General features: G+C 23.3%; 4 protein-coding genes across 5 annotated transcripts; 2 read left to right on the forward strand and 2 right to left on the reverse strand.

The window, feature by feature from the left end:
- Positions 1-42,236: 42,236 nt before the first annotated feature.
- Positions 42,237-50,132, forward strand: LOC129605474 (uncharacterized). Its single transcript, XM_055515256.1, has 3 exons — positions 42,237-43,717; positions 43,785-47,247; positions 47,315-50,132. The coding sequence occupies exons 1-3, from the start codon at positions 42,272-42,274 to the stop codon at positions 49,666-49,668; spliced, it is 7,263 nt and encodes a 2,420-aa protein (XP_055371231.1). The 5' UTR covers positions 42,237-42,271; the 3' UTR covers positions 49,669-50,132.
- Positions 50,133-58,482: 8,350 nt separating this feature from the next.
- Positions 58,483-60,587, forward strand: LOC129605677 (uncharacterized). The gene is made up of 3 exons (XM_055515578.1): positions 58,483-59,783; positions 59,861-60,299; positions 60,368-60,587. Exons 1-3 carry the CDS (start codon positions 58,483-58,485, stop codon positions 60,461-60,463), a joined length of 1,836 nt encoding a protein of 611 aa, XP_055371553.1. The 3' UTR covers positions 60,464-60,587.
- LOC129605365 (mitochondrial ornithine transporter 1) lies at positions 60,575-62,214 on the reverse strand. The gene is made up of 5 exons (XM_055515076.1): positions 62,069-62,214; positions 61,397-62,006; positions 61,249-61,309; positions 60,981-61,086; positions 60,575-60,915 (listed from the first exon to the last, which is right to left on the reverse strand). Exons 2-5 carry the CDS (start codon positions 61,853-61,855, stop codon positions 60,618-60,620), a joined length of 924 nt encoding a protein of 307 aa, XP_055371051.1. The 5' UTR covers positions 61,856-62,006; positions 62,069-62,214; the 3' UTR covers positions 60,575-60,617.
- Positions 62,215-69,206: 6,992 nt separating this feature from the next.
- On the reverse strand, positions 69,207-97,872 carry LOC129605319 (uncharacterized). 2 transcript variants are annotated; one of them, XM_055515003.1, is made up of 8 exons: positions 95,982-97,872; positions 76,185-77,860; positions 74,788-75,144; positions 73,126-73,273; positions 72,892-73,055; positions 71,441-72,813; positions 70,605-71,359; positions 69,207-70,546 (listed from the first exon to the last, which is right to left on the reverse strand). In XM_055515003.1, exons 1-8 carry the CDS (start codon positions 97,778-97,780, stop codon positions 69,586-69,588), a joined length of 7,233 nt encoding a protein of 2,410 aa, XP_055370978.1. In that variant the 5' UTR covers positions 97,781-97,872; the 3' UTR covers positions 69,207-69,585. The 2 variants fall into 2 exon arrangements, with proteins under 2 accessions (XP_055370978.1, XP_055370977.1); XM_055515002.1 differs by having other exon boundaries at positions 73,126-73,327.
- Between the last annotated feature and the right edge of the window lie 46,307 nt (positions 97,873-144,179).

Genomic DNA, 144,179 nt, shown 5'->3' on the forward strand with positions numbered 1-144,179 from the left:
ATTTGACTTGGTCAATCAATAGTGATTTTTAATTAGAACGAAAGTACAGCCTTTACGTATGAATGCAAAACTGAAAATGGATATTGTTTTCAAATATTATGAAGATATCAGGCAGAGCTTTTTGTGATCTGTAAAGAATATTTTAACTGCGAAACTGCAGAGCTTACAAATATTTATAATGATAATTGGTTCGGATTAGTTTATAAAAAATTGGAATGTTTAATAAAGTTAAAAACTGCGAAACTTGACCTGAGGCAAAAGATTTAATAATTATTTTCAATATTTTTACATTTTCCATGGTATAAAATCATGAATTTCGCAAAATCTCACTAAATTTTTTTTTTGTATCGAAAGTTCAGTGTCATACCGGGAATCGAATTTTTCATATTTTGCAAAATACTTATATGCAAGAATATACAATTATGAGACATGAGTAAGGAACTGTGTTCGGCTTGAAAAATTTCAGAATATTTTTGTAAAGAAAATTTTGTTTCAAAATTTGCGCTGCAATTTTTGTTTTTAATCAGAAAAATGAAAAAATTTTCCCGGTAGATATTTTTTTTTAAATATTTTTGTATCTCATTTTTTTATATATACCATAGAATTTTCCACTTTTCTTTCTATTTATTGTGTATATATATTTATATATATTTGACATAAAATTATATTTGTGGTTTATGCAGAGAGAAAAATGGGTGCGGTCTCACTCAAAGAATGTGATGCTTAGTGTTTACATAGATATATAAAATATTTTATTTTCTTACATTTTTCTCACAAATATATTCACTGCAAATCACTGAAATTTTGTTATTATCCTTATATTTGCGAAAATATAATAACATATACTTGCCTAAATGAAATCATCATTTCTATATACATGTACGTGTACGTTATAATCTATCTCTAAGAAAGTAATCAAAACATGTATGTATACATATGTACATATATTTCTCTCATTCTTATGCAATAAGAACAAAAATTCTCATATAACTTATGTATATATACCATATGTGCTAAACTATCTAAAAATTGATAAACTCAAATGAAACGCAAATATTAAAAAAAAAAAAACAAAGAAATCCTGTATTCATTTTCATTGGTCCAAAAATTACTCAGAGAAGAAACAAAAAACAGAAGAAACAAAAAAATAAAGTAAAAATCTTGATTGTGTAACTAGAAACGAAAATCAGAATTCAATTCTGAAAAGAAAAGAACAAGAAAACAAATATCAATAATCCGCCATTTTGAATTTTTCCAAATTTATTTCTTTCTTTCATATATTCATATTACACACATCAGAATAACAAAAGTGAATAACATCATACAATAACACACAATAACAACAAAATAACAAAAAAAAAAGACAAAAAATAATTCTAAATTTTCCCAAATTCTTAAACAACAAAAACACAAATTTTTGGATAAAATCCAAAAAAGAACAAAAAAAAAATCAAAAAGAAAAATCATTATTTTCTGTATTTTCCACTTTTTTCTTGCCTCATTCAAATACGTACATAGAGTAGAGCTACAGATGCATATAATCAATTATATACAAATAATACATACACTATATATACATAATATGTGTGTACGCGTATGTAAAGTCTATATTCTATATTTAATTTTGCAGCATTTTCATATACGACGACGGTATTAATGCTTTTCTTATTTAAAAATAAATCTCCTTCTCTCATAATACACAGCTACATATATATATACTCTGTATTTTTACTCTATAATTTACTCTATTTTACATATAATGTAATATAATAGTTCTGATTATATTTACAAGTATAATGTTCGCTGCTCTCCTCCATAAAGATATCAATGATTTTATATTCTTATTATTATGATTACATATATATAGTGTTATACATATTGTTTATAATTCTCATAATATATGTAGACGGTATATGTTTGGACATGCATATAAGAATATATATGTAATATACTTGTCGTATATATACATACATAATATACTTCCAATTTTATTTCTGTTTTTTTTTCTTTCTTATTTTCAGATACACATCCTGCGCATTTCAATTTTTTAAAGATTTCTCATCCATTTATATGTATAGATATACATACTACATAACAGTGATTATATATTATTGTATTACATGTATATAAAAGATGATAGAATATTATATACAGTTCGAGTTCGTTACATTTATATTTTATTTACATATATAAATATGTTCCTACATATACAATTAACATTTAGTATATGTTGCTTTCGAATTTATCCAATCGTATAGTTTTTCTTTTATATGAGAAAAAAAAATCTGCGTCAATTTTCATCTCTTTTATATACTCATTTTCTCATTGTGTATAACCGAATTTTCTTCTCCTCCTCTTCTTCTCTTATAATTATTATTATACAGTAATGATAACAACAACAATAACAAATACAATCAAACAAAAAAATTATTTTCTTTGATGGAATATGCTTGCGTTCTTTATCTGCTTTAAAGATTTTCTTCAGTGTTTTATTTACATTTATATTTAAGTATATGTAACTGTACAAATAGTCCTTTTATATACATATATATACAGAGGAATATCAGAGATTTTACTAAATCAATCTCACAGTATATACGAAATTAAAATTGGCCGTACCGTTAAAGCATAAAACACGAAATAAGATTAAAATTTTCAGAAAATGCTTATGTCCCATATTGTAAGAGTACGGTTTTTAAATCCGATTGCTTAAGTCCGACATGTAAATTGCCGAATTTAACTCTCAAATATAAAACTCGGCTATGAAAGCCCGATAATTTTCACATCGAAATCAAGAACATTTTGATAAAATCCAAATTATATAATAAAAAAATTAGAAAAATCAATTTAAGAAAAATCAATGATGATTTTTTTTTCTTTCCTTCCAAAATTAACAAAAATAGCTAGTAGTTGTCAGTTAGTGTTCATTTCTTAAACAGTATACAAGTAAAACGGATAGGTAAGCGAAGATTTTTTATTTCATATAAAATTTTTGTGTTTTTTTTTTTTGTCTTTTTTCTAAAAAAAAAAAAAATACAAACCCACACCAATAAAATATCTCATAATTTTTTGAATTGAGCAATATAATTTTACATATTTTGTGTGTAATATTTAAATGTATGTATAGTATATATATACGTTTACTCATATTTATAATTGTCATGAGTATATATACAAGTATGTAATATATTATAGATATTTTCCCGTATATCCTTATTTTGTATATGAAAATATGGTAATCTTTTTTGTCTTATTGTAAAAAGCGGTCATGGACATCTTTGTCGTGTATATATACATAATATGTTTGTGTATATATGCAAGTATATTACATTTCACTTATATGTATATGAGTATAGTAAATTACAAAAAATATCTAGAATCCTCTTTATTGTATGTAAGTATAACATACATAAATGTACGTATAGAAGATATTATGGATTTTTACTGAACCATCATTGAACGAAAAAAACCACCCATAAAAATGTTTTCTATTTTACGAGTATATTTGCTATTTTTTTTTTTGTTTTATTTATATTTAACTTGCACCTGACGATTAAAAAAATATTTGTAGGCTTTTCGAACTTTAAAAACATCTTGTTCCATACCCGTTTCCATTCCGGATCTTGTTTGACCCGGGTTTTGTGTAGGGGTTCCAATTTATTCGTATTTGTATTCGAATTGGAGCATAAGTTTAGTTTTGGGTTCGAATCTTTGTCTCGAAATTAAGTTCGGCATCAGTTTTGGACTTAGATTTTTCTCGTATTCGATTTCGGATTCGGATTGACATTACTTAACTGGAATAAATTTCAATAAAGGCTAAAGTTTCTTGTCAAAATTCTCTTAAAAATTTTGTGATATATAAAATTTAACTTTTAAAGATCATTATGAATAACAATTATTGCTGATGGATATTGAATTTTGTTATATAGTTTCGGGGTCGTGTTTTCATGTTGCAAAAAACTACCAACATACATTTTTGTAGGCACATACATTATCATAAAATATTGACCAAAATTTTTTGAATTATCGTAAATTTAAAATATATTAGCAATCTATTTCTGTTGGGGTGCAAGAGAATATGTCCAACTTTACGTAAATTTGTGTATGTACTAAGACAGTACTTTAAATCATGGGACCTATTTAAAAGTTGTTGAGTATAGAATTATATTTTACCATAATATTATATATTGTGTTTGTATATAGATTAAAATTATGTATAAAATATAAGCTTACATAAATTTCCCGCTAATATTTAACTTAAACAAAAAAAAATAATAATAAGAAATGTAAAAAAAATCTGTTATTTTCATTTTCATTTATATTAAAAGGGTCAATCTTTATTAGTACATAAAATAGGTTGGATTCGTTCAAAACATAAGTTGTAAAACGATTTTGACATACACAAATTATAAGAATTTTCTTTCGTTCAATGTAAGAAATGCGATCGTGTTAAAATATAGGTTTTAAGTAAAGGACAAACGTAATCTCAGTAGTTTGTTTGTTATGAAGCTTAATTTTAATATTTCAATAAATATTCCGAAATTTATTAATATTTTATCATAAATCATGTGCGCAATCACTGGGTTTTCTCAACAGGGCTCACTTTATTTATAATTTAGTTCGAATTTATTTTAAATCAAGAATTGACTGCTAAAGATATTACCTTAGTGTTGGATTATTCTTAAATTTTCTCTATTACTTATATAACCAACTTTGAATTTTTGAACATTATAATGGAGCCTTTAGATTTAATTATTGAATGAGCGGTGAATTCGGTGCAAAAATTTTGAGATTACTATTTAAAATTCAATCTCGAACCAGAATTGTTGTATAATTTGACTCTAAACTTGAGCAACTCTTGCGATTTCTTAATAATTTTGTTTTAGAAAATTTGCATACTTATAGGGAAAATTAGAAAACATTTTTTTAAACGGAAGCTCTATCTCCGAAAATCTATTTTGATTTTTTAATTAACGTTATTATTGAGAACAAGTGCCTTAAAATATGACCGTGCTATGGTATGATTACCCTAAAATAATATTACATACCATTAAAGGAATAAGAACAACAACAACAATAATTATTATTATTGCACCATTTTTATTTTTACTTTATTCCTTAGCCAATATTCTATTGTATAGATAGAAACAATTTTTTTTTTCTGTTCTTATCTGCTCTTCCGTTTGTGTCGCGTCCATAAATGATTTTGTTTTTTTTTTTTTATTTTTCTCCTTGTATTTACTTCATTTGTGTTTGTCACAAAAGTTTTTAATTTTTCCAAGGAAATTTGTTTTTTTTTTTTTTATATTACGTACACTGTTGTGTATACCTGTACTGTAACATGTACTCTTAATAAAATGTTTACATAAAATAAGTACATATATTATGTATATAATATATATTAGATATGCAGATATACTCTACTATGGTATATAAATTTTAATATTTATGCCAATATCTCTATGAATATATATACAGGATGTATATACAATAATATACATATAAATAAATTATATGACAGGACACTGTTCTAAATTACATTTAATGATTATAAGGTCGAAAGGTGGATGAATGGCTGCACGTATACGAAAATATAACAATATAACGTATATATGGGGGTATACGTGTTTTATTTATGGAAAATCCCTATGGTATTTTCATATATTGCTATAAAAATTGCCCTACCACCCCATAAAAAGCAAAATAAAGACTATTTTTTTTTGCTTTTATTTCTTCTTTTTAATGATAAATAGATTAGCATTTTAGATGTAATGTGGGCTGAGTTTTATATGCATATACATATATATATAGAAAATCTAAATGTAGATTCATTTATAAAATAAATGTAGCTTTAATATGTATGATTGTAAGGGTAAAATTTTTATCTATAAAAAAAAAAGAGGAAAGAAAATGTATAAAGAAGAAAAATAATATTATGTATGTACTCTCTTTTTTGGTTCTAGAAAACAAAAAAAAAAAAACAACAACAACATAATGTGATATAGAAGAAAAAATTCTGTATTCGTTGGGAAAAACCGACCGATTTTCGTTATGTCCCTGATTGGTAACCATAACAACAATGATAATAGATTTGTTTTTGCTTATTCTGCAAATATTGTTACTTTAGAATATTCGCGTTTTATTTTCATTCTGGCACTATACACACACATATTATAATATCCAAAGTATATGGCGAATGTATAACAAAGTTAAAAAAAATAAAAAGAATATGATTCCATTTTTATTAGAAAAAAAATTGTTAGAAAGATTTTTATCCTTTTTATTTTCTACAATAATATTACATATATATTTTGCTTATTTTATCTCCGCCATTTTGATTTTACATACCACACTGTACAAGTTATTCGTATATGCGTAAAGGTACGATTGTATTTAATTTTTCAGAAAATTTTATTCCATTTCATTTGGAATTTTATATGATGCATGAGATTTTTGGGAATAAGAAAATATATTTACAAAAATTCCATAGAAACATTCCTAATGCAATGAATAGAACTTAATTGGGCAACATTAAAAGGTTTTATAGCTGGTTTTATTCTCGAAATTGTTATAGATTAAGATTAAATACCTTTTAATATTAAAGAATTTAGTTGTTAAATTACAGAATTAGAAGGTCACAAAGTCCTAATTTTCGTTGGCGAAAATCTACTGCATTAATAAGCACGGGGCAGTAATATTTTTGGAAATTATTAATGATGATAAAAATCAGATGTTGCTTTTATAATAAATTATGTTAAAAATGAAGTCAGGTTGTACATATAAGAGTTTTGTTCTCAACTAAAGTAAATGAATTTTTTCCTTAGAAAAAACAGTAAGAAAATCCTTGAATTCAGATCTAATAAATGTATTTGACCTATAATAATCAAATTAAATCGTAAAATGGTCCCTCTTTAAGTCGAAATTGACGTCAGTTAAAATTGTTGAAATTAAATTATGCAGCGCAAGATATAATTTTATATCCTGGAACAAATTGAGGCAAGATTTAGCTTTTATATTCTTTCGCTTAATTGTTAATTTTGTTGAAAAATTCATTTTTTTTGGACTCCATTTTAATGCTATGAATATTTCATTCTAATAGCCAAATGAATAAAATTAAAAATGGTTATGGGAAATTAGAAAATGATTACTCCTGTTTTTATAACAATTCAATCCCATTAATTTTATTGTTCCTTGTTAATAATTTATTACAACATTCATTACATATGTAGGTATACATTCAGTTAAATAAAAATCCTTGTGCAACCAATGATAAAATTTGATATCCTTATATGAAACTGACATATATACATTTACATATATATACCTATATTGTAATTGTTATACAAAAAATTTACCTACACCATATTTCTTAATTTTCATTTTCATAATATCTTTGAAATATCCTTGGCAACCTTATAAGTTAAAAAAATAAAATAAAAATTCTATAATTAAAAATATAAGTAACTTATATAACGGAGCTTTGTATACGTATACATTCGTGCTCATATATATATGTATGTATGTAACATAAAATATACAGTTGCAAAACCATTCATGTAACTTTCCGTCATTTTTAGATCAAAATCAATAAATTCTTTTTATTTTCCCTTGTTAAAAAAAATTTTTCTTAGCGTTTATGTTTTTTTTTTGTATTCCTCTTTTTTATTTTTTTTTTCATATTCTCACCCTCAAATTTTCTATTTTATGATGTCGGAAATAATCTGTTTTACATTCTTTATATACATTATTATATATGTATTATTTATGTACACTTGTACGTATGCCATTTGTATATCAGATGTATTTCATCATTACTTTTAAGACCTCAAAGTAAAAGTAAATTTATAAAACAGTAAAAGAAAAATAAGAACTAAGAAAAAAAGAAAAACAGAATAATAAAAGAAAATATCAAAAGAAAAACTTGGAAAAATCGAATTTTTCCATCTGCTTCCTTTCTTCTCCATTAATAGCATACACAAAAGAAATTTCTTATTATTGAAATGGTTTTATTACAAAAAAACGTATAGGGTGTATCATTCTAATAAGGTTCCAACTCGAAAATACGTTCATGCGAAGAAAAAACATAATCATCGAAGAGGAAGATGTAAAGGATGTTAGTGTCTCATTTCCGGAGCAGATCAACTCGTTTTAACTTGTTTTACCTGAGGCTTTCGTCCTCTTTTTCTTTCATACTGTTTTACCCACAAGACACTCTTCTCTTCTCTTGCCTAACGCTTTGGGTTCCTAACCAACTTCCTGGCCATTTTGATTATCTTCTCATTATCTATTATACCAATAGGCCACTGCTTCTTTGGATCATCTAGCCGATCGTGTTCTCTAAGTGGTAATAGGGAAGAATATTTTCTATTTCATTTCCTATAATATATTAGAGTTCAAAACTTCCCGAGCTTACGAGGTATTTGGTAGTTTTTAGAAGCACGATCACATCTCAATTTCCTTAAAGGATTTCCCTATATTAAATATGTTTTTTGAATATAACAAGGTTAAAAGTTGATATTTATTTCTTCCACTCTATCAGATTTAGGAATTTTCGCGGTGCCTTGTTTTCTTCCGCTGTTTTAATATTTTGGCAAAGTATAGAAAAATGAAGCCAATCATATCTGCCATCTAAGATATATTAATCGTTTATTAAAAACTATAACTTATCTAAGTTTAGAATCGTCTTTCATATTATATTTGAACTAAAATCATTCACTCTATTAATGTTATTCTGTACTATTCTTAAATTTAAACCTATATATACCTTGTATATATTGAATATTGTGTATTATGTAAATATATACATATATATATAGGTAAAATAGTACAGATTATGCATGAGTGGTTCTTCATTTCTAAAATAACGAAAAAAATATATACTCGTAAGAGAAAAAATCAGTATAAATTCAAAACTCTGCGGCCAAAAAAACAAAAAACTGAAAAAAAAACAGAAACAAGGAAAAAAAAAATCCACCCTCATCTTCATCAGAAGGTAATAAAAAAATACGAAAGCAAAATTACAAAAAAAAATAAAATGAAAAAAAAAACAGAATAATTTTTCTCGAAATTTTACCTTGTTTCTTAAATACAAAGGTAGAAAACAAAGAAAATAAAAATTTATATGTACGCGAGAAGATACAAAATCTAAAATGAAAAATATACGGTAAAAAAAAAAAATACACAATAAATTCTTTACGTTTATGGATTATGTCAGGTGAAACATTATCTAAGGGGATATTGGAACGTTGGTATAGGAAAAAATTAAAAATAACAACAGCAAGAAACAAGGAAAAATAAAAATAAGAAAATGAAAATATGGCTTCTTCTCCGTTATTTTTAAATTTATCCGTATACAATGTACATACATACGTCTATATATACGTGATAATTTTCTGCTTCTTTTTTTGTTATTTTATAAAACAATGAATAAATTTCTGATTCGGAAATAAGATATAATAAAAAAAAATAACAAATAAAAATAAAATAAATAAATAAAAACATTTTTTTTTTTTTTAATCTGATGCAAAAATTTTATGAAAATTTAAGGATTCAATATAGAATTGAGAATTTATATGAAAATATTTTTGCCTTATGTAAAATAATAAAATAATTTCTAAGACTCTTGATCGATATCTTAATTGTTGCCATAATGAATTGTCGATTTTGAGCTGGCAGATGAAATCAACAAATTTTTAGTCGCGTTGGTTTCTTTGTTTGCTTTCCTGTTCACAGAAATCGTTGAGAAAATCATAAGGTAATCGAATTTATTCCTCTTTTCGTTCTCAATCCAATTCTTACTGCATTGCATACCATCTACTCTAAAGGAAATTTTAAGTAATTTTCTCAAAAATCGGAAACAACCATTTTATTATCGAAATATTTTTTTTTTTGAAAATTATCAGTTAAAGGGCAAATTTTATTAATATTTGCATAAATTGTCGTTGTGATATTTAACCCTATCCGATAAAGGAAAGGAAAACAAATTCGGCCTTTATGCTTTTGTGAATTTTTTTTAGCAATTTTGTTCCATTTAATCGAATTTACAATTGTCTAAGTCGCAACACTATTATAAATATTAAGTATAAAATAAATTGCATATTTCACGGCGAAAATCTTTTGATTTTCAAAATTTTGCTTTGATTTTTTTAGAGAAATTATTCATTTTTTTTTAAAATAATAATTATTTTGAATAAGTTGAATAATATTAAAAGAAAAATTCTGTTTTTTGAGATTCATGAAATTTAATCAAACAAGGCTGAAGCAAGAGTTAAATTCAAATAGATTTAATAGAAGAATCATATAAATTTTAATAGAAATCGAAAAAATTTCTTGCGTGATTATTGCGACAAGTTCATTTCGCAATTGATATTTTCGATATTTTTTTCGAAGAAATAGGACCTTCTAGTTTTTATTGAATTTGAAACAAAAAAGTTTCGTTTCACCTTTTGAAGAAATTTTTACCTTTTCATTTTAAACTCTTGATATTACAAAAATTTCATATTCACACATATTTTTTTAGTGAATACGAGTATTGTATGAATTCATTTGAAAATTTATTTTATATTAAAAATTAAATTAATGAAAAATTAATTTTAATAAAAGGATTTTATAAAAGGATACACGTCATATGGGTATGGAATAAAATCTTACATAATTTAATTTTGAAAATGGAAAATTGAAACTAAAAATAATATTTAAAATTATTAATTTTTCTTTTAATTTTACAAACCTAAATGTAATTGATTCTGGGAATATCTTTTGTATATAGCTTATTCTGTGAAAGCCTATCAATATATGTAATCATAAAGACAACATTGCTCCCACATTGATATTAGCATACAGTCAAATGTAAATTATGTAAGGAAAATTATAATTTACATATCGTCGGCAAAACTGTGATACCTCGTAAGTGCAAATATTTCCAAAAGTACTTTATCAATTTTCTGTTTATGAAATCTCAAACAGTCAATCTTTAAAATTTACGAAACAGTAAAAACTAATAAATAATTACATATTCTTTAAATAATTTTCATATTTTCATAAATTTAAAAGATGGATTGTTTGACATTTCCTAAACAGAAAATTGGTAAAGTACTTTTGGAAATATTTGCACTTACGTGGTATCACAGTTTTGCCGACGATATATCTTATATATAATTCTTTCTTATTTTGTGAAAATATATTGTACTATATATATAGTAACTCATATAAATATCTAGATTTTAAATTTGGAATTTACAATAAAATTAATTTAGATAATTGGTTTGTTATTCTTTTCTTCTATAACTTCCTAGTCTTAAATCTGTCTTAAATATGAGGAAAATAGTTTAAAAGTTCATTATTCATCTTAAATCTATAGCTATAGATATTTCAAGCTAGCTATAGATATTTTCAAGTTCTTTGCACGCACTTACATGAAAATGGCATTTAAAAGGATTGAAATTGAAAGGCATTATATTTGGTGTTGAAAGTTATAACATTCAAATATTTATTGCCATAAATTTATTAATCTCGTGTATTCGCCCTCTATGCTCATTAAATTATACATTATTGTAATATTTTCATATCGAATTTTTTTTTTAATCGCCATTATTCAACTCTTTCCTTCAATCACCATTAGTTAATTCCTTTTATTATACGTGAAGTTTTATATAAAGGACATTCTTGTAAATTTCTCATTATATACATTCAATGTAAATAATTCCAATAATTTAAGTATATACAAAACAATGTATAGCTACATGTTCAATATTTGATTGATCAAAAAGTTTTTCTAGGACAATTTCTAAGAAAAATATATTTGTAATTGTATGGTGAGAAAACATGAAGAAAAAAGCAAAATAGAAAATTAAAAGTGAAATCAAATTATAACTTTCTTTGTACATAATGTATACTTTATCTTATATTAAATGAAAGTACCGTTATCATTTCATTTTATATTTATATATCTTGATAATAAAATAAATGATATTATTCTAAGAATAATTTGTGTAAGTTTTTACGCATGTTAAGGAAATTAAATGAAATTATATTTAAGTAGAATTTGAAATTAAATTAACTTTCCTACATATTACAAACACACATATGTATAAATTTTTGTCATTATTTTGTATATTTATATCTTATATAATGTTCGTTCATTAAAAGGATTGAAAGTTTTGGTGATTCTATAATAAATAGAATAAGAAATTGTATGATATATTAAAATTCCCAGAATTTATTACTAATAATGATTTCGTTTAATTTCATTATTAGATTGAATTTTTGAATATTTATGTTATGTATTGGTGTATATTTCGATTTCAAGATGTAGGGTCTAATAATTGAAAATAAATCCAACTATATTAATAGCTCTCATATCACAAATTTATATAACAAGAGGAATTCGATATTGTAAAAACAAATGAGAAATAATTAATATTGCCTACAATTAGGCGCTTTATAAAAATTATTTTCTTCCTTGTTAAAGCATTTAGTGAAGAGTCAATCTTAAAGTGTTTTTAACTTTATCATGTTTAGTCAGCAGGTTACACTTTTTGAATAACTTTATAAGTAAAATTTAGTAAAAAAAATAATTTTTTTTATAATTTTTTCGAATAATTTGAGTTGATTGCAAAATAAAAAAATTTTCTATTATATATTTAAAGTGCCTTTTTCCTCTGATTTTTACATTATATTTCAATGAAACAGAGTGTTCGAAAAACCTTACTGTAATAAAATTAAAGTAATTTCCTTTGATAAACGATCTTTTTCTTCCTTCCTTAGAATTTCCATAATATTTTTCTAAAATTTTAAAAACGCTTTATTTGAATTTATATAAAATCTAACTCAAAACATTTTGAAATCAATCAATAAAAAGAAAAAAATGAAAATCCTTGAAAATTTCCAGAAAAATATTTTCCTTATATGATAACATATTAAAAAAAAAAAACAATTTTCATATTTCTACCAATATATAACAATGTACACTACATATATACATTTATCGGCCTTTTTACATTCATATATATATAATTATAATGGAAACCTTATAAAATTTTGCTTTGTAATTTGGATGTTTTTTCCGAGAACAACCAATAATAATAAAAATTCTTTATAGATTTTTTCTTTTTCACTTTATTATTCATCAACGTTGTATATTTAAGCAAAGCAAGGTAAAAATATTCAATAGGGCACATAAATGAATAAGGATAGAAAATAATTTGAATAATTGTAGCTTCAAGCAGTTTTCTATCTGTCTGCTTGTCGAATATTTCATATTATTTTTCTGGTCCCAATTAATTTGACTAAGAATTCCTTAATTTTAAATGCCTTCCACAGTAATTATTCAATTAATTATTCGAATAATTTATTGAATTTAAAAAATAAAATAAACAAAATTAATTCTGATATTTGGCTTTTTTTTCGAATTGCATATAATAAGGCGCATAAAAATTGTAAATAAACAATTTGTGAAGAATTTCCAATTTCGTGTACGATTTGATTTTTTACTTGAAATTTTTCAAAGAAAATTTTTTTTTATTTTTCTTTTTGTATTTGTCATAAAATTTTCCCTTAGCCTTAACTATTTTCACGTTTTCTTATTTTATATTTTATTTTTCTTATTTTTGTTACAGAATCAAATAAAAACAATTGTAAAATTTAATATTGGAAGCACTCTTCTGAGCACAACCACGTACACATTCAAAAAATATTTAAATGTGTTTGTACTAGGCACATGTATATATGAATATAACGGGTCTTTATTGTATCACCATTTCATCCCTATATTCGAATGATGTTCTCACATATATATAGAATATTGTACATATAGAAGTTTTGTTTTTTTATTAACAGCAGGTAAGTTAAATAAACAAACATATACAATAAAATAAGAAATAAAAATAGAAAAAAAATGAATAAAAAATAAATCAGAAAATAAGAAATTGTGAAAAATTCTCAGAAATCTACGCCAACAATCGTATAATGAAAGAGAAAGAAAGAAACAGAAAAATAACATGACAAAGGGATTTTTCATGACATTAACTAATACACAGAGAAAAATGAAAATATAGATAAACTAAAATCTACATAACATTAATGTGAAAAAAATGATGTTTTTTTTTTATGTTATTATTGGTAACTGCACACAACTGTTTTAGGGTAGCCAGATTCATAAATTTCAATATATTCGCTTACATAAATTTTTATTGCTATTGAAAATTTTTTAAATTTTACTCAAAGAATGAGTTTAATATTAAAGAATATTAAAGGAATCACCACACTAAACCAAAAACTGACTCATCAACAAGTCTTCATATACTCTAAAAAATCGCCACAACTATACCTCTAAAAACTACCACAAATAAACTATGTGGAATTTCTAAAAAAAGTTGTCTTCTCCTCTACATTTGATTAGAGAACTCACAAAGTACTTGTCGTGTGTCCTTTATTATTTCAAGATGGAAACTTGACAAGATATCTATGGTTTCGGGTAGAAGAATACCTAACCTGGATCTTGCAGTTTGAATTATCAATTTGCAATGTTAAAATTCAATTTGTTCAATGCAATCAGGCTATTAACAGGCTCACGGTTCTTACTGTTCCCCGAGAAATGCTCAATATAACTGGATATAGCCGTTTTAGTTCTCAAAATGAACAATAATTGTAAAAAGACATAAAAAAACAATCGAGATTAATCAAGTTTACTTAAAAAAATTATTTTTTCTTTTTTTTTTTTTATTGTCAAAGGCCCTCTTTTTATTGTTTACATAATATTGGTCAATCCAATATAATAACATAAATTATTCAATAGATTTACTTATATATCACATACATATGACATACAAACATATTTTATCTAGAAAAAGAACTTAAACACAACTACAATTGTAAGTATAAAAAATGAATGGGGGAAAAAAGTATGAGCAGGTGAAATGAAATTTTTGGATGCCGCAATATGTACGTAAATAAAATTGTGTACATACACGTATATGCAAATGAAAAAGGATACAAAGTTTTATGTACTATGAGAAATGGTTTCAATTGTATCCTTTTTTATTTTGTGTCTTTTTTTATGTACGTTAATAAATAACGGTATTAACAAAAAATTGTGTATAAATTTTATGATTGGAAAAAAAGGGATTATTTTGAATTTACCTTATTGTTTTTACCCTATTACACCACTCAAATATACTTATAGGGTTTTAAAAAGATCGAAGAATCGAAAACATCTGGAGGAGCTTATCTACAGTTATTATGTACATGTAAAAAATTATGTAAATATGTAGAAAACTTTACAATTTAATAGTTTGTTTGATAAAGGTGTTGGTTAATCATAAGTGGTTAAGTAAGTCTTATTGGACTTGAAATTTTGAACCAATCCATATTTTTCTAAGGACTTTAACTTTCATGTGCTGCTGTCTGTGATAACGTATTTTTTTCATTGCAGACATTTAAATGAGTTTGGTTGTTTTAGCGGACAATTGTATCCGTGGAATATTGTTTTTAAAATATGGTATATGAAGATGTACTTATCAAAATTCACAAAATAATCTTATCAAAATATTAGGTTTTGTTGTAGTTTCAAAGTCTCGTAGGAATATGTATTTAGGCATATATTTCATAGAACCCGTTCCTTTTAAATTTATTACAGTTTATTCCAATTACATTCGCAGTAATTTTTCGAAACTTTTCTTTGTATTTTTTTAAGCAAGAGCCTAAAAAACGTAATGTTAATTAAACTACCGCATTCATAAAAAATTTCATTTTAATAATATTTTTTTCCTTTTCAATACTTATACAATTAATTATGTGATATTTTCATTGGAAAGGAGCAAGGGAACCTATAGAGAAAAACAAAAATAACATGAACAATTTCAGATAACAGGCTATCAATAATCACCATTCAACCACAAAAGTATATTCTACCCCACACTCTTATGAATTCTGCTCTAAAAACTAAATTATAAGAAGAAGCCATAATTTTTGTTGTGTGACCCTGTCCAGTATCTATGGTTACGGATCAATAGATTTTCTTTCTCTGCTATACAAAACACATTTTATTTTTCATATTTTCCATATACATATGTATAACTTTATTTTGTGTGTATATTTGTATATAAAAGGTGGAAAAAGTAAAAAATATCAAGGTAAAAAAAACAAACAAAAAAAAAAAATTATAAAATATTCACAATATTCTAAAAATTTTTTTTATTCTCTTCACAATATGATGGGTGGTTGTTTTTTTTTTTTTTTTTTTTTTTTTTGAAAAATTACGTTTAACATTTTTCCCTTGAGAGAAAAAACCTACCATTATTCAAAATTATTTTGAACAGTGTATTCTCGGTACATGAATCACAAAACATATACGTACACGTAATGTGATTGTATTAGTAAATATGAGATGCACATACACATATGCAACCAAAATAAAAAAAAAAAAAATATGAAAATTTTTGAAATGTGTACAGATTGAACGGTCGCCTAAATACGATGTCGCTCTATCTTTAGTCGAAATGCAAATTAAATGACGTGACAACGCAATTTTCTTGTTTTTTTATTTTTCATTTTCTTTTCTATATTTTTTATTTCTCTTTCACTCTTTGTATCTGTTTTTGTTGTCTATTTTCATTTGTTTGTTCAAAAAAGTTTTCATTTTATCTATATTTACCTTCAAACTCCCCCAGTTTTTATTATTCTTCCCTTATTTACTTATGTTCTTTTCCACCACATCTCCTTCTCTTTTCGCATTAAAGAGATGACAGAATGGGTGGTGAAAATCCACAACAACAAAAAAAAAAATCATATTTTTTTATTTCAATTCTTTTCTCATTTTCCACCCCACTTTCTTTTGTTGTTTTGTTTGCAGCTCACTGGAAAGGTATACTGCAGGATAGGGCTAAAAACTTTATCATTTTTTATGTATCTATATTAATTTTTATGTGGGGTGAGTAATTTTTTTTTTTTTTGGATTCTAACTGATTCCGAGAAATGTTTTCTTTATTAAATTGCACAATAATGATACTTAAGGTATGTAAACATATGCATATAGCAAATATACTTACTTTGATTGCTTAAAAATGACCGTGCAAAGAGGTAATACTAAAATAAAAGTAAAAGGAACTATGTAATTGAAAGTAAAAACTTTGGTTTTTAATTTTTCAAACTGTGACCGTATAAAATTATTTAATTTTAAATTAATTTTTTATTAATTCAGGAGAAGGTTTGGAAATTTTTATGTGTTTAATGAGAGTGATTTCTTAAAGTCACTTTCCGAGCCTAAATCATAACTTGGGTTTTAATATAGTAGTCACTCATTAAATCCGATTCTTTTATTTAAACTCTGTGATTTCGGGTTACTAAATCCAATTGTGAGGCACCACTGAATCTTTGACTCTGTGATTTCAACTTCATAACTCTTTAATTCAGATTCTGTAATTACGACTCCATAACTCTGTTTCACTGATTCCGATTGTCACACTCCGTGACTCCTATCTAATATCGAATCTTTGATTCCGACTCCGACTTCTTCCTTAACAATTTTTCTATATTAATATTCTATAATGTTTGCTACTCAAAACATTAATAAATCCAGTTCAGGCCGCAGTTTCACATGTAAACAAAACTCTCTTCTCTGATTTCATTACAGCTTTAAGAAAATGGTATTTCATAAAATTTTCCAAAAACATTTTCTACAGACATACTGAAATCGTTTATGTTTCATTTATTACCACTACCATAAAAAAAACGGATTTCTTAAAACACGAAGTAGGATGAACTCTTATTTTATATTACAATGATTGAACATTTTCCTTGTTCATACAAGCTTTTATCATGGCATAGATAGACAAACTCGCGCTATTATTATTAAAAATATAGAATTTAATTGTTTTTCTTTTTCTGTAGGTGAAAACATGGAAAATCCTTTTTTATCTATGTTTTATCATGCACATACATATTCACAATAAAACTTAATCATATAATGTTATAAAAACAATATAAAAGAACATTATTTTTCAGGGGTTTATTCGTTTAGTCATCATTAGGTTTAGGGTATGTGCATATAGAGAATAATCATCGTGAAAATTATTATTTTTCTTTTTATATTTTTACATAAATTATTAATTTATGAGTATGGTTGTATTCATATTCCTAGATGTACATTAGTATATGTTAGTTATATAACATATCTGTATTTTATTCAGATATTGTGACGATATTACTCAATTGATGATGATTGTACAACTACTTCATGATGGAAAACTTTTGCATAAATATTCTGTAATTTTTCCAAATGACAAAATATGAACAAGTTTTACTCTGGTTTTGTGCTATTTTTAATAGCACATTTTAATTTAATTACGTAAGTGGTTATATTTATGTGGGTAGTTATATTTTCGTGGGTTGTTAAAGGAATGTCAGTTTCATTACTTTGGAACAATAAAGTCAGAATTAGGATATCAGATTTATAATTACTTTATATATCAGAAGAATTGCTTAGGCAAAGCATCATTTATCATGCAAATAAATATTGCGCGAAAAAGCCGAAGCAATCATTATTTAAGCGCCCGAAATGTGGCTATCAGATTGCCTAGGAAAATCGTCATCATTTGATGTTGAAGAAAAAGACTAGTAAGTGTAGAACGAGTAAGGGTTAGAGTTTATTGGAATAAGAGGGGGAAAAAATTTGAGACATGTAGCTCCGGCGAAATTTTTGTGATGAAGCGTCACTTTTTCGATCGGTGTTGGCTTGAAATACATACAATGATAGCCTTAAAGTACATCTAGTCTCAAAAGAAAAATACGAGTCAATTGCATACCATTGATGGTCTATTTCTCTAAATCAATCTACCGCTAAATTTGGTGAAAATGGCTGTACAACAACATATGGTGACATCTTGTTAAAACCATTATTTTTTCTTCCGGGTCAATGGGGTCGATAGTTTTATTAAAAAAAATTGTTGGTTATTGTGCAATCCATAATGCAGGTTTCGGCTTCATTTTTATACAAAAAAATAAGATCTGATGATTGCTTCATTTCCGATAACTTTGCTTAATAAAAAAAATCAATTTTGAAAGTAAATTTGAACGATTTGGTAGGTTTATTCAAGCGTGAATCTATTCACATTTGTCAGAGTACACTGATCATAACACGTTGCTTTTAAAATCTTTCCCCCATTATAATCATAATCTAATTTTAACATAGTATTAGTAACTTCTGCCATCAGTCATATTTATATAGAAATTAAATTTTGTTTAAATTAGAATTTACGTAAAAGAGATTTACTTACACTTACACTATACATTCTAATTCAATTGCAATAATATATACAAACAATTTTAAGCTTTTTTCGATTCTTATCTTTATAAATAATCTATCTATCTATATATATGTATATCATTATCTAAAAACTAATTCAGAATCCTAATAAGATAAGGTGGCCTCAATGTGCAGACACAAATATAAATTCCAAATATAAAATTACGTGTCTACATTTTTCATCTCCACCCTTGTGTAATATTTACGTTAAATTGACAAAAAAAATATATGAATCAATCTATAAATTCTAGATAAGTCTAAACGTATTGCATTAAAAGTCCCTATTTTATTTGAACCCCACCTATAATATAAGTCTTTTTTAATATTTCCCGTAAATAAAATATGATTCATCATAACAAAAATTAGCCAAAAAAAAAATGAGAAAGAGAAATACAAAATTCTCATTGAAAAATCCGTATACCATCATTACTTTTATTTTAATCAGTTAAAGAACAGCATACAAGGGTATCATTAATATTCAAACTTATTTTTGTATAGTACCCCCGATATCATTCCAATAAAATCCATAACATATAGAGAGTAAGTTCGAATAAATTGATAAGTATAGGTATATTTCGGATTTACTCAATAAAGGCACGACGTTACGCAGATTGACACATCGATCAAAGTAATAAAAATTTCCTTAACAACAATCTCAATAACAGCAATAAGAGAGCCGAAATTATGTAGATAATAATTTTAGACGACGTCAGAACAACAAGAAAAATAAATAAAAATTTTATTCTAATAAATAAATTTTATTATTGCCTAATGTTAGCGAAACGAAAAAAAACCGTTATTTTTTCATTCTGTGACATATGAACAAAAATGTGTCGCGGCCGTCGTATGCATGGTGTTTTTTTTTTCCATTCTAATCTTCTTCAAATAAGATTTTATGATTATTGATTACACAAAAATAAAAGAAAAAAAAAATTTACGGCTAGCAAAAATAAAAAACTTCAATTAAAATGAAATAATTTTTTTTTTGTTTTCGATTGTATTGATCAGTTTTCATTTCCACACCTGTTCAAAACAAATAATTTCGTAACATAATTCAGGAATTTTTAATTTAATCTCGCGATTTTGGGATATTGATTTTAGATTGAGAAAAAATTGAAAGAGGTAAAGTTCGAGGTTAGCGTGAAGGTAACCATTCTGAATGAAAACAAAGTAAAATCTAAAAATTTTACAATGTGTTCTAAGAGTAAAGTTTATGACGTCATATGACTCTTTTGACATATGATTTTGCATCATTTCGTATTTGACATAGTTGTACTATAAAACGTGATAAAACTTTAATTGCCTTGCAGTTACTGCATTGCAATTAAAGTTTTATCACGTATTGCATTTTAAAGACTTAACGTTACTGCAAAAGTTTTCTAGCTAATTGAAATATAATGAGAAATGTTTAACAAGTCAGAGCTTAGCTAACTATACTTTTAAATGACGGTAATATTTCTTCGGAAGAAAGTCTTTGCGATGTGAATGAGAAAACCATCGACTGTTGAACCTCGGACACTGCATATAATCTGAATTTATACTTCACTTTAATCACCTTGTAAAGTGTTCATATAGTATAATCCTACACTATAGTATAAAAAATATTCATTATGAAAATTAAATAAAGTCTACAGATTAGGCTTATTTCATGACCATTTTGTTTTTTATTTTGACTATTTATATTGATTTCTCCCTTATAAGATAAAAATTTTTAGTATTAGAGTTTAAACACAAATTACATGGACACACGCGTAATAAATGTTTACGCTTTTATTAATATTGTTTTTTAGTTTTTCTAAATGCGATTTATATTTCTGGATACTGCACGAAAAACTATACTGCACGAAAAATTTTAAAAATTTTCGAATGTGCCTTTCGCACTGTTACAACACTCTTATTATTTTATTCATATCAGATTTAAAATAATTACATTATCTTTATGTCACAATTCATAAAAAATTTCCAATTTTACCTTAAATTTTTATCTTAATTTTTCAATGACTCAATAAGTCCCCCAAAAAAAAAAAAATCAATTCTTTACATTTATAATTTTTTGAACTCATTTACACACATATTTATTTGCGCACCTTAACTCAAAAAAAAAAAAACATGATGCAATGAAAAATTCCAAAAAAAATCAAAAGAACAGAAAATTGACAACAAAAATAAAAATTTAACAACCCAGTTATTTTTCTTCCAAATTTCACCTCTATTTGATTTTTAATAAAAAAAAAAAAACAAAAATTAAAATAACCTTTTTTTTTATTTCCTTCCTTTCTAAAATCAACAAAACTAAAAATAACCCCGCGTGTAGACACACATAACAGAAAGTCAAACGTCAAACGCCCGATAAGATGAATTTTTTAAAGTGACACAAAAAAAATAACACTGAAACTAAAGAAAAGAACAACAATAATTTAAAATATCGCATCACATCTCTCAATCACTTCCGCAACAATTGATGCTCAATATTCATTATACCCGCACGAAAAAATGTTCGATGGGTATTGCAAATTTAGTACTCCGTTTGCAACGCTATGAAATGGACGTCTCAGATATAGAAACCAGGTATATGTTTTTGATCAACGTCAAATTTTGAGTCAATTTAGGTATACGTATATTAATTCGTTAAAACCCGTTAAATTAGGCTAACCAAAGTTTCACCAATTATTAAACATCACAAATTAAACAGGGTTTGTGTTTTTAACGTAGCTGTAACACATCTTTATTAATAATTTCATCATATCTCGGAAACTATAAGTCGTATAATAATCAAATGAGTGTATGAATAAGTGGTGGGATGACAAGATCACCGTCCCAGTAAAATTTAGTTTTAGATATAAAAATTTTTAAAATGGCACAGTGTCGAATCTTTTCATAAACGATTGCTGTAGCAGAGTAGCAATTCCAATTAGATTTGGTGGTTTATTAGTTTAAGTTCATAACAGCTGTCATAAAAATTCAACTGAAATGTGTACGCGAACAAAGTATAAGAGCAGCTTTAGTAAAAGAATTAATCTAAAAAGCGTTAATAGTGAATCATTTTGTTAACTCTCACACCTAGGTTTTAAAAAAAATATACGAATGAGTACCACAGAATTGTTACGGTCAACTCTATTTTTCTCGTTCTTATTTATTTTAACAAACTGTAATGTAAGCAAAGTCAAAAAATATTGCTATTGTGACAATAACATTCTTCTATTATATTCTGTTTCGTAAAGAGAAGATTATTGTAGCAATGGTACGTCTATATAAAGAATTATAATGATGTGACAATCTCAGTAGACGGATGAGCATTACAAGAACAAAATTATAATATTTAAAGAGATAAGAGATCAAAAAAAATTATCCAGAGTCAAAATATTGTCATTATTAAAAAATAATCACTTAAGCGTCATCTAACATTAAGATAAAAATTGAGTTTTTTTGTTTTTGTATTTTAAATTGTAATAATGAAAAATGAACGCTTGTCTTTAATGAATAGACACAAAAGATTAGCACAAGGTAATAAAATTAAATTAACAACAAAAATTTTTTTTTTGTTTTACCTGTATTTATAGTCAATTACACCGTCGCGTCGTGCGCATCTTTTTAAGATTATCTTTTGAAAAAAAAAGAGGAACTTTATTACCTACATTGTCTACGTACACTGTATGTGTGTACCACGTTTTTATTATTTTTGAAGACAGTAATTAAGTAAATATGAATTTAAATTAGATGCTATGCTTTAAGTTCTATGATCTCTGTATGTAAAAATTCACATTTGAATCATTAAAAGACTCTTATTTAGGTTGGAGACGTGTTAATCGCATCATTTTTCATAAAAAAAATTATGATTTCTTTATTAATTCTTTTGGTATACAAAAGAATTTCTTATTTAAAAGCAAAATTATTATTATACTCGAATAATATAATTAGGGTTAAAGAATCACTTACTTAATATTAAATTGTAATTTGAGACACATTTAATTTTAAACCTTTTTTAAGGGCGTGGTATCTAACTATAAAGTTTAACTTTTATGTGTCTAATGGTATAAGATTTTACGTATACAAGAGCATTATTCTGTTAGGAAAAGAACTATGGTTGTACAGCATTGGTAAAAGTAAACTACAATATTGATTAAAATGTGAGTGTTTTTTTGGTCGTAGAACTGAGATACACAAGTGTATGGGGTTCACACTGTTATAGACTACTTGTATTTCAATTGCATTAATGTAATGCAAAGCCGTCTTTCATGTACCATTTTGAGCTCATTTTACGTTCTGTTATACCCAAAATATCGAATTTAAGTTTATTTTTCTTTTCTCTTCTAACTTGTGTCTTTGTTTACAATCATATTTTTTCTATATTTTCTTCTTTATTTTTTAAAATTTCTTGATATACTCGTATTTCTCAATTGCATAATCTAAAATTTATCTCTTGTTTATTTAAAAAAAAAAAACATCTTCATTTTTTACTGTCGTTCAAATTGATTCGATTTATAAAAGATATAAAAAATCCAGTGCTGAATTTTAATTATTATTGAAAAGATCAATTGATAACGCTCAAAATTATCTGAGCAAAATACTTAAAATATCTGAACTTGCTATAGAATAATAAAAAGAATACCTGTACGTTAAGTTTAAGCCTCAGTGATTAGTTTCGCTTTATAAAAGCCGTTTATTACAAAAGGAAGCTTTCCAACAGCACATATTTCTTCTTATAATCAATGCTGAACATTTCTTCCAGACAGGACATATAGCATTTGTTGAATTTTCAATATTTTCATGGTTATGCCTTATGTACGACAACGTCTTAATACTGTACCAGAAATCATTTTACTCTCCGTCCTATTAAGAAAAACAAGGAGTTCATTACGAACTCTCCTACTTGTAGGCAAGATATTTTCATGACCCTTGGATTTTGATCAGTTTTCAGTATACTTCATCCATCTAATGACCCTTGAAGAGAGTTCACGATCTCCTTTACCGACCTCTTACCACTTAGTAGATCAAAACTGCAATACGTAAAGAAAATTTAATTTTAGATAAATCACATTATGCAACACTGACCCTGTAATTCAAATAAAATTTATATAATAAAAATATAAGTGGATAGATAATAAGGTAATGTTGACAAAGCATCACACCGTCAAAATAAAGTCAAGTCAAAAATTTTGAATGACTCGCGCTCCACCATACCTTTGAATTGCAAACATTTTTTCTGTATAAAATTTGTGATGTATGATGGAGTGATGATGGAAATTTAATGATAATGATAACAAATATGTCAATATTGTTTTATTGTGTATATTCGTTGGCAAGATTTGTAATAAACGATGGATGAAAAATAAATAAAGGTAGAAATAACAAAATATATGAGATAAAAGTAATTGAGAGAAAATTGATAAAAAACGGAATGTTGTGATGTTGTGAATCAAAATAACTTTTTATATATACACAATATGTATACATGTACCCATGTATAACATGAGATATAAGAGTTAAAAAAATAAAAGATAAATGAAACATAAGTCAGATGTTTACTTTAGAAAAAAAAACTACATCTGACATGTGATTCTATTAATGCTTACTTATGGTAACTTTAGTAAATTATAATCAAAAACGAAGTGATGACTGTGTAACGAAAGCACGTACATATTTTGGAACTACATAATATATCATAAAAATTCATGTCATATCAATAATTTTGTGCCTATGGGTATGGCACAATAAAATATTGTTGTGCAGTGCTGATGTTTTTGTTAAAAGGAGTTGATGTTAGCAAATTATTTTAGGGTTATTTAGGTAGGATAGACCCGCATAAGGTGTGAGATATAATTTAAAGAGAACTCTGGGATTCGACTTAGTTTTAGTAGTATATCATCGTCAGAAATGGATTAAGAGAATTATTGCGATAGAGAATTCATGAATTTCTGGGTATTATGTATTGCCGACTATCAGTGCAACTGCGAATATGCCATTGTATTGTTGACTGTTATATTACACATAAATAAAAGGACCCATAATATGTTCTGTGGATTGGTCAAAGAATATTCAAAACCTTCGCTTGTCCCCTTCTGCCATAATGTTGTGCAATTTAATTATGTATTAAGTTATGAATTATTTTTTACTCTTTTTGTAACAACATAAGAATGATTGGTTTTCATTTGTTGACAAAAAGGCAAAACTACTTAAACCCTCTGAACACTCATTATTAAATTAGTTACAAAAAATACTTAATTTATAAGGCAATAAGTTGTGAGGCGATTATGTTCAAAACCTCCGTTATTTAAATGTTATAATTTATATTTTAAGAATCTTAATTAGATTAATGAAATACTTTGATTTTAATAATTCTCATTACTTTTACTTTATAATGTTATTCTCAATCGAATAGTATTATAAAAGAAGAGTTATTACCTATAGAGCTAGAATAAAATTGATTAATTTATCATCTCCAAAAAATTTAATTTTACACTTATCACGTAATTCTCTTAACATATTTTAATTAAAAAAAAAATATGGTTACTTGGAATGTCTGTTTTTAAGAAACATAATATTATATTTATAAAATCGATTCGCAGTATTTAATTGCACAACTTAATAAATTAAAAAACATAAGACCTGCAATCTTTAATTTTTTTTTACATCATCAGAATTTTTTTCTCTATAAAAATCTTTAATCACAATATTTTTTTCACCTAGTCATCATTCAAATGATAAATTTTTTTTTTTTTAATTAATAAAATTGAAAATGATAGCGTTGATTAAAAATTATCAATAATTATTGAGTATTTTTATATTTATATAGAGTACATACACATATGCAGTTACTTTTTAAGTCTTAAAATGATTCCAAATCGAATCTCAATGTTAATAATCGCTCAAATAATATTGAATTTAATTTATTCAATGTGATTTATGGAATATAAGCAGTGTTTAACCGTACTCAATGATAATATTTCAAATAAATAATGTAATTTCTATTTTATAATATAAAATAATTTTAGTTGTAAATATTAAAATTTTAAAGAGCAGATCAGAAATATATGGAAGTAAGCTGTTAAATATAGAAATCTATATAGAAATCGCGTAATAAAAGAGAACCTATTCTACGTGCTTTCTTGTAATTTGTTGCTCCTATCAAATTAAAAAGCTGCTTAAAAGAGTAAGTTGCTTGCAAGTATAACACTTATTATAATAGACATAATTATATAAGTGTTATAAAGATATAACAATTACTTTAAAATTATTGTTATATCTATCTGAGATATTTAAATAAATTTTGCAAGTGTAAAAAAATAAAAAATTAAACTGTTATACGAATGTAACCATAAAATTAAACTGTTATACGAATGTAACCATAAAAATAAACTGTTATACGTTATATAAGTAACTGTTATACGTTATATAAGTAACTGTTATACGTTATATAAGTAACTGTTATACGTCAATCATATAAGTATAATTGTTTGTGTATGAAACGTACGAATAGTTTGTCATTCGTAATTGAACTTGAAAATTAATCAAAACAACAAATGCATATGTTTATTTATTTTATATACTAAAAATTTATGTTATATATTGAAAATATTTACATATACATATTATATTAATTTTAGTGGAATAATAAAACGAAAATTGCAATGTAATACTAAACAACAATAACCTCAAAGATTCTAAGCATGTTTACTTTCATAATATATATAATTTTGAGAACTAATTTGCTATTCATATTAACTTTATAATTTTTTGTTGCAAAAAACATGTATGTGTTTGTCATTTACATGATCAATCCTCAAATGTGAATCATTTTGAAATTTGTGACGTTTTCTTTCTTCAATTCCCCAATATGGGGCAACTGATTCTGCCGCCCCATGTGAGGCGATTGATTTATATATAATTAAATAAATTTAATGAAAAAGCGCGTGTATTAAATTTTTTCAATTTAGAAGAAAAAATAAAATTATTTATCTATTTTATTACTGTTAATCAGATAAAATAATGATTGTGTTGGATACACCCATAATAATTGTGATAATAAAATGTCATTGTCATCATAATCATCATAATGATCATCATGATCATTTTATGATCACTTATATACTTAGTTATCAATATTTTTCTAACTATCATTATTCGTATTATTGGAATTGAAGAAATTATTAATAATGTAAATAAATTAGAGAATATGTTTTTTTTTTGCAATTTTCTTAGTAAACTAAAATAAATAAATGATTTTTATTTTTCCAATTCAAAACCTGTAATAATAAGGTGTTAATTGTAAATACCTTATCTTATAATAGTATCTATAAGGTTAGAGTATATAGTGAAGTTATATACACATATTTCTAGTTTATCCTGATAATAATTAAAAAAAAATAAGAAAAATTTTCTCTCTAATTTTTATATTTCATAGAAATTTGTTATTTTATGAATTAATTTTGATAAAATTTACATTAGTGTGACAAGTTAAGGGCCCCAAACCTGTAGTATTTGCCGCAGGTTTCATTGAAGGTCATATAGAGGTCTAAAGTATAATTATGACACTCTATAGATGTGTAACTTTCCAAAGTATATACTACAACTCATGATTGTAGATTGTAAGTTGCAGAATGGGTCGATGATGAACCGCGACCTAAAATATCTATTGTGCTCCTACTACGAGTGGTCGCTCTTATGGAGCAACGCTCCGCACTCATGGAAAAGGTGCTACTACTACCTAGGAGGAGGAGTTATTACCTACATTTATTCCGATATACTCCGATATATTCATCTGAAAAGAGAAAATTATCATTAATTTTAATAATATTCTTAAATGTATTCAATTTATCTCACAATTATATTCATTCACTCCTTGTAAGAACATAAAAGGAATAAAAACGAATGCAATTGTTATTAAAGCAGCGTTAATGTAAATTGCGTTTCTTTTACAGGAATATAAAATTTCGCGAGCTTACTGTGCAACAAAATTTGAAGCCATCTGTCGGAATAAATGTGCGCAACTATTTCTCCAAACTTGCTATAAATTGGTTGGTGCAGTATCTAATATAACTGTAACCAAACACAAAATGCATAACTATGTACATGTGGTATACAAAGTGTTATACAAATGGAGTATATTATGTAATTAGTTATAATCGTGAAATTAACACAAAATATTCAATGTATTTGTTCAACATGGAATGAAGTTCTTAATTTCATAAACTTCTAAGTAGCTCGGAATTTTCATATACGATAATTGCATAACATATGCAATTAAATGTGTATAACTCCCTTATGTTTCATTTGTACTTATTTTTGTTATATAAGATTTTTATTTATTTTAAATTTTATTGCACTATCCTACAAGATTTCATGATATTAAACAATTTTGTTATGACAAAAATAATTTAACTAATTTCATTATAGTTTTTTATTAAAGAACACGATTTCTATATAATAGTTTTAAAATAACCAGAAAATAAAAAGCAGAAAAAATGTACTATAATAATTTTAATGATAAGAACGTAATAAATGTCTGAGTGTGACTTACAGAGTTAACATAGATATTAATTTGTAGCTTAACTTGCATATTTTTATGTAAAGGTAGTGGTTATCTACCAATAATAATATGTAAGTTAATAATATTTTATAACTAATAACCTTTTTTATAAATAAATATAATAAAAATCTATAATATTTTTTGTATAGATATTTTATAACAGATCACTAATTTTACCTTTAAGGTAAAATACATTTTACTTTTTTTTTCCTTATTATTAAATTTTGTCTACGTATAATGATAAATTTAGTGTATTACACTTGTATTCCATATTTGGTTTTCCGTTTTAGTTACCTTACGATCTCTAATATTAAGAGGGGATCTCTATAATATTAAGGGGGGAAAGTGTCTGTTTGTCGAAATAATTTTTTTGTTCGTGTTATAACCTACTCTATTGTCTATAACTTCAGTATTATCATTCAATCTCGAATATGCCGAATATGTGCACGAGTAGTCACTAAACTTATTGCTGTTGATAACTCTAAAAACAGATAAGTTTTGATTTCAGTTCGGTGTTCCAGTATGATTAGGGAGTAGAAGGTAAAGCAGCACATGTTTCGAATTCTACATCAATTTAATTAAAATCAATATTATTTCCCGAAATATACATTAAGGAAATTTAGTTAAAATATCCCAAGGTTGTTGTTTATTAATTAATGTATTGAAAATTTTCCTTATTACGAATTTTTGTTGTTTTTCTGTTTTGTTTTGTTTTTTGCTATTAATATTATTAGGTTATGATGAAATGCTCTGAATGCAGTCAAGTGCATGAATTACTTATTATGTACACATTGCAATATTGTAGCAATGCAACTTTGAACATTTCTTTGTTGTTGTCGTTTTTATTTTATTAGTTTTGTGCTGTTTTTTAAGTAATTTACGGTTGGAGGTTATTCATTTTTTTTTCTAGTTATTCAGAAGACCTTGAAAATTGCCTTTTTTTGTTTTTTAAAAAACACATTTATCTATTGCAGTGTGTGCTACATACAAGTATGTGTAACAAGAAAAATAAAAATATCAATAAAGTACTAAAGGGTATGAACACGTATTTAATTACATACATATATAAACACTTATATTATATTATTTATGTAGGTACTTATATAATACAAATATTTTGATATGAGATTTTGTTATATGTTCGTAATTAAACATATTTATATAAAATAACAAATTTGATTACATATTTTTATTTACATAAAATCATTCGATGCTAAACAATATTAGAATTTTTCATATTTACCTTTTCTAATATGTAAACATGTGTGTATTATAGAAAAATGTGCACTTAAATTCTTATCTTTTGCTTCGCATATATACAGACTATAGACATCAGATATATGTGAAATGTGTACGTGTATTGTATGAGCTGAGTGCATTTTAATAATGACCAGGAAATAATTTTTTAATCTTTGTACAGAAAATATGTCGATTGCAAAAATTTTTTATTTGAAATTGAAAAAATTATAGAAATTAGGGAATTTCTCAAATATGAAGAGAAATTTTTTGTAATAAATGTGATTCAATAAAATATTTGAAATTTAATGGGAAAAAGTAGAACTAATCAGCTCTTGATAGTATTAATTATAGAAAGTACAAAATGATTATGTAAACTGAATTCTAGTGAGATCTATATAAATATTTGTCTTTTTTTATATAAATTATATGTTAGCTTTCAAGCCCATATTAAATTTCAACACTAATTCCGAGTCTTTATAAGGTTCTTTAAAGTTTTAAGTATATAGAATATTATATTTAGGTTTACGTTGACACGGCTATCCGAAGATATATTTAGACTAAGTAGGTCCTTTGTGATACCGTCGGATCCCCATATCCTCATCCTCACCAGTCTCAGTCCTTTATAAACCGATTTAGATTCGTGGCATTTACATTCGGCAGGTCATTAAGTCGCAAAAACAAGCTCTCTCCGTGTCAAAGCTCGGCTTGAGGACAGAAACTGAGCCACCGTCTCCTCTTCCTATTCGTCACAGTAGCTCCTGCAAAACCTTTCTAAACTTTGTGCTTTTTCTTTATCTCTATAACAAGGTACATATAGCGGAAGAAAAAGAAATCTTTCTTATTTATTACGAGAGTTAACCTATATATACTATACGTAAATATTCGTCTTAACTTTTATTATTTCAAATCCCTAACATTTTTTTGTGACAACTTGACAAACTATCTGCATTGGCATCGTTCATCTTACAATATTGATGACTGAAATTTAAAAAAAAATATTTTTGTGATTTTTTATGGTATATTAAGTTTTCATATACAAAATTTCCAAATTAAAAACAAAATGAAATGAAATTGCAAATATATTCAGTTTTTATACAATTACCCAAAAATTCGGAAACCAAAACAATCAAAAAACGAAAATACTTTTAATTTGTTTTTACTGCCTTAAATATGAATGTAGAATCTGAGAAAGATATCAAAGTTCATTAAGGCAGCCATATTTTTTATCATTCTATTGCAAAATTTATTGATAAATATTGGAAAAATTCTTGAAACATTATGATGAATCACAAAACATATTTTTTTATTATCTGATTTAAGGTGTAGACAACAAATGTATGGACAATAATCGTGTCGTGGATGAATATCTATTCAAAAGTTTTTATAAATCAAAATTTTTAAAATCAAGTTCTCATAAAACTTTCTACGAAAAAATTCTTTGTACCTATTATGGTTCTTTATAATAGTCGCATAATGAAAAAATTCGCCTTTTCTTAATTATGGGACATATTATCATGTCGCCATTTCGAAAAAATTTTTTTTTTTACTGATAAAACGAATGAGAATTTCGCTATGCAAGAATTACGCGAATATCAAAAACGTATATAATGAATCATCATACTGCCATTTACGATTTGAGTTTGAAAAAAAATTCTTAAAAATATTTTTAATTAAATTTATACCTTCAATAAATTTTAGTGAAATTATGAGCAAAATTTCTTAATTACATTCTTATTCCCTGTCTAGTCAATAAAAAGGAAACTTTCTCTCCAAGTATATTTTCTCTCCAACTTTTCTACCATAAATTGTACTGTAAAAATTTCATTTTTTTTTTCAATCCATTGTCCTTTTTGCTATACTTTTGTTTTTTTTTCTCTTTTTTTTTTTGAAAAATAAGTTATGTTGCATGAGCGTAAAATAATCCGGAACAACATCGATTTTTAATGACTTTTTAATCTCTTAAATTATCCTTTAATTACCCAAACAAACCAGTATAATAGCATAAATAAAATTAAGAAACCAAAAAAAAAAAAATATAAAGGATCTTTAAAATGCAAATTTTTTTCTTTTGTTTTTTTTAATTTTCCAAACCTTAAATTTATGACTCAATACAATTTGAGTTGCTCAATAGTGATTTTATTATTATTGAAAATATTTTTACTTATCATATTTACTATTTGTATTTGTGTACATTATCCTTTTATCCTTTTTTTATCAGAAAAACTGCATGAAATGTTTAACAGTAGTAGGTATAGGTACATACATACCTTAATTTTTTGTACATTATTTTTTTTTCAATATCCTTCCTTATTGTTTATGAGGATATTTCTTTAAAAGCAATATTTTATTATGTAGGTGGCTACGTTATTATATTTTATATTATTATTAGTCAAACAAACTGGTATATACAAACTGATATATTTAACTAATTGTAGGAAGTCATATTTGTAAAGGACTATAAATGAAAACAGAAAAAAGAAGCGATACGATTCAGTAATTCTTTAATCCTATTATATGTTACATACGATTGTTATCGATATTCATTTACGGAAAGGTACATTTTCTCAATGTATTATGTGAGAGGGTATATATAGTAGAAAAAAAATTGTGACTTTGAAATAAAAGGAAATAATATTTTATTTGGCTCATAGTAGGTCTCGAACCATGTTTTGAATGCGAAGTAACTGAAGAGCAGTTTGTTTTATCAAAATAAAACTCATAGTTTACAAAAGGCTTTACATATTAAAGCAAAATTTACAAAAAGCTGATTCTTAAATTTGTAAACCGATGCAAAGCATCATGAAACAACTAACTTGTTTTCATAGCTTTCATGATCATATTTAATCTTCTATTAAATTGTTACTAACGAACGAAGTCGCATTCTAAACCACAAAAAAAATGAACATTTGAAATTGATTTTATGCCCGTTCACATTAAGCATGTGAACATTATTTGCAAACTTAAAGAAATTAATCTAACAATAACACTATATGCAACAGTAGTTCGTCCATTTAAAACGCCTTGTACACGTACGTACATAAGAGATTTGCCTACTTTGGATATACATATGTATGTAAATCCATACATGATCGTGATTTTTTTTTAATATTACGGGATCATTTCTTCATTACTTATTTTGTACATATGTATGTATTTCCCATTTATGGGCAGACTCTAAGATGCTATGTACATCTCAATAATGTATATTATGTTATGTCTGAAAGACACTGTAATGTTAATGAACATCAGGCAACACAAAATATTCGTCTTTAACTTTTTCTTAATATATGTATATATGTATGTATATAACTTGTTGGTCTCCTACTTTAAACATTACTTCAATGCATACAGTTGAATTAAATATAATTTTATAAAGGGAAATTTTTAATTGAGCACCAATTTAATATTCGAATAAATTTTAATATACCGGTATATACTATATATACATATATAATAAAATTTCGATTAGATCACCACTACTAGAATTTTTGAGTTCGAAATTTTATATACTCCATATGTGTACACAATACATCTGTGAATAAAAAATGCATTTTTTTCCCACTTCCTAGGCAGTAGTATTGAATGTATAACATAAAAACTGTTTTATGCTATTGTCATAATAATGTGCTGTCTGCACATAATCCTATTATTTTTCATATTTTCGTTTTACCAATAAACAGAGAGACAATAACAACATTACACAAATAAAATGCTATAAGCAAAAACGATTACTTTAATTTACTCATATAAATGTTTCGCACACACATGCATTTCAAAGAAATATCAAATATCGTAAAATGTATATTCTCTATATATGTATATTAATTTTACGATATAAGAAATTTTATAACAAAAAGTACTTAATATGCATTTGATTTGTATTTTGTATCTATGTATTATGTCGAATAAACACATTCACATTCATTTAATTGTATAATTTTTTATTTATATATTTGGTAAAATTTCTGCAAATTAACGAATATGCTTCGAAGAAATTGATAATGTTCTGTACATATTCGATATATTAAAAAAAAAAATGAGAAGCAAAATAAAAAATAATGTGATTAAAAATTTGAGTATAAAATACAAAAATAAAAATTGTTACTACTTCATTTCTAAAATTAATCAACTCACATATGTACATACATATATACCAACATTAGCAAACAGAAATTTTGCAGAAATTTTTACATTTCAAACAAAACAATTAAGTAAATACAAAAACAAAATAACACACTTTATATACAGATTAATCTCTTCTCAATTTCAAAACGAAGTGAGAAAAAAAAACAAAAAAAAAAGAAGCAAAAAAAATCATTCTCTTCTCATTCGTCTTCTTATCTACATTTTCTACAGATGTTCATTATTTGAGTTTAATTTTATTTGTTACACAAGACATTTTCTTATTGGCGGAGATATTAAGAATGACGTTATACAGATTATATTCGTATATATGTATGTAAAATTTATTTTATATACATAATCAAAATTGAGTTGAATTTCTCATGAATTTTGTGTATAAGTATATAAAATATATATGTAATAAAAATTTTCTTTGAATCTATATTTTGTTATAATATTGGTGAAATGATTTTATATTTAGATGTATTCATCTCTGTATACTAGTTTACAGATTATAATAAAAAAATATGTACAAAGAATAAGAAAAAAGGTGCGAAAAATTTTGAAAAAAGCATAATGAAAAAATAACAAAATTGAGTTTGAGACCTCTGATACCTGGAGGATCAAAATGAAAAAAATAAAAAATATAAGAATAAGAAAAACGAAAACACAGGTTTATAAAAATTACCTTAACGTTTATCGTTCGTATATAATAATATAAGAGTTAAGAGTATTTTTGAGAAAAGGTTGCATTATCGCTCTTCATTTTCTTCATATACACAATTTACTTACCTACCTATAATAATAATTTTTCTGTTTGTTACAAAAAAAAAAAAAAATTTTTTTTCTGTCAAGTTGTATAAATAAATTTTAGATAAAATTTTTCAAATCAGTTTCATTTGTACCGTAGAGCTGTAAAGATTGAAATAAGAAGAAAAAAAAAATTTGTTTCTTTTTAATTTGTTTTTTTTTATTTTAATAAATTTTTTTTTTGTAAATTGATTTTCTATATTATTATCGTAATAAAAGATCAGCTCTTATTATTAAAAATATAAACTTGGAATTCCCTCTATCTTATACTTAATATGTAAAAATTAATTATTATAAATTATTTTTATTTTAAATAATTAAGAGAATAGAAAATATCCAAAAAAAAAAAATTTAAAAGGCAAATTATAGCTTTTTGAAGGAAAATTTTTGAAAATGTGTACAACGAAAAAGTGATATATTATAATTAAGTGCCATATACAATTTATATACACATGTTCATATATACATGAAAACGAAAGGATTTTTAAGGATATACCTACAATAATCAGTGAATAAGAATAAAAACGAAAAGAATATATAACGAAAATTTTAAAAGCAAAAATTTTACTTACATAATATTTTTAATCAATAAAAATTAAAAAAAAAAAATTTTTTTTTTTTTGTAAATTAAACCTGTGATAAAAAAAGGGAATTTTATCAATAAATTTTAATTATTTTATACCTACCTGCTTTAAATTAAATATAATTTTTAAAATTTTTAAAATAAAAAATTTTAATTAATTTTTTTTTAATTACTAAAAATTAAATTTTAATTTATCTTCGAAAAAGAAATTTAAAAAAGACTGAAATTATAAAGGTGCACATTCACACACACACTCACACAAAAATACACATTTAATAATAAATTAAAATTATTAAAAATAAAGAAAAAGGAATTTTTTTTATAAGTGCTATTTGACACACTAATTGTATATATACAATATACATGAAATATGTAGGTATATATGTATATATATACGGGAAATAAAAGAAAAAAATAAAAAAAAAAAATAAAAAGTTCAATAAAATAACGGTATATATATTAAATTACTAAAAGTTGTGCAATTTTCACCTTCAAAAAAAAAAAAAAAATAAAAGAACACAGGAAATACATTAAATTAATAAAAAAAAAAATAAGGAAACAATAATAAAAATAAGAAAAAGACAAAAACAAAAAAAATATTTAAGAGAACATAAAATTTAATATTGATTTTTTTTCTTAGTTGTTTAAATTGAATAAAAAAATTTTGTTTTTTTTTTGAAAAAAAAACGCTAATAATAAAAATTTTTTCACATTTAATATTTTTATGCTGGACATAATTTTAATTTTTTTCATTTTTTATTATTTATAATTATTTTATGGGTTTTTTCTGTTATACACCCCATAATATATATACATACATATGGTATAAAATTTCAATAATTTATAATTTATTAATTTTCAAGGATTAATTTAAAATATATGACATATAAATAATATTATGTACGATTATTTTTAAAAAGTACATCTTTTAAAAATTTTGAAGGTAAGTAATGGTAATTTTATTTTGACATTATATGTATAAGAACCTATAGATACTCGTATAATAGTTACGGTCACTTTATTTTGCTCATATATTAAATTAATAGCAATCAATGTAGGTATCATAACCTATACATATGTAGGTTAATAATTTTCTTAAAATATAAAAGTTTAAAAATATTAAAATTATTGATCACTGAGACGTTAAAATTAAATTTTTATTTAAAAAAATATTTTAATAATTTTTTGAAATTAAATTATTATATGAATAAAATAATTCTCATGGTAGTAAATTTAAATTTTCTAAAAAAAATTATTTAAAATCGCTAGAAATCACAGATTTTTTGGAAATAATGTTAATATTAAATCTAAATTATTATTTAGAAATTAATTTCGATTATATGTAGAGAAATAAATGATAAAGAAAATTACGATTTAACTGTGCAGCATAGTTTTCTGTTATACTGCAGGTGAATTAATTCTAACCAACTTTAGAATAATACTGTAGCTATCTAGCTATCTTCGAAATACTCTAGTTATATTTCTTTACATTTAATATATTGACAGCAATATACACATATTATCTTTTAAAAACTATTTAATTATACTCAAAGGTTACTTATACTCAAAGATTTTGTTTTATAAGTATTTCAAGTACTATCAATATAATTCTTAATATTATATAGCACGTATATAATTAATAAGATTTTAGAAACACTTGTAATACTCATACTAAGAATATAACAAAGAAAAATCATTCAATTTATATAAAAATAAAAATTATTGTCTTTAAAATTCTAATTAATTATATTATCAGTTATAATCCGTAATTGGAATTTATATATTAGGATTACTAATAATTGTGTATTTCCTGAATTGTTCATAATATTGTTGTACTCAATAACTAAGATATTGTAATTTACGAGAACATATGCGGGATATAAAAAAATTGCAATTACAAATAAAAAAGATTATTTTCCGTAAAAAGAAAAATAGCGAAAAAATTTTATTATTTAAAATTTAATTTTCGTAAATTTTCAGAAATATTTACAAAGGGTATTTAAACAACATATATATATGTACTCCGTTAAAAATCTAAATTAAAACTAAACTTTAAACAAAAAATATATTTATTTCGGAACCCTACTACATTCCGCAATTTATTTTATATGAATACCATACCGTTACTTATTTTATATTAATAATTAATTCATATATATTAATTTTATACAAATATATTTTGAGTATAACCGAACGTATTTAACGAACATACATATAAATTTATTAAAATACATGTATTTTATTGTTATATTGTTGTTTTTTTTATTTATTAGATTAAATTATATACGAATACATACATATGATGATATTATATTAAGAATGTATACTTGCGGTTCATTCATTTCAACACTTTTAGAATATTTTAATATGCGTTTGAAAAAAACAAAAATTTAAATAATAAATTATGAGTTCAATATTAAGAACTTTAACCCTTTAAACCCAACACGTCTATTTTATATTATATATTCTTATTTATATGTGTGTATATGAAATATATATTGTTAAAGGTGAAAAATCGGGATCAATTTCTAAATTATAAATTGAACAGGAAATAAAGTAAATAAGTAGATACACAATAAATATATATATACACATATATCAATGCATGTATATCATATATGTATATCAATGCATGTACTCATATATATTGTGATTTTTGTTCATAAATTAATTTCCCTTTATACAAATTTTTACTTATTTGTATTTGTATGTAGATACATGTAATTTAAAAAAAAAATCAAATTTCTTGTAACGGTATATAAGCACGCACATTTTCTTTAAGGATTTTTATAGGATATACGAATAATGTGGACATTGTGTATATAAAATAATTTTTTTCTCATACTTACTTTTAAGAATATTTGAAAACAATATTTAGTAATAAAAAACAGTGATAGATTTTAAAAGCAGCATTTTCAAATTATAATTTTAGTAGGGATAGATATAGTAGGGATTTGTGAGAGAAAATAATTATTTAATGAGATTTATCATAAGATATTAATAAAATCGGGTCGAATTCTCAAATCTGGTACAAATTTCAGTATTTCATCATCGGTTCCCAATTGCTATATATTGGCCATAAAAATAATTGTGTGAGCCAAAAAAAGTCTCTGTCACTTCAACATGTTCACATGCATAGTGTTACAACAGATTTCATTTAATGAAAACGAATAATTTCTTAATTTTGATTCTCTGAATAATTTGATGATTAACTTAACTTTTTCGAACAATATTAATTTGCATAAGAATTGATCCTTGGCTTAAGAAATCTAAAATGTGCTTATCTAAATACACTTTTGAAATATTTTGAACAATTTACAATTTATATTTTTAAAGTAAATCTTAAAATTGAGCTCGAAACACACTATATTTTTCCCACTTACGGCATTCTTCCTCTAATTCTTTTCCACATAGTTTTAAAATACAAACTGAAAAATTTCATCAAAATTCGACATATTTCATTCAAATTTTCGTCCAAAAAAAAAAGAGAGAAAAAAAAAGGAAATCCCTAATAATATTTTTTTTATGAAATTTTAAAGTTTTAAAAAATTTAATAGAATTTTGATAAGAAACCAAATTAATCAATCAAATTTTATTTGCAGAAAATCTTTTTTTTTTAAATTAAGTATTTAAAATTTATTCCAACTAATTTGTTAGTCATATTTCTTAGTCTTATTCCTAAGTAATTAAGTATGTATGCGCTGTACTTTGTACTTACATAAATATGATTACATTATGCATGCTTGTTGTATTAATAAAATAAGTAATAATGATGGTATACTTATGGCTTATTAAATATATTTATTAGTCATCATTTTTGTAATTATATTATATGAGAGGTACTGCAAATTTCGCGTAGATATTACTTATTTGAATGTATATGTGTGTATAATAATTTTGTACCTACATCAAATTTATCATTTAATTATTAAATTTCATTTAAAATAACGTAATATATATTTGATGATTTTCTTAATTTCTGCGTATTACACTTTATCAATTATAATTTGAATCTTTGCTACACTACACTTATATTTTAATTATTAAATAATTTGTATATTATGAACATTTACGTAATATGTAGATGTTTATTCAATTATATACAGTAATATGTAAAAATGTATACTGTACACGAGTAACAAATTTAATTTTATTTTCTTATTTGTGACATATGAGAGGAACATTTTAAATAAACAACATTTGCAATTACAATATACTTACTTACTTAAATTATGCATTAAGAGAACATATTTATATATACAATGTATTTATCGTGTATATAAAGGTACTTATACACGATTGTAATGCATTTGCAATGCATATACACACATATTAAATAAATATTCATAAATTGTACAATAAAACTACTTTAACAGATTGCATACACATTTACAAACGTTTTTATTCGTACAATTTCTTTGGAATTAATCAACCGTTTATACCTTATACCTATTTTAGGTTTTAAATCATATTTTAGTACAAATGTATACAAACACATACACACAGAAATATAAAATATTAACTGTTGGCTGGTATTTGATATCAATTAATCCAAAAAATACAAATACAAACAAATCAAAAAGAAAAATAAAGACAACAAAAAAAAAAAAATGCAAAAATCATCAATTTTTTTTTTCTTCTGATTTTTTTTTTGTTGCTGTTTTTTGTTTTTAATATTCTTTGTGTGATTTGAGATGTCATGATTAAATAACGGAATTTGAACTAAATTATTTTTTTTTTGTTTTTTAAGTAAAAATAAAATTTTTAATTTTTTTAATTTTTTCTTAATTTTTATATATTTTTTTTTGTTCCTATACGTTTGTATTTGTAAGTACATACTTATTTATTATGGAGATAAACAATAATTTTTGTGCCAATTATTGGCCAAATTTTCTGAGTTCAAAATCAGTTTTGTAAGCTTTTATTGGGAAATGAACTTTTTAATAAAACCTTATTAATCTATATGATGTACGAGTATATAAAGCAGTTTAACATTACTTGGCAAGACTTATAATATTTAACAACTTATAACTAAAATAGAATATATGTACATACATTTTATATAGACTTTAGGCGGTATATAAATTGAATAATTTGTGAACATAGAGAATATTGCAAAAAATTGATTATACTTATTTAAATATATATAGTATACATAGTGATATGCCATTTATTATGTACATTAAATTTTTGGGAGACAACTCTGGCACTATATGATATTAAAAATGCTGATTGTTAATATTTTTTTGTAATATGATATTTGTAATATATATTTCTCAATTTTGCATACCACTAGGCGCTCTGTTTTTAAAATTATGCCTATCTAATTAATTAAATTATTTTATAACATCACAATATATTATTATTTTCAATTTAATTCAATAATTTCCTATTTTAATTTGTACAAATAAAAATATTCAAGAAAAAAATAAATAACAACCTCCTTATCATAGGGAAAAAAAATCCGATAAGGATCTTACGTCTGTATACAATATTTCGTAATATATATATACATATGTCGTAATATATATGTACATATTATATATTCATAAAAATTTGGCGTCAACAGACTCTTCTCAGCGACAAATTGAAATTTTCATTTCAATATAATTATTTGTAGATGTTATAAATTCAATAAATACTTATATACATGTATATATATATTTACATATGAACATAATATATAAAAATTTTAAAGAATTTCTAAGTACAATAAAAATAAATAAAAATTGAATAAAAAAAAAAACTTATTGATTTCATATGTAGATTATCTTATCGGAAACTGAGTCAAACAAACCACTTCTTAGAAAGATTTTAATTGGAAATTGGGAATTTTTTGAAGAAGAAAAAAAATAAAAAAAAAATATTTTATGAATAATTAGATAAAAAATTGAAATGAAATAAAAAATAAAATTTGACTGGGTTTCTTTTTATTTGAAAAATATAAAAAATTTAAGAGTTAATTTTCAATATAAAAATCTTATTTACAGATAACATTTTTGTGCTTATTCTTATGACAAAATGTGTCCTGTTATTAAAATTATGCTGCAGAAATGCAATTGTGCATAATTAACGTATTTTTTACACTATCTAAATAAATTTTAAAAATTATAAACACTTTATATGCAAAAATTTTAATATTAACCTGTGAATTGGTATCACACTTAAAATGCTTCATCATACTACACATTTATATCTAACGCATACAGAATAACATGTGAAATTTACAGAACTTATAATATGTTCATACCTTATACAACTGTGAAAAGTTAATTAATATTTTTGGAATAATCACAAAACAATATTTACAAAATTCAAGTGTACGTACATAAAATAATAATCTTCACTATAGGGTTAACAATTATGCGCATATTTAAATATTTTTATAAATTAATATTCCAGACCACTAAAACCACAGTAACAACAATTTATATCTTAAATTGATAAGAAAAAAAAACAGAAAAATTTATTTAAAAATTTTGCTCTATTTAAAATTCAACTATTCTTTATATTTACGAGTATTCCTGAAAATAAAAAAAAAAAACTCAGAAATCTTTTAAAAACAAAAATGATGCCTTTTATATATAGCATAAAATTTTATTTTTAATTAAAAAATTTTCTCTTCTTTTATTTACAGAAATTCTACTGAAATACGAAAAAAATTTTCCTTAGTAAAAAGGAAAATTTAAAGATGATAAAAACAGTTAGCAATAATAATAATAACAATAATAATCTACTAACATTTAATAAATATACATGCTCATCAAATAAAATTAAAATGGAGAAATCAATTAAAGAATTAACAGCATCGGGTATAGTCAAAACAACATCGGATGATACATCAGAAATTTTAACTTTAAAAAATGATAAAATAAAAAATGAAAGAAGATTGTCATCAACATCTGAATCATCTGTAGAGCCAATGGATTTGGGACGTACACCAACTCCACCACCACCGCCACAACCACAACAACAATCCCAAAACCTAACATCATCATCTACATCATTATTATTAAGAGGAACATTTAATAAAAAAATATATAAAAGTAAATCACATAATGATAATGATGAACAATCAAAAATTAATGATGCTAATAATATTCAAACAACACCAATAAGACGTTGTAGATCATATTCTCATAATGAATCTGAAGGGCCATATGAATCTGATGGACAAGATAATTGTATAAATAATGCGCAACAAGACATATTAGAACCAAATCGTAAACCAAAAAATCTTGATACCAAATTAAAATTAAGATATAATAAAAATAATAATAATAATAATAGTAATAATCGTAATAATCATTATTATCGTAATAATCGTACAGTTGTAGAAATTGAATCAAGTGATAATCCAAATTCATTAAGGAAAAAATTTCGTATTAGTACACCAAATCGAATTAACAATAATAATAATAATTTAGAAAATAATAATAATAAGTGTTATGCAAATGATACTGATAATAATAATGAACTAAATAACAACGAAGATGGTGATAAAATTAAATTTAAAACGAATTCATCTCCAAATTTTAATATTGGTAATAATGATAATGATAATAGTACTAATCGAAATTTAAATGAAAATATAAAAAATAATAAAACAAAATCAATAATGCAAGTAACACCAAGAACATCGACATCTTCATCGTCAAGACGTTGTAGTGATGAAAACGATGATCATATTAGTAATGGTAGTAATGAAATTGGTATGATATCAAATGATATAAATAGTTGTGATGATGATGAAATTAATATAGTTAATCGTACTAATCAAAATGAATCTGGTTTTATTGATGGTAGTAGTCATAATTTAATGAATTCAATTAATTCAATATCTAGTCCAGAATCTAGTAGCGGTGGTAATAACAATAATAATAATAATAGTGGTGGAAATAAAAATGATAACAATAATTGTAATGATATAAATAATAGTTATGGAAATGGACGTAATAATAATGGAAATGAACGGAATAGTAATAATAATAACAGCAATACTACTGAAGATATTAAATATGTTTGTCCAATATGTGAAGTGGTTTCAGCAACACCACATGAATTCACAAATCATATTCGATCACATAATTATTCATCTGGTGATACAGAAAATTTTACGTGTCGTATTTGCTCAAAGGTAATTTCAACAATTTCAATTTTTTATCTTATAATTATTGATTATAATTATTTTATTTATTTTTCAGGTATTATCATCTGCTTCGTCTTTGGATCGTCATGTACTTGTTCATACTGGTGAACGTCCATTTAATTGTAAATATTGTCATTTAACATTTACAACAAATGGTAATATGCATCGACATATGAGAACTCATAAACAACATCCACATCAGAAACGTCGAAGTAGTAATAATAACAATAATAATAATATTAACAACAATAATATAATAAAAAATAACAACAAAGACAACAACAATATAAATTTAACCAAAACAAATAACAACAACATCAATAACAATAATAATAACGGCAACAACTACAATAATAGTAAAAACACTAATTTAATTAATAATTTAAATGTAAACATTAATTCGAATTCCACATCTGATAATTTCAATATAAACAACAGTAGTAACAGCAACAATAATAATAACAGTTCATTATTACTACCACAAACTGGTAATAATACAAATACAGTTATTTTACAAAATGGTAATGTTGATGGTGGCGAAAGCTATGAAAGTGAAGATGGTGGTTGCTCAACAGATTCAAGTGCCAGCAATAATAGCTCAAATTGTAAATCAAATAATATTAGAAATAATAACGGTATTCATACAAATACAACTACTCAAAATGCAATAACAGCAACTGTTAATAATAACACTAACAATATTTATAAACGTAAAAATATTGATGATGATATCAATGGAATAACAAAAAGGCGAATGAAAGCAATTAATAATAATACAATAATTAATGAAAATGATTCAATTAATAATAATTTTATAATATCAACAAATACAAATCCAATACCATTAAATCTTGAAAGTAATGAATCAAGACAACAACAACAGAAATTTTGTTGTCCCGTCTGTAATCGCAATGATTTTATTAGTATGCCAATATTAAGCAATCATATGGATCGTGAACATTCCGATATACCAGCAAAATGTCGACAATGTGATGTTGTATTTAAAACACATAATCAACTGAGTGCTCATCGCTGTTCTCTTACAAAACAACAAATACAACAACATCAGCAACAATCACAATCAATGAATGTAATGCATGGTATCAAGGACTTAACATTTGTTGAATTTAATAGTGAAAAATTTCCATTAATTGCAAAATCATTATGTGATCAGAATATGCGTCAATCAATTATAAATTCAAAATTTGAATGTACGAAATGTTATTTAGCATTTCCATGCTCAAATTCACTTGAAATTCATATGCAAGATTGTAATGTTGTTAATGAAAAGAAATTGAAACCAGTACCACATTTAATTGACCCACAAGCATTGATATTATCAAATATGTTAATGCAACATCCATCAAATATTGGAGTAGATTTACCAAAAGATTTTTCAATGCGAAAAATATTTAATATTCAACAATTGATGCAACAACAGCAACAACTTCAAATACAATCGAATCCACAAAATTTGAACGAAGAAATGAATGAAACGCAAAAAGTAAATTTAAATAATAATAATGATGGTAATATTGGACAATTATCGCCAAGCCAACTGAAGCGTAGTTTAAGTAGTGAAAGCTTAAATTCCAATAAAGATATAATTATTAATGACGATAATAATAATAACAATGATAGTAATAATAAAAATAATACAAATAACAGCAGTTTTGATAAAGAAGAATTAGATCGTCATCGTGATGAATTTTTTGCTCATTTAGATTTAAAAAATAAATCAATGATGACTTTTAATAATAGTAATAGCAATTCAATTAATATTAACACAAAAGAAGCCTCGGAAAAAATGTTAAATCTTAAAAATTTTGATAGCAGTCGAAGATCATTATCACCAACTTTAGAATTGAATAAATCAAATATAAGCGGACAAAATAAAGAAAAACGTGATCAAAAATTACAACAGCAATTACAACAAAGTGATTCAAGAGATTTAGCTGATATACAATCTATTTTGAATAATACAGCCTCTTCAAGTAATTTTCTTAAAAATTTTGAGACTAATGTTAATACACCAATGGGCAGTGAATGTGGTTATGGTAAAGATGAAGAAGAAGCTCAGGATTCATTTACAGCTGAATTTCGTAAAATGAAATTACGTGGTGAATTCCCATGTAAACTTTGTACAGCAATATTTCCAAATTTACGTGCACTTAAAGGTCATAATCGGATACATATAAGCGCTGCTGGAAATGCTGGTCCATATCGTTGCAACATGTGCTTATATTCAATACATGATAAAGCAGCTTTAGTACGTCATATGAGAACACACAATGGTGATCGACCATATGAATGTGCTGTATGCAATTATGCATTTACAACAAAAGCAAATTGTGAAAGACATTTACGTAATAGACATTCAAAGATTACACGTGAAGAAGTTAAACGTGCCATTATTTACCATCCATCTGAAGATTCGTCGTGTGACGATCCAACGAAAAAACTACATTTATTTTCGTCACCCGAATTCGATAACGATGATGAATTACAAATTAATCCAAAAGACCGTTCGACACCAGTTTCACATTTAAAAGAAATACTTCAATCAGAAACTACTACAAAACCTGCAGTTAAAATACAAGTAAAAAGCTTAGAAAAACTAATTGATAAACCGGCGGTAGCTCCATCAGTAGCACCAGTTACAACACCCGTTCCAACATCATTAACATCATCATCTACGTCAATAATGCCAAATCCACATTTTTCAGCAAATTTATCGCGATATGATAATGAAAGTGTCACTGAAATACAAAATAATAACGAAAAACACAATCAACCAAACATAGAAGATTCTATTGACTCACATCAAACTGAACCGATTCGGGCTATAGATTTGAGCATGGATGTTTTGGATTTGAGTAAAAAATCCAAACCCGTTCCGGAAGAAAATACAGATACCCTTAAACAACCAGATATCATTCCCGACGCCTTAAAACTAGATTTATCACAACAATGGTTACTCGCACAACAACAATTTCTTGAAGCATTACCAAAAATGGATCCAACTAATTATTTTCAGTTATGCAGAAATTTGGCTTTACCTTTACCATTTAATCCATTTTTAACGGCATTCAATCCATTGCTTTCAAATACGTTAGGAGATTTCAGCAAGTTTTCACCTTTTATCAATTCAGCAGCGCTTTTTGGGAACCCAGCAGCAGCCCCAATGCCAGGTATTAATGTATCCATGCCCCCAAGTACAAATGAAAACAATATGAGCAACAGCCAAATCAATCAAAATCCCCAAAATCAAACCCCAGTTATTGAAAAAACTCCGAATGAAAGTCAGTTAAAAATTGGGCCTAATACGGTTACACCAAGTAGCACCCAAAATGTACCAAAAAACATCCAAAATTCGCCAATTTCAACTGGAAGTAATCAATTGAATGTACCAGGAACGCAAATTTTACCTCAGACTTTACCTCAAACTAAACGAATGCCAGTACAACAACCGTTACCAACCAGTACTTTAAATCAATCATCTAATAATGTTGGACCAGGTAAGTTCTATTTTACAATATATCTTTAAAAGTTTTTAATCATTTTATTTACTTATACATTTAATAGTTAAAATGGTAATTAAAAATGGAGTTCTTATGCCAAAACAAAAACAACGTCGGTATCGTACAGAAAGACCTTTCGCCTGTGAGCACTGTTCAGCACGCTTCACTCTTCGTTCGAATATGGAAAGACACATTAAGCAACAGCATCCACAGTTTTGGGCACAAAGACAGCGTTCAGGCCAGCACGTTATGCGCGGACGTGGTAGCAACTCAAACGTAGCATCACATATGCAGTCGTCTCATTTAAGAGCACAAGTGCCAAATTCTTTGTCATCCAGTCATTTTGGTACTATTTCAGATCAAGTAAAGTACGCTCTTCTTGCTCAACAGCTTAAAGCTCGTAAAGAAACAGATATCTTACAACAAGCATTAACTCAAGGTTCTAACAACGCCTCCTATAACAATAATTCCGCGTCCAATAATAATACGAATTTAGAAGATGATGACAATGATCCGAAACTAATAATTGACGAAGATGAAGATCTGGAGGAGATTGAAGACCAAGATGAACCTGAAGAAGAATACGATGAAAATGAGAATTGTAATCTTGAAGATGAACCACCAGAGGACGAAAATGAAGTGAAGATCAAAGGTATGTCCCTTCAACAAGATCAAAATGATCGTTGTGGTTCAGAAAATATAATAGGTGCAAAAAAAGTTGCCGAAACAATTTTGGAGCAAGCAATTAAAGCCGGCAGTAGTGCCGTTCATAAAAAATTTGCAGCGAATACTATACCGAAAGAAGAAAGTCTCAAAAATGCCAATAATATGATTGCTCGGGCCGAATCAGTAGGAAAATATTTAAAGGAAGTTGCGAGTTCTTCTTTTAAATCAGAGGAATCACCCGATTTGGTATCTGTTTCGAAACTAGTTGACAATGCTACAAACAATGCTATGACGTTTAATAATTACTTTAAGCCAAATGATATTGTCGAATCCACAAATAACGTTAATCATATGGAACAGAGTGATGAAGAAGGACTTGTAGCTTCTGGAAGTGCATCCGATAATAATTCTGGACCTGAAGAATCTGGTGCTGGTACAAATGCTGTTACTCAAAAAAAGAAATCTGCGTATAGCTTGGCACCAAATCGTGTACCTTGTCCATATTGCGATCGCATATTTCCATGGTCAAGCTCTTTGAGACGGCACATTTTAACACATACCGGTCAAAAACCGTTTAAATGTTCACATTGTCCACTTTTATTTACAACTAAAAGCAACTGTGATCGTCATCTGCTACGCAAACATGGTAATGTAGAGTCAGCTGTATCTCTTTATGTTCCTATTGATGATATGCCGGAACCAGTTCCAATGCCAAAAGCTGTTGCAGAAGCGTTTCAAGCAGCTAAAGTAGCTGCAGCATCAGCAGCAGCTTCAAATAATCATACCACTCAAATTCTGCCAATACAGCAACAATTACAATTACAAACTAAAAAAACAAACGATGAATCACATTATGATTCCATGAAAGAACAAAGATTACTTCAAAATCCACCGCAAAATATAATACCGAAACCAGATCAACAGACTACTGGTATGCAAGTACAGATCTCATCAACCGATTTACCATTTAAATGTCATTTATGTGACAGTTCATTTAGTGAGCGTATGCAATGTTTAGATCATATTAAAATAAATCATATTCAAGAATTTGCATTACTTTTGGCAAAAGGTGCCATTGATACTGACGTTGATCCTAATATAACACAAGTTCAGCATTCAACAACCGAAGAAGATGACAAACGTGACGATGGTCGAGGTAAATACCCAGATTATGCAAACCGTAAGGTGATATGTGCATTTTGTGTACGAAGATTTTGGTCAACAGAAGATCTTCGACGTCACATGCGAACACATTCCGGTGAGCGGCCATTTCAATGTGAAGTATGTTTAAGAAAATTCACATTAAAACATAGTATGCTTAGACATATGAAAAAGCATAATGGTGGAAATCATAATAATCAAGTGACAACACAAAATAGTGGATCGGATTGCTCAGATGATGATCAACCATCATCAAGTATGATTTTAGTAAATTCCTTAAGAAATCATAAAATTCATGAATTATTAAATAAAGTTAATGATAACACTAATAATAATGGTAGTAATGAATGGCATAATAATAGAATTTTACTAAATGATTCTAATATAATAAAAATTGAAGATAATAATAATGAGTTAATCGATTCGTCAACAATTACATCAGCAGCAGCATCAACATTAACATCAAATCAAGGTGCTAATACAAATTCTGATTTAATTGGAAATTTACTTGGTATTAGTGACCAAAGTTTGCTAAATAAATTTTTAACAAATCCTAGTGAAGCAGCAAAATTCTTTGGTGTTGAAAAATAAAAAAATAAGAGAGGATTATTGAATGAAGTTGCAAGTTAATAATTATAGCTTATAAATAAAATTTTGAGGATTCGTTTTCAAAAAGCAATGCAAGATACTTTATTTCGATTCTTTAACAAGTTGAAATATAAAATTTTTTGTTTTTAGAATAAAGTACAAGAATTATAAAATAAAAGGTTCAATACGAGTCCCATTTATTAAATATCATAAAAAATTGATTTGGTTTATCCCAATCAAAAACTATTGGTTGTTTAACAATATTACGATATCAGAGAGTCAAGTTTACGAAACAGTAAAATACAAGAAAAGTCGAATTAAATTTTGTGTCACAAAATGATATCTTAGGTCACAAATAATTGATTTAATTTGAATTCGAGTTAAGTATTTCAAATTTCATGTATGTATTTAGGTACTGTAAGAATTTGTAAATGTTATAGATTTTAAAATAAATTAATATGCAAATATTAAATATAAGGGTATAAATTGTATACTATAAAAATTTATGAAAATATTTAAATTAAATGACAAAAATACAAGAAAAAAAAAACAAAAACAATATTATGATCCTCTAGTCACCAAAAAATAAAATAAATTGTAAATGTATAAATTGTTGTAAGCATATTTAAACTTATATAATATAAAGAAAAATTAATAGCCAATTAATTTAATAAGATAATTATATAATTAAACGAAAAATATAGATTTAATTGCTTAAAAATTAAATAAATTAAAAAAAAATGATTATAATCTTAAATAACATTTAAGATTTAAGAGCAAGCAACGAAGACTTAAGAAACTGTATAAAATAATTAGTTTAATAAAAAATAAGATTTAATTTTAGTAATTGATTTTATGTAATTGTTATGTCTATATGGTAAATTTAATTATAAAAATAATAACAGCAATGTATAAAATGATGATAAACAAAAATGTTTGTGCTTTTAAATAATTCTGAATTAAAATTCTTTTAAAAAAAATTGTTTTGGAAATATTTTCAACAAAATATGAAAAAATTATAATGTAAAAATCCGAAATTAGTTTCTACAATTATAAGAAACGCTTCTTAGTAATTATGAAAATAAATGCTTACTGGTTGTTTAATTGAATTTAATTATTATAATAAAAATAAATTAATTTTATAAAAATATTTTCAAAAATATCACGATTTTTTCTCAATTTTCACCAATTAGACTTTTAAAAATAATTTTATAATTGATTTTAATTATTGTTTTTTAGTGTAATTAATAAAATTAATAAAAATAAATTATATATTTTTTTAAAATTAAAATAATTCGAATAAACCATTGAGAATTGCTAAAATTTTTATCATTATTTTGGTGTTTTCTTTTTTATTTCAAAATTACTACTTATTAATTAGAAATTGGCTAAATTTTAGATGGTAAAAATTAAATTGAATATAATAGTCTTTTTTGTTCTAGATTTTATTTTTTAAAATACTTTATACTTTATAATGAAATCAAAATATGTTCTGCACATTTTTGATATAGGTTCATGTAAACTATGAGCATAAAATTTGCAAAATAAAATTTCCTAAGCAAATTTTTTAACTAATTGGAAGTTTTTGAATTTAGAGTTTCGATTTGTTATATTTCAAAATATTTCAACTGCAGTATATTTTAACTATCACAACTATTTTTAACTTTTATTATTAGATTATTTTCAAAATTGCAATTTTATTTCAGTTTATAAATTTAGATTATTGCTGAATGATGTATGAATCGGTATTGATTATTGAAATTTTGAAATCAGGGTCAATAAATGCATGCCTTTTTATTTGATTTCAAACTGACTCTCTTTATATTTAACGTAGTTATTTTATACAATTTTTCAAATTGTTATAACAATAATTTAAAACTTCATTTTAAATTTCAACTAAAGAAGAACCTCAACTAAAGAAGTCTACAAAAAAGCAAATACCTATAAGTTGATGTTAAATATTATTAACATTTTAAATATTACAGATAATATAACAGATTTTTTTAAAAGATTATAATTCAGATATTATTTTTTTATAGACTATATAACTTTTATATAATTAAGATAATAATCAAAATTTAATTTTATTAATAATTTATTAAATGAACTGGTTAAACCAAATGTAGGGAATAATAATTTTATTACACAAAATTCATAAAATATTAATTTTTAAAGAAAAATATGAGAAAAAAAAAAACAATTTAAATTTTAAAACAGATTGAATTTAAATGTTAATTATAATTAAATTATAGATTTAAAAATACAAAAATAATCTATAAGCAATAATACACAAAATAACCAATTTTCAATTTTTAGAATATTATAAAAGAAATTACAAGTCGAAATATATAACAATTTCTAGTTGATATATGTATGTACATGTACTGGCCAATTAAAAATTTCATAATTAGTAATAGTTCATTTTATTTGAAAAAAAACAAAAAATAATTTAAATATTTATATTATATTTGAGAATTTTAGAATTGCCTTATTAGATTTTCTTTTATATAACCGTGAACAATAAAGAGCCAAAATAAAGTAAAATTACATTAAATTTTGTGTGAAGCGCACTCTTGCAATTTTATAAATCCGTTTTATTATTAAATTTTACTAAAATACAAAACAAAATTAATAATTAGAAGTTCAAAATGTTGTCAGTATGTATGAAATATATTAAAATAATTAATGTATAAAATCTCTATAAAATAAATAAATTAAAAATTTATTATGGAAAATGTTTGTTTAAAGAAAAAAGAAACAATATTTTTAAATAATTTTAATATCGCATATTAATATTAATAACAATAAGGAAAACGTGATAATAAGGAATATTTTTAAAGCGTCATTAGTTCTCTATATTGCAGCTATACAATTTTTAAATTTAATTCTTATATTAATTTTTATACTGCAATATGGAATTCGATGATGGTATTTGATTTTGTAATGTAGAAAAATTTAAATAAAAATATAAGCAAATTTGTTAAGTTCATAAATTGGAAAAAAAAATTGAAATTTAATTATATATTTAATTTTTTGAATTAAAAATAATTTTAAATTCTGTACACAAACTAATATTTTAAAACAAGGCTTATAACTTGTTTCCACATTACAAAATTATCGTTTCCTTAACAATGTACTTATAGAAATTATGTGATGATTCCAAAATTAGAATAATAATAACAAAGCTATTGCAATTTGAATAATTATAGTCTGAGCAGATCTAATACCGAATTCATTTTTATAAATATTTTGAATTTTCATATATTTTCAAATGTTACTTATAGTATACATAAATAATTTTAGTTTGGAATCGTCTCTAATTTTATAGTAAAATAAATATCCTTTTATAAATATGCAATATTCTATATATTATATTTGAGTTCCATATTGCAATAATGCGGCTTACACATATACAGAGAGTGTTTTGCTTAACTGGAGCCTGAAGATATTTTCATATTGAATATTTCAAAATTTAAATAGCTATATGTATAGTAAATTTTAAAATTAATTTAGAAGTGAAAATAAATTTTGAATATAAATAAATTATTATTAATTTAATTATATTAATTAATTATATAATATATATACAAATAACATAAAATAGACTTATAAAATAAAATAAACTTTTATATTTTATTTTAAATTTTCCTTATTATTTTAAAACATTTTTAAAAAATTTTGAAGTTAGAACATTTTTTTTTTTGTTTTCATATTTTCTAATGTATATATTAAAAATTATATAACTTCAAAATTTAATTGAAACCAAAAGTGGCTTATTATGGTAGCTTTGTAATAAAAAAACACACAAAAAATAAAAACAAAAAAAAAAATTAATATTGTGAAAAATTTAAAATGGAAATAAGTACTTAAAATATAAATTATATAATTATAATAATAAAAAAATAATTATTTTATAATATAAAAATTTAGAAATTTAAGTATAAGAGCTCATAACAATTTCATTAGCACTTAATATGCATGTACATAATATATAGCATATAATTACTATAATTAAATATTGAAAATGAAATTGCAATTGAAAATTTAATTTTTATTCTTAATTATATATATATGTATGTATATATAATTTTACAAAAATTTAGATATTGGACCATTATGTAATTACCTAATAATTTAATAAATAAAATAATTTATATTTCAAAACATTACCTTCAATATCACAAAGTAAAATTGAAATTATTCTCAATTAAATTAAATTTAATCTATTAATTTTCATATTTTTCACATAATTAATAAAAAATTTTATTTATATTAAACGTTTACAAAATATTTTCGAAGATTAATTAATCAATGAAATTTTTATTTATCGGCAACCTCTATATCTGTAATTGCCATAATGTCACTAATTTTTATAAATATTTTATTTCAATTATTTATCATTACTGAATATAAGAAATAAAAAATTTAATTATTACTCTTTGGTTGTCTAATCAATACTGCATAATCTGAAAATTAAATGAATGGTGCAAGTAAGAAAATATTTTTATTTTATATTTAATATCAACTGCCAAGAGAATAGCTGCGTTTACATGACTCAATCAGCAATGAAACGTATGCCAACTATTAATCGAAAATTTGTTGTGTAAACACAGGTATTCTCTTCTATTTTAGTATTCCTAACTTCAAAATTACTAAAATATTCTATAACTGTTAAGTTGTTAGGTAATTACAATAATCTGAACAATATTTCAAATATACTGTAACATTATGATAAGCTAAGTTTTTGTTAAAAAAAAAATATGTATTTAATTAACAATAAGAAAAAAAATTTTGTAAATATAAAATATATACTTGTCCATATTGAATACAAAAAAAAAAGTAGCTATGTAGTATTGTAGTATGAATTTAAATCAATATGAAATATTTCTAATTTTTTTTGGAGTACTACTTAAAATTTTTAATTTTTCTCTTGTTTTTTTTCTATTTTGTTCAATTGAATTATGCATTTAATTTGAAAAAAAAAATATTAATTATTTTTCTAATTAAATCTAAAAAATCTAAAAATTAAAATATTTCCGAAAAATCTCTTTAATTTCAAAATATTGTTTCTTAATACTATTGCCATACTATGTGTAATTGTGTTCGAATGTAACTTGCATGACAGTAAATGTTATATAATTTTAGAACATTTAGATAAAATTGAATTCTAATGCTATAATAATCCTTAATTCCATAAATTACGATGGGCTTAATTTAAAATTATTTTCACATTATTGTGAAACAGAAACTTGTTTTTTTTGGTCATTTATTTTAAAAAATATTAGAATTTTGGAAGCAAAAGATTGAAATTGAATGTTAACAATGAGATTATTTTGGAAAAATTTGGCATTTAATCTTACTTACAAATATTCTGTATTTTTGTATTTAATTCAATAATATCTAGAACAATTTCAGAATATCATTTTTCAAAAAGCTCAACTAAAAATGTAATTTTGAAATTAATATTTTATAAGAGAATTTCACCTTTCATACTTGTTCTTTATTTTCCAAATTTTAGTTTAAATTTTTATGTTAAAGAATTATAAATTTTTTTCCATCTTTTATTTAAAAACTATTTTACATAGCTATAATTTTTTTATTTTAATTTCAAAAATATTTTATTATATTATATTCGGAATATATTTTTTATAAAATTTATTTATTTTCTCTTTGCCAGAATAATTGAATATTTTAAAAATATAAAAAAAAAAAATATTTTAAAAAGCAATTCATATTTTAATTGTGAAAGCAACGATTTTCACGAATTTTAAAATATGCATTGTTCTTTTCTTTTTTTAAAAAGTTGTAAATTAAAAATTTGAATTTCAATATAATTTTAAAACACAATATTGATAATACTATAATTTCATAAAAATAATTAATAATGAAATTTATGTAAAAAATTTTTAAAAATTTAAAATAAAAAAAAAAATATTTATATATTAAATAAAAATTTGAATTTAATTATGCACACATTTACAAATTAGATTTTAATCAATTTAAGAAAATAATATTTAAAATAATAAAATTAAAATTTATAAAAAATTTATAATTGTACTTAGTAAGACTTTATAGTAGTGCTTTTTAGTATTGTAATAATTTAGTCAAATTTAAGTTAGATTTTTAAGCAATAATTAACAATATAAAATTGTTTCAACTGTAAAATTATTACAAAAAAAATACAATATATAAATACAATATATAAATAATAAAAAAAAAGATTTTAATTTAAAATAAACAAAATAATAAAAAAATATTATAGAAAATCAGTAAGACTTCTGAAGTAAGAATATTTTGTTTTCTTAATTTTAAATTTAATTTAATATAAAATATGCTTACAAAATTTGAATAAAATTTCATTAAAAATTTATATAGATATAAATATTTTTACAAATAATTTCAAATTTTAAAATAATTTATAAGAATATTTTTCTTTTGTAAAAATAAACCAAATGGATTTTTTTCTTTTTGAATTTAAATTAAATATTTTGTGACTTTAAATTTAGAATTTTATTAAATAATTTACAAAAAATTATATTGTATTAAAGTAAAAATATTATTAAAATAGAATTAAAAATTAAAAAATTAATTAATTTGAAATTTTAATATTATATAAGTCAATATTTAAAAACAAAAAAAAATGTAATTAATAAAATTTGAAAATAAAATAAAAAAAAAAAGGCAAAACAAAGCAAAAATTTAATTATTATAAAATTGAAAAAAAATTATAAAAATAAAAAATAAAATATACAGCAATAACCAAAGCGTATTCTGAGTGTGTAATAAATTTAATTAAAAAAAAAAAAAACAAAAAATAAAATGAAAAATAAAAAATAATGGTATAATAAAAAAATATTGAAAAAAATAAGAAAAAATTAATTTAAAATTTTTGTTTTTTTGAACTATATTTTTATTTTATTTTTATTTTATTGAATAGAAGAATAGAAAAAATCAATTTGTGAAGTAAAAGAAAAAATAAAAAATTTTTTGTTTTATTATAAATTTATTTTTTTTTTTTTTACATTTTTTTCATATTATTTTAATTTAAATCAAAAAATAAAAAATTAAATAAAATTTAAATAAATGAAAATGATTAAAAAATAAAAATAAAAAAAAAAAAAACAATGAAAATGCAATGAAATAAAAATTTTTCTGTGTTGAAAACATAAAAAAGAAAATTTTTTTAATATTTTATAATTTAATTTAATATTTAATAGTCAAAGACACTGAAGACTACACTTTTATTGCGTCTGACTACTATAACATTATTATCCTTATGGTTGTCATGATATGATCCTTATGATATAAAATCTTATAATTTTGGCGTTAACACTAAATTTTCAAAAGAACTCATCAACCTGCAAATGCAAAAGCATTCATAGTAAATATGGGTTTTCGGGTTTTGGGTATAAGGAGGATTTTTGTTTATTCCGTTCTATTCCGTTCTAGAATAGTTCTTGTAGTACGTTCAAAAATTCACGCTACGTAAACTGAAAATATAGATCGTTCGGAAATTCAATCTGTAATAAAGAAATGTCAGTAATGTAGTGCAGACCTCTAGTTTAAATTTTGTCGCTGCCTCATGAAATCTCTTTTCTTTTTTTTTTTATATTTAAAGTTCAAAAAAATTTTAAATTTCAAAATGGTAGATTCAGATATTGAAGTAAGTTATTAAAGTAAGTTTTATAAGTCTTTAAATCTTGGTAAAATTTCCTTATTTTGTAGTGAATTGGTAGGCAAAAATTATTGGGATACAATTATCATAAATAATGTCATTTTCGGACCACTGAATATGTAGAAGTTTCAGAATTTGTAGACTTCGTAAACAAAAAAAAAAACTTGTTTAAAGTTTTTGCATACTGTTAACTTAGAAATTTGTAACTTAAGCATACAGTTAACTTAACAACATTGCGACTTAGAAATTTTCGTTCTAATGTAGAACATTTAGCGGGGAGCGTGCATAAGCGAAAATCCCAACATTTTTAAATATGCTATTTTAATCCCTCCTTCAAACGCTACCTAGTTTATATAGCGTACTATTCCAAAAATTTTGATATTAGAATATATTATTAAAGAAAATTGGTTATCTATTCTTATAAATTTATTTTTAAATTTTTTATTATAGTGAAAAATTTAATTTTCACTATATGATTTTGGTATATAGCTAGTCTGTTCTTTTTGAAAAGCTTTGTCTATATATTTTAGATAAAAAGTTAAATATTGTTACAAATTAGTTGTTGGATCATCCCATAGTAAATTGAGAATTTAATAGTTCAATAAATTCATTACATTAAAAATCGAAAATCTTGGTCTTAATATTATTGCAATGATTCTATTACGAAATTCTATACAATTTAAATAATCTAGTTAAATCGTACTAACTCCTAAATATATGTTGTTTTTATGAAAAATAATTTAATTCATTTAAAATAAACTTAAATATATTATTTTGCATATGTTTAGGATGAACAATGTAGGCATTTATTTTATTTTAATTATATTTTAATATTTCGAATACAAAAGGTTTTACACTTGACTAAAAATTATAATTTCGAAAAAAAAAAAAAAAATCGCTAGGTTTTCGTAATCAGCTGATATAATTGAGGTTAGGTTAAATGAAAACCCACCAATGTTTACATTTTACTATAATTTCAAACACAAAGTTCTTGTTATTTAAAATATCAAAATATGATTCTAAAAAAAATATTTATTTTAAATAAATTTCAAATAAATTCTTTAATATTCTATACAAATTCAATATTTCAGTGTAATTTAAATGGAATTGTGTTAAATCGAAGATGTTTACATTTAAATTTTATGAATAAATCAAAACTATATCTAGATCGTGAAAATCAATATGCTCATGAAATTTTAAAAAATATTGAACAATATAATGTTTATAAAACACCATCTTTAGAAAATATCAATAAATCTGATTGTATTGATGATATTTTAAAGAATAATACAGAAAAAACATCAAGTCAAGTATTTGAAGAATTTAAAACTATTGTAAAATATTGCAAAGATAACAATGTTTGTATATCTGATGATAAATTTGATGAATTTATTGATACATTTACAGAAAAATGCCATTATTTTACTGATGAAGAATTAATTGAAAGTTTAAATTATATGGCATTTTTGCCCGCAACTCCATTTATTTATTATAAAAATTTTATGGAATTATGGTTAGCATTAGATGAAGCAACATGTGCTCGCTTAGAAAAATGGGATCTAAATAAAGTTCTATATGTATGTGAATGTTGGTATTCATTTAGTATGGCTAGAAAAAGTGAATTTGTTTGGTTAAGTTTAAGGAAATTTGGTCGAAAAATTAAAAAATTAAGTAAAATTGAAATGGTACATTCATTATTCTTTTGTAATTTAGTAAGAAAACCATTAATTGAGATGTTTGATTATGAAATAGCATGGAAAAAACATTTTAATGAAATGACTATTGAAGAGATAAGTATTATGTCGATGGGATTTTTTAAAACTAAAACTAAAATTCGTAGTCCAGAATTGGCTGATAAAATATACGAGCGCTTAATAAATGAATTAGAAAATGTAATCAATAAACCTATTTGTTTGGTTAATATTTTAAAAATTCTAAGATATTCATCAGGAATTCCACAAAGAGACATTATGAATCATTTATTAGAAAAACTTTGTCCATTCATCGATAATTTTCAATTAGTAACTTGTTTACATATCGCTTTATTAGGCTGCGATATGCAACAGTGTCATGATAAATGTATTGAATTAATAATGAATCGATTCAACAGAGATATCACAGAAGCTAGATTGAAGGATTTGGAACGAATAACACATGCTATGTCATTATATAACATATCAGATAGTAGCGGCGTTAAAAATGAACTTTGTCAAAAAATTATGGAAGAAATACCAAAAAGAATTAATGAAATTGTTTTGCATCCACAATGTTTTGCTGCTTGTTTGCATTACATGACTTTATGTGGTCATCATAATGAAGATTTTATAAATATAGTCCTGGATCAAAGATATATGAGACATGCTTACGGTAGGAATTTAATGCTTGGCCGTGAAGTATTTTGTTTAGATTCCTTTACTAGAATTAATTTGGCTGGAAAATACAAGTAAATAATTGAACTTACATGTTATATTATCATTCCAATATTTTATTTAGCTACATATTTTTTTCTTAATATTTTAGTGGTACTCAATTGACTGATAAGAACCGTGCAACAATGGGAAAATTATTGACAAATTACATCCCCGAAAAAAATTCAAAATATAAATTAAACCAAACGGATAAGATTCTGTTAGAGGTTAAAGATTCCTGTCAGAAAATATTTAAATTCTGTTCTATTAAACATATTCTTCCACATTTTCAACGACCCGATATTGTACTATGTTATGACAAGTCAAAAAAAGAAGCCATCAATTTAGAAGATAGTTCTATAGAGGATTACACTGGTATAATTCTAACTAGAGAAAATATGTTTAATGATGGCATAGAAAAAGAAAATATCACAACAATAGCAATAGTAATAGCAGGCTGGAATAATTATGTTAGAGGATTTGAAAGATATACTGGTATAATGGAGATGAAATTAAAACAGCTACAACTTTTAAACCATAAATACGTAGTTGTAAGTAGAAAATATTTTAAAATATGATAAGTTAAGCCGAAATTTAAGATAAAAAAAATGTATTTTAGATACCCTGGCATGAATGGAAAGATCTTCAGGGTAGAGATGATAGAGAGAGATATTTAAAAAGAAAATTAATACCTCTAACAGAGCTTTCAAAATAGCAGTAATATACATAATTTACAAATAAATACTTTTATTGTATTTAAGTAGAATATCCTAATAATATTTTATACAAAAATTTCAATTTTTCTAACTAATTTTGAAACAATATATTATTTGAAGGTACATATTATTATTTAAAATTTTAAAAAAATGCTACTTTGGAAATGTTGTTTCAATGAATTTCTTTGTATATTCATAAACTAAGAATAATGTTGCAGTAGCAGGTATTGTTCTTAAAACTGTTGGCAGTAATCCATTGTATAAAGCTAATACACCCTCACTACGTACAATACTTAATCCCATAGGTATCATACCAACTTTTAAACTATGAATTTGTATACGGCTTTTTATGACATCAGCAGGAAATATTGCTATCCATAATGCGATACCACCAACGGCTCCAGATATCATAGTTTTTAAAGGACCAATATCATTCTTCGTTTGATCAGGCCTAAAAATTTTTAATGTTATTTCATTTGATATTTTGATATTATAATATAAGTAAATTTTTTGTACTTTCTAAATAATTCGCGACAGCCTTCATATCCTCCAAAAAAGAAAAAATATCCAGGCATCTCTCTAGCAAATGTTGGTATTAATCCACGATAAAATCCCGCAATACCTATAAACAAAAAATCAAAACAAAAAGTTATATTAACGCGAAATTGCTATAAAATGATTTTATTATTCGCAAAATGATTAATTTTTTAATTATCATTATTTTGTAAATTACGTATTTCTAAACTATAAATAAAGTTATCTACATGTTATTTTATGTTATTACCTTCTGCTTTGTAAATTTGTTTTGCTAAAAAAAGTGGTGATATATGATTTGTGCCCCCCATCTAAAACGTAACAATAGATAAGCTTAATGACGTTCGGATTAATAATAATGTTAAAAGTTTATAAATAAAAAAAAACAAGTTTTTTACCTCATGCAAAGCTTGTAATTTACATTTGACTAATTCTGTTGGACATAATGTAAATGTTGAGAAGAATGCTGCTAGGAATCCGGATAATGCGTTTCCAAGTGTATTTAATTGTTTTGGATCTTCATAACCCAAAGTTTTAGTAACAATTTTTTGGCATCCTCCATATGCCGCAAAAAGAACCGAATTTTCAGCTACATTCGCTATTACAGCAGGTAAAGTTCCAGCGTATAAACCATGATATATTCCATCATTTTTGAATGTTTGTATCATGCAGTTAACCATTCCACGATAAAGTTCTGGAAAAGCTTGCATTTTTACTTTTACAGTATCAAGTGGTTGCGAAACATAAACAGAGCATACACCACCCAATGAACCTGCCAAAAAATCTGTTAATCCATCTCTAAATGTATGATCTTTTAGATGGCTTTCTATCTGAATAAGTTGTAATTCTGGATCCATTTCATTTGTTTTCAATTAAAATATTATTTATTTGATTTTCTTTTAAAATTAATAAAAATTTCAAGTCAAAGCTTTTTAGTCAACTAATTATGTTATAATTTAGAAACTTGAAGCATTCTGTTAACCAACTTTCTGATAACAAACCTCTTATCTGTAATAGAATTTGTCCTGATAAGAATTATTATTTGACATAGAATAGATTGTTCTAATTACACTTTTATCTGTTAAAATAAAATGACATTTAATCTAATGAATTTTAAATTTTTGAATATTAACTAAATTATTCTTCCAAAGAGAATTTTGCAATAATTTTTAATGACGAAATAAATTCAAATAAATTGTAATGTAAAATGTAAATAAATAGCACACCGGAATTATTTTGACACTAAAGTCAAATGTCAAATAAAATGAAAATAAAAACATTTGGTTATAGGGATGGGTCGATAAATAAAATTAAAAAAAAATCGATTCAATTTAAGAGAAAGAAAAAAATTTTGCAAACATCAACAAGAGCGATTTTTTGCAGCGAAATATCAAAATTCATGTAGAATATACAAATTTAAAATTACCGTCTTGAATTTAATCCCCAGTGTTTAAATAGCCTAAATTTTACCATTAGCAGTTTTTTTTGACATCATCTGCTTTCATGTGTGTGTAACATTATATTTAAAAGACTAAACAGTTGAATTTGCTATTCGTTTCGCTCTTGTTCTTTGGTTCAAATATTAGTTTTAATCTATTATTTTGATCACTATCAAAAAAATTTTTGTTACTTTATCATTAGTTTAAATTACATTTCCCTCAAAATTATTAGCATTTCCAGCATTCCTTAAATTACTTTAGATTCTTTTCACAGAAACTTTCATTTTCATAAAATAATAACAGACCCCTTAAAAAGAACATGTACTTGTTGTCATAATAACAATTTCTATTCGTGAATTTTGACATTAATTCACTCCATTATGATAACACATAATGTACATACCTATTTATGTATAAATTATGGTAATAAATAGCCATATGCATGTACAATTTTAGCGAATTCGCCAAAAAAAAAATAAATCATTCTCCTTGTGAATCATAAAAACCCAAACACATCAAAGCATTAAATTTGTTAACATTTAACATAACATTTTTTTGACAGTGCCATTTAATTGCTACATTGTTGTGCCATTTAATTGTTTTCATCCTAAAATTATGCTCTTTTTACGGTAATAGTGTAATTAAACATTTTTAAGAATTTAAAATGCAATTTGTTTTTTTTTTATTTGAATAATTTTATTTTTGTTTCTTTTGTAGTTTTTTTTTTTGTCCTTTTTTTTTTATTAAATATAAATATTATATAAGTTTTATGTTTATATTATACTTTGTATAGTTAATAATTATACAATTATGATTATAATATTATAATAATGACCTTAATATTATATTCATGGTAATATTTTTTTTTTCTTTCACTTTTTTTTTGTTTTTCTTTTTGAAATTTTTTAATATTTCTGTTAAATTGTTTTGTTCATATTTTTTTTATAATTATATATATATATATATTTATATATTAAATTAAATATAATTTAATTATTTTATACTGTTTACAGTAAATGAAATATTTTATATAATTATATTATGATATTATTTAATTAAAAAAAAAAATGTATGCATTTTTTTTTGTTGTTTTTACAAATTAAATTTGAATAAATTTTTAATTTAAAAAGAAACATAGGTTTTTGTAATATTATATATAATAAGTTAATACAATAATCAAATATATTTTACAGAGAGTTATAATTAAATTATAATTATTTTTCTGTATATAATATTCAAATAGTTGTTATACGTATAATAATAATTATTATAAATAAATTTTTCATAGTTTTGTTTTTTTTTTTTCTTTTTCTTGCTTTAATAATAAAGTATAGCACAATTAATTTAATTAATTAATTTTATTTAATAAAAACTAATTATTTATTTATGAATAGGTAACATATTATATGATTAAATTAAAATTTTAAATAGCAATAAAATATTATTAAACATATTTTTTTTTCTCATAATTATTTTTATAGATATTTAATGATCATTTGTGTATTTTGAGATTTTGAACGCATCACCGATTTGCGTTGCTTTTAAAATCGCTATATTATAAAATCGATTTTTTGTTTAGTTGTTCTTAATTATTTTTTCTTTTATGAATTAAAGTTTCTGTTTTTTAATATTTTATAATTAAAAATTAATTTATGGGCGAATTCATTTCATTTTTAATATTTTTGTTTCTTTTTTTGTTTTAATATAGATTTCATTTTTTTTTCTCAGAAAGTACATTAATAATCTTTTTGTTTGCGTTTTGTTATTTGTTTTTGTTATATAATATAAACATATTATTATTACAATTATATATATATATATATATATATATATAATACTTAATTAATATATTTTTGTTTTTCACTACAATTTAATAAAATTAATTATAATAAAAGGAATAATGTATATATTCATTTTTTGTTTGTTTTTTTTAAATTATTATACAATTTTTATTAAATAATTAAATTCATTTTCTTTTTTTTTTTGTTTTTGATCTTATTTTTTGGTTGTTTTATTTTATTATAAACATTATATTTTCATTTTATATTGTAGATATTTTGGTCAATCGATGTATTTAATTTTAATTATTATATTATTATATTGAATTATAAAAATTGTTATACATAATAATGGAAAATTAATATAAATAGAATAAAAGTTAAAAATATATTATAAATATAGATGTAGAAAAATTATAATAAAAAGAAATATAATTAAAAAAATATTGTTTGTAAAATTAAAAATATTTTAAATAAATTTGAAATTTTGCTTTTTTTACATAATGAAAACATAAGTTTTTTAAATTCAGTTTTTTAGTTTTTCTTTTTACTTTTCATAAAATTGATATGTTAATGTATATATAAGTAGTTAAAAATTTTGTAAGCCGTAAGAATTCGATTTTTAATTTATATTTTTTTAAATACATATTTTACTATAATAATTTTAAAAATTTATATTAATTTTTAGAAGTTTTTCTTTTTTTTTTTTTTTGTGTATAATAGCTTCCGTTTTTTAAATTATATTAATTATGAGTTAAAAAACCCAAGTTGTTTTTAAAAATGGAGATCATTTATAAATATCCAGCTGATTGACTCAGCAATTCAATTTGAAGAGAGAAAGAAGAAGGAGATAAATAAAGAAGAAGGAAATGAATAAAGAAGAGAATAAAATAGAGCGAAGAATTTGTATTGAACGTATTTGTGTTGTATTTTTAAAAATGTATTATAAAAATTTATTTTAAATTAATTAAAAAAAATTATATTGTAAAACTAATTTAATGTTGATTGAATTACAAATTGTATCATTTAGTTTGAAACGATCAAGCATATTTGATTTGAAAACAACCAATTCAATCAAACTAAATTGTATGAAAAAAAATAGAATTTTGTCCTATTTGTCATTCCAATTTTTTGACAGCTGAAACAAAAAATGAATAGTACTAAAATTTTAGATGTGTCGTAAGTGTGATCAGCAGATGTTTTTTTTTTTCAATTAGAATATTGAAAAAAAAATAAATAAGTGAAAGAAAATTTGATCAAATCAATTTTGATTTACAAACATTAATTCGGTTAGTTGTATGTTTTAGTTGTCCAATTTTGTTTGATTTGTAAACGCTGCCATTCATATTCTATTATTACAATTTATTAACATAAAAATTTTATTTTACAGAGTAAAATTATTAAAGTAAGATATTTGTAATTGATATTTGAAATACCAAATATAATTGATTTTATAAGGAATAGTTACATAATTTCAGAATTAGAAATTTTATATAATACGTAACGTATGCCTATAAATAGATTTGATTTTTAATGAAATACAAATTATAAAAATGTGAATTTATAGAATTATTATTAGTTCTTTTGAAAATAAAAACATTTAATTGAATTTTTGCTGACAAAAGACATGTCGTGGGCTATAATTGATGTGACCCGTCAATTGAGTTTGAACAGTTCGTATAGTTTAATGCAGAGAAAATTGACGAAAACCCGTCAAGGAGTACTTTAAAAGTGTTAATAATTAATATGTATAATATGTGTTAGGAATTACTGTATCAAAATTATAGAAAATAAAATTTAACTGTTTAATAAATTACACAAATTAGTAAATTAAAAAACTTCTAAAAATTTCTACAAATTTTTAAAATTAAAAATATATAGACCTAAAATTTTGTTTATTTTTTGTTTTATATTTTTTCTTAGCTTCTTTCAACTAAATTTATAATATATGTTCTTTTTTTTTTTTAATAATAATAATTAAATACAATTTATTGTTTGTTAATTAATTAATTAATAAATTTATATTTTAATAAATCTTTTATATAATAATAATAATAATTATTAAATTAAATAAAATTTTACATATTTTTTTTTTTTGTATAATATTTTAAAATGAAAAAAATTTTGTTCGGTTGTTTTTTATTTTAAATATCAAGTTTTTGATTTTTAATGTGCCAACTAAATATTATTTACTGATTTTATATTAATGAACATATAGCATATAAATATATACGTATACATATTATGTTACATACATATACATATATATATATATGTTTGTGAATATGTAATTTATATAATGTACAATAATAATAATATTTAGATGAATAGAAAGTTATACATTATAATTTTTAATGAACATTTTTTTATATGCAAATTATGAAAACATTTTTTTTTTTTATAATTATTATAATTATTATATATGTATATTTGTATATAATATATATGTATATCGTATTTATTATTTATTTTTTTTTTATTTTTTTTTTTTGGTTTTGTATATAAGATTATTTTTTTTTTTCTGTTTTTGTATCTAAATCTACAAATATTCAAAATATGAGTATACAATGTTTTTTTTTTTAATTTTTTTTTGTTTTCTTTTATTTTTTAATTATTTTTTTGTTCATTTGGGTTTTTCTAAATTTGAAATTTTTGTACTTGTTTTATTTCTTTTTCATATTTTTTGTCTTTTTTTTTTTTAAATATTTTTATTTATTAATTAATTAAATTTTATTTTTATTTTGTGTTTGGTTTTCTATGAAAATGAGAGATTTGTAGATTTTGTTTGTTTTTGTTTTTCATTTTATCTTATATTTTTTGTATTATAATTATTTTTTATTTAATAATAATTATTGTTTGTTTTTATTTGTTCTTATAATATTTTTGTTTTGTTTAAAAATTTATATGAAATGTATTTTTTGTTGTTTTTTATTTGTATTGGTTTTTTTTTCTCTTTTTTTTTTTATTTTATTAAATGGCTTAAATTGTTTGTTTACTTATTATTTTTATAATTATATGAAATCCTTTAACCGTTGGGTCTTTTGGCACATATGTTTGTTTTGTGTTTTTTTTTTTTTTATTTTATAATTTTTAATTGTTTACATTTTGTTTTTTCATATTATTTACCATTCTTTTCTTTATCGTATTTCTTATTGGTTTGTTAATAATTACAATATACTACATACTTGTATATTATTTGTAATATCTAAAAATTTTTTTAAAATTAAATGTTGTTTTTATTTTCACTTACATTTTTTTTTGTGTAATAATATTTTATTATGCAATTATATTTATGTATAAATTATGTATGTATATATATAATTTTTTAACTTTATATATAATTTTTATACATTACATTTGTTTTCATTTCTTTCGAGTTATACACGAAATTCTTTTAATTTTATTAAATTTTTATTTGTTATTTTATGTTAAGAATTTTATTTTAAGTTTTTCTGTGTATTAAAATTTAACATAAAATTACATAAAAAATATTATTTATTTATTTGTTTTTATTTTGTTGGCGTTTATTGTTTAATTTGTGAACCTGTTTCGTTTATATTAATTTTATTATTTTAAAACAATTTCATAATTCGCTTGTTTTCAATATTTTTATCTTTACATAAGCATTTATTATATAGTTAAGAATTTTTATATAGAGCTCCAGAAAGATTTTAAAGTTTGAAAATAATAAGTATCAGATTTTTAAGTTGATAAGTTGACAAGGCTTGTATAATTTTTTTATTAAACCAAAATTCCTATTGAAAAGAAATATTTTAATTAAATTTTTTGAATTCCTGAATTTTGGAAAATTTATAAAAATGAGATTACAATTTAAAGTTCTAGATGTATAGGAGAAAATTCTTGGTTTAAATATATTCTGCCATCGGGAATTGTTGGCAGAATACCGCATCGATACACAATTCAGCAATTGGAATTTAATATTGGCATGAATTCAGCATTATTGCGATTAAGACCTCAGAGATAATTATTATTAAAATTTTGAATATTATAATAAATAAAAGCAATCTAAAATTTATTATTTTATTTTGATTCAAAATGCAATCAAATTTATTATTTGAGAATAAGTTCTAATAGACTCCAGGTATATTAGTTATTTATAGGATACGTATAGAAGAAAATTAAATTATTAGTTTAATAAAATTAAATTTAAATATAAGGAATATTTTGTTCAGAACATAAAAAAAATCAATTTTTTTTTTAAATTTTTACTCAAAGGGTGTAAAATTTACGAATTATGAAAATTAAATTGAATTTTATTTGAAACAATATAGTAGAAATTTATAAATTATATAAGAAATTCTTCGATTATAGGAAGAAATTTTAAATTTCAATAAAATTATTTTAATTCACTTTGATACTTATTAGAAAAAAACTCTTAATCTTAATTTGAGCATTTAAGCACCCGTCTTCCTCATTTATACATTTTTGTAAAAGCTGTTTCTTATTATTAGTATCAGTATGTTTGTGTGTGTATTTATAAGGATTAAAAATAACTTAAATTATAATTTATTACATTAATATGATTTACTTTTTTTTTTGTGTTTGTTAGCGAGGAATTATAGAAATATTTTATATTATATAATATAAGCGTAGAAATTAAAAAAAAATTCTAAAAATTATTTTGATTTTTATTTAAATATTTTATGTATGTAAGTATATGTATAATAATTATATGTATTATATAGAATTTATATAAGAGAAAACAAAAACAAAAAAAAAAAGAGAAGAAAAAATTCACATCCATTTTGTTTCATTTTTTTTTATATAATTGTTGCGTTTGCTTTACATTACATACATAATTATTTATATAATATAGTTTGTGGGTTGTAATAACCGAAAGTGATAAAAATATTAAACGTAATTATTAATTGTTATAATGAAAATTATAAAATTAAATAACATTTAAAAATATGTATGAAATATTTGTAATGATATTTGTTTTTATTCAAATATAAAAATCAAACGGAAATAATCCCGGAAGACATTTGATTACAATTAAAAGAATAAATAAAAATTTAAAAATTATTTGAAATGTAAAATAAGTGCCAAGGTAGTAGTAAATTTTTTATATTATCAAGAAATTAATGTATTCCTACTAGAAAATATTAAATTCACGCTTTTCTACAATTTAATACAGAAGTATAATTTATAAATTGTAAGCTTTAACATATGAATAAGAAAAAAACTCTTTAATAAATAAATATTTTTTAAACAGGTTTAAACTATTAACATTTTTACATATATTTATATATATTAGATACGTTGATTAAATGTGATTGGATTTGATAAAAAATAAATAACTAAAAACTTAAAAAAAAAATTATTTTTTATTCTGTAATTTTTTTTTTTTTAATAGTACGCTGGGAATGGGTGATAATTTGATGGATTAGGTGTATGATGATTTGATGATGGTAAAACTGGTCTAACAGATGGATGATAATTTCCAGATGCAACTTGATGATATGCACCAAAACCACGTGCCATATGACGATTTTGTGCAACAGCAGCTGTTTCACCTAAAAGTCTTGATTGATCAGACCCTAATAGTCTATTATTTTGTTCCATTAATAAATGGGCGGTGGGATCGACTAATAAACGATGCTGATCAGCATTTGATGCTGCTAATAAACGATGTTGTTCTGCTGTCGATAATAATCTATGATGTTGTTCTAATGTTTCACGGCTATTATGTTGAATTTGTGATGAAAGAAATGATCTATTATTACCGACACCCATATTTGTATTTGGTGTCAAATCTAATGATACCATACGTAACATATCATGATGTGGATGACTATAAGGTAAAGACGGTGGTGGTGTTACAACATAATTAGCTGTTCTACTTAAATCAACAGATGTTGCTTGATCATGATCCTGATCATTCATTTGATCTGGTATCATATTATGAATTGATTGATGTTGTTGCTGCTGTTGCATTGCCAATTGTTCTTGCTGATGTTGTTGCTGTTGTTGATGATGTTGTTGTTGTTGCTGTTGTTGTTGTTCACGTTCTGAAAGAATATCATAAATATGATGATGATATCGACCTAATCCTATATTTGAACTATTTGTAGACGGTAATTGAAAATTATGATGATAATTTGTTCCAACTTGATTTGATCTAGATGACATATCTAATCCTTGTAAATCTGATAAGTCATTTGAAGTATTATTTCGGAAATCTGTTACATCCATATCTTGATTATTACTATATTTTAGTCCTGAATTTGTCATACTTTCGTATTTAGAATACATTAAGTCCATTTGTGATTGAGTAAATTTCATTCGCATCTCTTCTTGACTAGCAGTACTAAAATAAAATTTATTTAACATTTTTGAATTGAATAATTTATACCAAGACTATTTACCTATTTTGCGCAATAATACTATTTTCTTCATCACTAGATAATTGGTTTTGTGCAGATAAATGAGCGCGTTCTTCATCCCGTTTTCTGCACATTTCATTGTTAAAGTCATACCTTGGAATTGCTGGTGAAGAAGCTGGTGATATTAATTCATGTTCTGGATAAACTCCAGTTGTTGATCCTGCAGCTGACCTGCGATTTTGAATGGAAGGCAAAGGTGATGATCCTGATATGTTATTGTTACTACCATTGCCACCACTGCCGGAGGTATTAACCGAATTAGGCCCATTTCCACTTGGACCACCAAACATGGAATAATCTCTGCCTGGTGATATTACTTGAGGTGAAGGAGGTGTTTGATGATGGTTTGAAAACCGATCTGAATCACTAATTTGTTGACCTCGTGGAGTTGATCCTGCATCAACATCTATGTCATTATTACTACTAGCATTATTTGTATTGTGATTGTTAGCATTAGGGGTTTGTGCATCCGGCGATATATTACAAGAGCTTAAATTATTTGTTGTTTGATTTTGATTATTATTTGTAAACATTGGCAATGGTGGTATTTGCATTGGGAAGTTATTTAAATTCTTCATCATCTTAATTTCATTTTCTAAACTTTCAATACTGCTAATATTGTTGACCGCATTACCAGAACCTCCATTATCAGGACCTTCATTCGCAAATCGATTTGCTTCTACTTCCATTTGTGCATTAATTTCATTATCCGTATCTAAGGCAGAGTCATTTGGACACTACAAGAAAGAATTATATGTATAAGCATAATCTTAGTTTACTGTTCGAACATAAAACAAAAAAATTATTACGTTACTTACTTTTAAACTTCCCTCACTTTCCATTATATTTCCAACAGAATTCAGTGCAGCTTCTACTAACATGCTTGCCGAAGTTGAAGCAGAACTTACAGCCCCCGTTAATCTTGAGTTTGCGTTATTGTAGAAAGAATTCATGAAAGACTGAGTGTGATTCATTGGGTTCATATGCATTTGTGTTTGTTGGTTATCATTAGTATTCGTATTGAAATGTGATAATTGAGCCGATGGATTATGGGAATCTACAACATCTAAGAATGAAGAATTTTCATCTTCTTCATGAGGCATTTGATGGTGTCCTTGTTGTTGTTGCTGTTGTTGTTGATGATGCTGCTGTTGTTGTTGCTGCTGTTGTTGTTGGTGCTGTTGTTGATGTTGTTGTTGATGATGATGAGGTAAATGATGTTGTTCAACATTATTTATTCCCATAAACCGTGCAATTAAATCACGATTAGGTAAAATTTTATTCGCTACATCTTCTACAGTTTCATTATCTAATAAACCACTAGCGTTAACGTTTCGCATAGCTTGGTGTAAGTTTAATTGTTGCTGTTGTTGTTGTGCGTGCCTTAAATCATCGTCACTTATCCATTTTTTACTACCTTTACTCACAACCAAATTTTGACAGGCGGCACTAGTCGAATCACGCGAATTTGTTGAACCACTACCCATTCCAATAGGTCCATGTCTATAATTATTGTCATTATCATCAGGAAGCTCAGGTGAATCGTGTAAATTTGAAGGTAATTTGTTTCCGTTATCAGTATCTAAATTATTTACAGATGAAACAACAGCTGCCGCCGCAGCAACTGCTGATGGTGTGGTACCTAAACGTTGTGCAGTTGTCGATAGGAAAGTTTCAACTAAACTTAATTGGGCATTTTGTTTTCTTCTAGCTTGTTCTAAACGATCATCTTCAGTTTCGCCACATTCATCTAATAGGCCGGCAACAACTGATTGATTTAACATTTGATTGGAATTAGATTGTTGTTGTAGCTGCTGCTGTTGTTGTTGCTGCTGTGGATTCTGTTGCTGTTGCTGTTGTTTATTTTGTGTTGGCTTATTTTTTCTATACTTTCGTTTTCGCTTTGGCGCTTCTACCGCACTATTACTAGAATCTTTATTACTTGGTTGTGGTGGCAGTTGTGGTGGCGGTGGTGGTGGTCCACTACCAAACATAGACGTTAATTTTGATGATAAAAGTGATAAATTGGTTTCATTGCGACATAAATCTTTTATTGATTTGCCAGATTTTTTCATTGTTTCAAATATATTATCATCTGAAAAGTCACTATCGTTATTACTATCAAGAATACTGGAACTAAGGCGGGAATTTTGATCTTCAAGACTCTTCCTTCTACGTCGTGGAGCTTGTTCTAAAAAACAATGTTATTGTATTATTTAATATTATTTTGGTTTTTACATTTTTTGAAGAATTTAATTTTCAGTTTTACCTAAGAAATCTACTTTCATTCCCCCAGAATATGCATCAAATGTATATGCAACACTTCTTTCAATTTTTGGCATTTGTTCTTGTGAATAGTTATGTACTTTTTTATAATGAAATTGAAGACACTGTTTTGTTGTAAATGCAGCCGTACATTCATTTTCAGCACATCTAAAAATAAATTTATAAAGTTTAATAAAACTTTTTTTAAATAAATATTTCAATTTATTGATTTGCTTACTTAAATGGACGAACTCCAGAATGTGTTAACATATGAATTTTTAAATTACTTCGATTTTGAAACAGTTTCTGACATCTTGGGCAGCTAACAACCGTTGAGTTCCGGCTATGAACCTCTTTATTGTGTCTCTGAAGAGCAGCTCGCGATCCTAGAAGTTTTGAACATAGTTTACATTGGAAATCTCTTAAAACATCAGCCATATCTATACATAGAAGGGAACAGTTTTATGTTTAGAGGAATAAATTCATGTTACTTTTTTGTTTTCTTTTTTTTTATGCGAATTTTTTTAATGAAAAAAAAAATAAAATAAAATTAATAAAAATATAATTTTAACTTGTGTGTTTTTTAAAAATGAAAATGTAAAACTCAAAAATTTCTAAATGGTTGTTTTGATTTAAAATAATGAAATTATTTTGTGTATAAACTATGAAAGATGGGTACAGGGGATTTAGAGAAAGTGAAATGATATACTCATGCTTCAACATCAATTATATTGTATATATATATATATATATATTAATTATACATTTATACATTAATTACTAAAGTAACAAAATAAATTATAAATGATTTAACGAAAAGTTATTCTAATTAATTTACAAATTATTGGAATTTGATTTGAGTGTCAACATTGAGAAAGAACAATAATTTTTTACAACATATATAAAATATTATTATATAACATTTATTTTAAAAATTTTTAAATATTTATTATAATTATATAGTTATTCTAACGTAAGTTCCGCATATTCGAGAAAATACGCAATCTTATCAATGAATCTTTGACAGAAGTTTTGAAATTTAATGGACTCTAAAGAGTAATTTTATCTCCAATAGGAAATTTTAGAGTTTTTTCTTAAATCAAATTTAATGGAGCAAATCAGCCAAATTGTATTCCTCATTGATTATTAAATCACCGTCAAATGTATACCGGGTTGAAATGCCCTACAATTATTATTATTAATTCTAAAATGCCGAAATATATTAAAAAAATTAATTTTAAATAAAACGTACTTGTAATTTTAAAATTTTGTGATAGGTTATGAATTACGGCATACTTTTATATCAGTAATCACAGCATGCAAAATCATTTAACTCTCATTATTATAAAAATTTAGTTAGCGCGTTGAAACAAATTATATTTCGACAAGACGACTACGGACTTTTGCTGTAAGCGATGGATAATATAAGGTAACTCCTATTTGTAACAATTCCCTTTCAAATAATCAATATTTTACAAATTAACAGTCAATAAATTTTTAAATAATAAAGGACATATTCTTTAAAATACAATGTCGTGCACGGTTTTGTTATAAGATAATCAAATAATTTTTAATAAATTTAATTACATTAAATTGCTTCATCATTTATTTTACATAATCTTAAATCCTTACCATAATCTAATAAATTAAATATCTTCTTGTAAATTTTTATTATTTCTATTATAAATTTCCTTTTTTCATTTTATATTATAAACTTCTTTTGCTCAATTCCTATAAATCCCCTTATACTTGTTGAGCAGGAACAATATTCATGACAATTAAATGTCATGATCGCAGCTGGTATATATACATGTACATATATATTTAACCAGTATACAATATAAAAGCAACAAAAAAAAAAAAAAACAAATACTACAATAATTTTTAATCCCAAACTTACCACTGTGCATTCTTTTAATATGAATTTTAAGTTTTTGAGGTTGACAAAATTTCTTTCCACAAAAATCACAAAGCGGTCGTGTTCGTTGTGGATTTGCACTACAACCATATGTTCGATGCATTTCCAAATAATTAAGACGAAGAAAAAATTTTGAACAAAACTGACATTGATATGCACCTCGACCATCGTGCATTTGGGCGGCATGCTTAACTAAATTTTCCTTACCCAATACTGCTTCACCACATATTTTACAATGATATTTTCTGATTGTTAAACTAAATGATGGATCATGGAAAACTGAACAATGTGTTCTATAATGTAATGGATGATCAAATTTAACGTTACAACCACCGCAATCTAAAAAAAAATAATAAGAGAATTAATAAATGAAAAGTTAACTGGTAATATTTGAGGTATTCCAAAATTTTTGATGAACAATACTTTCAGAAAGAACATGTATATATATTTTTTACATAAAAAAAAAATCTTATAGCTTTGCTGATGTCTCGCAACAATTTGAAATTTAAAAATTCTAATGGGTAAAATTTATTTTACCCAATGGGGTGAGATAAATAAAATTTGTTTTATCAAAGACATTGCGAATATACTTGCATGCGTAGTACTGGAGTGCATGTGGTATTAAAAAAGCAATTTAATTCATATTGGAGAGAGTAAAAATATTTACATTCTCAATTTTTAACTTAAAATCCGAGACTCTAACCATCTCTCTTTTGTTTTTAAATCATATTTCTTACGTATAAGTCTGGCTACACTTTTATTTCTAATTGTATACTTTAAAAGACTAAAATCCATTAATATAGAATAAAATTCCAATTATTGATATTATTAAAATTTGTTACTTTCATTTTTCAAAGCCAAAATTTGATTATTTATTAAGCAGTATGAAAAAGAAAAATAAAAAAAAAAGTAATTTGTCTTAAAAAATATTTACCCTTTAAAAGAAAATAAGAAGCAATTTTTGACCCTCCTAACGAAAGTTTTCATAGTGAATGACCCTTCAGCAATAGCTACTACACTTTCATTTTTCATTATCCTTTTTTTATAACATAATTAATGACTTTATTATAGAAAAAGTTATTCAGATTGAAAAATATTTAATCAATCGTTTCATTGTACGAATTCCGTCTATTGAGTTGGTAATAAAATTGCAATTTTTGTTTTCTATTCGAAAATTTTTAAAATTATAAAATTTTAGTGTGATATAAAATCTCAGACGATAACATTTTTAACAACTATTCTTTACTTTATGTTACTTTAAAAATTGTTTTAAACTTGTAAATTTTATAGTCTTGCAATATTTGTAAAGAGAAAGAGAACGTGTACATCTTTTTCGTTGTTTAAACAAATTTTCGATATAGGAACTTTTATGTACTTACTTGTTTTATCCCAGTGTTTTTTACGCCACGATGAATTACAATCATCACTCCAGTATAAAAGTTCACAGCCAATTGGTATTTCATTGGTGGTAACAAAATATGCTTTTCTATCTATCGAAACCAAATTAACATTACGTTCTTCATATTTTTTAGCAGGACGAATATATCTTAACCAATTTGAATATGTTGGATCATTTGCTGATATAAATTCTGATTTTGTTCCATCATGCGTTTCAAATACATATTTCATATTACAATCTTCTGAAATATCATTATTTTGAACAATTTTCCCTATTAATGGTCCTAATCTCATATGTTTTGGTAAATTAATTTTTGTATATATACCAATACAATTTGTTTCATTATTATTTCTATTTAAATTTTCATCACCATCATCATCAATACAATTATCATCATTCATATCATTATTTAAAATAGGCCTTAATTCAAATTGAGGTGGTAGTGATGCTTCAGCAAATATTGGTAATTTATTTGGTAAAATATTTTGTAATTCAGCTTTAATTTTATTTTTTAAACTACGATTATTTGCATTTTTACTATTATCTAAATCATCATCTTCATCATCATTATCATCGTCTTCGTCATCATCATCATCGGCACCATTTAAATCATTTGCTATTGCATCAAGATTATTTCTAGCTTCTTCAACAGCACGTTCATTCTCTTTTTTAACAATATACTCTTGAAAACCAATAGAATCAACAATAAAATCTTTACAAATTCTATATGGACATGTTTCAAATTCATGTGCTATTGTACAATCTCGACATGATTGTTTCAGTCTAATTGTATTAAATTTAATATCATCATTTAATTCTTCATCTTCACCTTCTTCTGGTTCATCTTCATCTATTTGATCATCATCATCATCTTCTTCATCATCTTCATCATCAATTTCAGTTGTACCGTTAGCAGCATTTGCAGCTGCTTTCATAGCTATGGCTTTCAATAATTCTTTATTATCTTCGGTTTCATTTATTCGACCGTTCAATGGTAATTTTGTACGTGATTTTTTCGTTTTTTGTGATTTTGAACGATCTCGTATTCTAAAACCATTATTATCAGTTCCATTATTAATATTTATTCCACCAGTAACACTTCCACCATTATCATTAATATTTTCATCATCATCTTCTTCATCATCTGATCTATTATAAACTTTATATTCTTTTGGTTTTTTAAGACATAAAGCTCCACGAAAACTACTATCATTATCCAATTCATTATTGGCAGTCTTCTGTTCTAATTCACTTTTAATTTTTTCTGCTATCCGACAATCTAAAACTTCTGGTAGATTTTCATCATTTATACTATGATTTGATAAATTTGATTTAGAATCTTGAACTGCAGTAGTACCACTTGTTGTATTATTATTATTATTGATAATATTATTGTTATTGGTGTTATTATTATGCTTTTTACTAGATTTTGTTACACCAAATTCTGAGAATTTTTTTGATTTAACGAAACCATTTAATGATGCATCTTGAAATTGAACACGTTTTTGTTTTTTCGATGCTGACGATGATCCCACTGATGAAACATTTTGTTGTGAAAAATCTATATTATCGGATGCAGAATGCTGAGATGTATCAAAATCTTTGGCACTTAAATTTGGTTCTAATTTAAAATTGGCAAATGGTTTTGATGGAAGGCTAAAATAGAATTAAAAAGAAAAATTGAAAATTAAATTAATTTCAAAAATTTAATGATTATTTTAAAGTAATGCTATGACTAATATAAGATTTAAATAAATTTCATTTGTGACCCAAATTTGAACAACTGAAGTGAGCAGATAACATAAGAAATATTGTGATTTTCCTATTTGAAATAGTAACATTGTGTTAGAATTCCTTCTTTTAATTCCAAACTCTTTGGAAATTCACGCAATTTAGCAAAAAGGGATTTTCCATGAAAATTAGGTTAATATCGTCATAAGTTTCGAATTTAAAAAAAGGTTTTATTCATTTTTATTAAAAATATGCCCATTAGTGCAATTAACTCCTCCAAATAATCAGATTTTTCTTAAATCATTCCATTTTTATGCATGAAATGTACAGAAACTCACATTTAATTTAAAAGTTTATTTGCCTTTCACTTATTTCTCTTCTATATCACCTGGTGTATTCTTATATTACCTTTAAAAAAAATTTCAAAGCCAAGACATTGATCATATACATGTTTACATATATACATTTATATTTTCAAATAGAAATGATAAGAGTTTATAAATTTTATAAGATACCAAATCATTATCATTATTCTTATCATCACTATTAAAACAAACAATCAATATTATTTATATACCATTTTTGATTATTTATACTAAGTTAAAATCTCACTTTAAGAATAAATATAACTGGTATTCATTCCACTTGCATAGAATAAAAATCGACCATATAGAATGTAGGAAAAACATGGGAAGAAAAAGAAATGGCAAGAACAAAAATATAATTAAAGTGGGAGAAAAGGATATGAAAAAAAAAAATTAGTCTCTCCATAAAACCAGAAAAGAAATGAAAAGAGGAGTAAACGAAAAGAAATACTAAAAGTTTACGCAAAAAATTATTTTTTCATTCAAAATACGACAATAACAACAACAAAAAACTAAAAAATAATACATGGAAGTAAAATTATTAAGGATTAAGGATTAAAAAGGAAAAAGAAAAAATTTGGGAATAAAAAAAAAAAACAAAAACAACAAAAATTTACTCCCTTTAATTTATTTTATTGCAAAAAATTTTGTTCACTTTTCTTTTCTTTAAGGATAACAAAACCGAATTGAAAAAGGTGCGTACATCCCTATCTAAAAAAAATATATGTATAACAGAAGAGCTAATAAAAAATCCTTTTTGCAAATATCAAATAGTAAAGAGATTGTTTTTCTTTTTCCCCAATTTTTTTTATTTTGTTTTCTTTTAAGAGAAACTTATAACAAAAGTCAAATTCAATATAATTCCAATATATCCTTGCAGTAAAAAAAAAAACAGAAAGCAGAAAAAAAGAATGCGAAAGAAGAAAACAGAAAATGAAGAAGAACAAGGTTCCTTTGTATTACGAAAAATTTTTTTTTTGCTTTTGTAAATTAGATACGATATGGATGTCTTATCCAGCAATATTTTTGCAATCCTTATATATTTTGTCTGTTATTTCAAAGTTTAGTCAAAGAGTTAAGTGTTATAAACTCATATATTTACTTTAAGTCAAAGAATAATCGCAACAATAGGAAGAATTTGGCTTAAATGTACAAATCTAAAGTTAACAGTTGGTATTTTTTTATAATAACGTGTGGAATATGCCTCTTTGCTTAGAGATTCCACTGTGTACCCTGGAATAGATATTTGCATGCCTATTTTATTCGTTTTCCGGTAGTTTACCCGATTTCTATGGATGTTTTGGAACATGTTACGAGTATATTTATTCAGTAAATACAATTTTTGAATAATTTTTAATTAGAAAGTAAGAACGACACATAGCCGAAATAACCCGAAATAGCCCGAAATGGTGGGTTTCATTCAAAACTAAGTATTAGAGAATTGAAAAATTTGTTAATTGAAACGAAATTGAAACGTGATCATATTTGAATTTCGAAAAACATTATGATAAACTTCCCAATTACAAATATCAGTAAATTAATGTAGTTTTCAAGCAGAAAATTGTGGGACGAACCAAAAATTCTAAAACTTTTAATATGCAAATATTTTTTTTTTTCTTATAAATATTTTTCTTCCATCTCTTGATTTAAAGATGGAAAAAAATTTATTATAAAAATAAAGAAAAAAAAAATAAATAATAAAAAAAAAATGGAAATAAAAAAAATTCTTGTCGACCATTATCCTTTTTTTTTTGGTTTTGTTTTTTTTTATCCTTTTAATTGATTTTTCTTTCCGTTTTCTTCAATTTTTCTCTATTTTTTTTTTTTGTTGAATGTACAGAGTCAGAATGGACTTGAAGCTTCTGTATTTTATGTAATTTTATAAAACTTATATACGTATGTACTCAGATTGTATGTTATATAACAATTTTTCAGTATATTTTAGCTCTATTATTTCAGGTTCTTGAATTCATAACATTCGTATTTATAATAGAGAGCTCTATATGTGTACTACAGTGAAAACAGTATATGAAAAATATATTTTTTTAGATAAATAACATGTATATCTAGTATATTTTTAGTTAAGGATTACAAGAACTACACAAACACAAAAAAAAGGTAAAATATTATAAAGCAATGGAATGGAATAAATAAATAATAATTATAATAAAAAATAATAAGAATAGTCAAAACAATTACAGTACACAAATATTATAAGACAACAAAAAAAAAAATAATACTCAAACCTACCCACTATCCCTAAACCATCCTGTACAAAATAAAAATAAAATAGAAAAAAAAAAAATTAAGAAAAAAAAAGGGAAAAAACTGAAATTATCATCATATCTCGCTTTTATAGCCTCGCTTCGTATGAATTTTAAGTGAACGTATAAATTTTTTTTTTTTTTTGTTTTTATTTGAATTTAATTTTTCTTAGGGAAGATTTTGCGTTTTAACATAAAATATAAAGTGGAATTTGTATAGAGATAAACTGGAAATGAAAAGTGGGACATCAGCAATATTTTAATATTTTTGTACATTGTTGCCCTTTTTTTTTTGATTTGAAATTGGTAGTGTATTCCTACCAGTAGTGTTTTGTTCTACGGGATGAATGTTCTACACGATAAATTATAGAATAAATATTTTTGGAATATCTACAATGGAATAGACTGCAAAAAATACTAAAAGTGTATAAGATATATAAGATGTAGATCTATAAAAAAAATTAAGAATTATTATCTAAATTTTACTGGATGGTATAAAAAATAAAGGGTATTCTTATACAGGATATTAGAATCAGTATAGAATATAATAATTTATGTATATTCAGAACCCAAGAATTTGAAATGAGATGATTGCGTTTATATTGTATACCGTAAAGGAAGATGTAATTACTAAAATTTTCTAAAATGAAACCTCTAAATCTAGTTGGTGTCTGTGAATATTAATAGTGTTGTTAATAATACTGAATACTTTGAGGTTAATTGCTTGCTGTTTTCTTTAGGAAACACAAAAAGGAAGATTATATCAAAGTGAAACTCTTATTTTCTTAAATATGATCATTTTTATTACTTTTCTAATTTAAAACAAACTAGAAGAATTCATATTTCTGAAAAAATTGAGGTATAAAAGTGCAATGGGTAAATCATTTTTTTAAAATTATGATTTGGTAAACGGAATTCATATAATAAGATTGAAGAAAAATGAAGTGAATGCAGAGGCAAATGGGATAGAATTACAAACACCAGTACAAATATGAATTGATTTTCAGAGATATGAAAAATTTCAACAAATACCTGGTTAACCTTAACTGAATAAATAAAGGTAGATTATGAACTACTAAAAAATCTCAGTAGTTCATAATTACCTCATTATTTTAATTCCTATACATGCATATTATATAAAATATATTTTAAGTACTTCCAATACATTTTAAGAGCAATCAAAAAGTTTTATACAAATAGATCATTTTCTTCGAAATGTGGAAGATTGATATTGACTGAATAATTTGAAATTATCTTATAAATTTTATGTATCTACATTTTTTTATTGTAAGTGGTCAGCTAATAAAACAATTTTTTTTTTGTATTATTCCTTGAAAGTTTTCCCATCAATTTCATGGTTGGAAAATTTCAATGATATTATGTACCAATACTGTTATACATCTTTGTAAACCTTCCTCCTTCACATGTCGTATACCACTTTTTTTTTTTTCAAAATTAAATAGAAAAGAAAGCGAGTGTGCAATAAAAATCAAAACCAAAACAATGAAAACGAAAATAAAAAAAAAATAGTGAAATTCTCTCCGTCACTTTCCTATTTTATTTATTTTTTTTTTTTTTTTTTGATATTTTTACAAAAATAATTTTCTATTCTTTTCACAACTTTAAAAATAATATGAAAGCATCCGTATTGTTATTCTATTAACAGAACAAAATTGTTAAAGTGTTGATAGCAAATATAAGAGTAAAAATAAAAAAAAATAAAAACCTTCAAGAGTCTGCCTTTCTCAAAATAAACCCCCAAAGTTCATTAATATTATATAGGAAAAAAATGAAACTATTGAAAGAAAAGTTTAATAATAGAAAAGAGAAGACACAAAAAAAAATGTTACGAACCTTTCGGCAGCAGTATTGTTTGTTGTTGTCTTTGTTTTTCTTTGAATTTGTGTTTCAGTATACACATAAAATTATCGTTACATATTATGGCAATTTCTTGATATTATAAACGGTTTAAGAATTTAATTTGTCAAATAGCACATTCCCTATTAACAATTTAAGTATAGAACTTATATTTACAAATCTTTGGCTCCATGTAATAAAATTGATCTATTGAAATAATTCGCTTATATAGTATGGTATAAGTAGACAATCGAAAATTGAGATTTTGGAAATTTTGAGGAGGAATAATAACTCGAAAGAAATTTTTTACTAGAGTGAAATAAAATATGCATTCATACGGTGCCTAAGAGCTATATTTGAAATTTAATTACATACAAAGGTACATTATTATTTAATTCGCCGCGTGGGAGAAGAACTCGCCTGAAACGAAAAATATAGCTTGAGTAAAAGGTAATTTAAAGGGTCAATTCAACAGCTGTGGACATTTGCTTGTACATGGTTATTTATTTTGTTCTGATAAAAAAAAGTAATTTCTGAACTTTCTGCATTTACAGAATTTAAAAATTGATTTTGATTTGGTTACAGTTGAAGAAATTGCTTATAGAGAACTATTACTAGGAAGATGGTGTTGGCGAAAAAATTTTATATCAGACAGCTGGGAAGAAGGAGAAAACCTAACTCTTTGGAATGACTATTCAACTGACTATTCATGGAATTCATGTTGACCTCTTACATTATTTATGTGTTTCAGCATATTCGCGAAAATGATGAATTGGCTTAGTTAAATCATTCGAAAACCTTAAAGTTGACTTAATCAACATTCCATTTACTTATACACAAATTACGTCTATTCTACATACGCTACATACATAAACTCTAATATATTCATAATTGAATTTAGATTTGGTATGGAATAAAGAAAATTTCTCGTTCCTTTTTTTTTTTTTTGTCATTTTTCTGCAATATCCTATACAATATTGAAGTTTATAATGATCCTTGTTTTTATTATTATGTCTTGGAATCGTATATGTTACTAGTATATATGTATATATAACAGTAAAATTAAGCTATTGCGAAATTTACTTTTATTACTTTTTTACATTCTTTGTTTTTTTTTGCATTTCTTTTTCATTTCTTTCTCTCACTCTCTCTCTCACTCCTTTGTTCTCTATAGAATATTTACCATCTATCTCTTCTTTTCTTAATAAATATACACAATTTTTATGACTGTACCAGAACTCTTTCAATTATTTTCTATTTATTTTTTTTTTATATTACATTTTATAATATAATTCTTTCTTTTTCTGCATATCTCAGCTTCTATTGTCTCTTTCTTACTTATTTAATTTTATTTATTTATTTATTTTTTATTTATTTATTTAGTTTTGTTTTTTTTTTTTATTAATACGATGAAAGTAAACGAAACGGATGACGAGGCGAGCTTTGTTTTTTTTTCTTTTTTTTTATATTATTTTTTTTTAATTTTTTTCCCTTTTGTTTCTATTTTATTTATTTATTTTATTTTATTTCATTATATTTTTTTCATTATATCCTTTTAGTTTGTATATATATATTTTTTTTTCTTATTGCTTAAGCATTTATAGTTAGCATTAGTAATAGGAAAAAAAGTAGAAAAAAAAATGTAATAATTGTCATAATATGTACGTATATTTCGAAAAAGAAGAAGAAGCGAAACTGGGAAGATAAGTAAATCCTCCCACATAATGGCTCCGTTTATTTTTCTAATATTTGCTCTTCACATTTATTTGTTTTATTTTTTTTTATAATTTCGTTTTAGTTCCAGTCATATAAGCAAAATGGGGGGGAAGGGACGAAAAAATAATGAAGAGGAAGGTCAAAGGATATAAAAATATTGACTATAGAAGCAAGTTAAAGAAGATCAATTTTCATTACAACTATAATACAATTATTGTATAAGAAAAGTGGAAAAAAAGAAGAAGAGCAAATCAAATTAAAAAATTGGATTTTTTTTTCCTTTGGTTTTTAAAACACACTAATAGTCGTTTTTATCTTTAAATAAGTTTATTTTTTTTTCTTTGTTTTTAATTTTATCTTAAAATTCTTAATGGATCTAATATTAAAATCCTGTGATATTTATATAATTTTAAGTCTATAGGAATTTCAAGGATTATAATGAGATTTATACTTCAATATTGGTGTTTGATATGAGTAATATCAGTCATGTAGAAGAAGTTATTTTAGTTGAAAATTTCTTAAAATCTTATCTATAAAATGTTTTTTAATCTCTTTATCTTTAAGGTATTGGAAGGTTGTAATTTAAATTTTAAAAATTTAATTACGATGGTATTCAGTTACATTTATAAACTTCATTTTATATTTATTCCTATAAGCTTTCACTTATTAAAGATAAGTTAGGTTAGGTATGAGGAATTCAAAACTAATCGGCTAGATTCGGAAAATATTTCAAGGCAATGTTGAATCTTACTAGTTCCCCATAAAATAATGTTCAGTGGCCATAGTTTTCATTGTGTAATAGGTATTGGAATAGGTATGGAATTGATTTTAATTTTTCGTTTTTGAAGCTATTGTTAAAAATTTCTCTCTAACTTTAAATATCTCTTTAACTCTAACTGCTAAAATTGAATATGTTTTGATATTCTTGTCGTCCATTACTCTGAATTACATTTACTGAAGTTTTTGTACTTATTGCTACAATTTATTCGTCAAAATAATTTTTATTTATAATTTTACATTCATGGCTACAATTTTGTGGCATTTGTAGCTCATGTTTTAGTTTTTCACTTAAGAGTTAAATTTTGAGCTAAATTTTTTTGGTGTTTAAATACCGTAGTTACTTATGTCAAAATTATTTAACTGAAACTGAATGAGCTGCTTCAACATTCGTCTTTACTTTTTAGTCCGGTCCGATCGCGTAAAGGTGAGAAAACGTTGTGTCTTTTCTTTACGTTATACTTAACATGTGGGATAATTTCAAGAAGATAATGAAAGTCTCCATATAAAGCTAAATTAAAAAATCATATAATTTGGCAAATTTTTTCAATTTTAATAAGCCAGCATTTATTACACAAACTTATGCGTATATTTTAAGTTATCTAAGTTTAAAAGGTTTCATTGTATTCGTTTTTCTTATATTTCAACATACATAAATTTGGAATATACAAATGAATATAAAATGGTATATCAGGACGAATTGATTAAATTATGTGCGTTGAAAAGAACAAGTTTAACAAACACTCATAAACTTATATAAATTGCCTTAATATAATATGACATATACGAGTATGTCGGATTATAATCAAAATTTTATTTAAGTATTTCCAATTAAGTACAATTCGATTCGACGACTGTCAATTCAAAAAATATTATCAAATCTATAATGAAATCTATTCAATTTTATTAAATATGCTTAATAAAAAATGTTATAAAATTATAGAAAAATTTTTCATATAGGTTAATGACAATTAATATAAAGGCAGCAAAATTTTGCTGGTTTTAAATGAAAATTTGGCGAGTAGAAAAAATTCTCATGATGAACCTAAATAATATTTCCGGTTCTTGGATAATACAATAGTTTTGAAGGCATATCCCAAAAAAAAAATATAAAATTATCATAATGCTTTTATAAATTTTGTGGGTAGGCCTGTAATTATTAATGTGGCTAATACTATGTGATTTGCACTGCGTACAAGTCCTTTGAATTAAAAATTCTAAATTTATTAATTCTTTGCTAATATAAATTCAATTTTCAATTGAGTAGTAGCGTTTGAGTTTAAATTGTTTAATTTCTGTAAAATTCAATTTCAAATATAAAGTAATCCAAGTAAAAATTCATTCTTTGGTTATATAATAATGCGCTACACTTAAATACTGCCTCAATATAGCAATACAACATGTTGTGACGATGTTGTTGTAAAGGAGAAGAAAAAAAAATTAAAAAATCTTAGTAAAGCCTTGGAAAGAAGAAAAAAAACAAAAACAGAAGTAGAAGAAATAAAAATAATAATTTTTTTTATTAATACAAGGATGATTTTTTTTTCCCAACTTGCAATACATATGCATTAAAATGTTACTGTTATTTTATAACGGAATGAAAAAATTACAGTAATGCAAGTAATTTTTGTTTTATTTTTTTTTTGCTTTCTTGCTTATGGACGTCTTTGTTTTTTTTTTATTCCACCATAGTATAACTATGTGTAAGTTCTTTTTTTTTCATTATTTTTTGTAATTGTATACGTTAGTGAAAATATCCTGTAGATAAGAAGATTCGAATATTGTTATAAAATTATATAAATAGAAAAGAATATGAAAGAATTAAAAAAAAAAAAATTTTTTTTTTTAGTTGTTGCCGTCGTCGTACTCGACGTCGTCCTCTTTTACATACGTGTGTATGTATTTTCTGTTTATTTTAGTTCCGTTCTAATGAATTTCATTAATCCTGCAACTATACATTATGAAATAAAGTAAAAATATATGAAAATTCTCATGATGAAATCAACATTAATGTATTTTTTATGATATTCTCTATATTATACGCTTGTATGTATGTTAGGCAGTATATATACGCGTTGATTTTCCATGTATATTTTTCATTCCCATTTAATAGAATTTACACGCAATTTTTTAATGTGTGGTATTTACTTAGTTGAGCAAGTTTTTTCCATTACGATTGTAAATTACAACAAAAATAAGTTGGTATAGAACAAAAAAAAGAGAAGAGAATGAATTATTAAAAAAAAGAAAACATATTAATGCAGCAGCTTCCTTTGCAGTTAAAGTTCCCTAGAAAGTTGAATATAATTATGTACAAGTATAAAGATATATGTAGTAATATTGTTTTTACATATGTGTTAGGTATACGTTAAAGTTATTGAAGTGTAAAGAAAAAATGATATTTTTTTTTCCTCTTTTTTCTACTATGAAATTTTCAAAAAGATATTAAAAATGTTTGACAAATCTAAAAACGAAAGAGCTATGCAGGGAAATTAAAAGAAACTAAAATTTTATCACGATAATTTAGAAAGATGGTTGGTGCTTGAACATTTGCTTATTAATTTATCATTGTAAGTATTTGACCAAACCACAAAAGGCCTCAAATATATTAGGACCATAAATAGACTGAACAAGGGTTCTGAAGTGAGTAAGTAGATAAAATATAGTCGGGATCGATTACGATTTATTCAGGGTTTATCAGAACGCATAGAAAAATACAAGACAAATATATATGAATACATAACATGTGAATATTACCGTTCTATTGTTTGAGAAAGCCCATTTTTCTACTAATTGCAATATCAAATAGCTCATTTACTTTTTACGCACGGGAATCACCTGGCAGTTCGGAAATAAATTACAAAGTTTCGAATATGCCGATGTTGTTATACTACTGATTCACTCGGCTGAAGACCATCATAAGGCCATCATAAATAAATTGGCTGAGAAAGTAGAAAAAATCGGTCTTAAAAATAAACATAGCAAAACACCAAACTGATGTGAATTAACAATACGATTCAAGCCCCCCTTCACATATAGCATACCCTAATTGAAGAGACATCAGAATTTGAATACCTGCGTGTCAAAAAAAAAAATGGATATGGGGGGAACCACTAAAGATATTGAGCATAAAATTGTTAAGGATATTTGGGAGGCAGGTTGTGGGCATTCTGCAAGTCAACTTATATAGCACGCGACACCAAAATAAGAATATTCAACGCATGTGTCACTGTCGGTGTTGCTTTACGGAAGAGAAACATGGTTGCTTTCCACAGCTCATATGCAAAAGAAACATGTCTTCATTAACAAATGCCTGAAAATCATATATAGAATATTCTGGACGATCATGAACACAGGATTATGGGTGTTGACGAATCAGGATCCAATAGAGATCCAAATAGGAAAGAGAAAATTAAAATGGATTGGTCACATTCAAAGACGCTCAATAACATCAGTTGTGCGTCAAGCTCTGAAGTGGGACCTGGACGAAAAAATGTTGGTAAGGTAAAAGAAATAAATCAATTCAGCAAATTACGTGCACAAATAGAGACATTGGCACAAAGCAAAGAAAATTTGAAAGGCCATGTTGAAGCCTCATGATCCCTAGCGGAAAAACAAAAAAATGTATATATGTCATTTAACTTAAAATTTTAAAGACAACTGTAGTGCTAGTGACGTGTGTTTAAATCTCTATGTATTTAACTGTATTTAACTATCTATCCATTTTGTTATTTTATAATTACATTATTCCACCATAAAGTTCTTATTTTCTAATATTTTAAAAAGATATTTTTAAAGACAATATACTAATAAATAAGTTTTAATTTAAAAAGCCGTCTGAAATCTTTCCTTAAGAGTATTTTCGACATATTGCATCAACAAGTCATTTTTAAAAAACTATTCTAAATTTTTTTGTTTTACTTCCAAAAAAAAATGTATAAAAAAAAGGTTTTTTCATTCTAATTAAAAAATAAAACTTTCTTTATTTAATTAATTTTAACCTTATTATCACAAAAATATTCTTTATCCTGTAATACAATTACATCATATAGAATATTTTATGTCCTATAATATTCATAGACATAGTCAAGTAGTTACACAAATAGAGACATAGATAAAATATTTTCTTTAAAGAAATTTGAGTATATGTGAGATTACGTATGGGTCCATATGTAGTAAAATTGAAGAATGAGAAATTTAATTTTGGGAAATTGAATTTCTTAACATAATTGAAATTCAAAAAGAACTAAAAATTTAAAAAAAAATTTACTTTAAATAGAATTTTAATATTACAAACAAAGAAAACACAATATATAACGGTATTTCAGGTATGATTTGGCAAAAAAATAAGTGGTAATAGAATGTAAGGAGTTGTCTTTTCCAGTAAGTAAAAGGGGATTATTGTATTTATTTTAAATACAGTTACGCTATTGTTATATCGAATTTCCGGGTAAACAGAACAAGATATTTCTCATGAATGACAAATTTTTACCTTTGGAAAATAACGTTGAATGTAAAATATACTTTATACACCAACAAAGTGGAACGAAAAAGTGCCTCAAAACTAGAACCTTCGAAATTAGTAATAACTAATTTTTACAAGAAATTATGTTGAAAAAAACTAATGGCAGCAATTAATTTTCCCGATTTTAATGTAAAATAAAATGTAAATAAAATTTCCTTTAAATCCAAAAACAAATTTATATTATTGTTCTAATACAACTTAACGTTCTTATATAATCTTTGCAAATATGTGAATAACCTTTAATATCTTAAAACTTTAATTAATTCATTAATTTTTAATCTTCGTTCTTCTTCTAATTAAATTTTATTGAAACTCGCATACATTTTTAATATTTTTCAATGTAAAAATTAATATATACATATTTACTTCATATATATAAAAGTAAACATAATGAAACTTTATACATATATTTTTAAAGATTTATTCACATATAAATTTTTCATAATTACTCTATATTATCCTTATATATTATAAAAGTTTCTTATAAGAAAATTATGTATACCTATTTCAAATTTAATGAATGAGCATATTTTAAAACCCAATAAATTTTTATTTTATGAATGTCTACTCTTTACAAATACAATGTATATATATATATATATAGAGATTTCCATAAAATTGATATAAAATCGAAGTTTTCCATATTAAATTAAAGTGCTCATAAATAAATTATAAAATTTCTCTATATTTCTCTATATATAAACACTTTTACTGTAATAATAAAGAAGAAAATTTAATTTAAGATTTTTCTTATTTCAAAAAAAAATTTTCAATTTAATCGAATTAATTATGTAAAAATAATTTTTTTGGAAAATTTAAAAGTGTATATGCTTTATATTTAAAGTCTTTGCGTAATATTGATAGTTTTTTCTTTAGGGTGTTTAACAATGTAAAAATATTGTCAAATTTATTGTGTGTTTGTTATATTGTTATATTTTATATATCTGTGAATTGTAAAAAATAGATAAAAAATATAAATAATTTTTTATTATATAGAAAATTTCAGAGAAAGATGATATTTTTAACCGGAGTTGAATAACAAGAGTAAAAATAAATGGTAGGAATTAATAGGTTACGTAATATTTACAGAGATTATGCTGTGCACACAATTTATTAGCATTCTTGATATATTATAGAAATATTAGGCAATACAATAATATACTGCTTCTATTATTTTAATTGGTTTGATAATATTGAAAAAAATTTAACAAATATTATGAAAAAAAGTTTCAGTTGGTGCTATAGGAAAATTAAAAAAAATTGCATATCTTTTGGGGCATTTTTTTTTTTTTTTAAAACAAAATTATTAATGAAAATACGCGTATTTCGACGAAATTACAAGTTAATAATTTCTGTTTTAAAGTAAAAAATTTAAAATTGATGTAGTAGCTAATTTAAAATAGCGTTTATTGTGGATTTTGACCTTTTTTTATAGAGAAGAACAGTAAAACAAAATATTTATCAAAAGTTTTATTATTAATATAAAATTCTAAGAAACGTGAATATAATTTAAAGAAGCTTTAATTATCTATTGAATCAACTATATATAATATAAGTAAAAGAAAATGATTTTCCGGAAAATTTTCTTGAAACATTGAAAAATTACGTTAAATTACAAAACAAAAAAACAAAAAAAAAAACAAAGTTGAATTTTTTCTCTTCATCTTTTCTATACTCTTATATTATTTTCTTAGAAATTTAAACTTCACATGCACACATACATACCTACGTATGTACACATTTAAAAAAGAATATTGAATTTAAAAATTTATCTTTAAAAACTTTTTTTATACCCTGCACTTCGTGAAGGGTATATTAACTTTGGTATGGAGTTTGTAACTACTTGAAGGAGCCATCTGCGGTATGGACATATATATATATTCTTGCTCAGCGTAAAATTCTGCGTCGATTTAGACATGTCCGTCCGTCCGTCCGTCCGTCCGTCCGTCCGTCCGATCGCACGATAACTCAAAAACGAATAATGCAATCAACACCAAACTTTCACAAGTTTTTTCTTTTGTGCCAAGGACGAACCCTATTGTTATTGGACTAATTCGGACAACGGGTTCGGGTAGCTGCCATACAACTCAAAGAGTTTATTTTAATTATTTCAAAAACTAATAAAGGTACAAATGTAAAATTTTGTATACATATGTCCAATTATATTCTACATATGCTCTAAAAATTCTAATGAGATAGCTGCACCGGTTCGGGTGGCTGCCATACAACTCCAAAAGCAAATTTTTTATAATCGGCAAAATAATAAAGTCAGATTCATGAAACTTGGCAGTCGTGTGTCCAATTATAGGTCAAAGATATTTCTGAAGTTTTTGTGGAATTGCTTGACAGGTTCGAGTAGCTCCCATACAAGTCCAAAAGCTTACTTTAAATATTTGGAAAAATAACGAAGTTAGATTCATGAAACTTGGCAGTTGTGTGTCCAATGATAGATCAGATATACCTGTGAAGTTTTAGTGGAATTGCTTGACAGGTTCGGGTACCTGCCATACAACTCCAAAAGCTAAGTTTAAATATTTGGAAAAATAATAAAGTCAAATTCATGAAACTTGGCAGTTGTGTGTCCAATTATAGATCAGATATATTTGCGAAGTTTTAGTGGAATTGCTTGGCAGGTTCGGGTACCTGCCATACAACTCCAAAAGCTAATTTTAAATATTTGGAAAAATAATAAAGCTAGATTCATAAAACTTGGCAGTTGTGTGTGCAATTATAGGTCAAAGATATTTCTGAAGTTTTGGTGAAATTGCTTGACAGGTTCGAGTGGCTCCCATACAAGTCCAAAAGCTTATTTTAAATATTTGGAAAAGTAATAAAGTTAGATTCATGAAACTTGGCAGTTGTGTGTCCAATTATAGATCAGATATATTAGCGAAGTTTTAGTGGAATTGCTTGGCAGGTTTGGGTACCTGCCATACAACTCCAAAAGCTAATTTTAAATATTTGGAAAAAAAATAAAGTCAGATTCATGAAACTTGGTAGTTGTGTGTTCAGTTATAGGTCAGACATATCCGTGAAGTTTCTATAGAATGGTTTCACAGGTTTGAGTAATTGCTATACAACAATGAAAGGTGCAGGGTATAATTCAATCGGTTCATACCGACTGAAACGTTTTTACTTGTTTTTCTTTTGAGTTTTTCTTTTATTTTTTTTTTTTAAATTGCCATCTTAAATTTAAAATAAGTTAAGAGGGAAAAAGTAAAATTAAACTTTCTTTGAAAAATTCTTTTAAAATAACTTTTTAATGAAAATAAAAAAAAAAAAAGAAAAAAATTAAGAAAATATGAAAAAGGAAGAACTTTTTGTTAAGGATTTTCTTTCTATTTTTAAAGTGATGCGAACTTCAATGTTAAGGTCAAATAAATATTTTCTTATTAAACATTATTATATGTACCTATACATGTTATATGTTTGTAAAATGATATTTATACTTTCATAATAACATTATTGTATAATATATGCAGGAATGATTGAATGATTGAATATTTTACTTAGGAAACATATTATAAACACAATATGTCGTACACTTTTAGGATTTTCTTAAAAAAATATCAATATAAAAAGAGAGGAATTTTAAAGAGGAATTTTGTTTGGGAAAGCCTACATGTCATATAGGATACCCTATATATTTACTAAATTTAAATTTAATATTATAATTTTTTGGAATTAAATTTATAAATTACGCTATTGAATATTTTCGAAAATGAATTCAATATTGGTTAACTATGCAAATTTTTTCAGATATTCTGAGTATTTTAATAAGATTCCAGTGTTCAATTATTAAATTATTAATTAAATAAATTTTTATAATATTGAAAATCATTTTGTTTATTTCAGAAAATTTCATCTTCCTATTGTCCTCCTTAAGCCTACATAATTTGTTAATTTCTTCGGATATGAATTTAAAAAGAAAAGCTCTAATTAATTAGTATTTTTTTTTTTATGAGGGTCAACCGAACCTTGAATACAAAATTGTTCATTAAATTTGCATTATTTAGTCCTTTATTTTTATTTGATTTTCTTTTTCATTACGATTGAAATTTAATTTCAAAATTTCTTAGAAAATTTTTGGCCCATTTTGGAATGTTTCAGAAAATTTTTGAAAAAATTTGTTTATTAAATTTCATATATACTTGCTGTTTGTCAAAAATTGTTCCCTATTTCCGATCGAAAGGTTTGAATTTTGAAAGCAATATTGGAAGATAGGGAAAAAATGGTTTCCCTAAAGAAAATTTTTACGCTTCCCGTTAAAGTAATGTGTTGAAATAATTTTGAAATAGTGTTTACTACATTCTAAATTACAGACAATATTTGGATTCATTAGTACTCATAGGTTGCAATTTAAATTTTCAATTTTAGAAAATCATGTTGAAAGCGAGAAAATCGACATTAATATTTGTTTTCTTACCAAATGGTGTACGTTTCTGATATATGGTGTAACTAATGTACTTTTAGGAAGACAGATTCAGTTATATAAGAATATAGAAATATAAAATATTATAATTGGTAAACATTGCGACTAGCTTGTGGTAAGTTTTGATAAAATTTCAAATTTGAGAATTTGGTTTTTCATCATTTATCTTTCAGAATTCAAGATTGAAGGTATTTTGTTTTAATTAAAACGCAAAAAAATGTTGTCATAGAAGGACAACAGATAAAAAGGAAAAACAAAATTTATGAGGTCAAAGCAAGCGCATTTTTCATATACTTTTGTACTTTTAATATTTTCCAGTTTTTTGAACAAATGTAAAAATAAAATCCAAATTCTTTATAAAAAAAAAAATAAAGTGAAAAGAAAACAGTAAAAATAAAAATATTTTTTTCTTCTTAAAAACCTTGGTATTTTTTCTTTTTAAATTAAGCGAAAACCTAACCGAGAAGAAGTAAAAGAAAATACTTTTGCTCTCTTATAAAAATAATTGGAAACTTTTTCTTCTTTTTTTTTTTTAATTTTATTGTTCATGTATACTGAAATTGCTTTTCTTTTCAAATATAATGTGTGGAACACATTAAATTAAAGGATTTTAGCTTTAAAAAATAATTTTCAGTTTTTTTAACAAAAAAAAAAAAAAAGATATTTTATAGAAATTCATGAACACGAGGTTAAATGAATACCATATATAAAATGACAAGAAGAACAATATGATAGTAATAGGGGATACATACGACAATAACATTTTGTGTATATGTATATGTGCACATGTTATCAAGAGCACATAAGAGTGTACATATACATACATATATAAAATATAATGATATACTCATACAGGTAGGTAAATATTTTGTTTAAAATGATGAGCCATTCTCAATTGCCTTCTTTATTTGCCTTTAACTAAAATATAATTAGAAAAATACAAAAACAAAAAAAAAAAATAGGTCTTAAAATTTTTTTATGTTTTTTATGTTGTGCATTTTAGATATGAATAATAAATATGATTTCAGTGTTCATGTAACATGAATTTTAATTTTGTCCAAAAGAAGCTTTAAAATAATAAAGGTAAGGTGCAATTTTTTGTAATTATTTTAATTTGTATTTGTGTTTTTGACTAGTAGATTAAAAATTAGTGAGTATATATAAATCTGGTATAAGTGTTAAGATGATGACAGAGAAAACCTTTAAGGGACTTGAAACACTTTAAGCATAACTATTGTTGGGGAACAGAAATGATGACGATCTTCTTTTAAAATCTCTTAAGAGATGTTGATGAATTTCTTTTGTAATAAAAAATTGTCACCGGATCATATTATCCTAAAACAGATGCTGTTTCATATCTCAAATAATGCAGAAAAGAAATTAGGAAAAATATCATTATGGCTTCTTTTCGGCAACAGCCCATAATTAAAAATATTTTGTTGCTAAAAATACTTCAATTTATTTTTCATGCAATTTTTATTTAATTTCAATGATAAAATTAAATATTCTCCCAAATTTTTCGTAATATTAGCAGGATATTCGTTTTAAATCTTTATTTTTTTCTTAGAAAGAAAAAGCTACTAAATTTCGATTAAATTTCAATATTTAATTCCTGAAAATTCTTTTGTTATACAAATTTGTCATACGGCACATTTTCTATATTATAAACTTTTATATACAATATACTTATATAAAATATATTTGTACTTATGTAAAATGTTTATCATGAAAAGTTTTTAACCTTTTCATCTCAACACTTCAAAATATATAAATACATACATAATATATATATATTTATACCTAAAAAGAAAAAAGACAGAATAAAAAGAAAAAACACTTGAAAATTCTAAAAATACTTTTGATGAGTGTATCTACATATAAAGTTTTTCCATCTTAAGGATATATAGAGAATGATTAAACATAAAAGTAAAATAAAAAAGAAAAAATAACAAAAGAAATTCTTTAAAAACTATCTTGTATATTTTAAATACTTGCACAATATTTTAAAAGTATTTGCTAGCAGTAAACAATGCAACAAAAGAGAGAATAAAAAAGTTTTTGAAAAGAAAGTTTTCTATATAAATATATATATATATAAAAATAAAATTACCTTGAACTTCTTTCTGTATCATTTTCGGCCAATTTTAATAAATATGCAACAAATTCAACATCATTTTTAAAGCATAAACGAGTTCTTGTTAATTCCCATGATTCAGCATTTTTTGTACCAATATATATATTTTTACTATAATTTTGATGACGATATTTTTTATTACTATTACTGCTACTATTATTATTATTATTATTATTATTACTATTACCATTATTATTATTACTATTGTTATTATTGTTATTATTATTATTATTGTTATTATTATTTGATGATGAATTATTATTATTTAAATTACTATTACTATTATTACTGATACCACCACCAATAATACTTCCTGTTTCAGATCTATTACTACTATTACCACAATTTATTAAATTACGTTCACTATTTATATTAATATTATTACTATTATTATTAACATTATTATTACTATTATTTTTATTATTATTATTTATATTATTATTACTATTATTATTAGTATTAGGATTACCACCATTACTTAAACCGATACTACTTAATATACCACTAGTTCCAATAATACCACTATCATCAATGTCATTGACACCGCCATCATCACCATCACCATCGGCATCACCATCACCATCACCATCACCATCACCATCTCCATCATCATCATCTATATCATCATTTTGAATATTATTATCATCATTATCATTATTATTATCATCTCTTAAACTGGCTACACTATTACGACCACTATTATTACAATCATTCTCATCATCGATATTATTATCATTATCTAAATTATTTAATGATGACGTTATATTATTATCATTATTATTATTGATACAAATATTACTATTATTATTGTTATTATTATTTGAATTATTTTTATTATTATTTGAATGTAAACTTTTATTAACACTTGCTATTGCAGCTGCTACTGCAGCTGCTGTTGATTTTATTGATAATGATGTTTTATTACTTTTATTATTTAGATTTAAATTTCGATTACGCGAAGATGATAATGATGAAGATGTTGATGATGATGATGATGTAGATGATGACGAAGATGAATTACCACCGCCACCACATTCAATATCATTTTTATTAATTAATAAATTTGTATTATTATTATTAACAATATTATCATGATTGTTATTATTACCACTTTTATTACTGTTTGTGTTATTATGATTATTATTTAAAATTAATGGATCTTCATCAATATCATTATTATTATGATTATTATTAACATTAATATTATCATTATTATTTGTATTATTATCATTTAATTGATTCGTTCTTAAATTCATATCATCATCATCATTATCATTATTTCCATTATAATTATTATTATTATTATCGTCATTATAATTATTACTATTATTTATATTACTGTTATTATTATTATTATTATTACTATTATTATTGTTATTATTATTACCAGATCTATTCAATATTAATCTATTATTATCATTTTCATCTAATTCTTCTTCTTCTTCATCGACATCTTCATCGCCTTCATCATCGTCATCATCATCTGAATTTGATGATCTTGATTGTGGCGATGATGCTATTAATGCAGCATTTAAATTCAAACCGATAGTTTTTGGTGGTGGCAATGTTGGTGGTAATTGCTGACGTGATATACTTAATTCACCATTTCCACCACGATTACGATTACCACCGCCACCACCATTATTTCTTCTGCTACTTCGTCGATTACTTTGTATTTTTCTATTTAAGAAACTGGCTCTTAATGTATCATTACTTTCATCATCTGAATTACTATTAAAATCAAATTCATTTAAATTTGGTGGCGATTTTGACATGGCAATAAAATATACTGAATTTTTTTTTTCTTACAATATTTTCAATTAAAATATAAAAGGAAAAAACTATTTGATCTTGGTTTTTTTTTCAGATTTTATTATAGCAAATTAGTGCTTTATTTCTTCATTTTAATGAATTGTAGTTGAAATAAATTTATAAAATGGTGAATTCATATTTTATGAAATTTTCAACTTTCACTATTTTTTTTTTTTTGTGATATTCATATATACATACATTATTCATTATATTTTAATATCTTTGTAACTTTTAAGATTATGAATACATTTTTGTATTTTTTAGTAAATATTTGTTTTATACAAAATGAATTTTATTTTATTTTATATATATATATATATATATATATATATATTTTACATTCCAGACTTTTCGAAAATTTATATTTTTTTACGAATAGCTTATAATAAAAAAATTTCCTCAGAATATTTTGTAAAAAAAAAACAAAAAAAAAAATTCTTTTATTTGTATTTACGTTTTTGTTTTTTTCTTGTATTCTGTAGGTATTTTGATTAAATTTTTATAATTTTATGTACATTCATTTGTATATAAATGTGTGTATATAAATGATAAATAAAATATGAATGTATGTAAATACATATTATATATATGTATGTATGTATATTGTTTTGTATTTTCTCATATATTTTATATTATATTTTATTATTCCTGGTTTTTATATGTTTTTGTATTTTATATATTTGGAGCCATTCAAAAAACTAAAAACAGCTATAAAATATAGCTTTCACTTTTCTCTACACATTATTCATAAATTATATTATTATTATTATTATTATTATTATTTCTTTTCTCTTCTCTTATTATATTCATGCATAAATATGCACATATATATACATATACGTATGTATGTTTGTATATATATATTATGTATCCTTTTTTGCAAACATTATTATTTCAATTTTTTTCACACTTTTTATCTTCTCTTTTTTTTCTCTTTTTTTTTTTGGAAATCTTTAAATAATTTTTACATTTTTGGAAAAAATAATTTTAATTTATAATTTTTTTTCTTAATTATAATTAAAATTTTCTCAACTATTTAATTTTACTTTTATTATATTTTCTCTTAAATTTTCTTTATTAATCCACAATTTAGTATTGTAGGTATACGTATAAAATTTTATAAGAAAAATACGATTTCCTTCACAACATTCAAAAAATAATTGCAAAATTAATTAATTAAAGAATATTGAAATACAAATTCACAATACACAAATATTTTTATATTTTTTTAATATTATTACAAAATTTTATTTTAATTAAATTTATTTCACTTTTTTATTTCAACATTTTCATATATTCAAATAAAAAAATTTTCCAATATAATTTCATTCGCATAATATAATATAAATGTATAAAAAGAAAATTATTATATACAAGAAAAAAGAATAAAAAACAAGAAAATAAAAACAAAAAGTTTTTCAGGAAAATTTCACGTCATCCATATTAAAGAGAGAGAAAAAAATCATAAAAACAACGACAAGAAAAAACAAAAATACTTTTTATTTTTTTTTTTTCTTTTAAGAAGAATGAAAATATAAAATCATCATCAACCAAGCCGGATGTTGCATCCGGCTCTCCACTGCACACTCTTTCATTCTTTCTTCTCTCTCTCTCTCTTTCTCTTTCTCTATTGCTCTCTGTGTATATATTTTTCTTCTACTGCTATTATTATTATTATTATTTTATTTTATTATTATGTGTATATTTGTATATTATGTATAACTGTATAATATTATTTTTCTCTTCTTCACTTTAAAAACTTTGTTTTTTTTTCTTCTTTTTGTTTCACTGTATTTTCTCTTATATTTTTATTATTATGTTGATATTTTTATTTTTTGTTATTATTTTGCTTTTAATTTTGTAGTCTCGTCCCGTTCTATTCCTTGAAATAGTGTTAGAACATATTTGTTTTTTTCTTTTTTAATTAAATTTGTTAAATCATAGATATTTTAACAATAAAATTTATATGTACACATACATACATGTGTATATAATATAAATAAATATATACATTTATTTTAGAAAATTTATATTGTATTTTGTTTGTAAACAAAAAAATTAGTAAATAAATTTTTAATAGGCATTGCATTATTTATTAAAATAAATTATTTAATAAGAAGAGAAAAAATAGTTATTTTTTCTCTCTTTTTTGGGAAATTAAGAATTAATAATAAAGAATGGGAATATATAAAGTATAACTTTTATAATTCAATTACAAATATTTTTAAAATTTTCTTGCAATTTCGTAATCTTTTATACATGTAAATTAAATATAAGTAGCGGAATTACAAGTGAATTAATTTAATCTTTTTATATTGTTGGGTTTAGGAAAGAAATTGCAAGGCTTAAGTTATAAAAATGTGAGAACCTTGCATAAAATTAAGTAATTATTTCTAAAATCTAAGAGTGACTGAAAAAAACATTCATTAACATAATGCATAAAATATAACATAAATTGGTATTAAAATTTCGAGCTTAAAATAATGAAAGACTTAGTTTTTCAATAGATGCTATTAACTTGAAATATTTTAAGAAATATTGGATAGGTAGATAGTATAACATCTGCGACATATCCCATATATCTAACCTATATCCAAAAAATTTTCAGAATTGAAAGTATTAAATCTAAGAAAACTATCATTTTTGATCAGTTTGCATAATTGTAAACTTATATAACACTTTTTAAGAAATTATTATAGGCATACAAAATCGTTATCAAGTTTTTAATACCAAAAATGAGAATTATGTGAAATCATCCAAGAAATTTTTCATATATAAACAAAATATTAAAAATCAATGCCAATATTTAGAGAAATGGAAAAAATACAAAGAAAGCATCTTATTAGGAAAATTTTATTTTTAAAATTCTAATTAATTTAGAATTATTTTATTTTATTTGAATTAAATAATTTCCGTCACAAAAAATATTTTGTGTTATTTTAATATTGAATTCCGATATAATATTTTTTTAACAGAACGTGCAGAATTCGCATTCGTCCTTTTTCCTAATTTTTTAATATAATCCACATTCAATGTGCGTATGTAACAAAACAAAACATATTTATAGTGAAAAATAGTTTTATTTTATTTAATTAATAGCGTTCCATCACTGTTTTTTATTCCGTTCGATGTACTTTTTATGCACACACACGTACAATCACGTTTATATAATTTTATGTAGTAAAAGGAAAAAATAAAAAGTTGGAATTTTTTTTATTGTTATTTTTCTTTATTTTTCTTCCTTTTTTTTTTTGGTTCGTTTTTCGCAGGCTTGGTCTGTGTTTTCGAATCGGACACACAGAGCAGAACCGAAATAGAATAATTTTATATTTTTCTTATAATTTGTATTATAAGTTTTTGTTTTTGTTGAACGAAAAATTTTCTTTTTAAATTCACTTTATGTACACAGCGACAAAATAAATTGAAAAAAGAAAAACAAAAAAAATTAATTATTTTTTAATTAAAATATTTTTTTAAATATTTTTTTTTTATTATTGTTTTCATATTTTTTTTTGTTTTGCTTCTGTGTACATTCGAAAACTTCCGAAATTCACACTATTTTTTTTTTTGTGTAATGATGAAAAAGAAAAATCAATTTACCGTTATCTTTTATAAATACGTACAAAATAATTAAAATATATATATACTATAGTTTTATATCCTTGTACATCCTGATTATATTTTTACTTTTTTTTTTGTGGTTTTCATATATTTAAAAGTTGAAAACGAAAAAAGAAGAAATTATTTGAAATAAGAAAAGGGAAAATTTATTTTACAATTTAAATTAAATTTTTCTCAGTGTTTTTCTTTTTATAAATTAAATTTTATTTTATTTTTTATGGTGCTTCGAAATTTCTTTGGCACCACCTTAAAAATAAATACAAATATTTTATATAAAAATTCTTTTCACATTTACTTTTTTTTTCGCAAATTACTTCACTTATTCTCTTTTATTTTACTCTTGTTTAATTTTAATTAACAATTTTTTTCTGTGTATATTTTTTTTTTTGCAAATTTTTTAAATTAATTTTATAAATTTTTTTTTTGTAGAAGTTTTTAAGATAAAAAAATAATAAAGCTGCGTTTTAATGCTGGTTATTCTTCTTTTTCTAATACACATAGAACATACACGCCGAGCACACACTTAGTACACAAAAAAAAAAATTACTCAGAGTCTTCTCTTGTCATTCAAAAAATGTTGGGGATTTAAAAAGAAACACAAATACACAGCGAAAAAAATAAATTCTTTTTTCTCATTTTCCTTCTGATTATTTTCCTTTTCTGCTTTTTTTGTTTTTGGTATTTATGTTGGGTAAAAAGTTGCTGTCAGAACGAAAGTTTATGCCTCTTTAGTCCTGTCTGTATATATTTTTTGAATTTTATTATCCTTTTTTTTTTTTTTTATTGGAATTTTTTATTTTTTTTCCCTATATTATTGTTTTGCTTTATTTTTTTATTGTGTATTTGTTTGGAATTTTTTGTTTTTCTGTGTTGGTCATAAATTTATTTGATTACGTTGAAAAATTTTTGCAATTGTCGTAGATTTTATATTGTTTTATTATGATAAGAAAAACCAAAAAAAAAAAAAAATATATTGAAAGAGTAAAAGCATATTACATACAATAATAATAAAGGATAAATAATAGAAAAAATGTGTTAGTATTTTAATTTATGTTTGTGTATATAATAAAGTTTAATGTGTATGCGTATAATATACATATATGTATAAGGGTAAAGGATAATAATAATATATGGTTTGTTTTCTTTTTGAATAGTACTTTATTTTTCACATTTTTTGTTTGTTTTGGTACTTCATGTTAGGATTTTTGTTTCATCCTTTGTATGTATTAGTGGAATGTTATTATGAAATAGAATGGAAAATGAAACATGAAAAAAAAATAAAAATATTTCTACAAAAAAATTTTTATTTCATATTATTGGTGTAAAAATATTTATTGTTGAAATTTTTGTAATGTAGTTTGTCAACAATATTCTAAAATAATATTTTGTATGAACTTCCTAAAAAATTGGTAAAAATTATGTTTATAAGTGACAATGTTTCCGTGATAGTATAAAAAGAGGACGCATAAAAAAATTGTAGAATTTCCGTATTTTTAACGTAACTTTTTTTAGAATTTCGGTATTGATAGTCGGAATTGTTACACTGGAATGACATTCATTTTAAAAAGAGTTTATTCTCTCCTTAAAATTTTAATATAACAGTAACACACTATTGTCTGTATTCGCTTATATTTTAAATTTTTTGTCATATTAATGCTTAACTATTACAATGTCCGTTTTTAATAATTAATTAATTGAATCAAACATTAATTGGAAGACAAAACTCGTTGCTATACAATATTAAATAATATTTATTGCAATTGAACCTAAATTGTAATATAATGACTTCGGTTGAGAGGCTATATAGCGATATTAATAGAAATACTCATTGGTTAAATAAAGTTCCTGAATGCAAATATTAAAAAATATTAATACTTACTGCTCAGAACCGAATTCTAAATGGATTTAAATGCCTTTGTCTTTTGTTTAACCAATCTATAAGTTTGTTCACCTGTTTATCTAACAATCTCATTCGGAACTCTTTTTGTGTATTTGTTTGTCCCTTTTTCTGAATGTTTGTATAGTTTGCAAAAAAAAAAAGAATTTTTCCACTTTTGCCAATTAGTGCTATTAGTTTTAAAAAGCATTCAATAACATTTTCGATTTCGAAAAAATTTTTTGTACGATTTTTTAATTTAAAGAATTTATTTTAATAAAATTATATTAACTTTATAATATTGTAACTTTATATGGATGGAATTGATTCTTTTCCTGTATATAAAGCCTAAGTATCGATCATAGTATTTTGAATCCCAAACAGATTAACTATTTTATAAATAAATCACATTATTCATTTTTAGTTTATAATTAAAGTAATCATGTAAATACTTTCTAAAACATTAATGTATATAATTATTCGAAAACGTGTTAAACATTAAAATATTCAATTTATTTTACCGTTAAATAATTCAAGAGAAAGTTCACGAACTACATAATATGTATGTACATTTGTGGTGTCAAATGTCAATCAAAGGATTGAAAAAAGAAAAATTACCTAAATCAATTTTACAAAATATATTCTTAAAAAAAAATTATCAATAAACCCTTAAGCAGAATTTAAAAAGATTTAAAAGAATTTCTGAACGTAGTAATTTTAAAAGTGCCTCAAGGTTTTTCTTGATTATTTCGAAAATATTATATTCCTTCCACATTCTAATTTTAGACTCATGTAATAAATTTTATTTTTTTTAAACGTGTTATATTTACGCATATTATTGGAAATATATAATATTTTAATGAAATAATATAAAATTGTATACCCTTTCACATGTTAAAATAAAATAAAAAAAAATTGATTGTAATTTTTTATTTAGCATTCGTTAAATAAATACCAACTATGATTATTTATTTAAATAACATTTAAATTAATAAATTACATGCGACAAACACGTGTTGAATATTATCGAATATATAATTTCGTTTACCGTAATGAAAAATAATGTATATTATTTTTTAAATAAAGTCAAATATCGAATATATTCTAGTATTGAATAAATTCGAAATCATTAGTGTAATAATTTTAATATTAAGAAATAATGTTTAAAAAGAGTAAGTAATAATTATTAAAAAAAAATTCATCTAATGAGAGCAATAGTAATAATAACATTTTTGAGAATATTTTACCTATAAGAATCAATTATTACTCACGTTTATTTTCACCCTAATAAATAATTTCCTTACAATTATAGAACTATTTAGTTTGGCTCCCCTATTTTTTTTTTTACTTAATAAATTAGAGGCAGGCAATTTGAATGAAGAATTTTATTTATTAGAATTTGAAATAAAGTAGTATGGCAATTTAAGTATAGAAACGGAATACTTGAAGCAACATTCAAGTAGCTTCAAAATATGTGAGTAGAATTCTAAATATTTAATTAAATTGTTTTAATTTCTTTTCAAAGTAAATGATATACGAAACAATACAAAATTTTAACGAAGTTACAACAATACAAAATTGACCATAAAGTAATCTTTTAATTTGAGAAAATTATCGATGATTTTCTTATTATATGACAGGAATTATTGATAAATCCATACAGAAATTAATTCAAATGCATTATTAATATTCTTCAGAGATAAATTCTGAAAATGAAAAATTCAGGTCTGCCATTATAAGAACAATATATTCAATTGTACATAATACATTCAAGATATTATGATAATTCAAATCAAGTTTAACGAGTTCATTATTAAAATACGAGTAATAATAGTAAATGTAAAAATAATTCTCCATGAAGGAAAAGAATTTATATACTCGTATACTCTATACCCCTTTTATATTCAAAGTACAATATTGTTCGAAAGCGATAGTTTAAAATAAATAAGAAGAAAAAGTGTTACCAGTTCAATATTTTTTACATTCAACTTAGTTTGCTAGTGAAAACCTACTAACTTATTTAAAATTATGTTAAAAGAAAGTTGAACTAGAGTATTATATTTTATTTCTAATTTAATTTTAATAACTTGATTTATTTTTATAAAATATTTCAACTTTCATAATAGATTCTATTCCGTTATTCTCTTATTGAAAAGAATATTTAAATTACTTGTAGTCCATGATATGAGTAAGATCACGCAATTACATAAGAGAATGTGAGTTTGTTAATTAGAAGAGAGTTTGTTATTCAGATGAGAGAGTTGAGTTTGTTATTCAGAACTTAAAAAAGAGAGCAAAAAGGAATCGGAAAAAGTGCTTTAACTCAAAAATGCTTTTAACTCATTTTAACCTATTTATATTTTGAGTTAAAAATGCTTTTAACCTAAAATATAAATAGGTGCAACAATAATATAATTAATATGCAGTTGTATTCCCTTGCAGTTTAACGCAGCTTGTCTAATATTGACTATGCGCAATCTACTATTTTAATATATAGTTTTGTAAAACCTTGAAATGCTGGAAATTTTATAATTTTTAAAAATATTATAAAAATAGAAATTTCAAATATTTTACATAAACTAAATTTTTAATATTCTTCTCCCTAACTTACATTTGTATAAAATTACTTCAAAAACTTAAAGGACATTAATTATATTTCTTAATATGTGTGTATTATTTCTCTTTTATTTTACTAATAAAATAATCATAAATTAATAATAATAAAATTTTTATATTAATATTAATATTTTTTAAATTATATTTTTCAAAAATATTATTGGGTATGGTCAAGCACATGACTTTCATCAAGTAACCATAGCAATGTTTATAAAATATATCAATTCTCGATAAAATACTTATTGAAAGGATATATGAAAAAAGTGTTTTCTTTATTTTATTATATTTCTTTCTTTTTTCTTCTATTTTTCTCTTCTTGATTGGGAAAATATTATATTTAATTTTTTTTTTTCATCATCATTTACTTCCAATTCCAATTTATACTATAAAAATATTAACTGCGAATGTGAACCTTTACACATTACATTTTTGTTTATACATAAAAATTTAAAATATATCCTTAAAAGTATGTAAGGATGTTTGTATAATAATATATATGTATGTATATACAGCTTTGAAATTCCTACAAGTTCATTCCGGACGTAAAAATCTGTAAGATAGAAGAAATATGCAAGTAAGTTATGATTATAAAAAATATCTTAAGAGAAAATAACAAAAAATAAAATAAGAAAAATAATTCAAAACAGAAACAAGGAAATTTTACACTAATACATTCAAAAGAATTTTTGCAAACACATTAGCAAAATAATTTCACACAGCAAAATTAAGAATGTGTGTGTGTAAGGCATGCGCTAATGAAATAAAATAAAAGCAGAGAAAAAAACAAAAAAACAAAGGAAAATTTAATTCCAAAATGTTCCAGCCGAGAAATGTTTGATAGTAGTGTGGCATGTATAGGAGAAAATTCATAATAATAACAAAAATAAAGATTTTGTCCTTATCAAGTAACAGAAATTTTTTTTTCTCGTTTCAATTTACTTCCATAAGGACATTTGTATTTAAAATTTTTCTTTTTTATTTGGTTTTCCTTTTTTTTTTTTTGGAAAATTGCTTTGTTGTCATATTCTTAACTTTGATACATACAAGTTATACACACATGTATTATTTTTATATCAGAAAAAATTACGAAAACAGAAATAAATTTCTTCCAAATATAAACATACACGTTTTATTTATAAATGTAGTTGTAATTTATTGATTAAAAGTGTACATACTAATGTACACGTATTTTTATGAAAAAATTCTCTTACACGTAATTTATAATTTAATAAAATATTACTATATATATATATGTATATTTATAATAATGTAATATAGATGATGGTATCGGAAAAAAAAGAAGTTATTCATCTTAGTTTTTGTTGTAGTATAACTTTTGTATATTATATTTTATAAAAATTTAGCAAGGATATAAAGATTACAAGGACATGAAGAAAAATACATCGTTTTTTACTTGTATTATTTTTGCTTTTTGATTTGTTTTTTTTTTTCTATTTTTTATGCGTACATACACATATGTATATGTCGTTACTTTGTAACATATGATTACGAAGTAATTTTTGATGATGGTTTTTTGTAGATGACTATATTATGCTATTTTTTTCGGTACTCGTAAAATTATTTTTATTAATGAATAAATATTATGTTATTCTTATACAAAAAAAATATATTTAAGATGTCAAAATTAAAACAATAAATTATTACTGGGTTTAAAATATTACCGGTTACATTTTGTAGTAATTAATTTAATTTTTGATTACTATACATATTCGTGACAAATAAGTACCTACATAACAAGTAATTGTAATGGAAATGAAAAGTAATCAAAGCTTTGCTTTAATATTTTGGATAAAACAACAGCATAAATCTACTATTAATACAAAAATTAAAAATTTAAGTTCTATTTTTATTGTGTTTTCAGATTCCATAAGTTTTAATCGATTGTTCACCTTTCATCTGTTCAATTATTTTTTTAATAAAATTTTGAATGAAAATTTGCTTGCCGATTGCGTTTTGTATTAAAATAATGAAGTATTTTTGAATATTGCAATATTAAAGAAAGTAGGAAGCAGAACAAAACTAATTATAAATGACTACAGCTGTTTGACTATTTTTACAGCCACAACTATAATTTTTTTATAATTTGGCTAAAATAGCTTTTCAAAAAATCATTATTTTGTCATTAAACATTGGAATTTCCATAAGTTTGGTTGGATATACGGAAAGTTTTTCACTAAAAATTTATTAAATTTCAAATTATTGGGAATAAATTAATGAAATTCAGGGTTTAGTGGTACGTTTCATTAAAAATAAATTAAAAATAATTATTTAATTATGGAAATTATTAATTTCCTCATAATATTGTTCCTAATACTGAACACATACTGTATTTTTCCACATTTTATTATTATTTATTCATAGTGTTTACAACATGAAAAGAAAAACAATATCAAAGACGTCAACCTTAATTAACAAAACTACAAATTTCTGATTGTAAAAATAAAATAAAAACAAAAACCTTCTCATACATTTTTTAAAATTACACATAAAATAACAAAAGTTTACTTAATCTAACAATAGAATGCGCCACAATATAAATTTTATATTTAAATATGAAAAAGGATATTGGAAGTAGAATGAGAGAGTGAGAAAGAAAGAGAGAAAGAGGAGTGTGAGAGAAGTAAAACATGATGGTATTAAAAAGAAGGTAAAAATTATACAAACAAAATTCATATAAATTTTATTTTTTTCGATACAAAATCAACACCCACTGTTTTAGAAGTAAATTTTTTTGATTAATAAGAAAACAAAAAAAGAAAAATAAGAATAAGAAAATAAAATATGAAAAAATATCCTTTTTCATTCGATTTTTTTTGTTTTCGGCTTCCATACTTTTACCGTTATATATCCTTTTTTTTGTTTTCTTATTTAGATTTTCTTATTTATTTCGAGTTCATATTGAGTTGTTTATAAAAAAAGAAAATTTATTTATGAACGTGTGTACATAGGTGTATGTATATTTGTGTATATTTCAGTATTATACTCGAATACTAAAATTTTCGTGTAAGTCAGAATGTGCACCATATATTTTTATTGTTAAATTTTCCCTCTTTTTTGTTTTTCTTTATAAAGATTTGTGAAAGTAATTTCAATAATCCAAATATCTAAAAGGATTTCTTTTTATTGCTCTTTTCGTTCTATTTTTTCTGTTTTTAAATTGGGAGGAAGAGAAATGGTGTATTTTAGATCGACTGACTGCGAATATTATTTTCATTACTTATTGAGTATAAATAATGCGTATTACACTATATACATACATTGTATACATTTTGAATCTTATATAGATCTATATACAAAAGTATGTGTGAATGTTTGTTAAGATGAAAATTTTAAAGGAAAAATTCGATTATTTTACTTCAATTTTTAATGCTATTGTTTTTTAGATTTTATTTTTATTGTTTTAATTTTCTAATTTTTCCGTCTAAATCAAAATGTGATACTTTTGAACAGTATAACAAGAAAAGATATTTGTTTTTATTTCTCATGATTTTATTTTCACTTTTTTTATAGGAATAAAAATTATTTATATTATATTTTGTTGTTTTTTCTTGTTTTTAAGGAGGGTGATATAAGAAAAATACAAATTTACTGTTAAGGTGCGCTGGTGTGCATTCAAGTTGAACTAGTTGAATTTTAATAAGAAATGTGAATTGTGCCGAATAAAGTAAAAATAATTCTACGACCTTTTAGTTTTAATTTTTAACTAGAAATAATAAGTGTATATATGTAGCAAATTTGTGCATTCTTGCGGGTACTGTGGTGAGGGGGAGGAGACCCCGGTGCACGCGACATACTCAGTAAGTGTGGGACTTTTGTCCATAAGAGAAGGGCCAGCTTATGTGGGCCCTGGTTTGTGGGCATACCGATGTGGGATATCCCTTCGGAAAAGTTGCTCAGACTCATCAGAAGTGTGGGTCTCGAGGGGATGCTCTAGGCGGGACACTGGACACCCGTGGTGGAGGGCGCAGTATCTTTCAACCGCCCCATTCTACAATCCAATCTACAATCTAATCCCTTTTGATTATTTTTGTAGGAAATGCTTTAAATTTCTTTCAAAACATTTTCGAAATGCATAAAGTCACTCATTGACCACAGTCAGCACCAAGAAAATCTGAGTAACGTAGCACAGTTTAGCATTAGTTAGCATTAGTTTAGCATTTAAATAAAGTTATATTTAAAATTGTAAAGGAGGACAATTGATGTATCGATTTAAATAGGAATTAGATGTAATGTTCGAATTTTAAATTATTGTTTCTCTATTTGAAATTTAGCTCTAGTTGGATTTTAAACACCCCCCTCCCCCTCCCCCTCCCCCCCCCAGCTGGTGTACATATGGTACTATAAATGTTAATTAAAACTTCAATTAATAAATTAAACAGTTTTTTCTAAATATTTTTATATATACGATTCTTTGGCACGATTTTGAAATTATAAATTAAAAATCATTGCGCTTATATTTTCTGAATAATTAATGTTTTATAAAGTATTGTTATGAAAATTAATACTTTGAAAGTATTCATTATTTTATGTTTGTATGCTCCCCCAATATTTCTTTATAAAATATGCAAGCGCAAAGTGTTATAGACACAACAATAATACGAAAGAAGAATTTCCCTCAAAAATTTTCACTATATTTCTATGAGTCATACATACTTGACAAAGTTTTTTTTTCCTTTTTGCCTTTATTTGGTGTAATTTTAAGATTTCAAAAGAAAAACTAAACAAGAAAAAAAAAAATCATTGTGGTTTTTTTTTTTCTTTTGTAATTTTTTTTTTTTGCTATGCTATGTGTGTACTTTTTAAATCCTTTTTTTTCGACAACGATAAAATATAAAAGTTTTTCTTTAATAAATTTTTATATTTTCATATTTTATATAGAAATACCACAAGAGTGTTAGAACTAAAAACACCTTCCTCATCATATTACTATTGGAAAAAAAAAACAACAAAAATATAGAAATAAACATTGTGCTCTTTCCCGAGAATGATATTTCAGCTGACTCATTTATAAAATATTATTGATTTCTTTGCTAATATTTTAGTTTTCCAATTCAATTTTTTTGTTTTTAATTTTGTTTTTGTTGTTTTAAATCCTTTCTATGACTGAATATTATTTTCCTTTATTAAAAATTATTATAAGAATCTTTGCGCATGAAATACGAATTTTTTTTGTATATTTACCTGTCGGTTGGTTATTCATTTTAGTATGACCATCATTTTCTCGCTTCATTAAACTGTCCGTTCGTCTATTTAGATTACTCGTGCGTAAATCTATATACAACACTTTTAATGAATGCGAGTATATATATATATATACTTTTATATCATTATTATGTTATGTTATAGAAAATTATTACAAGATTATCCTTTTAGGGTTTCTGGTTGCGCTATATTTTGTTTTTTTCTGTTTACATTCAAAAATTATATTTCATCACTAAAATATTTTAAAGTATTTGGTTTGGGGGTAAAATATTTTCAAATATCAAATTTTGAAATCAATATTACAAAAGTGTCTTAACACTTGGAAAGATTTTTGTAAATTATATTTGGAATTTTCTAAATGTTGGATAAAAATGAATTTAAAATGGAAACAGTTAAGAGAATTTCTTCGAATTGAAGCAATTTTCACTAGAATAATAATTAAGAATAGCAATATGTCAATTCAGCACCGAATATCATAAAATGTTAACATTGGAATCAAATATGATTTTCAAAGTTCAATTTAAAAATAAAGAGGTGAAAAAGTGGTTCTTGGTTATATTAGAAAAAAAAATTTTAATGGTATATACTTGGTATAGCAAACAATGATAACCATACGTACAAAACAATATTTTCTACAATTAAAATAGATTCCATAAGTTATATAAATCGTATTTTAAGTGTCTAAATGCCTTGAGCTATTGAAGACTTATAATAAATGTTAGAAAATAGACTAGTAAAATTTTATGTTTTATTCTAGTTATTTTTGTACCATTTACTAATGTCCTCAATAAATTATTTTAAGTTTAATAAGCAGCAATTACTTTGATTGTGTGCTTATTTTAAATTCTGATATTAAAATTATAATTTTTACTTCGAGAACCTGAAACATTAAATCATTTCTTGCAATTACTTTAACATAAATATTTTTTTTTTATGCATAATTCTGTCATGAAGAATTTTTTTCCAAAATTCAACCCAACTATTATATGAATTTAATATGCAGACAACATCAAGGCAACAAAAAAAAAAAAAACAGTAAAGTAAAAAAGGTAAAATTTAATCAAGGGTGCTATTTACTGTTACTTTTTCCTTTAGTCCTCAATATATTACAAAAATTCAACTACCTAAGTTCTCCCCACTTTCATTTCAAATCGAAAAAAAAATAGGAGGGAAAAGATAGAAAGAAGAATTATAAATTTTTTCCTTCGTTTTAGTTTTTCTTTTTTTTTGCTTTTACTTCCCTTTTACACGCTCTCTACATACTTTAAACATAGTAATATAGACTATATATTTGACTCTGTAGTTTATACTTCTTTCTTTATAAATTCCTCTATATATAAAATTTTCAAGTCCAGTACTTCCTCAATTTTGAATTTGCTATGCCTTCAGGCTGTTGTCATGTCGTTTCGTATTTCTTATTCACTTTATCCTTTATTATTATTTTTTTTGTTATTTTCTTTTTCTTTATTTTTATTTTTAAAATTAAGTTCAATAGTACGGGTGTAAATTTAATATTATTTTATTATTTTTTTTATATAACAAACAATATATAATAAGAAACAAAGGCAAATTCAATTTTGTTAAAAAAAAAAAAACAAGTATTATTTTTATAAGAGTATTGCAATATATTTCGTTAAAAATTTCGATAAAATTTGACACAGAAACAGACGAAGAAAGAGGAACAGAAAGCAATTATTACAACAATATAATGAAGAAAAAAGAAATAGTTAAAATATAACAAAGAAATCAACATGAGTCCTTAATATAAGGAAATTTTTAGATTAGTCATAAAAATTATTAAAATATTCAACTATGTGTGTATGTACATAGCTAACTGTCAGATTTATTGAAAGTTTCAATTTATTCACAAACACACGACTTAACTAATATTGTCAGATTGCAAACCGGTCGCTCTTTTATCGAAAATGAGATAATATAAAAAATATTAGAAAGAGTATTATTTAACGATGACTAATATCAAATAATTTTCGATAAAATTGGCAAGTCATTGTTAATTATTATATTAGATCGAAATGTCAAATTTGTTTTTTCATATTAATATCGTATATTTTTATATCCCTTGGAGCATTCTCATGAGAAGATCATGTAAAGATGGCATTTTTATTAAAATACATACTTTCTTCACTTTATGCATAGCTAATCTACTTTCTTAAGTTTATGCATAGCTAATCTAGTGTTATATTCATAATGTGTAATAGTGTTTTAATGCATTTATTTATAATAGAGTATAAATTAATTTTAATATTAAGTCAGTAACTACAATACTATAATTAATCCACTAATGTGCATTACACTATTGATTATGAACAGGCTCAGGTACCTGTCCACTACAATTTAATCAAAAAACATATTTTTAATAAAGTTCTTTATTAAAGATTGATTATGATGACTTCTTTTTATAATTTTTAAATTTATTTTGTTGAACTTACTCTTTGTTTTCTACATTTTTAAGGAGAATTAATTGCGGCGCACTTTGTAGACGATAAGTTTTTTTTTATAAAATTCAACAACAATGACAAATTAGCACATTACATTTTACAACCCTATATTTTTTTCGTTAAAAATTCGGCAATAACTTCGCATTGTGCAGAGTCAATATAGTGTCAACTTAATTTCAAATTTGCCATGTTTTTCGTTTAAGTGAAAATTCAACATATACTATCTTATAAGTATTTAACGAAGACAAAATGACATTTCTATAATATTATTAACGAAATTCTCATACTTAAATAAAATTTTAAAAAAGTATGTAAAACTAATATAATTACAATAAAAAAAAATTAAATAATAAAAATAAAAAAAAAATTTAATAATAAAAATATTTCGGGCATCGTTAAAGAAACTCAACGAATTCATCGATTTTGATATTATTAACTATATAATAATAACGGTATGATATAATTTTTCGTTATCTCTATATTTACTAATACTCTCCTATAAAATAAATTTACATTTACACACATTTTTTTTTTGTAATGAAGTCAGAAAACATGACAACGTCTACAAAAAACGCAAACATACGGCATACAAAAAATCAGTCAAAACAAAAAAAAAAATTTTTTTAACGAAAAAATATTCAATACAATTTTATTTATCCTTTCAATTATATTTTTTTTCTATTTTTATCATACATTACATTTGTAGTTGTTAACGTTCAAATTGACAAAAGAGACAGAGAGAGAGAAAAAACAATTTTTTATGTTTTAATACAAATCGAAATTTTTCTTTAAAAATTGCCAACAGTTCGAGTTGAAATCGTTACGTGTTAACAGTTAATGTTATAAATACGTCTAACGGTGAAAAAAATTTATTTTATTAACTGAGTCAAGAGAAAAAAAGCATAAAAAAATTGAAATAAAATATTTTAAAGCTGAGAACAAGAAAAAAAAGAGAAAATTATGTAAAAAAAAAAATTATAAAAAATTTTTTCTTTTAAAATTTTTCTTTTTTAAAAGAAGAATTTCGAATTATTACTTTTTTCGTTTTTAAATTACAAAATATTAAAAAAAATTTACCAAATAAAAAATAAATAAGTTCGATAAATATTAAATATTCCTACATATTATTAAAGGAGCAAAAAATACACCTATATAAATAAAAAAAAAAATTGTGCTTCTTCTTGACTTTTGAGTCATAGCGAAAATTAAAACAAAATTATTGTGAATAAAATTTTTCTTAAAAATTATTTAATAATAAAAAAAAATTAATAAAAGAGTAAAAAATACAATTCAAAATTTAGAGAGTAAAAAAAAAGAAATCACAATAATTGTTTCTAAAATATTTTGTGAGAAAACGAGCAAACAAAAAAAAATTATTGAATTTTCCAATCGTTTATAAAGTTATACATTATACTAACATATATGTGTGCGTATATACTACTTACATACATAAATAATAATAATTATAATATAAATAATAAAATAATGTACATAAAGTATATATATAACAGCTATATATAAAAATAATTTTGCTTTTTTGTCTAATTAATTCTCAATAAAAAAAAAACATTGTTGTTGTTCAAAGTAAACATATTGTGAATAAAAAAAAAATAAAAATTTGATAGAAAATAAAGTAAAATTAACTAATTACTATATAATTTTAAATACATATATATATATATCTTGTATATATTTTCAAGTATGTAAAATATAGAAATAAGTTCATTTAATATATGTATATACCCATAATAATAATCTCTTATATTTTGTGAATTAATAATTTAAATATTTGAAAATTTTAATAATTTATGTAAACAATAATTTGTTAATGTGAAGACTACCAAAAAAAAAAAAATTAAAATAATTTTTTCTTTTAAATTCAAAGTTTACAAATATATACAAGTTTATAATGTACATATATAAATAAATATAAAATATAATTACTATATATATTAAACATTATATATAGAAGAAAGAGTTTCATGAAATTTCATATATATATTCTATATATAACAGCAAATATATAATTAATAAACAATAATTTAATAGAGAAAATAATAATAATTATAATTTAAACAAAAAATAAAATTGGTTAAACATAAAATTAACAAATTTCTAAAATATTAAAAGTTAGTTATTTTTCTCTTTCTATATATGTCAAAAAAATATTATATTTTTTTTCATTTATTTTCTAAATATTTATCTACCATATTGAAAACTCACAGATTTTTGTTTTTATTTTTGTTTTCTGTACACAAATCAATATTTACGATTATATTTTTTTTGTATTTCTTTTCTTGTTTTTTTTTCTCATATAAATCTATAAATTTTTTATTAATAAAAAAACATGATATATAAAACATAAAATTATTATAATTAGATTATAAAATCAAAAATTATAGGAAAAAATTATATAATTACACTTTATAATTGTTTTTTTTTTTTAAATATATACTTTTTTGATTTTAAATATTTTTTAAATTATTTTTGACTATATATTAAATAAATTGCAATTTTTAATCCTTTTTCCTCAAAAAGAACATTTTTGTCAGATAGAGCACAATAATATTCAAATTTTTTTTTGTATGTAGTTATTTTACAATTATGACGTATAGAAAAATAATCTACAATTTAAATATATAGCTGCTAAAATAAATTTTATTTTATTGCACTATATAATATATACTATATATATTGAAACAATAAAATATACATCATACGGAGAAGAAAAAAAGAGCAGATATTTTGATAATACTCATATTATTTTGAGTTGAAAGGATTAAAATAAATTTTTTTTATATTTTTGATATTTATGTATATATATATCTACATATATATATATATATATATATATATATATATATACATATATATATATATATATACATGTATATATATATATAGAATATATATAGAGTATAATATATATATATATAGAATATATATATTCAGTATATATATTGATAGAATATATATATACATATATAGAATTCTGGTGCTTTCTCAAAATAAAATTTTTATTAATTTTTTTTTCTAAAATTCTTTTAGCTTTTATATTCTAATTTTCTAAATTTCTATATATTTTATTCATTATTATAATATTTATAATAGTTTTGTTTTTCTTTCTTTTATTAAATTATACACAGAAAAAATCAAATAAGGATCAAATATACTATATTTTTTACTATATGTGGCCTATATATAATATTGTTTTTATTTATATACATAATGTATATATATATATAAGTATATATATATTTATATAACACATACATTATGTTTCTTTAATTTTTTTTAAATAATATAGAAAATATTTTTATATGGAATTATCCTTGAATATTTTTTACTATAATTATATAATAACATATAGTTAAATATATAAGACCAATATATATTTGCAATAGAAAATAATAATGCATTGAAATAGAAACACAATGCAAAAAAAAAACGTGAAAAATATTTAAACTAAATTATTAGAATTATTCTAGAGTTTAAAAAAATGATTTCGAACAATAAATTTTTTTTATATGGAATATGTATGTTTATATACGTATATATATACATATATATCAAAACTTTTTGTTTTTTTTTTTCTGTACGAAAAGAAAATTTCTCATTTAATTTTTTTTTTCATTATTAGCCATAACCTCAATTTTTTTCCGTATTTTTCTTTCATTTCAAGCTGATTTTTATATACAAGTTTTCATTTTTTCATTTTTTCGTGTCGACTCTATATATATATATATATATATGTATTACATAAATAATATTATAAAATATATTGTTATTATATATTTATTTATTATGTATAATTACTAATTTTCATATATTGTGGAAATTTTTGTACTTAATATATTTGGAATATATACCTAAATATATATATTGATATAAATATATATATGACATGTTTATTATGTACTTATATTGAAAATATTCAATAATTTATAAATTTTTATTATTATAATATCTATATATCACTATGTTATATAGTATTGTTATATTATTTATTGAATTATATTGAGGTATATATACGTTATATATAATAATAAATATATATATACAAATAATATAATTATTATATTAAATTGAAATTATAATTGAATTATACATTATAATTGAATAAATTTTATATTGTACGATAAAATATTTTTTATTATAATTATTATATTAATATAAAATATAACGTATATAACAGTTATTATTATAATCAAACAAAAACAAAATAACAAAATTAAATAAATAAATTTATTTAATAATGAAAATATTTAAAAACTGATAATTTAGTAAAAATATTTTAGTAAAAAAAAAAAAACACAAAATATAAATCATAATAAACTGAAAAATAAAAATCAAACAAATAATTTAAACTCTGGTAAAATATTTTAAAATAATAATATTTATTTTATTATATATATAAATAATATGCATTATAAACATACTTTAATACTAATAATATTCATAACTAAAATGCTAACTAACAATAATTACCTTAAATAAACATAATAATATAAAATATTCAATATAAACGATCTATAATATCTTAATATATATAAATATATACTTAATATATATATATATATATATATGTGTATTTTTTACATTTTACATTAGCTATAAAATAATTGTTTTTTAACAATATTTTATTTATTATACATAATATTTGATATTTGTATGTCTTATAATCATAATTATTATTATATTTCAATAGAAATTTCATTTGTTAACAAATAATATAATTTTTTTTTAGTTAGCAAATAAAATAGCAAGTAAAAAGAAAGTAAAACATAAAAATATATAATTATTTACAAAAAAAAATTTTGAAAAAAATATAGCAAATACATAGAAAAATATTTCAAAAAAAATATAATAATTAACTGAAGAAAAAAAAATCAAGGAAAAAAAAAAAACTTAAAATTTAGAAAATAAAGGAGAAAAGAATTATTTATTTTACATAAATTTATTCGATATTCTTCATATATATATATAAAAATATTTATATAAAATCGGTTCAAAATGTGCCCAAAAGTAATAAGTGAGAATCTAATTCATTAATTAATTATTCCTTTTCTTATTTCAATCTCTTTTTATTTTCTCAAAAAAAAAAATCAGTTGTTAGTTAATTTTAGATTAAAATATATTTAATAAATGTATGTATATATATATACATATTTTATAATATATATAAAAATATAGATTCTATATAGTGTTCATCGTAATTATTATACTATATAATATATATTATTTGTTATATATTAGTACATTAATTTATTCATTAGTTATATGTATACTATAATTAATTATTTGCAATAATAAATAATTAAAATTAAAAGTATGTAGTATAGAATTAAATTTATAATTTATAAATTTTATAATATATTTTTAGTTAATTACATAATATTAAATTAAATATACGCATACATAATTATTTGTTTAAATTTTATTTCGTTTTATATATTATGGGGATAAACTTTATTTGAAAAATTACCTTGGATTAGTTGATTTATTTTAATTAATTTTCCAACTTTTAATGTTGTTAATACGATTTCTATTTGTAAATTAATTTATTAAATTATTAATATTTAAAGTATAACAATTATTTTGTGTTAATTAAATTCTTATATAGTACATTCAAATATAGTAAATTAGAAAGTTCTAAAATTGATTATTAAAAAATTAATTTGAATAATATTTTTTGCTAAATATTGAGGTTGTTATTTTGCTGACAAAAAGATTATTAATTCTAACTAATTAACATTAATTGTTAGATTTTATTAGTTTATTTATAATTATAAATTTTGAGTATATTTAAATATTATTTATAATTTGTTTCTAAAACATTTGTTATAATCAATATAATCATGAATACTTGTAATTTATTCAACCAAATTATTAGAAATGTTACATATAAGGGATTTAGATACGGATAAGCCTGTGACTCGCAATACAATTCAAATCAAATCAAATTCCTTTTAATATTATAATAAAAACTTTGATAAATTTTGTGATGAATTTGATTCATTTATAAATGTTAGATTTTTGGAGATGGGCTTTTTATGAAATAAATTATTATAATTGTAAATCAATAGATGCAATAATTCTATTATGATGGTATAATAAGAGTTATTGCCCTTATGCATAAGGGTATTTAATCGCCATTTAACACCTTACAATAAATTAATTGATTCTAGTTTCATATACATTCTTGTTTAATTCATGACTCATAAAAAATATGGTATAATTTAAGGATTCGAAGAAGAAGTTTTATTAAATACCTGATTTTAAGTTTTTGAAAGCTGTTTTTAAATCCTACTTAAATTTTATTGTGAATCCTGCAAAAATTCACTTGTAACTATAATTTAAACGTTTTTCTGTATAAACTTTTATTTTTTTTTTAATAAAAATCGATTTATTATGGATTTTCTCTGATTTTTTTTCCTTTTGGTTTGTATGCCATCTGAAATTATACTAAAAATATAAGAATTTTCTATGTTTTTCTTTTGTTTTTTTTTTTCTATTTCTAAATTTATAAATTTTCTTACGTATTTTTTGGTTTTTTTTTCTATTCACCATTTTTTTTTTTCTATTTTCTATATTACCTTGAAAATTTATGCATATATATATGTAAATTATATATATAAAATATAATTGTACTTGAATGTATGATGTCACACATTTAAGGTCAAATGAAATTAATATTTATAAAATGTCGTAGAGAAAATTTTAATCTCGTTCATTGCAAGAATTTTCTTCTTGTTAAAATATAAATATTATTAAAGTTTAATTGCAATTGTTAGAATTACAATATAAAAAAATATTTAATTATTTTTTTTTAAATAAAATATGTTGTATAAAATTCTTTACATTTCAAAAATACTTACAAGTATAATTAACGAGAATAGATAAAGTGGATTGTGTCAACTTTACATGATACCAGTACGATTAAGCTATTCTAATAGTTGTATGAAAAGTGCCACTTGGATTATTATCGCTTCGTTTTTTCTTAAATAGTGTCCTTATTATTATTTTGTTCAACTTGAGTGCTGTAAGTTGAATGTTTTCCGTATAACTTTGTAGATGGTTTTCAATCATTATGAAAAAATATTATGAAAATTCTGTTTTAACTATAAATTCATATACATTTTTAATAAAAATTTCTAACATCTTCCAGTTTATTGCTCCTATAAATTTTGTTTAAAATAATTTTAACAAATATTTTTTATTTTCACTAAAAATTGTAATAGTAAGAGTATAGTAATCGCAGAGCAAAATTGTTCTCCTTTTCAACCATGGCCAAGTTTTAATCTCAAGTATTAGTTAACAGTGTAGTAAGACATTTCGAAAAGCACTTAAGAATTCTACAAAAATTAACCAAATATAAAAATTTGAATGTTAAATAAGTTCACTCAACTTGCCTTAGTTTTAAAAACTACTTCAAAATAAAATTAAATTGGTGATCAGAATATTTCGAATAAAACATATTTTAATAATAATTTATTTAGAAAAAATAAAACAAAAAGTTAAATTCAATTTTATTAGTTCATACCTTTAATGTGAGTTCATATAAAGCCTTTTTTTTTATTTTTCTTGTTTTCTCTTTTTAGATTAATACAAAAAAACGTGACAAAATGCAATTTATTTTCATTAATATAAATGTAGTATTTATGGTTTTATTAATACTTTGCTTAAAAATTCAAGTAAAACGATAATACTCGTAAATAAAAAGTAGAAAATTAAAAGTATTAAAAAAATGCAAAACTTCAAAAATTTTATTTTCCCGATTACTTTAATAATGGCAGAATATTGTCACTTTATATAACAGTAACTCTAAGCGTATCATATAGAAAAATTAAAATTGTAGTCATTAACGGGACCTGACTTAGTCAATATACCTGTAATAGATTATAGACGAACGTTATATGCGGAGCACTAAAATCTTTATTTAAAAACTCTCTGTTGTTTGCATTGGGAAGTGGATGAGATAAGAGAATACAAATTTAATTCATCCATAGTTCTAGTACGTATAATATCAGCAGAACAAACATATCAGATCTACATTCCAAATTTTGCAGTGGAATTTTCAAAATTTGTAATGTTTAAAATTTTAGAGAAATTCAAAGAATTTTTTTTTTTACTGAATTAGATATACTCAGCTATATTATTTAACTGCATTCTTTAGTTTAGAATTTTTGCCATTTTAATTTTGAATTTCGCCCAGTCTAATAAAAATGTATGTAAAAACAGTATAACAGTATAAAAACACTGTATAACAGTATAACAGTATGTATAAATAGTATGAAAACAACTTTATGTGCATATTTCAAATTAATCAAAATTTTCTAACTAGACTTTTCCAATATAACACAACGGCGGATTTAAAAAATGTTAATAAGGTATTCATTTTTTTTATTATACCGGGAAAGTGCAGAATTAATACGTACGTTGTATAAATATTGTACATGAATATATTTATAAGTACATATATGTACATATGTACACTTATATAAAATAAATGTTCTACACAAAATATTAAAAAGCTAGAGGGTGGATTATTGTTAAAAAGGACACTTGTCTTTTACAATTTTATATATTATATGCGATGCACACAATAATAATTGCTTTGGAAACAAACGATCATTCAAAAAGAAAATAAGAAATAAAAAATAATTTATAATAATGAAAAAAGGGGTAGAATTATTAAAATATTGGACGTGTATACTGTATATATTTGCTTACAATATTCTTGTATATGTTCTTATATTCTCATATATTCTACTTATTTTCGTATATGTATGTAAGACTAAATGTACATATTTAATGTAAGAATAATATCTTTTTTTTCGATAGTTAAAAGCATTTTCCAATCAAATCCCCTTCACGAAAATGACATACACACGAAAATATAGTAGATATTATATGGTGAACTAAAATATTTATATTATGGTATATAATGTATGTACATATTTTATATTATATTGCAATTATAACATGGTACGTCACCCATAAGTAGTGGCGTGTCTATCACATAATCCGATACCTTTAAGTAATATTAATGAAGTGCTTTTATGTACATTTATAGATATGCTTATAAAATATAAGATTATGTTTTAACATTGTAGAGAGACAGCATATTTAAATATATTGAGAGACAGCATATATTTTGATTTTTTTTTTCTTTGTTGCCCTCTTTGTATACTGTTGTCATCTTACAGAACTTTTATCTATACTACATGTGTATACGGAGTAATTATTAGTAGTTCTTATTAGGGTTTAATATATTTTTTATTCAAGAAGAATAAAAAGAAAAATAAATACAATTTGCATGATTTTTTCTTATGAACTGTGATTTAAGTATATATATGCGTTTAGTTGTATAGGATTCTATATATTTAGGGAACATGCACATACAATCAATTAAGGGTAAAAAATTTTCCAATTCATTTGAGATCATATAATCAATAACATTTTAATAAAATTTAAGAATAAATTTCCCGCAGTAGCAAGTTTTATAAAATAAATAATATAAATTTTATTTTAAAATTGTTATACGTTGCATTTAGCTATTATATTCAGAAGTAGTCGTGAACAGGTGGAAAATAGTTCATTTACATACATATATCAATTATATAAAGGGAATTTGTGTTCGGATTACTTCAAAAATATACTATATTAATTTGTTAAGAACAACAATGTTGATTGAATTTTTATAACTCTTAAATTTTAATTTTATTACATATTATTTATACTATATCTATATAAAGGATTTTAGTTTCTGTGAAATATTCTAAGCTCAACTATATTTGATAAAAAATATTTAATTTTATTAATCAATTTTCCAGTCACCTATAAGATGAGAAGAATTTAACTGTATTAATGGGTACACCGTTCTATAATTGCCATGATTTTAATTTTAATCAAATTTATTGTTGTTTTAAAATATTTAAAAGGGCACATGCGTTAATAGTATTAATAGAGTTTTGTTGCACATCTACTATATAAAAAATTCATTTTTCTCTACTAAAATTAAAAAAAAAATTGTTTATTCATTTATTGATTAATTATACGGATCGGTCTATTGATTATGTGTAAATTACAATTTGGATTTACGCCAACGTTGTTTTTTTTTTTATTAATAAACAATGGTTTTTACAGGAAATTAATTATGACGATTAAGGAATTAATAACACAAAACAAAAAATGGAAATTCTTTTAATTGGTTTTTTTTTTGCAATATTTTGCATACATTTAAAATTTAATGTGTTGCTAGGTGATTTAATGCGGCAAAACTTATAACGTTGCAGAAAATTTTACAGTAGGTTGAAAAAAATTTTTAGTACACATACCTCCGGCATGTTACATTTCCCTCTTTATCGATAATATTCAAAAAATTTAAATTTTGAAAAAGCGTATAAATTATGAATGTACAATTTTTTTTTGTTTATAATGTTGGGCGTTAAAAGATTTATTAAATAAGTTGTTTACTAAAAATATCAGACAAATTAGCCTTTGCGATTTGATCTTGAAGAAAATAGAAACAAAATTAACTAGAATTGTAATTCTGTTTAGCCGCCATAGAAATCTTTTTTATTCAGAGATCAGCAAACATATTGCTTGCATTTATCCAAATTTAGTTTTTTCAGTAACCTGCTTTAATGATTGTTTCACAAAACAAAATAATTTATTTTGGAAAACCTAAACATTATTTGTTGGTATTATTCTTGTTTATCATTTAAAAATGCTCCGAAAGTAATAGATTCTATTTTCATTAAATTCAAAATCATAATTTATTTAATTATAGAAATTAAACAAAATTAAATAATTATACAATCAAAAAGAAATGTGTATGAAATGCATAAAATTTTCAAAAGGATTCTTTCAAATCCTTGACTTATAGCAAATGTAATGCCCCCATGATGAAATGTTAAATGTCAATTATGTGCAAAGAAATTGCTAGAAAAATATTATTATAGTGTTTAGGTATATTTTATAAATAAAATTTCTATTCCTTTAATTTCTAATTATTACATTATTTTTACAAATATTTCTCCTTGAGTACACAACAAGTACATTATATTTAATAAATATATATTACAGTTTTTAACTTATACATAATAATATATATTATTTATTTATAATATATGTACACACAATTCAATTTAAAATCTAAACAATTTATATTGTATCTCTTACATATTATCGTACATACATACATACATATTATATTTACATACTTCATTGGAAAATGCTTATTTATTTTTTTATATCCTTGTGGAAAGAAGATAATCATCATCATTAAAATTGAGAGCAGATACACTTGTAATTTTTGTATTATTCTCAAGAATGCGGCTTTTTTTTTTTTCTTAAATTAAGTAGGTACAATATTCAAGTATATTGTATATATGGGAAATATTTAAAAAAAAATTTCATTATTACAGGGTGGGTTCTTAAAATAATTATTGTTATTCAATAATTATTATTGTTTTAAGGAAAAATGTTAATTTAGGTCATTTATACTTAAAATTGTAATTGAGTCAAATAAAGCGTTTGTATAGAAGTTATAGTAGAATTATGACAGTTTTTATGTATTGCTATTCACAATTCACCATATAAGAGTTTGAGTCACTGTTTGAAATTCATTACTATTTTAAGATTTACGTATTGTTGATAAAAAATGGAAATATTATTGAAATTTGTTTAACAAAATAAATTGCCCAAAATTTAACATACCGAGTATTTAATAAATTTGAATTACACATAGTTACTACATAGGGCAATGTTAATATATGTACTCCTTTTACAGAAATTTTACTTGTCGAATTAAAATTGTTAGGTAGATTATGGTAGCAGGTTGTAATCAAAATTATTGAAAACCAAATATTTAATTAGCAATTTCAAATTAGTATTTAAAAAAAATACCCTGTACTAGCGCCGTAAAAGTACCGTGTATATATAAATTACTCGTGTATTGGAAAAATAATTTTCTAATTTTTAAATAAAAAAAACAAAAACAGAAAAGGAAACATATTTCGAAGTGATTTAAAAATAAATTTACCTACATTTTTTTTTCTTATGTACTTGTATTGTACCTACTTATAAAGTTTATGAACTCGTATGTCACAATCAGAAGAATTTACGAGAAAAGAAAAAAATGTTATTAATGTACATGCATTTATATGTGTACATAAAAAGTATAGGTAATATTCACGTTCCATACATTCTAAATATAGATATAATATATACATGCATACATACATACATATATAATAACATTTAAATGAAATTAAATATTTCGTTCTAGTAAACAAGAAATGCTTTAAAGCAATGATATAACAAAAGAATATCCTTGTTCTACACAATAAAAACAACAAAAAGAAAAATTAAAAAAAAAAAAAAAACATGAGAAATGATAAGAACCAAAGAATCAGGATTTCTTCTGTTTCGATAATAAGTAAAAAGAAAACAAATCCTTCTCCTTTTTTTTTTCTTTAGCATTTTTCTTATTATTTTGTCTGCAATTATACCAATTGGGAACGGCTGAATTTAACATCATATAAAAAATATTCTTATCGGCAATTTTCATATATATGTTATACAATGTGTATAAGGGTACATATACATATTATGAAACATATAATTTCATTAATATTTATGTATATATACATGGTATATATATGAACTTATATATCAAGATAATAGAGTTTTTCTTTCTTATTTATAATATTATTTTGCCCATGTTCTTTTTCATTTGACAAAGGAAAACAAGAATTATAAGTAAAAAAAAATAAGGCAGAAAGCAATAATAAACATATCCTTATATTTGTATTTTGTACTTGTATACATACTTAAACATTCATATAGTACATAGCATTTATAACTTGTTCCATATTCAACTGTTGGTATATCAGAAAATTTTTGCCTTCAACTCTTCAATATTAATATTGCTTGCGCCTATATATATGTTATCGTGAATTTTATTCTATATTATGTAATGTTAAAACAATTCATTAAAATTGAAATCATTTCGTTACAAAGGCAAAAAAAACAAAGAAAATACAAAAAAATGAACGAATATTTTTTGCTTCATCCTTATTTTCATGTTTTTATTTTTTTTTTTCTTTGACTGTATTTACATGTTATTTTGAAAAAAAAAAAGAAATATCTTATTATAAAATATAAAACTTTTATTAATTTTTACGATATAAAAAAAAAACAAAATGTTTAAGGATATTTTGGGTTGGAGTAGAAATTTTCATCTTTCATTTTGTACCATAAATTATTGTTCAATCATTTGTCAAGACAGTATAGAATATTTCAATATATTGTTTCTATATATAAACTGAGTCTGATAGCTATATTGTGTTTCACGAGACAATTAACAAGACGTATTCTAGTCAAATATTCTTAGAATTGTAGATGAAAACAGATAATTTCCTTCATTGCAGTCGTCTATGTTTCAATTCAGGCAAATTAAAAATATTATTTTTGTTTCCGTTTCAGATCATTGAATTTAATTTTGATTTGATGATGATTCATCAGACTATATAAAATTCTGTATAATACTTTTCAATGTGAATGTAATAAGACATTTTTGTTTTTAATGTGTACGATAGTTTGAAATTTTAAAGAATGATTCACGATTTTTCCAAGATATGCAATTTACTCATTATAGCTCTGAAATAAAATAAGGTCTTTGACATTAATACAATATTTCTGTTCTATTTGTATGCAATTATACTAGTTTCGGAATTAAAATATAATTTTTGAAAACATTTTAACATTATAAGTTTTATATACATATTTGAAACTTACATAATCCCATTTAAATATTTTATGATTATATTTGTATTACAGTTATTGTAATATGAATATTTGCTATTTATAACAGTACATATACAGAACATGTTTAATTTTTAAAAATTATTATCTGAAGGATATTTTTAGTTCTTATGATTACATTTATTGTTTTTAAGATGATTCATTTTTCGGCATAAATTTTAAAGTATAACAAGAAAATATTAAGCTATGTTATGTAATTAATTATGATTTAGAGAGTATGTCAATATAAAAACATTCTAGTTACCTCATTTGTTCTCTCAAAATAAAATGTTATTGGTCTATCAAACAGATTTTTGTCGCTTCTAATAATTTTTCAATTTTTCTCGATCTTCGAAACAAACTTATTTATTCCAAGCTATTAGATTGTAATTATAAATATTTTTCAACAAAAAGGGACATACCTACTATATCTAAAAAAAATATTTATTGGCACTAACATTCTTAAAAGAAATAATTAAAAATGTTGCATGCATGAATAATGCATCTTAATAACTTATAATTGATTCTTTTCCACTCTCAAATGTCATAGAGAAGAAGCGGGCGAATATCTACTTTTAAGACATTACCTTCAATTATAGTGATATTGTGTATTCGTATGTGATAATATGTGTGTATTCTCGAATTACTTTATTTTTCATATTATACTAATATTACTTTTTGTTATCCTAATAATTTTTTTCTGTTATTTCTTTACCATATTATATATATATTTTCATTGTATATATTTTTATATATGGACATAATTATATATACGTATTTGTCTGCCAATATTCAATATTATTTTATATATAAGCTAGTATAAGCTGATTTTGATATAAAATGATAGTGACGATGATAAAACCGATGATTTTCGATTAGAAAAATTTCCTACAAGAATTATGAATATACATAATATGTATACAATTATATATGTAGATATTTTTGGAAGAAAACTCATGAAAATGACTAAGTACGTACACACGTCGAATAAAATATTAAGAACAATTCAATTCAATTCAGTATAGAAGACAAAAACAAAGAAAAAAAAAATGAGAAAAGAAAGGAATGTTGATAAGAGAGCAACAAAATTATCAGCAATATTAAGAAAAAACCCATATAAACTTACATATACTTATATAAATACTTACATACATACAATAGTAATTGATGTAGAAATCATCGAGTGACGAGTTCATGACAAATTTATCAATATTATCATATATATTCATACACACGCGTATATAATTATTGAGTTTACATTCAGTTAAACAAAGTTATATAAACGGTATTAACAACAATATACACGATATATAAACAGTGAACGTATATAATATTATGAAATGACAACGGTATTACATTGCTTTTTCTCAGACTTTTTTTTCAATCCTTAGTATAAAACAACTTATAAAAGTTAAACTGGTATGGTGACAGATTTTTTTTTTTTTTTTTATTTTCTTCAACTTTTAATATTATGTATAGGAAGTATATGGTTATACAACAATATAATATGCATATACCTAAATTTATTAATGTTTACATGTTATATAAGTGACAGAGTGTGTCTCTGTTCTGTGTAAAGGCCGAATTATGAAAAATATTAAGAAATTAAGAGAAAACTACAATGAACACAAATAAGTTGCAGTAGCTGAGTGATAATGATTAGTAACTGCTTACATTAAACTGAAGATAGGGTTAGAATTAGGTCGAGAATATTATAATTAAGAGTGAGAATTTGGTTGAGAATATTATGACGATGCACTTGTTTTCTTTAAAATTGAACTAAGTTTATTCGAGTTTGTTAAGAATCAGAAATTTTATGATTTTTATTCAAACCAAACCAATAGTTTCTAAGGTAGATAACAATTAAAACTCCTTATTAAAAAAACGAAAGGGAAAATGTTGCATACTTTTAGGCTGTGCATAAAAATGAAACTTTTAACCGTTTAACATGCAATTGTGTGATCGCATGCAATTAAGCAATCAAACAGTGTATAATTTTTTACCATCTACTTATGTTTTGCGTAATTCAGTGAATTAGTTGCTTAGATGTCCACATTTAGAAATCAGGCGTGATTCATAAATTTTGTTTGATTTAATTCAAATTTAATAAAGCTTTGATTCACATACATAGCTGACTTTTGTTTGACGAACAAATTAGTATGTCATTCAATTGTTATCAACCAAAATCAATGAACAATATTGATCTTTTATATCTTACCTTACATGACGGGTACACCGTATTTACTCATGTTTAATAATATTTTATTCTTCTTTGCTGTCAAAAGTCATATACTAGCAATAAAAATGATTTTTGCTTTTTCTTCCACTCTTTTTTTTTTGTTATTTTTTTTTTTGCTTGCTTGTCATGTTTTTTTCTACTCATACATATAGTTCCATCTCCTCTTTTTTTTCTACATTATAATAAATGAATATGAAGGTTATGTGTGTATAGAGAGTATACAAATAATATAAACACATTTACATATACAACATGTCTTGTTTTTTTTTGTTGATTCGTTTTTCTGATTCGGTCGGTACGGGGGTGACGTTTTTATATTCGTATATTGTCGGTTTTATTTATTTTGCTCTTTATATTCGACTGGTTTTTTTTTTATATTATGTATGATTACGTTTTGTTTTCTGTCGCTTTTTATATTTCTCGTGTTTTTCGTTCTGTTTTTGTTTTTTCAACTTTCATTTCATTTCATTTCACTTTACTTGACATATAGATTTTTTATTTTCTGCTTTTACACTTCTTTTCTATATACTTTTAACTAGGTTTTTATTAGTCAGATATGAACGGAAGAAAAAAAAAATTCGTCATCCTTTTGGTTTAAACAACAAAAAAAAAAGAGAAAAATAAGACGAAGAGAAAACAAACGAAGATGAAGAAGAAAAAATTTATGCCTTATTACTTTTAGACTTTTAATATTATAGAATGAAAATTGTTGTGTTGTATGTATTAATTTTTTGTTGTTTTTGTTGTTTTTCTTCTGTTAAATGTATCCCCATTTGTATTCACGTCTTAGAAAATATTTTTGTTGTGAACTTAGCTTTATATTTATTTGACATTTGGTACAAAAATTGTCTTTCTGTACAATATTATTATTATATGACATGAAAAAAGTTGCACAGTTAAAAATATTTTTAAGATAACGTTGATTGAGAAAATTAACAGGGCTTAAAATTATAAGAGATACAATATATATATACGTATAAGAATGTAATTCACGAGAGAGTTTATTGTCTAATAGAGATACTCATATTAAAAACTATGCGTATTTCATTGTTCATGGGGTTTTAATTTTTTAAAATAAGTTTCAAATTAAGTTTACTTAAAGTTTATTCAAAAATTATAGATCAAAGAAATGAAAAGATGAAAATTTAGTCATTTAACCATTACATTTGAGTTTATGTATTTGTTCCGAGGGCTCCTTTTCATAAAATTTGCTTAGGTACATCGTCTTTAATAGAAAGGTTTTAGTAAGCTGAAATTTTTGTATTTTTGGTACATAGTATTTTTTTTTCCAAAAAATTATTTACGACATTCATTTACTTAACAATAATTTTTAATTATTCTCTTTTTAATTTGACAACCTTAAAATTATCAGTGCTTAATTCGAATATTTTGAATTAGACTTTGTTTTAAGCTGAATTAGAAACTTCATCGATATTACTTGAATTCTTACAAAATTCTGATTACAGAAAATTGTTTAAATTAAAATTATTTAAGTATAATTATTAATCTTATTGAAAGCTAAGAGTTTAGAATTTTAATTGTTTTAGGAATTTTTATATTAAGAAACGAGAATTCCTATTTAGTAAAGTAATTTGTTCAAGTTCTTCCAATATTTTCCGCATTTTTCTATTTCTTATAAATTGCGTCATAAAATATCTGAAAATTTCTTAAGCTACAAAATATAATTTTGAATTTAAAATAATTAATATAATCTTCAATCACTTAAATACCAAGAAGTCAATACGTTTCGGGGCCACAAAAAAAAATTGAAATCAAAATTCTTAAATACTTAAGTGTATGAAATCATTTTTCTTTTCATACCTAGACCAGTTTAACAGAGATTTATTTTTCTAAGAAAATTGTAGAAAAACAAAAGAAAAAAAGAAAAACTATTTTGTTCTTTTTTTTTCTAGAAAATTTTTTTTTTTAGTTTTTCTCTTCTTATTTTTCTTTTAAATTTTTTTTCTAAATATTTTCCTTTTCTTCCCCTTTTATATTTCCAAATACAAAATTAATTATTCATTTAGAAATTTAAGAAGGAAAAACAAACGAATGAAATAAAAAACAAAAAAAATAACAAAAACAAGAAAATCATACAAAAACTGCATGACCATGAAAAAAAGAAACTTTTTTTTATTCTACATACAAAAATTTTCTTTGGGACTTGAGCAGAAAAAAAAAAACCATTATTATACCTAAGTATGTACAAATATTTTTATTCTTTATAAAAAGCAACATAAGCAATAATGTAGAATTATGTTGACTTATTAAAAAAGCAAAAAAAAAAAAGAGAAAAAAAAATGAGATTCGTATTATTTGAGAATCGTATTCTTATACCTTTTGGAAATTTTTCTCCTTAACGATGGTGGGAAAAGTAAATACAAAATATAATAGAAGAGAGTAAAGAGAACTAAATGCGATAAGGTACGTACGTGTACATCTCAAGTTTCATGTACTCGTATATTCAAACTGACATGATAACATATTAACATACATACATGTGTATATATACATGGTGAATATATGAAGAATATTAATCGTTTATTTATAGGCATAAGTGGCTCCAGTTGATACCTATAATCCTTTCATTTATTTTTGTATACTTCTTCTTCTTCTTGTTTTTATTTTGTTTTAAAGTACACATAGACTTATATTACATATATTATATCATATATATACAATTACATATATTTAGTATTTATTATTTTACATATATATACAAATATTTATGGTTATGAATTTTATAAAAATATGACATTAATGATTAATAATATTATATTTGTGAATATTTTCTATTTTAAATATACAAAAAAAAATTGTATAAAAATTGTTTTTTTGAAAATATTATAACCTAAAGGGTAGAATTGTTCCGAACTAGGGTAATTTATATGATAATATACCTATAATATTATAAAATTATTATGATAAATAATATGAATATGCAATGATTTGCATATATACCTTGATATATATATATATATATATACATATATATCAATACATATATTTAATATACATATATATATATATATATATATATATATATATGTATATTAAAATATAATGAGAAAAATAATTAAGTTGTAAATATTTTTTAAAAAGTTTTTGTTGTTTGTTTAAATATTTAATAATATATACTATATATAATAATAATTCATATATATTAAGTATACATGCATCTTTAGTATGACATTAAAATTATTATTACATAATACAGAAATTTTAATAATAGCCCGAATTAAAATGCTATTGTTAAGGTTTAATTTTAGAAAAATTATTGTGCATATTGTCACAAATTTAATTTACTAAATAGGTTCTGTTATTAAGTTTTAATATGGGGGCAATTTACAATTACATAAAGTTCAAATTATAAATTATTTTTAGAAAAAATGTTTAGAGGCAAAAAAAAAAAAGAGAAAATTTTCTCAAATCATTCGAAGAATATTAATAATTAGGTATAAGAAAGATCTCATAAAAAGTTGAAGCAATAAAAGAAAATTTTTGCACATAATTGCTGGGTTTATCAAATATATTTGTGATTTTTTCCGAAAAATTAGCTTTTGCGGACGAAATGCAAAATTATTTCGATTAATAACAATAGACAAATTGTTTTAATGTATTTATTTGTTTTAATGATAAATTAATATAATTCCGAAAATATAGAAAAATTCTAGTTAACTGTTGCTTATAATGGCTAAATTCTGCAGTCAATTCAGGGGTCAATTTGCCACTTAATATTGCAATATTTTATAGTAGATAAGTTTGTTTATAACTATTTTTAGCCTAAAATTTTGTTTTCGGTAATTAAATTTTCAATTATTGCTGCAATATTTAGTGACACTTTAATAACAATCGATTACAATTATAAAAAGTTGTAGTTCCCTCTAAAGATTTTAATGATCTATTGCAAATTCAGTTAATAAGTTTCATATAATCAATTAGGTAGCACTATTTTATAATTTAAATTTAACAAATTTTTATAACAATTCTTATCAATTGTGTAATCAAATATTGCCAGTACTTGTAAAATTTTTAAGTACCATAATACAGGATATAATCATGTTTTACAATTATTATTATTTTTTTTGGAGCGAAAAAGATTATGAACATTTTGTTTTCAGTATTAAAATAACCAATATTCCTGGAATTATTTCTTGTATAAATCTAAAATAAGCATTCTAAACTGTAAATCCTATTATAGATTTAGATATCTTTTTTTATTTTAAAAGTGGCATATCTTATTTATTTGGTACGTGCTAAAGAGCAGGTAATAGGATATTAAAAGCAATTCTGTTTCTTTTTTTTTTTTTTAAACAGTACCTATATAAGGTTATGGGTTTTTTTTTCTAAATTTTTTCTTTTGGTATTTAAAGTGTTGAATAACATTTTAATGTAAATATTTTTTCTTTTTCCTCATTTTTATATTTTCTAGATAATATTTTATATTATAATATGGAAAATTCTTATACAAATATGTAGATATGTAATATGTAAGTAGATATTATTGTGAATGTAAACACAAATTCACAATTTCTCTGTATAATAAAAATAAACATCAAGTATTAGAAAAAGGCCCAATTTTTTTTTCTTAAAAAAAAATAAAAAAGAAAAAATTAGTCTTTTTTTTTCTCTTATTATTATTCCCAAGAAACGAAATTGTTTCGGTTTTGTTTATCTTTATTTTTTTTGTGTTTGTGTTCTAGTACTTTGCCTATTAGAATTTTAAAGAAACCAAAAGGACATACAATCAAAAATTATAAAGATAATTTCAAATTTTTGATTTTTTCTTTCTTTTGTATTTTTTTTTCTGATATAAACTTTTAAGGATGACTTCATTTTATCTTTATTAAAACAATAACAGAGAACTGACAGCAAAACAAAAATTTAGATCAACGCAATGAATGAAAGATGAAGATTAAAATGATGTAGCAATTTTAATATATTTTAATATTTTCATTATATATAGTGAAAGACATTTCAAACACACATATCGACATTCAAGTAAAAGCAATATACAAACTTATATTTGAATATAAAAGTTAGATATTTTGTACACAACAGATTTGTTTGTATGTAAATTAGAATTTAACTAAATTAAGTATTAATATTATAAATTAATTTTATTGAGAGTAAAGGAAAACTTTTCCAAATTTTATAGCAGGCAAATATTATATATATGCATGTATATACAGTGATTCATAAATTATGAATCATATTATATAAATATAATATTAAAAAAAATAGTTAAAATATTAATATAATAATATGAATATGATAATAGAGTAAAATTAGATCTAATTTTAGTATTAAGAATTAGAAAATATAAAATATTTACAATATTTTTTAATACCACATGCTCCCCTTCTTGCTAATGAATTATATAACTATGAGGACATTATGTCCAAAAATATTTTATTAATTTTATGATTACTATATTTGTTTGTAAAGTAAGAGACCCTGTCTTCGACTTCATTATTTGATGACAAAAAACTTTATTCTAAGATCATACATTATGGTCATATGTATAGATTTTTGGAAGAAACAGTATGCTACTCTAGATTTAAAATCTATACTAAATAATAATTTAATAAAACGAAATTAATTCTATCACTTTCTTTTCTAAAAACCATAAAATAATATTGTTGATTTTCAATATGGAACCGAATAGTTCCTCTATACTTTCGTCGTACAAAGATAGATAATTTCCGTCACGTTCTTTCTATTAAATTGTAATTTACATATGCTTTATATTTTAAAAAATATAGTAGATTTATAATTAAATCTACTATACTACTATCAGAAAATTTATTCGAGCCATTAAAATTTAAATGTAATTTTTTTATAGTATTAAAATTTCGCTTTAATTAAAAGGATAATTAAGAATAAAATTGTTATATACATGAGTATTAAATATTCAGAATGAAAATTTATCACCGTTATTTAATAATATTTTACTGTTAATTGTCTAATTTATATACTGTATAGAAGCAATTAAATTTACAATATTTTTCGGATTTTTTTTTTTTTTTGTAATTAAATAAAAGTTATTATGTAATAGTCATAGCAATTAGGTGATGTTCTCTACATAAATTTGTTATATGCGATATTGCAATTTGCATTACATTAAAAGTTTTAAAAATAAAATTATTTTTACGATAAATTAGGATTTTGGTAATATTAAGGGTTTGATTTAAATGGTTCTACATTAATCGCAAGTTAATGAGTCTTAATTATGAGAAACGCCTAAAAATATGCAATTTTTTCATCCGTTAATTTAAATATATATACATGATTTTGTGTTGATTTTAATACAACTATTAACTTTTTAGGTCTTTCTTAAAAATTTTTAATGCTTTATTTAAAAAGTATTAAATAAATGAATCTCGAAAATTTTATATGAAACCACAGCATAATAATATAAATGTATGTTTGAGTGTGATAAAGTACCAATAATTCTGAGTTTAAAATTTAAAAGTCAGTATCCTGTTTAAATGGATATTTGACCCTTATTAATAAAACATAAAAAAATACGATTATTTTATATAATAGGCATATGAAAGCTCATTTACTCGTTTTTATATGAGAATAATATTATGTTTAAGGACGAATAAAAAATATACCGTTTTTGTTTTTTTTATTTCATACTTCCCCCTATTTATATTCGCGTTTTTATTTTATATTCATGTATGCATATGAAAAGTTATAATATAATTATAATATTTAATATATAATGAAATTATGTACACATATAATATGCCTGTTATATTTGTTGTATAACCCTTTTGATATAATAACCCTTATATAATATTTAAAACTATAATTTAAAGGTAATTAAAAAATTTTATTATCGAACGAAAAAAAAAAGAATTTATTAGCTTTATTCATATTAAAATATTTTCCGTTTTGTTTTTTTACAAATTTTTAAATGAACGGGGGACAGGAAATGGGAAATGTAAAAGTTTATTAATCTAATTCTAGTATCACAAATGACAACTACAGAACATACATATTATGTAATCTGAACTATATATAATTATTTTGATATTAGCAATTAAAAATACATTCTTTTAGGGACACAAGTTTTTAAAGACCTCAACGTGCAATGTTCCTTCCATATATTTCTGTATTGTGTAATTAATTGTTACATAAGTTCATTCTGTTCAAAATAAATTTGATATTTAATTGATGACATTTCAATAAATCAGTTTGTGCCGAAAACAGTTTAAAATGAAAGGCTTAAAATTTTGTATAACAGTTTTATTAAAAAGTAAGAATAATTTTTTTTTAATAATAAATATTAGAATATAACAATAAAATTGAATTTGCATATTAGGAGCTATGAATTTTACATTCAAAAATCGCCCAAGTCATGTTTGATAGTTTCCAAAATTATAAACTCAATATGTTAAGTCGAACATGAAAACAACATGAATTAAGTATTTCTTTAAAAATACTTAAAAAAATTAAGTATCTGAGTTGTTCTTAAATGAATTTTTATTTCGAAACAGGTTTATAAGGATCAAAATTACATTACCGTTAATAATTAGTTTAGTTTAATAATTTTTAAATAGATTTAATGACTTAGTCTCTAATAAATCTTTACCAGATTAAATATATTTTTCTGATTTAATTGAGCTACATTAAAAATATTTTTGTATATTAAAATCCAAGAAAAAAACAATATTATTATAAATGACACCACCATCTAAAAAAATATTTTAATTTCATTGCAATTAAAATAGATTGATCAAATATTTTGGCAGCAATAATATAAATGACTAAAAAATATATAATTAGTTTTGAAACTAAAAAAAGAAGACGAAAAAAAAAAAGAATTTAGTTCAAAAAAGGGCAGTCCTCCTACAATTCTGGCAAATTTTCAATTATTATTATTTCTTTTGGAGAAAAAAATTTTTCAAATAAAAAAAAAATTATTTTTTGAAAAAAATATTTTTTCTGTAACGCCAAAAATTTTTTAATGATTTTCCATACCATTGAATCAATTAAATAAGTTTTCATTTTAATTTCTTATTTTCTTCTTCTGTATTTAAAAATAAATGTCCTTTCTTTATATATGAATGAATGTATGTATATATTTCAAACTTATATTGGATTTATTTTTATAAAATTATAAAAAATAATGAAGTTCTCAAAAAAAAAATTTTTTTTTATTTTTTTTTGTGTTGGAAATAAAGAGCATAAAAATTTTCTCTTTTTCTTGTCAACTCATTTAAGTAATTAAAAGTTGTGTAAAAGTATTATACACTTTACTAAAGTGACTATAAAGTGTTCTCTTTTTAGCAAAATTGCAATAAAAAAATAGAAGAGAAAAAATATATAGAAGAAAATAATAATCAAAAGTTTTTTTTTTAAATTAAAAATCAGAAATTTTTCTATTTTACCGCTTCATTTGTTAGTCCGTTTTTGTACCAATTTCTTGTTTCTTAATTCCCATTTACGGGAAATTGTATATTTAATTTTTTTTTTTAAATATAAAGCCCAGTATACAAATTTTTTGCTGTACATGAATTAAACATACTTGCGTACATTGATTTTAATAAGAAAATATCAGAAATAATAATTAAATTTTTGAGCTTCAATAGAAAATTTTAATTTCAGCATCCATTTCTTAGTCAGACGAAATTTTCTAATTTCGGAGAGTTCACTGTCTACTGGAGCACATAAATTCAATTAAACTCACTTAAATTCTCAATATCTCTTAAGATCACACGAAAATTCCCGAATAAAGTATTCATTACAACAGTTTCACTCGTACATTTATATACATTTAAATAAAACTTACTTTACTTAATTAGTTTCTTTAATCATAGTTAATATACAGGACATTTTAATAATATAGACAATTTTCTTGGGAAAATTTCTTTCAGTCTTTTTTTTGGTTCTTTGTTCTTGCTTTTTTGTGAGTAATATTTTTAAAATATTCAGTTAAAATTCAAGTCCCTTGTTGAAGAAAATTTCAAAAATAAAAAAAAAAAATTTTTTTGCAGTATTTTTTTTTTAGTTTTTATTATTATTTTTAACTAAAGTATACTTTTAATTTGTACGCTTTTCAGAAATAAAACATAAAAATTCAGCTTTGTTTCTTATGTTACAGTCAGTTTTAACTCTGTACAAATAAATGAGAGAGAGAGATGGAGAGAGAGGGCTGTACAATCATTATTCTATATTTTAGAATTTTCAGAAATTTGAGAAATTTCAAGTTTGAAAAAATATAGAAATAACAGAAACGGATGTCAAATATGTAGCATAACATATACACGTAAACTTAGAAATTTGTAGCTGTAGGTATTTGCAACATATTTCGAAAATGGAAAAAAATTAAAGAAATGGAAAAATGAAATACCATTTAAGTGAATGACAGTTAAAGAATAATATTTTATAAATATTTCAAAAAAAAAGAGAGAAAAAAAAGGAATTTTTTGTTTTTGGGAAAAAAAAGTCCTTGGAAATTCTTGAAATGAAAATCATTTTAAAATAAAAGTTATTCTCAAGTTGAACCTAAGTAAAAACGTATGACAAAAATTGTGCATAAAAATATTCCTGATATTTTAATACTGAAACATAATTTTCATGATTTTATAAAAGCCTACAGGGTGATAGAGTAAAAGTTTATGAAATTTTTTTAACAGATTCAAACACTTGAAAGAATGAAACAGTCTTGAAAGTATGTAAATTGCATTTATTTTAAAATATTATTTGCTGAGCAAATGTCCTTGTTTAAGATTACAATTAAAAATAAAAAGCGCCTGTGCCGAGATTCTAGTTCCCATTTGTAGACTTATTCGTAAATTTCGGTAATTTTTAGAACTTTTGTGTAAAAATTTTGCATTTTTTTTTGTGTAAGAGCGATAAGTTTTGTTCCAATTTACTAAGAGATGTGCAAAGAAGCAGAGCCAAGTTTCAATTAAAAATTTTCTTGATTTTTGAATCAAGGTACGTTTTTCAAAAAATTATTCCCAAAATTGTATAGCAAAATTATTAAATACATTTTGGGTTGCACTAAAATGGTGCGGAGAATTCCAAAACTTGAATTATTTGCTTTTTTGAATAATTTTAATTATAAAGTCTAAATGTAATTAAAATTGAAGTTTGTAAATGAAGAAAGACATTTTTTTAGTCAATCTATTAAAATTGTGGAATATTTGAGAACAAGAGTCCCCCATTAATATACGATATAATCGTGCAACGTAAAAATTATTAGAAATTTCCAACAGAAACAAAATATTTTATATTCGCTGTCCTAAAAATATGCAATAATTTTTACAAAATTATTGTAATAAAAACATGAATTTCCATAAAATTATGGAATTTTTGTTTTTTAAGTTAATTTCAGTAATACGGTAATAAAAAGAAAACTCAATTTAAAATATCCTTTTGTAATTTTTTTTTTTTGAGCTTTTAAAATACAAAGTATATAAACACACTTCAGCGGAAACCTCAGTTAGTTTTTCTTTTTTATTTAATTTATGTAAAAGTAAAAATTTTATTTTAGGCTGTTTTATTTGTAAAGTTAACGTACTTAATATTAACAGAATTGTTTCAAAAGTATTTTGCAGTTGACGAAAAATAATGAACATTGAAAAAAAGAGAACCGAAATTTATAATTTTTTTTTTAAAAAGTTTACGTAAAATGTCCTTGAATAAAAAAAAAATTAAATAACAAAAATATAATATTGAAAGTACACTTAAATTTTAGTAAAATATTTTGGAGATTTTTTTATTAAATCAAAAAAAAAAGTCGGGTAGAAAGAAAAATTGTTCTTTTCGTCTTTGCTATTGTTAGTCTTTACGTTTTTTTTCCAAATAGATGAACAGACATGTGAACATGCAAATAATTATTTTAAGTTTTGAATTGTAAAAATATTTATGATTTTAACATAAAGTAATAATTTTAAAACAGAATTGATTGGTTCGTATTCCTTCAAAACTTATTTAAATTCTTATCGTAAAAACTAGCATACCGGGTATATACACCCGAATGAATGCATTTTTAAACCATCGGGTACAACATTCCTTCGTAATTGCATGTATTTACCTAATTACTTAATTTTGAGTATTTTAAGTTATGCGATTTCTTAAAAATTATTTTTAGTATTTAAATTATTGTTGAATAAACGACGTTTTAATGAGGTCTATATAATCCATTAATAGTAAGGAATCTGATATTGTCATACAACTCCAATAATAATTTAATCATGTATGGAAAATTTTAAAATAGCTTATATTGTACACAAGGAAGTTTATTAACATGGTCATTATTTACAAAAAAAATCAATGGTATAGTTAGCTGCATGGATCCCTTTTCCATATTTTTTAACATAACTCTTGAAAAATTTTTGTGCGGGTATCACAGAGTTGATAGTTTCTCATTCAAAATAAAATTTATAAAAAGTCTTAAATCAAATAAATTTAAACCAAATCTAAAATAATTTTAGACTCATCCTTTAAAATTAAGGGCAATTCAACAGAAATATTTTCGTTGACACAATCTTATTGTCATTCCTACATTACCATATACCACTATACACTTGAAATTCTAACTACAGAAAAGCTTAAATTCAAAACATATTTCAACAAAAATATAAAATAAATTTAATATTTGACTTGTTTTTTTTCCTCTTAATAAAGTCATTAAATAACATTGTGTATAGTAAATTAAAAGGTAAGGTGAATCATAAATAATAAAAAAAAAAATGTACATATATTTTATAGTTATCATTCTTTGTTTTAACACTAAAAAAAAAAAGAAAATTTCATTATAAGAAATAATTAATATAGTGTAACAACTAAAACGAATTAAATAGCGTGGGGGATTGAGAAATATAAGGTTATCATTAAATCATCGCCAGATTTTTTTTTTACCTTAGTTATTTCCTTATTAAAAGCATTATTTGTTTCACCCTTAGTACTCCCATTATACTGTTTTGGTTTTACTTGGTTTTAATTTGTTAGAAAATCATAAAATCTCTTATATATGCATACAAAAACTATATCTAGATATGTTTGTATTTATTGTTACCTCACGAATGACCTAATTAAACAAAATTTTATTCGACAAAAAATAAAATCAAAATAAAACAACAATATATTTTTCATGCGTACAAAAAAAAAAAAAGAAAATTTTTTTTTTACTTCATATTTAAATCTAAAAAACTTAAAGAAAATGAAGGAATCATCTAATTACTTCCTTCCCCACCATCTCCACCACCACCACCTCCACCACGGCATAGTCTTTTATTCTAATGGAAGAAAATTTTTGTTTCTTCTGTTTGTAATTTCTGTGGCCTTTTACTCTTTCCCTCTCTCTTCCTCCTCCCATTTCTTTAATATTTTTCCTCATACTTTTCTTTTCCTCATTTTTTTTTCTCATTTTCTATTCATTTGTGTTCTTATTCTTGTTTTGTTTGTTTTTATTGTGTAATAAAAATAAGTAATAAAAATTCCCTAAAGTCCTTGAAGGATAAAATGAATGTTTTATACTAGAAAATTTTCTAATTTATCAAAATTCGATATAGAAAGTAAAGAAAAGCATAGGACAAAAAAAAAAACAATTATAATACAATAAGAATAAAATGAAAATAACAATAAAAATTTTTCTCTCTCCGCTTCAAACATTATTTCCTGCTGTGGCAACTATAAAATATCGTTGTATGGTATTAAGAATAGCGACGTCATTATAATTATTGCTATTTTTAATGTCCTTTTATTTTTGTTGTTTTTCATATATGTATATATTGTACACATAGTGTATAGGAACATATGTAAATACATGTGTAAAATATTATGTAAAATGAAGAAAAAAACTAAGCTAAACTGAAATATTTTTGTGCTTAATGGTAGTGAGGTGTAAAACTGTTGTTGTTCTTTTTTTTCTTCAAAGTTTTTTTTTCTATTTCGTTGAATATTTTGCTCACTCTATCATAATTATTTCCATATTATGAACACTATTATGAGAGGACAGAGCCGGAGTATAGTCCTCTAAACCTAAAGTAGGAAGTCCAATAAAATTTATATTAAATTTTTTGTGTTTCAAATTTTAGATTGGAATAGATATGGTATTTGTGCAGCCTAATTTTTCTGGGAAGGGAGAAAGTATTATATTTTGAGGCAGTTTTCGCTTATGTAGTCTGGTTATATTTCGGTTGCGTGACAAAATTAATAATAGTACATGTTCAATATTAAGTTTATAATTTAATTGCATAATTATTGAGTTTTTAATGCCTGTATATACTACGTATTTAGTGATATTGCCGAAACATAGGTACATGTAATTTTTTTAATCATAATTATTCCGGTTCAAAAAATCTCAAACTATTTATTAAAAAATTTAATAATTTTAAATAAAATATTAAGAATTCTGAATTCGCCACTGTAAATAACCAATACAAATACTAATAAATTGCTATTTTTTCCTTATAGTACTTAAAAATTCTCAAAATATAATTTCAACTTTTACTTTTTATTTTATAAAGTATCTATTTGTAACATACATAAGAACAATAACAATGTCCTGAATTAAAAAATATTTAAAAATTTTCTTAATAAAGTAAAATTTCAAAAACAAATCATTTTAAAATGTTCAATCCTCTTAAATTTAAATTAAATATAGAAACAAAAAAAAAGAAGAATAGAATAATAATTAAGTATGCCAGCTCTGATTCTTATTCTTTATTGTATATACAAAATTATAAGATCCTATAATAATAATGATAATAATAGGATATCAATGATGAAAATTTATAGGTTGAATACATACACCCCATATATTTATACTTACAATTTTGCAAACGTATCAAGAAAAATTTTATCCATTATAGAGAAGAAAAGAACCAATATTAGAAAAAGAAAGCAAGTAAAGAAATTGTTGATCTCGAATTTTCTTAGTTATACTGTGTGTATACATATGTTAAGTAAATATATTAATATACCAGCAACATACAATATAAATTTTATATAATATTTACATATTCGCTATATTGGCGTTATAGTACCTACATTATTATAATTACATATACATATATGAAAACGTATTGATTCGCAATGTAGGTTAATAGTATATTTTTTTTAGTATAATGATTATACATGTGTTTTTCGTCTGTGTATATGTACATACATTATCCTTTTTCTATTCGTCTTTTATTTTTATTGAAATTTAATTGGTAAAAATGAAAATCGTAAAAGATAGAAAGAGAAAAAAAAATAAAAGAAGAAAATTAAGAGTAATTATGTCCTTAAATTTTAATGTAGTTACATGCTAAGTTTTTATGTGCATAGAATATAATTAAAATAATGTTTATTCTCGTAAGTTACTGTTGTTGTTAACTATTGACTATTCTTGATTCTACATATACATACTTATGTATAATTAATTTAATTTAATTTTTTATTAAATTTGTATAATGTGTTTGTTTTCATGCTGGTTTTTTTTTTATGTGTATAACAATCGAAATTACAATTTTGTTGATGTCATAATTTTTAAGTTTTTGAAAAAATTG

Source organism: Condylostylus longicornis, unplaced genomic scaffold, assembly GCF_029603195.1.
Source record: "Condylostylus longicornis isolate FDR11 unplaced genomic scaffold, ASM2960319v2 ptg000013l, whole genome shotgun sequence".
Classification (NCBI taxonomy): domain Eukaryota; kingdom Metazoa; phylum Arthropoda; class Insecta; order Diptera; family Dolichopodidae; genus Condylostylus; species Condylostylus longicornis.

Bases quoted from the DNA above. Each gene is read 5' to 3' on its own strand.
- LOC129605474 (XM_055515256.1), top strand. From the start codon at position 42,272: ATGATAAAAACAGTTAGCAATAATAATAATAACAATAATAATCTACTA. The intron at 43,718-43,784 runs GTAATTTCAACA...TTTATTTTTCAG, and splicing joins CGTGTCGTATTTGCTCAAAG to GTATTATCATCTGCTTCGTC. The intron at 47,248-47,314 runs GTAAGTTCTATT...TACATTTAATAG, and splicing joins ATCTAATAATGTTGGACCAG to TTAAAATGGTAATTAAAAAT.
- LOC129605677 (XM_055515578.1), top strand. From the start codon at position 58,483: ATGAATAAATCAAAACTATATCTAGATCGTGAAAATCAATATGCTCAT. The intron at 59,784-59,860 runs GTAAATAATTGA...TTAATATTTTAG, and splicing joins AATTTGGCTGGAAAATACAA to TGGTACTCAATTGACTGATA. The intron at 60,300-60,367 runs GTAAGTAGAAAA...AATGTATTTTAG, and splicing joins TAAACCATAAATACGTAGTT to ATACCCTGGCATGAATGGAA.
- LOC129605319 (XM_055515002.1), bottom strand. From the start codon at position 97,780: ATGTCAAAATCGCCACCAAATTTAAATGAATTTGATTTTAATAGTAAT. The intron at 75,145-76,184 runs GTAAGTACATAA...ATTTTTTTTTAG, and splicing joins AAAACACTGGGATAAAACAA to ATTGCGGTGGTTGTAACGTT. The intron at 73,056-73,125 runs GTAAGCAAATCA...ATTTATTTTTAG, and splicing joins TCTGGAGTTCGTCCATTTAA to ATGTGCTGAAAATGAATGTA.
- LOC129605365 (XM_055515076.1), bottom strand. From the start codon at position 61,855: ATGGATCCAGAATTACAACTTATTCAGATAGAAAGCCATCTAAAAGAT. The intron at 61,310-61,396 runs GTAAAAAACTTG...GTTACGTTTTAG, and splicing joins AATTACAAGCTTTGCATGAG to ATGGGGGGCACAAATCATAT. The intron at 60,916-60,980 runs GTACAAAAAATT...AAAAATTTTTAG, and splicing joins TGTCGCGAATTATTTAGAAA to GCCTGATCAAACGAAGAATG.